The sequence below is a fragment of the Schistocerca cancellata genome, chromosome 4 (genome assembly GCF_023864275.1).
Source record: "Schistocerca cancellata isolate TAMUIC-IGC-003103 chromosome 4, iqSchCanc2.1, whole genome shotgun sequence".
NCBI lineage: Eukaryota > Metazoa > Arthropoda > Insecta > Orthoptera > Acrididae > Schistocerca > Schistocerca cancellata.
The window spans coordinates 848,532,825-848,677,003 of NC_064629.1; the positions used below are offsets into that span (position 1 = coordinate 848,532,825).

At 37.1% G+C, this 144,179-nt stretch overlaps 1 non-coding gene across 1 annotated transcript; it reads left to right on the forward strand.

Annotated features, from left to right (window-relative positions):
- The first annotated feature begins 1,037 nt into the window (after positions 1-1,037).
- Trnas-cga (transfer RNA serine (anticodon CGA)) lies at positions 1,038-1,112 on the forward strand. Its single transcript has one exon. It is a non-coding gene; the product is annotated as a tRNA-Ser (tRNA).
- Positions 1,113-144,179: the final 143,067 nt, after the last annotated feature.

The following is a 144,179-nucleotide window of genomic DNA, read 5'->3' on the forward strand; positions in this document are numbered from 1 at the left end:
CCTGAAAACTAGTCTTGTATAAACAATTGGTGTGACTAGTTGACTACTGCCAATGTGGCATTTGCCTACCTTCTCACCATTCTCTGATCTGGGTGCTTGTGTTGTTGCCAATGTATATTAGTGGTCATCTATGAAATAAGGGTAACTGCAGGGTTGAGTAATTTGATGTGCAAAGTTGCTGAAATGCCTGTCTACATCTACGTATACATACATACTCCACAAGTCACCATACAGTGCATGGCACAGGGTTCTATGTACCACCATTAGTCACTTCCTTTTCTGTTCCACTAGCAAATAGAGGAAGGGAAAATGACTGTCTATTAGCCTCTTTTTGTAGTCCTTAAGGGAAACTTAGTGTCTCATGTTAAGAACTTTGTCTTCCATCTGGGGATCCCCATTTGAATTCATGAAGCATTTCTGTAATACCTGCATGCTGATCGAAAATACTGGTAACAAATCTAGAAGCACAGCTCTGAACAGCTTCAATGCAACTTCCTGTCAGATTAAAACTGTGAGCCGGACCGAGACTCGAACTTGGGACCTTTGCCTTTCGCAGGCAAGTGCTCTACCGACTGAGCTACCAAAGCACGACTCACACCCCGTCCTCACAGCTTTAATTCCGCCAGTACCTCGTCTCCTACTTTCCAAACCTTACAGAAGCACTCCTGCAAACCTTGCAGAACTAGCACTCCTGAAAGGAAGGATATTGCAGAGACATGGCTTAGCCACAGGCTGAGGGATGTTTCCAGAATGAGATTTTCAATCTGCAGCGGAGTGTGCACTGATATGAAACTTCCTGGCAGATTAAAACTGTGTGCCGGACCGAGACTCGAACTCTGGACCTTTGCCTTTTGCGGGCAGAGTGAAAATCTCATTCTGGAAACATCTCAAAGGCTGTGGCTAAGCCATTTCTCCACAATGTTCTTTCTTTCAGGACAGCTAGTTCTGCAAGGTTTGCAGGAGAGCTTCTGTAAAGTTTTGAAAGTAGGAGACGAGGTACTGGTGGAATTAAAGCTGTAAGGACGGGGTGTGAGTCATGCTTGGGTAGCTCAGTCGGTAGAGCACTTGCCCGCGAAAGGCAAAGGTCCCGAGTTCGAGTCTCGGCCCAGCACAGAGTTTTAATCTGCCAGGAAGTTTCATATCAGCGCACACTTCGCTGCAGAGTGAAAATCTCATTCTAACTTCAATGCAGCTATCATACTAGCACCACCATTTGAGCAAGTCTTGTTGCATGGCAGTCTTCATATAGTTTCAAACTGTGACTTCATATCTGCTATTTTAGTGTGTCTATCTGCATGTTAAGTTTTGTCATTTGTCAGTGTTACTGCTGGTGAGAAGTATTTGTGCACATTACAGGACCAGTGGCATCAGCTTTCACCTCTCTGCCTGCTCCTACATCCTTGTCTTGATTGCTGCCGATTTTTGCATATTGATAAACCACCCTTAAATAGTTTACTTCCTAAATCTTGCAATGGCATGTCTGTTGGTGCTGCAATAACATTGTGGATGTGGAAGTTCACAAAGCCATAATATGTGTAAAGACAGTTCAGGTTGAAGTTCTGTGTCTGCTATGTATGTACAGTTTTGGACGCTTGTGAAGGAGTCTTATCACTCAAGTTTTCATCTGCAAGAATCTTTTGTAATCACAGTTCTAGTGACAGCACACATCATCTCATGACAGCTTTCCTTAGAGCAGCTCAACTTTGCTGTAACAAGATCTATCAGTGTTACTGAACATTCAGTGCTGTTGAAATATACATTCACCTTTTATGAGCCAAAGATGGAATCACGTCAACCAGAATATAGGAAATTTAACATTTCCATGTCACACGTACACACTCCCTTTTTGCATATTTATGTCTGCCATGTCATTTTGCAGTGAATTAAAAGCCATGGATGCCGATCTTGGATTGAGCAGTAAGCCTTGTTCTGTTCTGATTCCAGTTTCAGGGGCTTGCATCAATGGATCCATTGTCTCTGACAATATGTTCCACTGTTACCTTTGCTTTCCTTTTCCTTTTTGTGGTCATCACTATGGGAGCTAGCAATTATTCTCTCATTTGATGATAAATATTGTCCTATATTCAATAATAACTTTATTATGCAAGTATAGGATGAAAAACAGAACAGGAGATAAACAAATGTAAAGAATAACCGCAACTATGCCGATGGTGCAGAGGTACTTTTTATAGTCCATGGTGGTTTCACTCACTTGTCACAGCAAAGTGTATTGTGGTGTTGCCACAAATCTTGGTTAGGCATCTCCCATCCTCAGATCTAGTTTTATGTGGTCATTCCACTTTAACTGGCTCTGCACACACAGTCCTAGATATTTTAAAAATTGTGACTTACTCCCATAATTTCTCATCAGTGGTCTAATATATCAATAATGGCTCTTTCCTCCTATTTTGTGCTATATTTTACATTTTCTGTGTTGAGGACCAACTACCAATCCTTTTACCAAGTGTCAACCCTCTGCAGATCTTCCTGCATTTGCTACAGTGTTTTAATATTACAACTTTCCTATACACAATAACAGTATCAATAGACAGCCTTACAAAGCTTCTGATGTCATCCACTAGGTCATTTACATACAAATCAGGAGCAGTTCTGTACTACTCCCATTAAGAGTTATGTGGCAAGTTCTGTTGCTACAAAGTCTTCGATCCAATAAAAAAGCTGGGCTGTTATTCTGTAAACTAATAGTTTGTTCCGTACATGACATTGTGGACCTGTTCTTAACGACTCCTGGACATCAATGAAGATGGAATCAACCCAGTCACTGCTACCAACAGAGAAGTCAGAGTTTTAGAAGATAAATGTCTGCAGCATCCATGTACAAAGAAGAGTTTTTGTTTCCAAAAATGACAGATTAATGACATCTCCTTCAATTCACAAAAGGTATTAAGTAAGGGTCCACACTATACTGTAGTGAAGAAACTACATTAGTATAAAACATTTTCTGTATTTCTACAATGGACTGATGTCAGCAATACAGACCTATAGCAATGTACCTCTATCATTTCTCTGTTCTTGAAAATAAGAATATCATGCACCTTTCATCAATTTGTTGAAGTGCTTCATCATTTTAGTGATTTACAATCAACTGTTACTAGGATATTAGCAAGTTTTGTCAGATAATCTGTTTGGAAACATCAAGACATCCAATGAGGTCAGATCACTTTTCCTCCACTTAACAGTTTTAGCTGATCTTCTGTTTCATTATCACTTATATCATTAGCTGCCATTTTGGCATTATGAGACATTTGGATGGACTGTTTATGGAATAACATTCTTCAGTGAGACACTTAAAAAGAAAAGGGAAAAAAAATATTTTCAACTAATTTGTATCGTCCCCGATTTTGGGGCCAGTATAATCACTGAGTAAGTGGATATATCACTTTAATGTAGTGACATAGTGAATAACTTATTGATAGGTTTTTACTTTCAGATTCACTGAAAGGTTCCTACGCTTCTCCCCTTACGTATGTGGTGGTAATGTCCAGCCTCTGCTTGACAACAAGGTCTTTATTTTGGTTGAACCTTGCATGAAGCACTCTTTACTGTTGTAACAGCTTCATAACACATCTAATGATCTGTCTATGGTCTTCTCTATACCTCACAACCTGGATTGACCCATTTGTTTTTAAAATATACTGCATAATACTGATTTTTAATTTTATGCTTTGGCGCTCCACTGATGACTGAAATATATTCAACCACCAGAATTCAAACTGGCTTCATCCAGGCCAAAACATCAGCAAGTATTAGTGGCCTTGGCTATGAAGGCATGTATGTGTGTAAGTTGTCTCTTTTTAACTGATGGTAAGGTCTTTGTGAAGCATGAAAACCATCTGAGGATATGACACAAGAAATCATATTGGGGACAGGTGTGAAGATGAACAGCTGTATACAAATGCCTCAGGAAGATCTTTGCAATATTGAAAGAGAATTGGTCATTTCTGCAGAAGATGGTGACAAGGCTGTTGGAGGTTGAAATTTTGTGTGAGAAGTTTTGCAGTTCTTAAAGATGAAGGTTTTTTTTTTTTTTTTTTTTTTTTTTTTTTTTTTACAATGTCACCAGAGATGTGTAGACTGACTTGTAGGGAGGAGTTCTGTTAAGCAGAATAGGATCAAATGAAATGAATTGATCAAAAAGGTAATGTATAAGTCATGACAATTGAAATTTTGAGACAGAATGGGACTTAAATCTGGATTTCCTGGTTTTCATTAGTAGTATCCTTAACCATTATGTTATATATGAGCCTGATTCAAATTTTCATGTATCATTCATGTTTCAAACTCTGATTTCCAAACATACCATAGGTCCTCCCACACAGTCTTTTGGGTACAAACCACTGGGGAACAAATTTGGTGGAGGGGTACTCTGATATTTGTGCAGGACTTACAGTGGTCTAATTTTCAAGCATAATTTTAGAAATTTTGTGGTTATAGACTCTAACACCCAATTCAGATGGTATGGTGGATGTTGTGACTCACCGATCTTTCAAAGTGCCGCCATGCAGTTACGCACGTCCTCTATATGCGGCGCTGTCTGCCAGCCATGCAGCAGCAGCGCCACCTAAGCGGCCAGCCAGCCAACGGCCGCTAGACTTGGACTCAGTTATGATTTGACTGTTAAAATGTACACACGTCTTACTCTGTTTACTTGATCTGTGACTTTCATGTATTGCGTCTTCTTTGAAATATATTTGTTCAACTTGAAGTTATAACAATTGGTGACGAGGATGGGATTTTTCTTTTCCATCGTTGACCCACATGTTTCCATGGCTACTTTAGAGCAACTATTGCAAGGTCTCATAGAACAGCAACCGCTTCTCACATATGCGATTCGTGATTTTGTCGCGGCATCAAATGCGGGGCGTCTCTCGTCATTGTCTCTACCTACTTTTCCTCCTTACGACGAGACGGCAGAAAACTGGTCTGATTACAAAAAACGTTTTTGACAGCACTTCTTGGCATTTCATGTCGTGGACGAACAAACATGTAAGTCTCTGTTCCTTTCATGGATTTCACCTCAAATGTATCGGTTGTTGTCGCAATTGGCTCCTTTGAAAGATCCTGCATCTTAGTCCTTTGCTGAAATGTGCTCACTTCTGTCCGTCTATTTTCAATAGCAAACACATGTGGTAGCCTCTTGTGTTGCCTTATATCATTGTCAAAAACAACCGAATCAATCCTATCACACTTGGGCTGCTGAACTTCACGGCCTCAGTAGAAAGTGTCAATTTGTTACTGAAGTTCACAAAGAATCCTTCGCCGATCCCATGGTATGGAATGCTATTATCCGGTCGATGCCCGGCAAAGAAGTTAGGCAACGTGCTCTTCAGTTGGCAAATCTGACTCTAGATGAAGTCCTATCCACCGCGCAGTCTTTTGAAAGCACTGCTGGAGCCAAATAGAGGCATGGGGCGACGTCGGGGAAATACAACCTCTGTGCGATGTTGACAAAGCGTGTGGCATGTCCCCACCGGCCAACGTGGCTGCAGTACCTTCCAAGTGCAGCCTCGGCCTAACCATAAACGAACCTCTAAGAAACTGCAGCAAAACCCACAGCAACTTCCTTCCTGTCCGCGGTGTTTTACGAAACATTCACGAGAAGATTGTCCACAACATTGGGCCGTGTGTCATAAATGCTAAAAAAAGCATCATGTGTCATCTGTTTGCAAATCCGACTGCATACATCATGTTCATGAACATGACACTGATTCTGATTCTATGTTGTCTGTAAATTGTATTTCTTCCCTTTGAGGGAAGTTATTCCTCACTGTCCATATACTTAGTTGAGATGTTCGCATGCAGGTGGATACTAGTTCTGCTGCCACTATCATCAATTCTCAGATGCATCTTCAGTTGGGTTCTCCAATCCTGTCACTAGGCAATTACAGACGTACAATAAACAGAAGATTTCTCTCTTGGGACAATTTGATGCTGAGGTATCTTACAAATCTGTCATTCACACTGTTCCCGTATTTGTGGTCGACCATAGTAATGCAGAGAATCTTTTTGGTTTTGATGCCTTTCGCGTTTTTGGGTTCTCCATAGATGACTCTGTCAATATCATCTCTGATGCTATTCCTTATGCTCAATTGGATTCCTTGTCAACGAAATTTTCATCCCTTTTTTCCCCTGGGTTAGGCTGTGCAAACGACATTGAAGCTCATATCACGCTCAAACCCACTGTTCGGCCTAAGTTTTTTCGGGCTCGGTCCATTCCTGTGGCCCTTTGTGATCAGGTCAAATGGGAGCTGAATCGTCTCACTGCTTCAGGGGTCTTGCTTCCTGTCACTTACAGTGAGTGGTCCTCTTCTGTTGTTGTCGTTGCTAAGCCAAGTGGTGATATTCGACTCTGTGGCGATTTCAAAGCCACTGTAAATGCTCAATGCCTTATCAACACTTACCCTATGCCTCGACCTGAATAATTGTGCACTAAACTTGTTGGAGGCCAGTATTTTTCTAAACTTGACCTGTCAGTTTCTGGTCCTTAACATGCCTTTCGGCCTCTATCAATACCACCGATTGCATACTATCACAAGTTTTTACCGTCTGCTGCTTTGGTGGCTCAGCCGTTGCATCGTCTGTTGCATAAAAACATGCCTTTTCACTGGTCCGCGTCATGTGATGCAGCTTTCCAGAAATTGAAGACTGTGCTGAAACAGGCCTCGTGCCTGGCAACTTATAAACCTGGCCAACATCTTGTTCTTGCCATGGACACCTCTCAATAAGGGGTCGGTGCAGTCCTTGCGCACCGTTTTTCTGATGGTTCCGAACAACCCATTGCTTATGCCTCCAAAATGCTCACGGATGCCCAACAAAAGTATTCTCAAACTGAAAAAGAAGCTTTGGCCATTATTTATGCTCTTCAAAAGTTTGGTGTTTTTCCTCTATGGATCCAAATTTCATCTTGTTACAGATCACAAACCACTTGTTTCCTTGTTTCATCCATCAACGTCACTTCCCGACAAGGCTCCAGCGTTGGGCTCTTTACTTGTCTCGTTTCAATTATGAGATTCATTTCTGGCCGACAGCTCAACATGCAAATGCTGATGCACTGTCTCACCTTCCCATGGGTCCTGATCTGGCATTCGATAGAGACGAACTTTTGTGTTTCCACCTGGATGTTGCGAGCAGCGGGTTGTGGACGGGTTCCCCATCACCGGGGACCTGCTGGTGGCTGCTATGGGTTCTGACCCTACCCTCTCCCGGGTTTTACGCTGTATTCAGAAGGGTTGGCCACATCGTCCATCCGCTAAGACTTCTGATCCATTGCAGAACTACTATGCTTTGCATTACTGCGTCACGGCTAGGGATGGTGTTATCCTCCTTTCCACCGAAAATGCTTCATGTGTTGTGGTACCTGCGTCTTTGTGTGCTTCGGTCTTGCGCCTCCTTCCCCAAGGGCACTGGGGTGTCTCTCGCACAAAATCTCTGGCGCGCTGTCATGTGTACTGGCCCAGCATCAACTCTGAAATCACACACATGGTCGCTGCCTGCGGCCCTTGTGCATCACAGGCCGCCGCCCCGAAGTCATCTTTGTCACCGTGGCCTTCGCCTGAGAAGCCCTGGGAGTGTATTCATGCTGACTTCGCGGGACCTTTTTCAGGTACTTATTGGCTTCTCATTATTGACGCCTACTCTAACTTTCCTTTCATTGTCCGTTGCACGTCGCCTACCACTGCAGCAACCACCAACGCTCTAGCTCGCATTTTCTCTTTGGAAGGCCTCCCCTCTACTCTCATTACTGATAATGGTCCACAATTTGCCTCTTCTGATTTTGCGGATTTTTGTGCCCGTCACGGCGTCATACATGTCACAGCCCCTCCGTTCCATCCACAGTCAAGTGGTGAGGCTGAATGACTGGTCCGCACATTTAAGGCTCAGATTAGGAAACTCCTGACTTCTTCTGCTGATGATGCGCTTCTCCAATTTCTTCTTACCGTTTAACCCCCATGGGCGACCACAGCCCGGCTGAGCTCTTACATGGCCGACAGCCCCACACGCCACTCCATCTTTTGCGGCCTTCCACCTCACGGCCGCAGGTGGCTTCGCTTGGCCGGTTCACTGACAGTGACCTTGTATGGGTACGGGGATATGGCAGGTGGCCAAAATGGAGTCCTAGCTGCATCTTAGGACACTGTGACCAATGCCTGTATGAAATCCAGATGGACACGGGTGTTGCAGTGCGTCATTCAGACTAGCTTTGGCCTCGTGTGCTGGCAACGCCTGTTCCAGATGCCGCTACACCACCTTCGGCACTACCTGATGCTCGGGATACTGGAATCTCTCATTACTCACAGCGCAGTCCTCTCACCATCATATCGGTGCCAGCACAAGAACTGATGCCACCAAGAGATGTGCCCATGCAGGAACCAGATGACCATCATCTGTTGGAGCAACTCTACTCGCCTCCTTCTCCTACGGACACGGACACATCACCCATGTCTCCTGTTATAACAACCGGGCTTGCCGCAATGGGCAGATTGGTGCACGGGCCCCCAGCAGATTCGACCCCCATGTCTCCTGTCATCTCGACCCATTATCATCAGGGACACTTCCGTCCGTACAGGAAACCTCCTCCTCGAGACTTTACAGCCAGTCAAACAACACCTATGGACATTAGCAATCTACAGGCCACCTCCGTCAAGACCTGTGCAAAAACTTCAAAGGGGGGAAAAGTGTTGTGACTCGCCGATCTTTCAAAGTGCCGCCACGCAGTTACGCACGTCCTCTACATGTGGCGCTGTCTACCATTCATGCAGCAGCAGCGCCACCTATGTGGCCAGCCAGCCAGCGGCCGCTAGACTTGGACTCAGTTATGATTTGACTGTTAAAGTGTACACACGTCTTACTCTGTTTACTTGATGTGTGACTTTCATGTATTGCATCTTCCTTGAAATATATTTGTTCAACTTGAAGTTATTACAGTGGACCACACTGCCTTTGATTTATTTTTATGTCTTAAAACGAACCTTATGTTTGCCCATTATTTTTCTGCATTCATAAGATTATTAAATATAATTATATAATTCTGAACATATTCAACAACACTTCACACTTCCAGTGATCCATTTTAATTTAATTGACACATGGTGTGTGTTTTTAGGCTTTCTCAGCAATGATAGTAATGAAATATTCTTGGGTATTCAGCCATGGTAGTGTCATCCAAATGGTGCGACATTTCCTCAAGATGACTTGCTGCCATCTTCAAGTGGTCTTGACAACTGATTGTCTTCCACTGGATACCATCTTATATATCCCCTACCTCCTGATGTTGATCTCAAGCCCATGATGCCCAGGCATGGCTCCACTGCCAAAGTGGTCTTCAACTGGTGCACCATAACACCTGAGTTCATTTAGTAAGTGTGATGTGAGTGAATCTTTTCGCCGATTATCACGGTGCTTTCAGCACATTCAAGGCTGGCTCCCAAACGTTACTGAGTTAGAAGTCACTGTCTTCCTTTTTTCCCAAATGACCCTTTTGGAGGGTATGAAAAATCAATATTGTTTCTTCATCATTGTTTTCTGTAGTTTTCTCTGTGCCAACACTTCCTTCTTATAGCCAGATATCCATAGATTCTTTAGAAACATTGTTACAGAATGTGGTGGTGTGTTTTAAGAACTTGGTTCCTGTCATAATTCACTCTGTATCCTTTGGTCCTTTGGAGACACAGTGATCTGTGGCAGTTGACTTTGTTGGTTATTCTTTATCTGTGTAATGCTTGTACTCCATGCATATTTCCTGCACTGTCAATAGAGACTGACCTATGCATATATTCCTGCACTCGCATGGGGTGTGGTAGCCTATTGCTTACTGCAGTCCTAGGTCATCCTTAAAATATCCCAACAAGGCTTTCATCTCTGCTGATGCGTGATATCCACACTTGGTGTGCCGATTATTTTCCTAACTTCTGCTCGTGTGTTACCAAAATAAGACATCAAAATTGTTGCAACAGGTTTCTCTTCTTCATCTGGAAGCTATGGCCTAGGCTCTTTTTGGTTTTATGGCACACTGGATCTGATCTAGTTCTAATCTTGCCACACGGACATGTGTCAACAGGACTTTTTCCAACATCTGAACTGCCTGCACTAAAACACCAAGTACACAACCGAGATACACAGAATTTCTGGACATACTCATCAAGTGAAAGTCAGATGGTACACTGGCGCCCAGTGTTTACCATAAACCAGTGCACACAGATTTATACTTGTATACCACCAGCTGTCATGCCTCCATGCAGTATTGCAAGAAAACTATCAAAAAATAATGTCAAGTGTGTATTGTGCCTGCTTCCCAAGATGAAAGCCTTTCTGGGGTCTGCTGAGGACCGCCTAGTGCTCTGGAAACCTGTAGAGTACCACATCCGACACCACTGTGGGAGAATGCACATAGGTCAGGCTGTTTGGAAGGTATAGGAAATATGCGCAGAGCATCTGCACCACATAGATAAAGAAAAACCAACAAAGTCATCTGTCACAAAGAACAGCATAGCAGTCAACTTGTGGATGAAGATGACACAGTTCAATTTATTGGACTAAAGGTGGACAGGAACTCAGGCTGAAATGTTCATGTTTCTTTACTATCAAATAACTCACGCAGTTTTGTGTTGTCATACATCTAGTAGTAAATGCTTCTGATGTGAGTATAGGAAAAACGCATATAATTTTGAATCTGTCATTAGGTATTGTATAGTTTTCTGGTGAAATTTAAATAGCACATCTCAGATATTGACACTGCAAAAGAAAAATGCCAGATACATGTACACTGCACTGCAAAAAGAATCTCATTGCCCATTAATTAGGAAAGTATAAACACTTACTGTTTCCTTCCACTACATTTACAAAATTACAATCCTACACAGCAAACAAAAATTATTTGAGGTAATTGTGCTAGCCACACATCCAACACCAGAAAAAAAAAAAAAAAAAAAAAAAAAAAAAAAGAAAGAAAGATTATTTTATGCTTCCCACAGACCTTTTGAAACTATATGCACAGTCTCCAAAATACTTGGGGTTGAAAATATGTAATAAATTAACAGGCACAAACCTACTTAATATGAACCCAGATTCTCTAAAAATTATGTTGCAAGTGCTTCTGTGGGAGAAATGCTGCTATTCAGTAGAAGAATTTATAGGGATAAAGTGATAATTTAAGGAAGGTGAAGCTTAGTATTAGTTGAACACATCAATGACCAATTAAAAATATTTTTAGAATGACTTACAAAACTGAGACAGGGATTTTCAGAAGCAGAAAATAACTCTTGTTCCTCGTCTTTCATTAGAAGTTTGCTTATCCCTTCATTTTCATTATCCTTCTTATTTACAATCAGTTCCTGTAACTTTACTTTTTCTTCTTCTTGCTGTAAGAGAACATTTCCACAACATTATTGCAGCCTAAACATTTTAAAAAGTTTGTGAAACAGTACCAATCAGTCAGCTGAGCTCATGAAACAGTTACAGTAATTAAACACACAATGAAATCTATGTTGTTGATTGAAAATAGTTAACAGTTTCTGAAAGAAAGATAATGTATCTATAAGTTTTATATTTTACTTTTAAAAATATTTGTAGCAGATATTTTGAGTTTCAGACTGACTATAAAACAGAAAAATAGGATGTGCTTAACATATCTCGTACTGTGATGATGTGCATGTAAAATAATTGAAGAAAACCAAGCTCAAAAACATATAAATCTTTTCTGGTTTAAATTTACTTGTCTTAATCAAAGAAACTGCACACACAATTTTTTTTAGCTGAAAATCTATCTTCTGTGAATACATTTGTTTTGCCTTTGTTAGTTCATTTTTCAAACAATGGGAACTTCAGGTTGGAATATCAACAAGCAAGCACACCTCATGCACACATGACTGCCATCTACAGCAGATCAGGCCATCACTCCGGTCCAAGCTTTTGCATGAAGTGTGCGCGCTTGGGTGAATGAATGTGTGTGTTTTCTTTTCTAAAGAAAGCTTTGGCTAAAATCTAAACATGTAACAGCCTTTCCATTGTGCTTGTCTGCAACTCAATGCATCATCTTTATGGTGAGTAGCAATCTATCCTTTTCCTTACATTGTTAGTCCATTTTTCTGAAGTTCTCACTTCACTGATTCTGTTTCAGTAGGTGTAGGGTGCTGAGGTAGTCCTCAACAAGCAGCCATAATTGTGAGGCTTAAATTGAGTGAGCTGGTCTTGTAAGCTCAGACTAAGATTGATCTTTCACACTGTTCAAATTAAAACATGACACTCTATTTTGATGTCAATAGGATGTACGCACTGCGATGCATTTCAAAGGTGTGTACATGAATGTTTATACACTGACAAGTCAAAACATTAAGATCACCTGCTTAATAGGATGTTGGTCCACCTCTGAAACACAACATAGCAGCAATTCTGCATGGCATGGATCTGACAAATTCTTGGTTTGTTTCCAGAAGTACTTTGCATCACATGACTGTATACAGCTCACAAAGTTCTTGTAAATTATGAACTGGTGGTTTGTGGAAACGGAGCTGATGCATGATAGTGTCTCAGGTTCAGATTATGGGAATTTGGTGGCCAAGACATCAATGTGAGTTCACTATTATTTTACTGAATCACTGTAGCACCATTCTGCCTTCGGACATGGGCTGTTATCTTGCTAGAAGATGCCTGCATGATAGTGTCTCAGGTTCAGATTATGGGAATTTGGTGGCCAAGACATCAATGTGAGTTCACTATTATTTTACTGAATCACTGTAGCACCATTCTACCTTTGGACATGGGCTGTTATCTTGCTAGAAGATGCCATCACCATCAGGGAAGACATGAAAGGATGCAGGGTGCCCACAATGATGTTCACATTGTCCACAGTTTTCGTGGAAATGGTGCCTTGTATTACTACCACAGGACTCACAGTAGCCTACGTGAATGCCCCCTTTAGTACAATACTGCCCATAGCCGCCTGTGTCTGTCAGAGTTAAATGTTTTGAGCAGCCACTTGCCTAGATGATGAAGTATCCAGACATAACCACTGACCTGGTATAAAGAGATAGTGATTCATCACACCAGGAAATATGCTTCCATTGAACCACAGTATAATCTCAATTGATCCTGTGGCCACTGTAATTATAATTGATGATGCCATTGGGTCAAAATGGGAACACATAAGGATGGACTGCTGCAGAGCCCCATGTTCAACAACATACACTGAATGGTGTGTTATCAAACATTTGTGCCTGCATCATCATTGTACTCTGTTGTCATACCTGCTGAAGACTGCTACCTGTCCTGCTTTACAGAGTGGACAAGCCTCTGACCTCCAAATTCAATGATGAGGCCTGGACATCCAACACTTAATTGTCTACTTGTGGTTTCACAGTCCTTCAACTTCTTTCCATAGATGTTCATGACAATAGTACACATTATGAACAGTGTTACCATTTCACAAATGTTCATGCTCAGGTGCCAAGCCATAACAATCTGCTGTTAGTTAAAGTTTCTTACATCAGTGGTGTTCCCCAGTAGCAAATTGTATGATCCCCCATATTTCTTTGCTCTGTTTATATGCTTCCTGTACCACAACACGTGCCCACAATGCAAATCAAGTGTCACTTAATCTTGCAACAGGCAGTGGTCATAATATTTTGGATCATTGGCGTACGTTCTGTATTAGTCCTTATTTATCTTCAACACCATTTTCTTGTATATATACACACAGTTTGTCAAGTCAGAATATGAAATGGTTTGATGAAAATAGAACATTTATACACTCTTTGGTCTACATCTTTAATATTATTTCCTCTATAGATATATATGTTTATATCAATGTCAAACTCTTTATGTAATTGCATGCTTATAAAAATGACTTTCGTTTCTTACAAACATACCCACCCATGCGCACACACACACACACACACACACACACACACACACACACACAGAGGTGTTGATAAATGACAATATGTAACTGATTTAACTGATTAGTGAAGAGCACCACAATACAGTGTTTCAGGGACATCCAAGAGATAGCTGTTTATACATACACAATGCACATAACAATATTGTTAAATGGTAGATTTTCACCAGTTGGTCTCTTTTGTGACCTATCATAGATGTTTAATTGTGCTAAACATAGCATTTAATTAGAGGCCTTGGAAAATCCAGGATGGAATGTAACAATATAATAAAAAGGAAAGTTGCTACTCACCATATAGCGGAGATGCTGAGTCACAGATAAGCACAACAAAGAGATTGTCACAAATAAAGCTTTCAGCCAGTAAGGACTTCATCAACAATAGACAACACACGCACACACATGCAAATGCAACTCGACTCACACACACAACTGCAGTTTGAGGCAACTGAAACCACACTGCGAGCAGCAGCACCAGTGTGTAATGGGAGTTGTGACTGGGTGGGGGTAAGAAGGAGGCTGGGGTGGGGAGGTGGAGGGATAATATGGTAGGGGTGGCAGACAGTGAAGTGCTGCAGGTTAGATGGAGGCCAGGGGAGAGGTGGGAGGGGGAAATAACAGAAAAGGAGAGAAGTAAAAAGACTGGGTGTGATGATGGAGTGATGGTTGTGTAGTGCTGGAATGGGAGCAGCGAAGGAGCTGGATGGGTGAGGACAGTGAATAATGAAGGTTGAGGACAGGAGGGTTATGGGAACGTAGGATGTATTGCATGGAAAGTTCCCATCTGCACAATTCAGAAAAGCTCGTGTTAGTGGGAAGGATCTGTATGGCACTGGCTGTGAAGCAGTCATTGACATGAAGGATGTCATGTTTGGCAGTGTGCTCAACAACAGGGTGGTCCACTTGTTTCTTGGCCACAGTCTGTTGGTGGCCATTCATGTGGACAGACAGCTTGTTGGTTGTCATGCACACATAGAATGCAGCATAGTGGCTGCAGCTTAGCTTGTAGATCACACGGCTGGTTTCACAGGAAGCCCCGCCTTTGATGGGATAGGTGATGTTTCTGACCGGATTGGAGTAGGTGGTGGTGGGAGGATGTATGGGGCAGGTCTTGAATCTAGGTATATTACAGGGGTATGAGCCATGAGGTAAGGGGTTGGAAGCAGGGGTTGTGTATGGATGGACATGTATTTTGTGTAGGTTCGCTGGACAGCAGAAACTCATGAGTGAGGGTTTGGAAGAGTAGTGGGCGGGATATTTCTCATTTCAGGGCATGATGACAGGCAGTCAAAACCCTGACGAAGAATGTAAGTCAGTTGCTCCAGTCCTGAGTGGTACTGAGTTACAAAGGGAATGCTCCTCTGTGACCGGACAGTGGGGCATTAGGAAGTGATGGGAGACTGGAAAGATAAGGCATGAGAGATTTTTTTTCTACAAGGTTGGGAGGATAATTACAGTCTGTGAAGGCTTCAGTGAGACCCTCAGAATATTTCAAGGAGGTGTGATGACCATGGGTGGCTACACTGTACGGAAGGGCCTTCTTGGTGTGGAGCAGGTGGGAGCTGCCAAAGTGGAGGTATTGCTGGTGGTTAGTAGGTTTGATACAGACAGAGGTACTGATGTAGACATCTTTGAGGTGGAGGTCAACATCTAGGAAGATTGCTTGTTGGGTTGAGTAGGACAAGGTGAAGCAAAAGTTGTTGAGGTTCTGGGGGAATGTGGATTTGCGATCTAGATCACAAAGATGTCATTAATGAATCTGAACCAGGTGAGTGGTTTAGGATTCTTGGTTTCAAGGAAGGATTCCTCTACATGGCCCATGAATAGGTTGGCATAGGATGGTGCCATGCAGATGAACATAGCTGTACGAAGATTTGTTTGTAGGTAATGCCTTCAAAGTAAAAGTAATTGTGGGTAAGCATATAGTTGGTCATGGCAATTAGGAAGAAGGTTGTTGGTTTGAAATCCATTGGACATTGGGGAAGGTAGTGTTCAATAGTGGTAAGGTTCTGGTACCGCACGCCGCAGAATTTGAATACGCGCCAGACGTCATGGACGTCGAAGACCCATAGAGGTCTCTGCACCATCGCGCTGTAAGCTGTGGTGGCGTGCGCCTCCTGGCCCGCTTTTAGTGTGAGGGTGCCACAGTGGAACACATGTTCCGGCGGCCAATAGTGGGGCCCCCGATAGCATACTCAAGCACCTGCCTCTCGCTCAGCCAGCCAGTCCAATCTTGCGTACGTCGGTTTACACCTTGCTTCATGCTGGACAGCTTTCTTCCTTGTTCTGTGTACGAGTGGACTAGTTTGTTGCCTTGTGACTCTGTTGTTTGATCTTGTATACATTCTGTCCTTTGTTGGTGATGTCCGTCCTCTCCTGTTGTGTTGTTGTTTGCGGGCCTCTCCGCGGGTCCCGCCGCACTTTCCGTCATTGCTATCCCGCGACTGTCCTGGTCGCAGTTACAACAAAGGTCATGGCATTAGGAATGTTAGTGTAAAGGGAGGTACCATCAATAGTGATGAGCAGGGCACCATGTGGTTAAGGGACAGGAACAGTGGAGAGTTGGTGGAGGAAATGGTTTGTATCTTTTACATAGGAGGGTTGGTTCCGGGTAATAGCTTGAAGGTGTTGGTCTATGAGACCAGAGATTCTCTCAGTGGGGCACAGTAATGGAGCATCCTGGGAGGTTAGGTTATGGACTTTAGGAAGCATGTAGAGGATGGGAATGCGGGGAATGGAAGGGAAGAGTAGAGAGTTGGACTCCAGGGTGGGTCTAAGAATTTGAGTAGTGACTGGAGCTCTAGCTGCATTTCTGGAATGGGGTCACTGTGGCAAGGTTTGTAGGAGGATTACCTGGCAGAAGGACTCTGCCGACTGTCAGATACTTCCACCTAAATACCTTGCCACAGTGACCCCATTCCAGAAATCCAGCAGGACCTCTGTTCACTGCTCAAATCCTTAGTCCCATCCCAGAATCTCTACCTGGAATCCATCTCACTACTCACCCCAAACACTCCCTGCACTCTTAACTTCTACATGCTTGCTAAGGTCCGTAACCTAACCACCCAGGATGCCCCATTGTGGCCAGTTACTGTGCCCCCACTGTGAGAATCTCTACTCTCATAGACCAACACCTTCAAACTATTACCCAGAACCTACCCTCCTATATAAAACATACCAACCACTTCCTCCACCTACTCTCCACAGTTCCTGTCTCTTTATCATATGGTGCCCTGCTCATCACTGTTGATGCTACCTCCCTTTACACTAACATTCCTAATACCCATGACCTTACCACTATTGAACACTACCTTTCCCAATGCCCAACAGATTCCAAACCAACGACCTCCTTCTTAGGCAACATGACCAACTATATGCTTACCCACAATTACTTCTCCTTTGAAGGCATTACCTACAAACAAATCTGGGGCATGGCTATGGGCACCTGCATGGCACCATCCTGTGCCAACCTAATCGTGGGCCGTCTAGAGGAATCCTTCATAAAAACCCAGAATCCTAAACCACATGCCTGGTTCAGATTCACTGATCACATCTTTGCGATCTGGATTGAGGGTGAGGACACCCTACCCACATTCCTCCAGAACCTCAACAACTTTTGCCTGACCTGGTCCTGCTCAACCCAACAAGTCACCTTCCTAGATGTTGACCTCCACTTCAAAGATGTCTACATCAGTACCTCTGTCCTTATCAAACCTACTAACCACCAGCAATACCTCCTCTTTGACAGCTCCCACCTGTTGCATACCAAGAAGTCCCTTCTGGATAATGTAGCCACCTTTGGTTGTCACATCTATAGTGATGAGTGGCCCCTCTCAGAATATACCAAGGGTCTCACTGAGGCCTCTACAGTCCTTAATTATCCTCCCAACCTTGTACAAAAACAAATCTCCCATGCCTTAACTTTCCAGTCTCCCACTACCTCCTGAAGTCCCACTGTCTGGCCACAGAGGAGCGTTCCCCTTGTAAGCCACTACCACCCAGGACTGAAGAAACTGAATTACATTCTCCACCAGGGTTTTGACTACCTCTTGCTGTGCCCTGAAATGAGAAATATCCTGCCCACTTTTCTTCTCCCCCCCCCCCCCCCCCCCACACACACAGTGGTATTTCACCATCCACCAAACCTACACAATATACTCATCTATCCTTACACAACCTCTGCCTGCTTCTAACCCCTTACCTCATGGCTCACACCCCTGTAACAGACCTAGATGCAAGACCTGTCCCATACATCCTCCCACCACCATCTACTCCAGTCCGGTCACAAACATCACCTATCCCATCAAAGAAGGGGCTACCTGTGAAACTAGTTATGTGATCTACAAGCTAAGCTGCATTCTATCTGTGCTGTATTCTATGTGGGCATGACTACCAACAAGTTGTCTGTCCGCATGAATGGCCACCAACAAACTGTGGCCAAGAAACAAGTGGACCACCTTCATTAGTCACTGTCCTCATCCATGCAGCTCCTTCCCTGTTCCCATTCCAGCACTACACAGCCATCATTCCACCATCACACCCAGTCCTTTTACTTCTCTCCTTTTCCGCTATTTACCCCTCCCCACCGCTCCCCTGACCACCATCTAACCTGCAGAACTTCACTGTCTGCCACCCCTAGGATACTATCACACCCCCTTCCTGCCGCAGTCTACATCTACATCTACATCCATACTCTGCAAGCCACCTGAAGGTGTGGGGCGGAGGAGTATCCCCACCCAGTTGCCACTCCGAATATGCACTGGTGCTGCTGCTTGCAGTGTGGTTTCAGTTGCCTCAAACACTGCAGTTGTGTGTGTGAGTTCAGTTGCATTTGTGTGTGTGTGTGTGTGTGTGTGTGTGTGTGTGTGTCTGTTGTCTATTGTTGACAAAGGCCTTACTGGCCAAAAGCTTTATTTGTGACAGTCTTTTTGTTTTGTTGTGCCTATCTGTGACTCAGCATCTCAGCTATATGGTGAGTAGCAACTTTCCTTTTCATTATATAATTAGAGACCATGCATGTTTATGGTACACTTGGTTCAGCTTATGTACAATTTGGTTTCTGTTTAAGAACCAAGATACAGAAAGTTACATTAGGCAGTTCCATTTATGCACAGAGGTACACAACAACAACTTGGGAAGAAATTACAATGGGATGCAGCTGGATTTTATCATGAACACCCTTTTGTTCTAAAGATGTGCCACTGGAAAAATAGTAAATAGTTTTATTGTGCATTTTATTAAATTGTTTTGTACAAATGAGCTAGATCCAAACTATGGAAAAATAAAACTTGACCAGGTGTATACTGTAAAAATAGTGCACCTCCTCAGCTGGTGTACTGTACTAACAACAAACAACAGAAAAAATAGAAACTTCTATGTTCTTCAGTGTGTGTATTGATTAAAGTTCAATCTAGAAAAACCTTATAGAAATTCTGCCTCAATTTTGTAGTTCATCTACTTTTAGCATATGAATAATTTTTAAATTTACAGCCTCAGAAATCAGTAAGTTAGCATACTTTGCATATTTTCATCTATTGATGGCATATGAGTTAACACAGTAGCTGTAGTTCAAGTACATTCTATTGTCCATTGATCAGTTTTACAGTGATTTTAGACATGTTATGTTGCAACTTTATACAGAAATAAACAAATTTCTTGGAAATTTGTCATTTGATACAAGTAATATTCTGTAGTAATGTTTACTGATAATATTTTTACTCAGTGATATATGATAGCCTGCACTGATTTATGCAATAGTGTAGCACACATACGGAAAGTCTGCAATCTAATTTGTTGTCATACTGCAAATAATAATAAATAATGTATTTTGAAGACTTTAAGACTTTTTTTTAGATCTTCTATGTTAAACTCACTGCATAGAAATATTATGACATTTATACATTACTGCAACACTACATCTTAGTCTGTATGTTTTATTCTGTATTTTCAGCACTACACTTTTGTTTTGCTTTTCCTTCTTTCAGGAAAATTTGACATTCCAACATATATTTGTCCTATAGATTTTCCAACAAGTACTGTTTCACCTTATACCAGCATCCACAGATGAGGTGTTCCTTTAGTTTTCTTTTGAAGGTGCTCAGTTCCTTTATGCTCTTATCATCCTACTGTATGCTTTCTTTTTACACTTGTAAGCCTCATGACTTATCAGACCTTTTCCTTTCTGATATATTTCAAAGAGTTCAATCAGTTCATCTCTTGCTCTTTTAGCTTCTGTAGTGAATCATTTTTTGTTTGATTTACCCCTAATAGTTCTGCATATTTTAGGACAGGCTACATCTATGTGGTTTCTTAATACACCACAGAAAGATTCCCAGCTCTTTTCTACACAGCCCTCTATGTACATATTGTCTCACTTTTCTTCTTTTAGCAAAAATTCTAGTCTGTTCAGATTTCTAAGCTTAGTTTGTCTAAATTCAGCCGCTACATTTTCTTCAGTTTTTATGTGATCTCACGGTTCATTTGTGTGTCTGAAACAACAGTATTTATAACCTGAACTGTTTGCTGTCTGTAGGTATATTTGACATGCTCTATTAATGTTCTTGATGTTTCAGTATGTCTTGCTGGATTTGTTACATGAAAGCTTATAATGTCTTGAAAACTTCTTGTGTAGTCACTGACTTTAAGCATATCTATATTTAAGTCACCAGCTTTTATTACATAAGTGTATTGCTTTGTGACTTTATGCAGTAGACATCAGTTTCCAGTAAAAATTGTTCAATGCATGAGCTAGGTGATCAGCATATTCCTTTTACAAGGTATTTTTCTCGCAAGAACTTTGTTTGTACTGCTTCTGATTCAAAGCAGAATTCTGTACAGTTTATGATCTTCTCTGGAGTGCAATTCCCTATTTTGCTGTCTACATATATTGCTGCTCCTCCACTATTATGTACAGTTCTGCAGTAATATGGTACATTTTTATATTCCATTAGATTGAAGACCTTTAATTCATTCTCCTTTAAATCCCACTCAGTCATTACAAAATGTTGGCAACTTCAGCAGATAATAACACTTCTAATTCTTCTGATTTTTTATATGGATATTCAACATTTTGATGCAGTATTTTTAAATTGAATTTCTTTGAATCTGTTTCTCTACTTGTTATACTGTTTTTTTTTTGGCAAGCTCTGAGTATCAAAAAGTTTGGTCCTTTTGTGAGGGCTTCCTGTTCTTGGTGTTTCTTAACATGGGTCCAGGTGTTGCTGCTGCTGATGTTTGCACTGCTTTTGCTGTTGATGCTGGAAATACTACTTCCCTGGACATTAGTGTGATGGTCCTTTATTCTAAAAAAAAGTCTTGCTTATCATCTAGGGCAATAGGATCATCTTCTTTCCTAGGTTTGTCAAACAGTTCGCTTAACTGAGAAACTAGCTTGGCATTTCCTTTTCTGTTTAGGTATAGGCCTATGGTTTGTGTGGTCATCATGGTTCATTTCACTAAGGTCTACCAATTGTATGTAGTTAAATTTGTCACACAATTTTTTTTAGTTCAGAATTGTACAATTTCACTTATTGTGTACACACGACCAAATTGGCAGATCATGTCACACTGGAACAGTTGTGGTAATGATATTTATATTAAGCATTTTGATAATATGTTTTGGAAACACCATAGGGCAGTCTTGCTTTCATTTGTATATACGTCGCTTCCGCTGCCAATAATCATGACGCGACCATCTTTTTTTACTTGGCATGTATCTGTTGCAATATTTTCCACCATTACATTTAACTTGGCACCACGCTTTTCTTTGGCAAAAACCAATCGTTTTGAATGCATACCCTCATGTAAGCATGTGGAGAGGCCTGGTGTCAGTACTTTAACATTTTCTTGTGATAGGTGGTCTTCCCAAGAGAGTGCATTATATTTTATATCCAGCTCTTGACACTTCCTCTCGGGTTTGTTGTGTTTTGAACTGATTGTCTCCAGATCGTCTGTGTACACACTTATAATTTTTTCTTTTGACATTAGCATGCCCATTGCTTCATTTTTTGTGGCACTTACTAGGCACTGACAGCATGTCCACTCATGTTCATCTTTTATATATTTCAGGTCCACTTTTACACATTTGTTGTGATACCAGCCCTTGCAGTCAATGCACAGCATAACTCTTTCCACTTTCTTTACACAGATTTTACACACATCACTACTACATTTTAAATTTATTGAGACATCACTATGACTTTCACTTGCTGCCATCTTCCTTTGCATTTGGGGTAACTCCTCAGTTAGGCAAATGTATTTCATACATGAAATATAGTAATTAGAATTATGTGTGGAGCTTACTCATGTACATTTTATATTCTCATGTTTAAGCAGAGAAGAATATTAACCATAGTTTAACAGTACAATTATTCTTTGACAAAATTAAATGTCAGTACTGCTCTTGATTTGAGAATGACTAAAATATTAACAAACACTAGAGGGAAAAGTGATCTGCATTTTGCTCAAGTGAAACTAACTTTTGCACACAAAAAAGTGAAATACAGAGCTATAAACCTCTTTCAAAATATACCTAGCAAATTAAAATGTGAGGCTAACAACAATAACCATATTTTCAAATTCAGATTTAAATTACTTCTCTTTAAGACATCCTTATATACTGTATTATTGTGGATGGATACTGTGGCCCCATAGACAGGATATATGCCCTTGTGGACTAATGCCTTCAGCCTACTCTCTCGTACCAACCCGCCCATATAAATAGTACTAACCTTTTCCTCTAGCAACTGTCTACAGTGTCTGTCCTATTAATACACGGCACACAGCTTCCCACTGTTGTCATCTTCCTCTACACCAACATCCCTAATGCCCATGGCCTTGCCACCACTGATAACTACCTTTCCCGATGCCTGACTGACTCCAAACCTACAACCTCCTGCTTGGTCACCATCACCAACTATCTACTCACTTACCCTTAATTACTTTTTTGAAGGTAGCAAACAAATCCAAAGTACAGCCATGGGCATCCATAAACCACAATCCTATCTGAACCTACTAATGATTCGTCTAGAGAAATCATTGAGTCATCCAGAATTTCAAATCTCTTAGTGGTTCTGCTTCAATTATGACATCTTCACGATCTTAACTGAAGGTGAGGATACCTCATTCACAATCTTCTGGAGCCTCGACACCTTCTTCCCTATTCACTGGTCCTCCTCAGCCCAACAAGCCAACTTTGTTGTGTTAACCTCCAACTTTTGGATGGCTACATCATTACCACCATCCACATCAGATCTACCAATCACCAACAATAGCTTCATTTTGACTGCTGGCATGCATTTCACATCAAAAAGTTTCTACTTAGAGCCTTGCTATTCATGGTCTTAGCATCTGCAATGATGACCAGAGTTCTCCAAATGTGCTGATGGTCTTGATGAGGCCTTCCAGAAACAGATCTCCCAAGCCTTGTCTCCCCAGTCACCTACCCTTTCCCATCCTCCACATAGCCACTGTGACCATGAAGTAGACCCATGATTGAAACCTCAGTGATGTAATTTACATGACGTTGAAGACAATGATGTGGAGTTTCTCGGTTCACCAAATTTAGATCAGTCAGGATGGGGGACAGGGTATTAAGCAATGTGTATATATCATGTTCTGGGTAAGTGAGGCTACTGCATGATCTTAGGTTTAGACTTCTTGATAATGCAGCAGGCAAACAAAAAGAGATTGTGTGACATCGTTGGCTGGGAGGCTCCGTCTGGGGAAGTTTGGATGCCGGGTTGCAAGTCTTATTTCAGGTGACATCAGGTTGGACAACTTGCATCTTGGTGATGATGAGATGATGATGAGGACAACACAACACCCAGTCCATGAGCAGAGAAAATCTCCAACCCAGTCGGGAATTGAACCCAGGTCTGCTGCATGATTGGCAAACATGTTGCGCACACAGCAGGCCCCAAAACTGACCCTAGAGAAATGTAACTGAACTTGGATGGACAATGTTCAAGCTAGTAGAGGCTGTTGCCAGTGAGGTACTCATCAGTCTCAAAGGGTGAACCCCATGAGCTGCTGTCAACACCACTAAGGATTTATTTGCATGCTATTGTGCCACAGAGGTACCGGGAAGTTGGTTTGGATAAACATGGAAACAGAATAGCCTTACAGAAAATTATGTATTGAACATACCACGTTGCTTTGTATGGAGAAACATTGCCTGCATGTGGGAGAGGAAAGACAGGAAAGTAGTTCGAGTGAATTTTGATAATTTTGGCACTGATGGAGTAGAGCTGACCAGAGAAATGTTGGTAGCTAATTTGGAAGTCCTGGACGATGTGGATAGGGACTGCATAATATGCAAACTACTGAGACAATTGTATTATGCAAGTAAACAGAGCACCTTAATGGTACAGACACGTTAGAAATGGAGAAATTGTTGTCTGAGTTGGAGGATTTGTTTTTTTCTTTTAGAGACTTTACCACCTACACCAATAATAGAGTTTTGTACTCTTACAGGGAATGAGTCACTTCTATATCATAAACCTTACCACATACTGCAGTATTTGCAATGAGTGTTGCAAGAATTCATTACTCAACAAATAGCAGATAGCATGATAGAAGAAATCACTAGTCCATGGGAGGCAGCCATCACGCTTCTGCCAACGAAGCTACCAGATGGTACTAAGTGATATAGATTGTGCTGTGATGACAGGTATTTTAACATTAATATGATAACCCATGTATATCCAATACCAGACATCATGGAGGCTATTGGCCACTTAGGGCAGTGAAAGTACTTCTCTGCCATGGATATGAGGAGCGGGTAACATCAGATAGAAGTATTCCCTAAGGACCATTTTGGCTGAAGAATGCTCCAGCAACAATTTAGCATTTGCTAGCTGAAGTACTGAGGGGACTGAAATCTCACCAGTTTGTGGTATACCTAGTTGATATAATTGTTCTCACAAAATATATGGCAGAATGTACACAATGTTAGAGAGAGATTTTTACAAGGTTACAACCAATACATTTCACTTTGAGCATGGAAAAAGACACTTTGTTCTAGAAGAAGTAGTGTATTTGATGCATGTGATTAGCAGTGATGGAATTAAGATTGATCCGACATTGGTACAGGCAGAATGGGAATTTCCAGTTCCTAGTAATACTAAGGAGTTACAGTCTTTCTTGGGTTTAGCAAGTTATTACAGAATATTAAGAATAGGATTTGCAAATGTGGCAGGGTGACTTATGTGACCATTAAAAAATTCAAGCCCAGCACTAATTTTCTCAGACTACAAAAAATAGTTTGTCTTAGCGTGTGATGCTTCTAATCAGGCTGTGGAATATGTTCTCAGTCAAATAGTAGATTCAGTGGAGCATCTGGTAGCATACAGCTTTATGCAAATGATAGGGTGAAGAAAAACTACTCCACAACAGAGAAAGAGATGCCCTGATGCTTTTCAAACTCAACAGGTATGGAATAAGGGATGTTGCTTTGAATGGTTTGAATCATATCTCTTGGAGAGGAAACAAAGGGTAGTAATCACATCAAATGGAGCAGATTACTTCTCCGAGTGGAAAACTGTGCCACAAGGTATTCATCAAGTCTCAGTCCTTGGACCCATTTTATTACTGTTCTATGTAAATGACTTGACTCTCAATATAAATACTCATTTAACTTTGTTTGCAGATGATACTTCTGCCTAATTGAAAATGAAAATTCTGACAATATACCACAGAGTGTCATGAATACATTAAGTAACCTGGAAACATGGTTCAGTCAAAATGGCTTGAGGCTAAACATTTCAAAAACACACATGATTAGTTTTAAAACCAAACATTCAAAACCTGAAGAAATCTGTGTCACTCACAACTATCAAAAAATGGAAGAACTTGACTCAGTCAGGTTCCTGGGAATAAACTTAGACAGAACTTTGAGTTGGAATTCTCATATAGAACATGTAGGAAATAAATTAAACACCCTTGCATTTGCAATGGAAATTTTAGCCTGTGCCACTGATATGGCCATCAGGAAAATAGCATATTATAGCTACTTTGAATTGGTTATTCGATATGGAATAATTTTTTGGGGAAACTTGGGAAATGTTACACGAAATTTAAAGTTGAAAAAAAGAATCATTCGTAACATGTGCTCTGCATTGTCATGTCGACCATTATTTAAAGACCTAAAAATATTAACTGTCCCCTCTTTATACATCTTTGAGGTGGTTCTTTTCCTACAAAGCAGAGCTGATATATTAAAAATAAAAAGTTTTGAACACTCGTATGACACAAGACATAAAGAGAACTTTATACTCACATCTCATCCCTTCAAACTGTGTGTTCAGTCTCCTCAGTATATAGCCATGAATATTCACAACACAATAAAAGGGTGTGACATAACGAATATGAAGATAAATATTTTAAAAAGAAAGTTACATGATTTTCTAATTGAACGATGCTACTACTCTGTGGAAGCTTTCATGAAGGACGAAGTGATACTTTGAGCTGGATCCCTAAAGTGGAATAAAAATTTATTATAGTTATAGTAGATGTAAACACTGTTAGTTTGACAAATTGCAAGTAAGTAAACGCTCCACAAAGTATTATTGTAAGTGTGACAAAATTTTAAATACGCTAATTGTAACCTTGACATGTCTCCTGTACATCAGTCATATGTTCTGAAATTGTGTACATTATGAGATGAATAAAACATGTTTCACATTATATGAAATCATGTTTTTCCAGTGTTAGTTGCTTGGAAAAATGTTTAAAGTAGTAACTGACTATACAGCCCTTAAATGTTTATGGGACCTAAAAGCCCTTTAAAGCAGACTTGACCAGATGGACTTTAAGAATCAGTGAATTTGAGAAGGAAGTCATAAACAAACCTGCTAATAAATGTACAAAAGCCAATAGTTTAACAAGAAACACAGTGGGGACACAGACACTGGGTCAAGGCCTTACACAATGGTAAGCAGCACAATGTGCTTACACAGAATGTAAACTGTACACATCACAGCCACAATTCACTGTGTGCCATGTGTTGTTGTGTAAGACAACATTGTTGGGACTGCAGGTAGTTGTGCCAGCAGAGTTAAAAGAAGAAGTTTTGGAGGAAGCATGTGATCACTTATTGTTGGGAGACATTGAATGCAGAACAATGAGTAGGAAAGTGGTAGAATGAAACTGGTGGAAGTCAAGAAAAGAAGGTGTAGATTGATATGTGAGAGGTTGTATACAATGTGCACAAGAGGCTGGTATTGGCCATAAGTTAATAGCTTTGCAGAAGTTACTCAAGGCAAAGAACATTTACAAATGATTGGGATAGATAGGGTTGGACTATTTAACAAGGCTCTGGCAGGGAGTTTGTTTGTGTTGACTGTTATTTACCATTTTTATTGATATATGAAAATGGTTGGAATGTCTAACCAATGGGCAGCAATGTTAGTGCAAGCATTGGTCAACAGCTAGGTGTTCAAGACAAATTTGATGTTGGATTTGTTAAAGCAGTTGTGTAATTTGCTAATAGTTAAAAAAACTAAGAACTAGTCCATTGTACCCTCAGACTAATGATAGGACAGAGAGGGTATGCCACACTATTGGCATGATGCTGAGTCATTATGTGAACTCAAATCATAATGACTGGGACATATATCTATCATTTGTTGTGGCCATGCCCATTTCAAAGAACCATTCTGGAAAGGTATGTCATCTTATGAGGTAATTAATGGGAGGAGCGTGCTGTCACTACTTGACAAGATAAAACCAAATATAGGCAAGGATGTGGAGTACATCAAGAATTTTGCTAAAACAAAAAGGGAAAAATAGAAGCATCAGAGCCCTGTAATGGCAAGAGCAATTGGGAAATCATGTGGGCAAATTATCACAGTATATAAAGTCAGTCAGTGGTTAATGTGTTTTGAATGTCTGCATGGTGTAGGGTAAGACCAAGAAGTTTGTAACAAGATCACAAGGGTCATATTAGCTAATTGTAAAAGAGTCACCAGTTATTGCCAAGCTCCACTTACCAATTCATACAATGATTGTTCATACTGGGCACATGAAACCATTTCAAGATACTCCTCATGTGTTGATGCAATTGTTGCCATCAGTCAGTGGTAAAGCTGTGGGGTGTATGATTTAGGGGAAGTGCAAAAACCTAGCATGACCTGTGTGTGAGGTTCTGTATGGATTAAGACCAAGAAAGTAGCAGAGAATAATTTATGTTTTGTGTTAGGATGTGTCCAGCTGAAAATTTAAGTTAAGCTGGACATCTATCTACATCTACATGTATACTCTGCAAATCACATTTAAGTGCTTGGCAGAGGGTTCATTGAACCACCTTCACAATTCTCTATTATTCCAATCTTGTATAGCACGTGGAAAGAATGAACACTTATATCTTTCAGTACGAGCTCTGATTTCCCTTACTTTATCATGGTGATCGTTCTGCCCTATGTAGGTTGGTGTCAACAAAATATTTTCACATTCAGAGGAGAATGATGGTGATTGGAATTTCGTGAGAAGATTCCATCACAATGAAAAATGCCTTTCTTTTAATGATGTCCAGCCCAAATCCTGTTATCATTTCTGTGACACCCTCTCTCATATTTCACAATAATACAAAATGTGCTGCTTTTCTTTGAACTTTTTTGATCTACTCAGTCAGTTCTATCTTGTAAAGATCCCACACCGCACAGCAGTATTCTACAAGAGGACGGACAAACATAGTGTAGGTAGTCTTCTTAGTAGGTCTGTTACATTTTCTAAGTGTCCTCCAAATAAAACACAGTCTTTGGTTAGCCTTCCCGACAACATTTTCTATGTGTTCCTTCCAATTTAAGTTTCCATAATCATAATACCTAGGTATTGGAGTTTGCACTGATATGAAGCTTCTTGGCAGATTAAAGCTGTGTATCAGACTGAGACTCGAACTTGGGGCCTTTGCCTTTCACAGGCAAGTGCTCAACCAACTGAGCTACAAAAGCATAACTCATGACACCTCCTCACAACTTTACTTTTCTGTTAGGTTTTTAAATAACTTCAAAACAGTTCATGTTTACACTGCACATGAAAGTCAGTTTCCACACAGCAAACAACCAACTCCAAACACAAACTGTTGTTTGTGGAAATGATTAAACTCAAGTACTAACATCAGTTGACTAGAATGCAAATGAGGTGCTGTGATCCATAAGGGCCTAAAGCACACTGCTCTCAATCCCACATTTAAGTGAATATCAGAGGAACCAATGATACAGCTTTTCATGAATTTTCATATGTACAACATGGGCCTACAGCACAGATAAACCTAACTCACCATAAGCTCAACAGATATCAGAAGCATGAATAAATGCTACAATCTCACAATCAATAGTGATGTACTTTAGGCCCTTATGATTCTCACCACCTCTAATGGATTACTGTATGATAAAATTAATAACTTAATACTCTATAACTCATTCAGAAACCCACAAAATAGGTTTACTGTCAGTACAACTTTAACATATACTGACATCTGAGCTAATTTTACTGTAGAGTGAGTGGATTAACATAACTGAGGAGTGTACTATAATCTAGCAGGATTTATACCAAGCAAACAGGGATAAAAGTCTGCCACAGTGTGCTACCACCTGGTGGCACTGATGTAAACTTCTAGTTGAGTGGCAAGAGCTAGCTGTGCACATCATGAACTGTGCATACTGTCCATCAAATCCATATGGATTTGGCTTGTAAGGCAATTATGTGACATTAGTTGTGCATGTGTAAAAGCTCCTTAAAATGTGCACAACTGAAGGTGTGCTTGTCACCCTGACGCCAAGTTTCATGGAGTCTACAGGAGCAATAGTGGAGTAGATTTAAGTGCCATATCTTTCAGATTGTTGGATCTATGTTCCATTTAACAACATTTAAAGAAGATTAACCAATAAATCCACAAGGTGTCGAAAGTTAGGGTGGTCACGTGTTCTTGAGCTCTTAAACAGTGCAGCCACTGGGAAACTTAAACGAGAATGTAGTAGCACAGGGAATGATGGATGAGCTAATAGGCTAAGAATTGTAGAGTAAATCTGGGGTCTTTGAGCTTCGCATCTCAAGCTGTTTTATGTTAAGAGAGAAACTGAAAAAAAAAATCTATCATTATTACAAAGATTATTAAATTAAATAAAGAATCTTAATACAAAACATAAAATAATTATAAAATTAAATATAAGATAATGAACTAAAATGTAATCTTGAAGATAGCTACTGTTAAATTCCAAAACAAGCAAAGTATAGGTTAATAACTTTAAAGCTTATCCCTTAAAGAATAAATAAGTTAATATTTATATTTAAAAAAATAAAGTACAAACAACTAACTTCAAAAAATTAAATTTTTTCTTAAGAAACTAGATATCTTAGGAAACAATTAAGATATCATTTCTATGAACAACTTAACAATAATTATGACACATTAACTATAACTTATTCATAAAATAAACCTAAATCGAGACAAGTAAAATAAACAAAAAATCTTTGTAATAATGATAGAATTAGTATATTTATTTGTATGAAAATTTCAACTTTGTTAACTTATTATAAGGAATTAGGCAAAATTGATTTCCACCTGTTTATCAAAAGCATGTCCTCTTGAAAATATTTTGAGGTCTGGGCTGCTCACTGAGTGAATTTTTTAAAGAGCCATGATATTTTGACCGTGCAAAGGTACCATAATCATTAGTCTCTTAAATAGTGACTGGAATGAATGGCTTGATGAGAACTCAACTGTCTGCTAATAAATTTTTAAATTTAACTTTTAAGGCAAAAGGCTTAAATTTATCTTTAGGATGAGCAGACCCTATAGAGCTTAACATTTTACTTTTATATTGTTTTTTGTTGATCTTTCTATATGTAATGATAATTTTTTGTTGGGGTGACATGACGAATAAATAAACTCTTCATTATTACATCATTGATTTATGTTTGTTGCTTTGATCCATAATTTATGATCATAAGATTAAGTTACCTTAGGAACAACAGCATAATTGTATGTAAAGTCTTTTGTTGCAGACCAGTAACAGGTTAAGAGCCAGGGTTTAGGTCTTCCCAAAGAGGGAAAGAATGTAACATTGTTGCTAATCTTATGCATTACTGTGGGAAAAGCAGCTCCATTTCAGCAGTATGTATGGTGAGCAATTAGGTGCAGAGGTGTGTGACTTCATGAATGAACTTGTTTACCTACTGCAAAGCAGCCAGACTGAACCATGCAATCTTGGTGATGTTACAGAAAAGCAGTGCAACTATGAACTCTGGCCTGAGGGGAGTTTCCACACCATTAGACCACAAAGGCATTGATCTTTATGAATCTGGAAGCAAAGTATCAGGACAACAAACATGTTTTAACCTCTACAAATACCCTTTGTTTCTAGCACATTTATGTGCAGTGTGGCAGCACTCTCTGTGATACGAGGGCCACGTATATCTCCATCATGTTATGGGCCAGGGAGCAGCTGATGCTGGTCTGAACTGCCAACTCCACCAGACAAGCTCTTGGACTTGGAGCAGTGCTACAGATCAGCTGTCTCCAGGTTCTACAGCAGTAGCTGCACTGATGCCTTGGAGGCTAGCACTTTATGGCCAGGTCAGCATTACCACCATCCATCTATGCCTGGTAAATTTCTCTGTGAGTAGCAGTGGACCTCTACTAGGGTCCAGGTAGATGTTTGCACTTCTGTCACTTCTCACTCACAGGTGCACGGTGCTAATTGGGGCATGCATTACTGGGTGAAGCAAACAGTGCCAGCAAAGCAGGACATAGACATCACATGTCCAGCACACTGCAGCTGATGGTACTGCCAGTAAACCCCAAATTGCTGGGGGGTGTGTCCACAAGACTGCACAAGACTGAATAAAGATGTTTTACATTTCAGCTGAGTTTTCCATGCCACTACTGGTCAGCATGACCATATCAACATCCTACCACTCCACCACTTCTAAACTGTAACAGTCTAGTTCACCCAGGTGGGTACAGTATTCAGAGTCATTCATTCACAAAGTAGAGTTGTTGCTGAGCTCTTACTTCTGAATCTGTGTTCTTCATTACATAGGATATTTTTCTTATTTACAAATTTCTATAAATGTGTCAAAGATAACTTTTCTAACATTTTTTTCAATACAGTAGGTAACTGAGATACTTATGTAGTTGTTTACATTATCTCTCTCACCTTCTTTATATATTACTTATGTACTGTTCTATAATTACATGTTTTCAACACATCACAGAAACTGCCTGCTTGAAGTGAGCAGTCTCATAAGCATGTGCGTATTTCAAATAGGTTTAGAGCATTCTGTTTTAAGACTGTTGCAGAGTTGCGGTTGGAGTTTTTAGTCCTTTTATTGGTTTTGCTACTTCATCTGGTGCGACAGTTGAGATGTACATACACCTACTACATGTGCTTGTTTTATAGTCATTGTGTTGGGTACTCTTATTTATATCTGATTTTTGCATTTTATCAGCAACACCTGTGAAAAATAGCTTAACTATATTGACTACTTTTAGGGAGTTTGTTACTTTTTCATTTTCTTGTGATAGTGTTATATTTTCAAATGATGCTTTGTTTTCACCAGATTCTTTTTTCCTAACACTCAACATGGCCTTCATTTTATTTGCTGAACTGTAAATTTATTCATCACTGTGCATTATTTCCTACAGTAGACATGAAAATCAGACCAGGAATTATCCTGGTTACACATTTTGCAAAGCAGTCTCTTTTACAAACATGAAACCCTGGTTCCCATTGTGATCCAACCTGTTTGTACTAGGACTGCCACTTACGGTTATAGTTTTCAGTAGAAATACAGTTTGAAAGGAATGAGTTAGTGTACCAATGAAGGTATTGAATTTTTCATTATGTCATTAACTTTAAAAACCTATGACCATTTTTCTTTGCGTAATAAGCTGTTGAAATAGTTTATATGATCCTGACTATAGTTTCTACATGTGTATGTTAAATGCATGTTATTAACAATGCTGCCTTTTATTTTCAAGATTTGTGTTTGAGAAAGATGATCATTGAAGCCGTCATCGAAAATTTCTGGTGAAGTACTGTGTAAACTCTTCTAGACTAGAAATTGATCTAAAGCGTTTTTGGAAGTCTCTGTTGCTTGGGTAGCAGCATTTTCTGCCTTTAAAGTATAAGTTGTAGCAAGGTTCAAAAGAGCATTTCAGTTTCTACTTTTTTTGTGAAAAAGTCAGTGTTGAAGTCACCACAGATTATCAAATCAATGCATTTTATTTACTTTGCTTACCAATGACTCCACTTTATTTAAGAAAAATTTTAAATTTCTGGATGGTGATTATTAAACTGCCACAATATCCAACTATCCAACTGAAGTTAATAATTTTTGTATCTGCAATTTCATGAATCCTTTTTACATACGTTACAGTGAAGTTAGGTAGGATAGTAAAAGCTATATTTTCCTTTATGTAGCTTGCTACCCCACCCTGCTTGCTATTATTTCTACAACAGTAAGAAGACAAAACACATTTAGTTATTTTAGCATGTTTAATTAATTCAGGTTCTGTAGATTATGGTGCTAAATTTTCAGATTGGGTTTATTGATGACTTTGAAGTTTTGTGTCATATTTACAGTATCAGATACCTTTAGTTCAAGTTCAGATAAATAGTTATGTTACAGTTTTATGCTTCTTTCCTATTCATCTGACTTTCCTCACAATAGCCAGAAGAGTGTACTGGCAGAAGTAGAGCTGTGAGGACGGGGCGTGAGTCGTGCTTGCGTAGCTCAGTCGGTAGAGCACTTGCCCGCGATAGGAAAAGGTCCCGAGTTCGAGTCTCGGTCTGGCACACAGTTTTATTCTGCCAGGAAGTTTCATATCAGTGCACACTTTGCTGCAGAGTGAAAATCTCATTCTGGAAACATCCCCTAGGCTGTGGCTAAGCCATGTCTCCGCAATATCCTTTCTTTCAGGAGTGCTAGTCCTGCATGGTTCGCAGGAGAGCTTCTGTAAAGTTTGGAAGGTAGGAGACAAGGTACTGGTGGAAGTAGAGCTGTGAGGACAGGGCATGAGTCGTGCTTGGGTAGCTCAGTTGGTAGAGCACTTGCCCGCAAAAGGCAAAGGTCCCGAGTTCGAGTCTCATTCCGGCACACAGTTTTAATCTGCCAGAAAGTTTCAGATGGTGCTCAATTACAACTGGACTGGAAGGATTAGTATAATGTGACAAATGACAATTCCTAATTTAATATATTTAGAGATGGGATTCAACCTTTAACAACTGCTTTCCCAAGGGAACAACAAAAGAAAGCAAAATATCATTTCAAAGAAAAGGAAACCATTTGAAATGGTTAGGACAAACAAAGAAGTATGACTCATTTCATATTAGAAAGAAATACTGCAGCTAGATCAGCGGCTTCGGATGGCTTCTTTGTCAGGCATAGGTTTGGTTCCTGTTAATGGTATTGGTAGGTGGGACTTCACAAGACATGGCCTGCAACTCAATATGAAATGGAAGGGTAAACTGGGTGGGATGACAGCAAAATCTTTAAGGGGAGGTGAGGGGGGGGGGGGGGGCAGAGGGAGCACTGAAACTCATGGGGGTACTTTTTTATGCTAAGATCAGTGTCCAAACATCCAACTTTGATTGAAATTAAGCTTATTGAGAAGTTCAGTCAGGCGGGTACTAGAGATGTAAAAATATCACAATATGCTCATAACAGTACAGTGAAAAATAATGTTAGTATGTCAGACGATGCTCATAAAAGCACAGTGAAAAATAATGTTATTGTATTGCATCAGAATATCAGGGGATTAAAAAACAAATTAGATGAGCTTGTTGCCTGTTTAGAAGATTTAGAAACGGAGGGTAGAATAGGTGTACTATGCCTGTCTGAACATCATATAGTCACAGGTATGGAAATGGTAAATGTAGGTTGATATAAGCTTTCAGTCCATGTAAGTAGAGACACTATGGAGAGAGAAGGAGTTGCCATATATATTAAAATCTTTCATAGTCTGAAAAATTTGGAAACTAAAAAATTTTGCGTAGAGCAACATATAGAAGCATGTGCATGTGAGCTTGAATTAAATAATGGCACTTTTATAATTGTAGCCATGTATAGCTTGCCATTGGGAAATTTTCAACTATTTTCAAAAAACTTGGATTCTTTGTTGTGCTACGTGACAGACAGAGGAAAGCAAATGATTGTTTGCAGAGATTTCAATGTAGATTTTCTGAAAGAGTCCGACAGAAAACTTGACCTTGAAGTATTACTTGGTTCTTTCAGTTTGATGTCATTATTTATTTTCCTACTTGGGTGATGCAGGAAAGCAGCACACTGAAAGATAATATTTTCATAGACCAAGATAAATTAAAACAAATAAAAACTTTTCCTGTTAAGAATGGTCTGTCTGATCACATTTCACAACTAGTTGCAGTATATGATATACCTCCATACAGTAATGCAAAACAGTCCTCCAAAGTAGTGTGTTCAATTACTGATTTAACTATAGAAAATTTTATGGAAAGCTTGCAACTGTTAGACTGAGGTGAGGTGTACAGAGAACCTGATTCTAAATTAAAATTTAAGCTAATTCATGATACCTATGTGAGTGTACTTGAAAACAGTTTCCCTAATAAAATAGTGATATATAATTGTAAGAAATCATGTAAAACGCTGTGGCTTACTAAATGGGTAAAAATATCTTGTAAACAGAAAAGAGAAATGTATCTTATACCCAGGAGGAGTAATGATCCTGAAACAGTGAAACAATATAAAAACTACTGCATTGTTAAAAACTACTGTTAAAAAGTCCAGAAGTATGTGCATTATGTCAGAGATTAACACATCTGATAATGAAATTAAAACAATTTGGAATATTATTAAAATGGAAACAGCGCTACCGAGAGCACATGAAGACTGTATTTCTATCGAACCCAATGAAAAGTTTGTTAACAAGAAGTCAGAAGTAGGAAACATTTTTAATGATCATTTTTTAAGTGTTGTAGAGAAAATAGGAGCCAGCTATTCACCAGAAAATGCAAGACAGTATATGGAAGAGGCAATAACTATTCAATTTGAGAAAATTGAAGTTCCACCCACCTCTTGTACTGAAATTAGGAAAATAATAAATTCACTCAAAAGTAAAAGCTCACTTGGAATTGATAGCATTCCAAAAGAGTACTAAAAGCTTGTTCCCAGCAAATAAGTAGAATTATCAGCCACATATGTAGTGGCTCACTGAAACAGGGCATTTTTCAGACAGACTGAATATGCTACTGCTAAACCATTGCATAAGAAAGGGGATAGGATTGATGCTAACAACTACCATCCAGTCTCATTTCTGACAACTTTATCCAAAATTCTTGAAAAAGTAATGTATTCAAGAGTAGCATCACATATTTGTAAAAATGAAGTATTAACAAAATGTCAATTTGGTTTTCAGAAAGGCTTTTCAACAGAAAATGTTATATATGCTTTCACTGATCAAATATTAAATGCATTGAATAACCAAAAATTATCCATTGGGATGTTTTGTGATCTCTCAAAGGCTTTTGGTTGAGTGAAGCATGAAATTCCTCTAGATAAGCTTAAGTGTTGTGGTATGAGTGGGACAGTGCTTAAATGGTTTAATTCATATTTAACTGGAAGAATGCAGAAGGTTGAAATTAACAGCACAGATAGTCTGCAAAAATCAGCAGAGTTCTGTAACTGGGGAGGCATCAAGAATGGCGTCCCACAGAGTTCAGTATTGGGCCCCTTTTTGTTCTTAATACACTCCTGGAAATGGAAAAAAGAACACGTTGACACCGGTGTGTCAGACCCACCATACTTGCTCCGGACACTGCGAGAGGGCTGTACAAGCAATGATCACACGCACGGCACAGCGGACACACCAGGAACTGTGGTTTTGGCCGTCGAATGGCGCTAGCTGCGCAGCATTTGTGCACCGTCGCCGTCAGTGTCAGCCAGTTTGCCGTGGCATACGGAGCTCCATCGCAGTCTTTAACACTGGTAGCATGCCGCGACAGCGTGGACGTGAACCGTATGTGCAGTTGACGGACTTTGAGCGAGGGCATATAGTGGGCATGCGGGAGGCCGGGTGGACGTACCGCCGAATTGCTCAACACGTGGGGCGTGAGGTCTCCACAGTACATCGATGTTGTCACCAGTGGTCGGCGGAAGGTGCACGTGCCCGCCGACCTGGGACCAGACCGCAGCGACGCACGGATGCACGCCAAGACCGTAGGATCCTACGCAGTGCCGTAGGGGACCGCACCGCCACTTCCCAGCAAATTAGGGACACTGTTGGCTCCTGGGGTATCGGCGAGGACCATTCACAACCGTCTCCATGAAGCTGGGCTACGGTCCCGCACACCGTTAGGCCGTCTTCCGCTCACGCCCCAACATCGTGCAGCCCGCCTCCAGTGGTGTCGCGACACCAGGAGACGAATGGAGACGTGTCGTCTTCAGCGATGAGAGTCGCTTCTGCCTTGGTGCCAATGATGGTCGTATGCGTGTTTGGCGCTGTGCAGGTGAGCGCCACAATCAGGACTGCATACGACCGAGGCACACAGGGCCAACACCCGGCATCATGGTGTGGGGAGCGATCTCCTAAACTGGCCGTACACCACTGGTGATCATCGAGGGGACACTGATTAGTGCACGGTACATCCAAACCGTCATCGAACCCATCGTTCTACCATTCCTAGACTGGCAAGGGAACTTGCTGTTCCAACAGGACAATGCACGTCCTCATGTATCCCGTGCCACCCAACATGCTCTAGAAGGTGTAAGTCAACTACCCTGGCCAGCAAGATCTCCGGATCTGTCCCCCATTGAGCATGTTTGGGACTGGATGAAGCGTCGTCTCACGCGGTCTGCACGTCCAGCACGAACGCTGGTCCAACTGAGGCGCCAGGTGGAAATGGCATGGCAAGCCGTTCCACAGGACTACATCCAGCATCTCTACGCTCGTCTCCATGGGAAAATAGCAGCCTGCATTGCTGCGAAAGGTGGATATACACTGTACTAGTGCCGACATTGTGCATGCTCTGTTGCCTGTGTCTATGTGCCTGTGGTTCTGTCAGTGTGATCATGTGATGTATCTGACCCCAGGAATGTGTCAATAAAGTTTCCCCTTCCTGGGACAATGAATTCACGATGTTCTTATTTCAATTTCCAGGAGTGTATATACTAATGACTTGTCACTCTGTATTCATGAAGATGCAAAGCTAGTTCTTTTTGCTGATGATACAAGTATACTAATGATGCCCAAAAAGCAAGAATCAGCTGAGGAAATTTTAAATAATTTCTTTCAGAAAATTATTAAGTGGTTCTCTGCAAATGGACTCTTACTAAATTTTGAGAAAACACAGTTTATACAATTCTGTACAGTAAACAGCAAAAGACCATTGATAAATATAGACTATGAACAGAAGTCCATTGCTAAGGCAGAATATTCCAAATTTCTGGGTGTATGCATTGATGAGAAATTGAACTGGAAGGAACACATTGATAATCTGCTGATATAGTTATGTGCAGCTACTTATGCTGTTAGAGTTATTTGCATATTTTGGTGATAAACATATCAGTAAATTAGCCTACTATGTCTGTTTTCATTCACTGCTTTCATATGGCATCATATTTTGGGGCAATTCATCATTAAGAGAGAAAGTATTCATTGTACAAAAGCATGTAATCAGAATAACAGCTGGAGCCCACCCAATATCACCTTGCAGACATTTATTTAAGGAACTTGAGATATTCACAGTACCTTCACAATACAGATATTCACTTATGAAATTTGTGATTAATAATCCATCCCAAATTCAAAAATAATAGTGAAGTGCATAGCTAAACACTAGAAGAAAGGATGATCATCACTATTCTGGATTCAATTTCACTTTGGCACAGAAAGGGGTGAATTATGCAGCAACGAAACTCTTTGGTCATTTGCCAAATAGCAGTAAAAGTCTGACAGATAGCCAACCAACATTTAAATGCAAATTAAATGAATTTGTGAATGACAACTCCTTCTACTCAATAGATGAATTTTTAGATACGAAGTAGTAACTGAAAAAAAGTTAATTACTTATTTTGTGTAAAGAAAACTTATGTTGAAGTAACACATTCCACATCATTACGAAATGTCGTATTCATGATCTATGGAACAAAGGTTAATTTATGTATGTACTGTACTGTGTTAGGGTAAGTGATTAAAAACACCAAAAAAATCTCTACAATGTCTGCAGTTAATAATCTAGATAATAAAATTAAATCTACATGGGTAATAGTTGAAAGAGAAAGAAGGGCGTCAGTTATGGAGTGTAAGGACTTCACAGCTGAATAATAAATTATAGCATTGAGGTAGTCAGTGTATTTAATAATCATTTCCTTGCTTTAGCTCAAAAGGCTGGCATGCACATTTCAAGAGACAAAGCAACAGAATTCATGCAAGAACCAGTGCCTCATATATATGGGTAAATTACAGGTACTCCATGTTCTACCAAAGAAATTAAGAACGTAATTGACTCCCTCAAAACCAAATGTTCTCATGCAGTTTATAATATCTTGATTAAAGTACTAAAATCCTGTTTGTCATATTTATACCATGATTTTGGTCACATTTACAACATACGACTACCAAAGGAGACATTTCCACACAGACTGAGATACACTATTGTCAGACCCGTGTACAAAACAAGTAGTAAAACAGATATTAATAACTGCCAAGAAGTCTCATTACTTACCTCCTCCTTGAAAGCACTTGAAGGAATTATGTATGCAAAACAATCATACAGCTCCCTCAAAATAAGATACTAAGCCAGTCTCAATTAGGATTTATAAAGCATCTCTCCACAGAACATGCTATTTATGCTGGTGATGTAAAGAATCTAATGAAGTTTGGAAAGGAGAATACTAATATTGACATTAGCCAAACTCATATATGAGAGAGTTGGAAAGAAAGAAGGTTAAAAGAAAAATTTGTATATAAGTTTTTTGAAATTGTATATAATCTGTGTCTATATTAAGAGAAAACATTACAGTGAAGATTGTGAGAGACATTGTGGCTTCACTAAAGTATTTATACCAGATAAGTGACTGTACACAAGTTGTAATGAAGGAAATTACATAAGACGTGGTAACTATGTTATGTTGTAAATATTGTCAAATAATTATTTGTACTAGATGGAAATCAATTTGAAAGAACTTGAATCTATTTAATGTAAATATTTCAGTTGGCTAAGTAAAGAAATAAAATGCCATTAGCTACCATAATTTGCTGAAGTTTTGAAATTATTTCAATTTAATTACTTATGGCTTCAATTAAATTTAAATGGGTGCCACTTTAATGCACTAGTTAGAATAGAGAGTGCTAATTTAGTTAATTGTAAAATGGAATTTAAGAAATGTATGTAATAATGATTCATTTCAAGAAGTTGACTTCAACAAAACTCTGGTTTCAGGAACTATGGGGAAAAAGCTGTGAGGCTAATGAAGTGCCAACATTAAGGTTGGAGAGAATTTAATTGGTGTAAAATAAAAAGACACCGTCCAGAGTGAAAGAAGAAAATTTTATAAATATTGTGAAATGGACAGGAAATAGAAGTTTCATTGTTGTGTGAAAAAACTAATTTTGAGTGAAAAACTATTTTGATGTATTTGGAAGCAATATAATTTTGTGAGTCATATGCTATGTTAGGTTTAGAACTATCAAGTCTGAAGGAAGGCAAATGTAATTTACTTTATTTTTGTTTTGGAATTGGTTCAGTGTTTGAGTTAAATTATTCAAACATTTTTATTTGCAAGGAAAACTTATTCATAATTAAAGGGGGTGTAAGGTGTACCACCTTACATCATGCCAATTGAGATCAGAAATAAAAGTGGTGACAGGCGGTATGAGTCATGTGGAGGACAGATGGCATCAGATGCATGAGTATATATAGTTTCTATGTGATCTGGTAGAGGTCACTAGGTGACACTGTTTGAGGTTCAATCAAAATACTGTATTTCTTATTTGCAATTATGTTTGTTTAATTTTGTAATTATTTATTAATTATTATTATAATTGTGCTTAGTTATGAGACTGAATGAAGGTGTGAATGTGCAATAATGTTTTATGTAAAGTTTTTATACTACACTTTGAAATAATTGGTCTTGTGGGGAATGTTCGAGAACGAAGTGTGTGTTAAGACACTTTTCCTGGGGAATTTGTTTTAAACTATTTCAGTGGTTCATGGTACTGTGGAAATGAGATTATGAATTCAGTACAGTAGCTTTGTTGAGGGGTAGTTAATTTTATATTTGTGGGTTTTCAAAATTTATTTATGCTTAATTTACTATTCTGGTTCAGTGACAAATTTTGGTTGGCTCTGAATATATGCATGACATTGATTGGATCTGATCCTGGTTTCTGATTGGCTGTGATGTTTTTCTGCCAATTAGAAGTTAGCATATTCACATGTATTTTGGGAACTAGAAACCCTGTTTGTGTAGAGAGACGAGCAGAGTCAGGGATTGGATCTCATTGTGATCAGAGCTATTGATAGGTGTTCCAATCAAAGTTATTAATATTGTGATATTTTGGTACCAAAAAGTTTGAGAAGTGCTGTAAAGTGTGGAAGAGAGTTTGACTTAACATACAGTGTGAAATTCAGAACTTTTGGTGACACTTTAAATAACTAAATTCTGTGTGGCATGTTGGCTACTCATGAACGTGAATATTTTGTTATCTGAGATTAATTTTAGCATCATATGAGTTAGCAATTCTATAAGAAACAATCCATTTGTAAGCTTTCAGTGAAGGATAACTAATAATTACCATAAACTGACTACACTTATGAATAATGTGCATGTGTGAACTTTTCAGACTTTGTACAGCTTACAGTAAGGCTTGGTAGTAACTGACATATGCAAGCTTACCATAATAGAGCAAAATTTTACACACATAAATACTTTCATTTAACTGTTACTAACCTTCCACTAACAAAAGAATTTTAGTGCAACTTGTGGTTACAAGGTGTACATCTGCATTTTTCTGTAGCTTTTTCCAGCTGAGAACTGCATTTCAGCAATGTCAAGGAGGCGTGCATGTGAGAAGAGACTGACCATAGGTGAGTAGATCTTAGTCACAGCAGTGCCACGCCACACTGCTGCACATGTCCTCCATGCCCACTACTTTGAAATTGCCACAGGATGTCAAATGTATTTGTGCATACACACTGGAGGTGGTGGATTCATTGCTTATCAAGGGAAATCAATTACATAAACGTGTGGTGTCTATTCTTTTGAACATGTCCAAAATAACTCATTGTTGAACATGGCCTCCACGTGTTCCCATGTTGAGCCAATGACATAATGAATTACAATTAGAGTGAGTGTGGGATCCTCAAGATTTGATGATGGATCAATGGAAACATGTCGCATGGTTGGGTGAATAACATTACTAGTTACAACAGGTCAATGTTTGTGCCCAGATACACCATCATCCAGTTAAATAACTGTTCAAAATATGCACTGTGTCATGGACACAGGCTGGTGGGCTAAAGGTAATTAAGGACACAATGATAGCTATGTTTTAATGCAGACCCTTCAATTCTTTCATGCTTTATCTGTTCCAGAACAATGATGGCATCTTCCAGTAGGGTAGTGGTCAATGTCACAAGGCCAGAACAATGCTACAGTTGTTTGAGAAGCATGGTAGTGAGCTCACACTGATGTTCTGGTCACCAAATTTGCCTAATTTGAATTCCATGGAAAACATCTGGGATGCTATAGAGCACAGCTCTGTCTGTACATATCTAGGGCCAAATACCTTCAGACATCAAACAAGGACTTACAAAATCCTTGCCACACAGTATAATCACTGTATTGTGTTCTTGAGGTGGGCCAACACACTATTAAGCAGGTGGTCATAATGGTTTGGCTCATGAATGTGTATTGCTCAATAATATTATTTATAATATGTTGGTGAGTTACACAACTATTTAAAAGGCTCAGACTTGTAATTAGCATTTGACAAAGACTGTTTGGTAAGCTGTTTAAAACAAATCAATCTATTTCATGTTTATCAAAATATACCAAGTGCCCAATGAAATCAGCTAGAGTCCAAGGATATCCTTAAAGATCAGTAATGTTCCACATCTATTATGATTTAGTATCTCTAATATTATTAATTTTTATGGAAGAGTGACAGGATACCTTGTGGCATATGTCCTGTAAGTGCGTCAATTCTTGTTCAAGATTTGCAATCCTGAGGTGATGATGTTGTGCATCTTCAAGGCAAGAAGCATGCACAGATTCCAAATAACTTAGCTGTTTCTGTAGCAACACAACTACTTCATCTTGGCTTTTTGCAGCTTCTTGAGCATCAGCCAGTTCGTAGCGTAAACGTTCAGCCTTTTCTTCAAGTTCTGCTGCAGTTTGTTGCAACTGACCACGTACAAATGTAGCAGTTTGGAGGTGCTTTTTCAGTACAGTGTGATGATTCTGAAACAGAAATTTAGTTATTACAAAGTTTTAAAAATGTTTAATGCAAAAATGTATTTTTTTCATTTAATAATAAACCAGCAACTATCCATGTTTAAGATAGTTACACTAATATATGATGAAATACAACAACAACAAGAGCATAACTGGATGGAGTGTCCACCAATAAAGTAATAATGTATATTAGATATAGAGTTCAGCTGCAGATTGAATATATCAACAAAGTAATTTTTTCATGCCAAAATTCCTAATGATTTGCATTAACTTTGTGTCCTCACTATGCTAAAAACAGTATCAAAATACTAAGCCATTCTTTGTAATATGAATTTAGGTAACTGTAAGTGTAAAATTCACTGTATCATTAATTGCAGATAGTATAAAATACATTTTTATATGCAGTAATGTAATCAAAACAACTTCAGAAGCTGTTTATGTACAACTGCAGTACCCTCAACATGCTCTCAGAATACAAAAATTATATTCTGAACAAATTTTTCACACACATTATTTCCATCAGTATCTTCAGTACTGAGTTGGAAAAATCTACAATGTTGGGGCACAGCCTCAGAAATGGATACATGATAAAATTCAGACTCTAAAATATTTACCGAACTACTTGATACTGAGTCTTTATTGAAAAAATCAGCAATGGACAACAATTTTAGTAAAGAAGAAGTATAATTAATGTGTTATGTATAGTTCCAGTTCCTAAAGGATCTACAGTTATAACATGCAAACTTTGGACGCTCGAGAAACCACATGGAACAAGATAGAGTGTTTAAAGCAATGGGCATACAGGTGAAAGGAACTGGGGTAAAATCCTTGTCTGGTTCTCCATGGCTTGCCTAAATCATAAGGTGAATACCAAAGTGGTTTCTTTGAGGACACAGCTGATTTTCTTTCCCATCCTTGCTCTAGCTGAACATGTACCCTAGTTCTATAAAATTCATTTTGATATCACTTTCTTCCTTCTTTTATAGAGAACTTGCCCATAAGGAAAATCCATCTGCTACATTTTGTGATTAAAAAAGATTGCATTGCATAATAAGTACTACATGGAGTTTCAGGATTGCAGCCAGATGACATCAACATCTTGTCATGATATTTCAGGTAAGAACCACTCAGTCACCTTCAGGTGAGTGTTTTATACTGACAAATGGTGATTCATGTCACTACATTTATACAAAAAACTGGCATGGAGGTACATGTGCATAGGGTACCACAGCATGAGCATCCTTTGGCAAGTTTAGCTCTCCCTTCGAATATTGCTCCAACCAAGACACGAAGGGACTGATGACCCTGTAGTTTTTTCCCTTTATCCCTCAAACCAACCAACCAAGGCATGTAGGTGCATGTCTAATGGTGATACTGTATGTACACCATCCAATAAAATGTGGTACTACTGAATTAAAATTTAGATGTTAACATAATAAATTTAACTGATATCAGATGTGTCATTGAGTGCAGAATGTTTTCCTTCTTAAAATATTAAAGAAATCTCCAGTTCCCATGTTTCATTCAATTGAAAACTGCCATCACAATTAATAAGATATTCCACCAAATATATTTTCATAGACCCCCAAGATTTCCGTGGCAGAATAATCCACAGAATTTCCTGTTGAGATATGATGCTCAACTATGGCTGACTAACTGGGCTGCAAAATGTGAGTGTGGCAATGCTCAATGTACCTTTCACATACTGTGCATATGGTGCCACCAATGAAGGTTTTGCAACACTGGTGTGGTATTCTGTAGACTTCTGCATTCTACTATCTCAGATCATTCTGTAGTGAACCAAATAGGGCACAGATAGGTGGCTGGAAGTTTACTGTAACATAATGTTCCTTTACGATTATGCTTAGTTTCAATAAAATATTGTGGACATTTGGGAGGGATGCCCTGGACTTGAACAGCTTCTTCTCCTCTTGATCTTGTGAGCGATCATGTTTCCAGCTCAAAGCTGTGCTGATATGATGTGAAGAACATCCATGATCTTTGGTCACAGGTTGTAGGTGATGCAGCTCCTTTGAAAGGCTGTCTCTATCAGATATAACATGTACCCAGTGCACCAGCACTCAATGGATGCCCATTGGTTGTGAATGGTGGTGGCCGCTAGATGCTTGTAAATGTGAGCCATTCACTTTCTGACTACTAGAAATGGTAGACAGCTGTCTTTTTCCACTTCCATCATAAATGGGATATTTTTGTGGATTGAATTCAGTTGCTGTAAACATTGTTACAGCTTTTCCTCATTGTGGGGTTACTCTACAAAAAACCATCTGCATATTATCAGATGACTTTTGGTTGTAGTTTCACGAAATTGAGTGCTCTCCCTTCAAAGTCTTCCATAAAGAAGTTTACTATCAGAGTGGAGAAATGACTACCCACGGCAACACCACCAATTTGCTCAAAATATACAGTGTTGAATAAAAAGTAATTGGAGGAAAGAGCATGATCAAACAGTGCTGTTATATTGGTTTTGAACTTACTGCCAATGAGTGATGATGAATCCATGGGAGGGATCTTGTAAATAATGAAACAACATCAAAACTTACCAATATGTGCTGAGCTGTAGTGTCGTCTTCATTCCTTATCCCTCCCCTTTCTGAGGAAGGAAAATATACATTCTCAAAGGTAGGATTAGTATTTTCTGCATTACCTATTTCTAAATATAGTAGTAGTAGGACTTTTGCCATCTGAAGGTAAGTACTGGCCAGCATGTCTGATTATGATTATGTAAGCATTGGTAAAACATTCTACAGACTTGTTTGGGAGTGCTCAATAGGTATTAACACAATGTAAGCAGCCTTACACTCTCAATTTATTGTGAACTTGTATTGCTTGCAGTAATAAATAGAGAGGAAAGTTTTAAGCGCAATTATCTCAGACCCTCTTTTCTTGTGTTAAGTCTTCATTGTGCATGTTTTACTTCTATAGGAGGTTGCACTCTGTACAGATACCTTTAGGATAGACAGTCCATCGTTTAAATTTACGTTCGATATATATATATATATATATATTGTTGCCCAGGTAGTAAAATGCAACAACTGCTTTTGGTGTCTCATTTCCTAATATAATCCCCTCAGCATCATCTGATTTCATTCAACTGCATTCCACTATCCTCCATTTATTTTTGTTTATGTTTGTCTTATTACTTCTTTTCAAAACATTATCCATTCTGTCCAATTGCTCTACCAAATCCTTAGCTGTCTCTGACAGAATTACAGTGTCATCAACAAACCTCAAAAGTTTACATTTCTTCTCTTTCAACTGTAATTCCCTGTCCAAATTTCTCCTTCACAGATTGCTCAATGTACAGACTGAATAACATCGTAGACAGGCTATGACCCAGTCTCACCACCTTCTACTTCTTCTTACAATTGCACTTCTTACAACTGCAGTCTGTTTTATGTAGAAGTTTAGATAACATTTTGCTCCCTGTCTTTTATCCCTGGAATCCTCAGAATTTCAAAGAACATATTATGATAAACATTGCCAAAAGCTTTCTCTAAATCTACAAATGTTATGAAAGCAGGTTTGCCTTTCTTCAGTCTATCTTCTAAGTTAAGTCATAGGGTTAGCACTGCCTTACATTTTCCTATTTTTCTCCAGAACACAACTTGATTTTCCCTAAAGATAACCTCCTCAGGTTTTCCATGTCAGTATTTTGCAACAATGACATATTAAACTGATTGTCTGGTGATTCTCATCTGTTAGCACCTGCCTCTTTTGGAATTGAAATTATTAGATTGTTCTTGAAGTGTGAAGGCATTTTTATGAAATAACTTACCACAGCAAAAGACATCATTGTTTTCATGGTTGCCACCGCAACTCATTTATCATATCTGTGACACTCTGACCCATAGTTTGTGATAATTCAAAATGAGATACCTCTCTTTGAAGTTTGGTGAACCCTCCATCAGTCCTATCATGCAACAGTACTACAGAATGGGCACACAAGCGTAGTGTAGGGGGAGGACGTCAAACTTATTATTGTTTAAGGTCAAGTGTCACTTTTTTGTGCAGATATCTTATCTAAACCATGTCTTTATTAGTTTTGATCTGATGATGACTTTACCAACTGAAAATGACAGCATCATCTGCAAACAATCTATGAGAGCTGCTGAGTTTGTCTCCTAAATCATTTATAAATATGAAGAACAGCAGAGGGCTTATAATACCTTCTTGGGGAATGCTGCATATCACTTCTGAAGTTTTACTTGATGCCTTCACATCAGTTATTACAGACTGTGACATTTCTTACAGGAAATCATGAAGCCAGTCATACAGCTGAGACAATACTCCATAGGCACAAAATTCGATTAGGAGTTGCTGGTGAGAAATGGTTTCAAAAGCCTCCTGGAAATCCACAAATATGGAACCAGCTTGAGATACCCTGTTGATAGCATTCATTACTTCATGTGAATAAAGAGAGACTTGTGTTTCACAATAACAATATTTTCTGAATCCATGCTGGTTATGTGTCAATAGAGTGTTTTCTTTGAGGCAATTTATAATGGAGGAACACAGTATATATTCAAACGTCCTACTAAAAATCATTGTCAATTATGTCTATAATTCAGTGGATTACTTATATTTACTTCCTTGTGCAATAGGGTGACCTGTGCAACATTCCAGTCTTCAGGTACAGATCTTACATTGAGCGAGCAGTTGCATATGATTGCTAAAACTGGAACTATTTGATCAGTATATTGCAAAAAGAACCTAACTTGTATACAGTCTGGACTTTAAGACTTGCCTTTATTAATTGACATAAGTTGCTGCATTACCCTGACGATGTCTATTTCCAAATTACTCATGCTGGAAGTCATTTGTAATCCAGACACTGGAACATTTAACTGCACCTTCTTTGGTGGATGAATTGTGTAAAATCGTTTTCAGTAAGACCACTTTAATGCCACTGCCACTGGTAACATTAAATATGTTGGCAGACATTCTTGATCTGAATTCTGGAATATTTAATGCATCTTCTTTGGTGAAGGAATTTTGGAAAACAATGTTTAGCAACTCCACTTCAATGGCACTGTTGTTGGTAACATTGAATGGCTATCTCACAGTACAGGTACTGATTGTGTCTTGCCACTGGTGTACTTTACACATAACCTAAATCTCTTTGGATTTACTGCCTGATTTTTGAGACAGAGTTTTGTTGTGGAAACTATTAAAAGTATCTCATATTGAAGTCCATGCTAAGTTTTGAGCATCTGCAAACTGTTGTAGATCTTGTATTCTTTAAAGTCTGGTATGTTTTTTGGTGCTTCTGCAACAATGTTTTGTGAACTGTGAGGAATATCTTCTGTCCCTTATTAATTTACTAGGTATAAAACTATCAACTGCCTCTTTCTCTGAATTTAAGCAGTATTTCATCAATGCTGACATAGTTCAGTATGGAAGAAATGAAGACTGTCTCCTAGGAAGGCATCAAGCAAATTTTATGCGCACTTTTAAACTGATATATTTTGTATTTATTTTTTTATGGATTTGGATGTTACAGTATTCAGTCTTACTACAATGATCTTGTAGTCACTAATTCCTGTTTGATCAGGACCGTTTGTCCCTATGAGATCTAATATGTTATTGCAACCATTTACTCTAGGGTGAGCTTCTGCACTAACCGCTCAAAAAAATTCTCAGTAAAAGCACTTAGTAAAATTTTAAATGATTTTTTATGCCCACCACCAACCTTGAACATGTATCATTGCCAACATATTGAGGGTAGATTGAAGTCACCACCAATTATAATTGAATGAGTCAGCTGCCTATTTAAAATGAGACTCAAATTTTCCTAGAACCTTTCAGCAATTATATCATCTGAGTTGATGAGGTGCTAGATAAAAGGAACCAATTTTTAACTTATATCAGTTGTCTAGTATAGCTGCTACCCCTGCTAACTCACATCAATTATGTATTTACTTCAATTTCACAACAAGATAAACTACTTCTAACAGCAATTAACATGCCACCAACAATGGAATTTACTCTATTCTTCCTAAATGACAGTAGTTTAATATCTCCTACAGTAGAAGTTGGTCAGAAGCATTGAGTCTAGCATTAGTCAAGTGTTACCAAATGCACCAGCACCAGAAATGGATGAGGCAGATTGCAGCATGTTGCTAGGCTATGGACCAGCCTTAGATAGTATGAAACATGAGCTCTGACATATCTTGCCTAGATAATATTAGGATACTGACTTGGCCATAGATTACTTCTGGTGTCTGTGTATGTGCGGATGGATATGTGTGTGTGTGCGAGTGTATACCTGTCCTTTTCTCCCCCTAAGGTAAGTCTTTCCGCTCCCGGGATTGGAATGACTCCTTACCCTCTCCCTTAAAACCCACATCCTTTCGTCTTTCCCTCTCCTTCCCTCTTTCCTGATGAAGCAACCGTTGGTTGCGAAAGTTTGAATTTTGTAAGCGCTGGCACGTCGATAGACACACAAACAAACACGAACATACACACAAAATTCTAGCTTTCGCAAACAACAGTTGCCTCGTCAGGAAAGAGGGAAGGAGAGGGAATGACGAAAGGATTTGGGTTTTAAGGGAGAGGGTAAGGAGTCATTCCAATCCAGGGAGCGGAAAGACTTACCTTAGGGGGAAAAAAGGACGGGTATGCACTCGCACACACACTCATATCCATCCACACATATACAGACACAAGCAGACATATACAGAGGCAAAGAGTTTGCCCAAATATAGTACAACAATTGTACACATGTCATGATTTTTGTTTGTGGTCATCAAGCTACAATAGTATCCAACAAACAATGTTGTGTACGTAAACATCATGTACGTATCTGATATGTTTGTTTATCTATTTGCTGACGGACGCCATATTTAGTGTACCTGTGTTGTTCCCTGTAGTGATGTGATGTCCACAATGAATGGCAAGCATTGCTACGATACATAACATGTTGTTCCTGCATGTCAGTTCCTGCATGTCAGTTCCTTTGTGGCATTGTAGTGTGCACATCACTAGTATGGCTCCATGAGTGAAAAAAACATCCATAGATAAATGTACTGCAAATGGTTCAAATGGCTCTGAGCACTATGGGACTTAACATCTATGGTCATCAGTCCCCTAGGACTTAGAACTACTTAAACCTAACTAACCTAAGGACATCACACACATCCATGCCCGAGGCAGGATTCGAACCTGCGACCGTAGCAGTCGCGCGGTTCCGGAATGGGCGCCTAGAACCGCGAGACCACCGCGGCCGGCAAGTGTGCTGCAATTGTTGCACTTAGCCAAGCAGGTTTATCTATTCACCAAATTGCAAAACAGGGTAGTGTCTCTATCGGGGGAGTGCAATACACCGTTCACCACCAGAAGACAACAGGTAGCAATAAGGATATAACACGACCAGGACGAACTTGTAAAACAACTAAAAGTGATAATAAATATATCAGAATTACCAGTAAGAGAAATTTATTCAAAACAGCACCCCAAATTCATGCAGAATTGGTAGAAATGAACACAACAGCAATATCTGTTGCAACATTAGAAAGGAGGCTGACTGAAGCTGGCTTGAAAGCCCCACAAATAAATGAAGAGACTTGAAAGGACTGGAAAATATCATAATTGGACATCAGAAGAGTGGATGAAGGTGTTATTCACTGATGAATTGAAGCTTGAGATTTCTGGAACCAGAAGGAGAATATTTGTTCACCGATTTGTAGGGGAAAGGGTAGCCCAGTAGTGGATTCTACCCACAGTTAAGCACGGTGGAGGTTCTATTATGGTTTGAGAATGTTTTGCTGGAGAGAGAGAGTTGGCGAAATTGTGCAAATAGAAGCATGTATGGATCAGCTGCAATACCACCACATACTTCAGTATCATGCAATACAATATGGATTGCACTCAATGGGGAAAGGGTTCACCTTACAACAGGATAATGACCCAAAACTCAGTTGACATACTGTATGAGGTACATTGCATCAAAGGAAAAATAGTAAGCACTGACTGATATGGTATAGCCATCCCAGAGCCCTGATTTTAATCCCATTGAAATAGTCGGGGATGAAGTGGACAGACGTATCAGGGAAGTTAATATATCCAGCAAGGAACATCTTTGGAATATTGTTAAGGATGTGTGGAATAATATAGATTCACAATATCTAAAAAAACTGATTGACAGCATGGCTTGAGCTCATGAGGCAGTCATTAAATCCAAAGGACGATACTTTGATGAAAGTAAAATATAATGATTGTGATTTTATTATGTATGTGGAAGTTAATATAATTATATTTTGTGAGAAATAACGTTTGATTTGTGTTGTAAATCTGAAATACCAGGGTGTATTGAAATTAATGAGCGGTAATGTACATGTTTGTGTACAAGCCCTGATTTCTCTTAGTTTGTCTTTGCAGTCCTTATGCAAAACACATGTTGGTGACAGCAGAATCATTCTGCAATCTGTTGCAACTGCCAGTTCTCTAAACTTTCTCAACAGTGAATGTCTTCATTGCTTCAAGGATTCTCATTTGAATTCACATGGCACATTTCCAATATTTGTGTATTGACCAGTCCTCCTGATGACAACTCAAGCCCATCCACAATAAATTCTGTTTACGTGCCTTCTGTGAGTGCTTGGAGCTCTGGTTCTATCTCAAGACAGCTATTACAATTGAAAACTATAATACTGATGTTTTGTAAGTCTACCCTTTTCCTGTGTTTGAACTGTTCGCTATGAGATGCTACTACTGTTCTACATCTACATACAAAATCCGCAAGCCATGGCGGAGAGTACCCTGTATCACTAGTACTCATTTTCTTTCCTGTTCCACATGCAAATAGAGCAAAGGGGAAAAATAATCTATACGCCTCCATATGACTTCTACTTTCTTGTAACTGATCTTCCCAGTCCTTACGCGAAAATTGTGGTGGCGGCAGAAGAACAGTTTTGCAGTCAGCCTTCAAATGCCAGTTCTTTAAATTTTTGAATAGCATTCCTTAAAAAGAATGTCACTTACCCTCGATGGACTCCCATCTGAGTTCCCAAAACATGGCCATAATACTTGTTTGAGCAACCCACAGCTGAATTGCTCTGATGTCTTCCTTAAATCTGACCTAGTATGGATCCCAAATACCTGAGTAGTACTCAAAATAGGCCACACTGGCATCCTACACGCAGTCTTCTTTACAGATGAGCCACACTTTCCCAGATTTCTACCACTAAATCAAAGTTGACCATTCACCTTCCCTGCCACAGTCCTCACATGCTCATTCCACAACATCATACCCAGATACTTAAAAATGATGTGATTGTGTCAAGCAGCACACTACTAATGCTGTATCTGAACATTAAAGGTTTGTTTTTCCTACTCATCCACATTAAATTACATTTTTCTTCATTTAGAGCTAGCTGCCATTCATCACACCAACTAGAAATTTTGTCTAAATTATCTTTCATCCTCCTACAGCCACTCAACTTCAGCACCTTACCATACACTACAGCATCATCAGCAAAAAAACTGCAAATTGCTGCCCACCCTGTCTGCCAAATAATATATAATGTACAAACAGGACAGGCAATACGGCTGTAACAATACGTCCCCTCGTCGCCACCCCTGAGCGTACCGTTGCATTGTCCTTGCTGTTCTATCGATAGTTATGTTGAATTCAGTACACCAACCCGCATCGGTGATGTCTTTCCTAGAATTACGTCCGTGGGTGCGGTATTCATTATCACATAGTGCCGAACACCTGTACTTCATGACACTTGTTTGAGAGAATCTTCGCAGAGTGTAGCATCTTCCAGAAGGGCTGATTCAGACACTTTGTCAGATAATTTCCTGGGACCGAGGAGTATCGAGATATATAGCTGGTGTGAGTGAAGGCAGACCATAATTTTTTTCGCGTGCTGTACAGATGTAAGAGATAACTGCAGTGTTTGTGTAAAATGTGTATATATTGTGTGTAATGTTACTGTTGCTTATGTTGTGGCATGACTAGAGAAAATGAGTGTGTGTCCTATCGTGAGGGACATGAAGATTCAGTGCATCAATAACCGCGAGGGTATGAGAGATTTTTAAGTGGAAAATTGTGTGCACTATAGATACTGAGATTCGTTCCAGAACCACAGCCGTAAAAAGGAGACATTACCTGTTCATTGATCGGTGTCAGACTGCAGCAGTGCCGGCTGGAGAGGCCGAGCGATTCTAGGCGCGTCAGTCTGGAACCGCGCGACTGCTACTGTCGCAGGTTCGAATCCTGCCTCGGGCATGGATGTGTGTGATGCCCTCAGGTTAGTTAGGTTTAAGTAGTTCTAAGTTCTAGGGGACTGATGACCTCAGAAGTTAAGTCCCATAGTGCTCAGAGCCATTTGAACCATTTGAACTGCAGCAGCAATCGTAATATTTAATTGTAGTTACACTGGTGAATATGTTCCTGATTCCCAATATTCTTGTGAATCTTGTATGTACTTGATGATTCATAGACAACTTCGCGGGGTTTATCTACAGGAAGTTGAGAGTGTAAAATAAATCTAAATTTCACATGACTAGGGTCTCCCATTGGGTAGACCGTAAGCTGGGTGCAAGTCTTACGATTTGACGCCACTTGAGCGACTTTCGCATCGATGGGGATGAAATGATGATGATTAGGACAACACTACACCCAGTCCCTGAACAGAGAAAATCTCCCTCTCAGCCGGGAATCGAACCTGGGCCCTTAGGATTGACATTCCATCGTGCTGACCACTCAGCTACTGGGGGCGAACTGAGTGTAAGGTGACGTATTATTTGTTCATTTGTTCAAAGACAAGTTAAGGCAGACCATCCAACTCTGGCGTGATGCTGTCCATCGTTCAACATTGTGGTATTAGGACACCTCCAGACCTGTAGCTGTAGGACACCGAAAATTCCAGCCATGCTATGCACACATGCGTCTGCTTCGCTCGGCATGTAAACACATGCCCACGACCGACGTGTCTCGCATGTCCTGTTAGGATTGCTAGTAAAAATGCACCCTGAGCTATTCTAGGAAGCATTGGAACAGATTTCTATAGCGCTGGACCTTCAGCTCTGCGTCATCGCTCCAGCAATGGTGCCTAGGTGAACACGTATTTCGATAGGAATTTCTCAGGTGTCAAGTATGAAAGGGATGCCAACGCCTCATGCTTGCGGGACCCAAATGGACATCTATGCATGGCTCGGTACCTGATGGTTGCATCATCACTTTTTGGGGCCGCCGGTGCACCCCAGCTCCTGACGGCGTGCGTGGAGTCGTCGGCGTCAGGTGTTGGGTGATGGGATATGTTTTTTATTAGTGATCTTTTGTTTAAACTATATTCCATCGATTTCACTGACCAATAGGATGCTGAAAATAAAAAAAACTACTCACTACATGTGAAGAATATCGATTTAATTAATTTGCATAAATTTTTTATATCAACGTGGTGTTAGTGGTACATTAGTTAAGGGGAGGGTGTGCAGGAGTGGGTGACATGGAGCCAAACAGCATGTTAAGTACAGAACACAAGGTTAATTTGCATAATTTTTATGTAAAACGCAGTACAATAGTTATGGGGGTGGGTGACAAAGAAGAATGTGGCAGAAATGGCTTTCAAAGGCACGTGAAATTTGAATAGTGTACCAGAAAATGGTGGGAGGACATAACTAATTACTTAATTTGGTATCAAAGAGGGTGCAATAGTTTAAGGAAATAGGGGTGACATGGAAAACCACCTAACAGAATAGTAGGTTAAATGCCTACAAAGGGCCAAACATTAGGTTAAGACACCCAGAGTACAGTGCCGAACATTAGGTTATCCAACATGTTTGCACCATGTAATTACTTATTACAATACCAAACAGCAGAGAATGATGAGCAAGAGAAATCCACCCCCAACAAACTGAATTTTCTATAAACAAATAATATACCCTTGGGTTACCTGTTATGAGATCCTTCCTCTACACCAAGGAGCTACCAATTTCCATATAGTAGGGCAACAAGCTCACTAGCGCATTTTGTTATTGCGGGATGCCTACAACAGAGGTATAAATGCACTAAGGGTCAAACCCATTGTTCCCTCTTGATTGACAGGCAATGACACCCTTGGGATATACCCTTCATTTGATTGGCAGGTCGTTAACTTATTATTACCCACTGCTCTTCCTCCTCCTCCCTACCCCTCAGGAAACCTCCAACCCACGGCCTCCTCCTCACTGATACAGGTACACTTTCAGGTCAGAGTTATTCAAATAGTCCCCTCTGACTCTTATCAGTTTGATTCACTACTTAATTAAATTGATCAAATAATTAACCCCTCCCCTCTTATAAACCTCCATTCCTCCCCCCCCCCCTTCTCCTCCTCCCTTTCCCTACCTGGAAACTGGCGGCTCTGTGGTAGAGAGGAAGGATCTGATGACAGGAAATTCAAGGGTACATTGTTTATTTATAAAAAAATTCAGTCTGCAGGGTTTAGATTTCTATTGCTCATTATGCTCTGCTGTTAGGGAAGATGCAGGTCTTGTAAGAGGTAATTACATCGATCACTTTTTTTCATTCTGATCACGCAAGGAATACCATCATGAAACACCCATCACATGTAATTACGCTGTTAAAAGTCTTCCGATCTCAAATAACGCACCGCCTGTCGTCCTTTGTTCACTGGACTGCACAGATTGCCATTGCAGCGCTGCCAGAGTTCCGTTGCACTGGCGAGAGCCTAAGAAGTGGTGGACACACATGTGTGCACTTGCACCCTGCAACTGACAGACCAGATGTTTCACTAATCCTCGAACAAAAGCGTCGGCTACATTCCTGTCGAAACGTGTGCTCTTTCTCTGATTCTCCTAGTGTCCTGCCAATCTGCACGGCTCATTGGACTGCAACGCAAAGAAAGCAGTGTTTACCCAGTAAACGCCTGCTGTATACCGATGCAAATCCCTGTTTTACAATCGATTCCGCCATGGACTCTAAACTGACCCAGCCCTCCTGGTGCACTTTATTGTGATGCATTTCACGAACTGCTTCAGGAGTTATTACATCTGGTGTTGCAGAATATCGTTACATATGTAACTTGAAGATATCGTACGAATTAAATGTACCACTGCACAATTAGAGAAAGAGCTTTGCATATGTTGTGAGATTATTTAAACAAGTCTGAGGAATACCTTCACAGCCACACTTGAACACTCACCCTGAAAGAGAAGATTGCGACACACTTGTGAAACAGTCCTTTAGATACTTCGCGCTTTTGCGGGAAATACACTCGTCTTTGAGCACGAGCTGCTTCAGGAGTTAGAGTTAGCAAATCCAACTGAATACCTCTGTAAATACACCTTCAAAAAAAAAAAAAATCGCTGCACAGTAGCTTGCATCAATTTTCCAATGTACACGGCTTTTTGATACTACAAACAGGTCGTGACACAGTTGTGAAACCTCTCAGTCCTCATTCACTACTCTGCAGTATTTCCATGAATAAGGAAGTGTTTAACCCCTTCATATATTAGCAAATGTTGCTTTAAACAATTTGAATCAAATACACTCCCACACAAAACGCTGCACTGTCTAACCCAGGTGTACCTGGAACGAAAATACATGACTGCAGAATACACCCGAAAAAGAAAAAAAAAATACATCGGTAAAATAAATGAGCGCAAATACACCGTATCGAAACTCTGAAGACGAACCTGCAAAATATTGGTAAATACATTATCACAGTAGTTTGCTACATGGGGCATGGTCTGGTGGACTCGCAAAGCGGCAGCACGTCCGTCCACGGCCACAGCTCACCACAGAGTGTTATACAGGCCACAAGCAGAGTTTTTCCGGATGGATCCACGAGCGCGCGAAGAACATAGCCGACCAGACCGGCACCAACTTGTCATGCAGCCTCAGACCATCTCAAGACACGAAATTAAAATCAAAGTCGGTAACATATTGATACATATTCTTTACTGAATCACTCTGCGGGAGATGGGGTTCCCCCGTCTGGGTAGACATCATGACTGCACCCATCGCCATTGCTCCCCATGATATAATAACTGTAATCAGAAGGGAATGGAATGAAGTGCGACATAGTAGCCACCGTTTGGGGTCTCCCGCGTGTGTGTGCAGCATCAGGGAGCCCCCACGAAGGTGAAAACAGCCAAATGTCCTAATTACAGATCATGGTACTAAATAAGACTGACCACAGACCGTATATTGGCCTCCTTTGACCTCGGAGCCCCCAAACAAAGAGTCAAATGGTTATATTCTGTTGATCAGCAAATTTCAGACTCGCTTCCTGTCTCTGTCGCTTCCAAAAAGCTACTCCATGCTTGTCTGTGTGAACGACGTCTCCAAACACGAAGATGGAGGTTTTCATCGCCCCTCAGAATACTGTATTCCTATTGGCTAATGCTGGAGACAAAGGGAAAGTTGACACAATTTCGATAGCAAAAATAGAGTGGAATAATCCATTTCCACTTCCCTGTCAAATTAATTGCTTAACAATTTACAGGAGTTAAATTTATCGCTTAAAACACTCACTTCTACATTACGATGTTCTTTCTTCAAAATAAAACATATTTTGAACACTTGATTATCGCCCACAAACATTATGTAAATCATTTAATGAAATTTCTGTCACGAATAGATCATAACCCTAAATATATCCTAGGTCTTGTTTGAGAGCACAAACACCCGTCTCCACCCCAACGTTCGACTTAACATATCTGGTGAAAAAAAATCCTTGCAATCACACAAAGTACCGATAGTGAGGCTCATGTCGTTCGCCATCTACAGCGTAGGCCCTGTCTGCATCAACCAGGATCGAGACCCATACCCGAACAAATGTGTGTGCAATACAACTATCAGAAACAATACACTGATCAATCGGGAATTTAATGTCGCGATTGGATGTTTAAAAATTCTATAGACTTCCTAAATCGGCTCTCTTCGCTACATTTGGAAGGAGGGAGGAAGGTTCTATCTCGTGGTAGAATAGAAACAACAGCAGATACCACTCAAAGACAGAGTCCACTGCGGTGTATTGAGAACCACTGAACACAAGACACGTAAGTCACGATCCAATCCGTAGCAATAAGCTGTCATTGCTAGATGTTGGAGACAGCTGAAAACAGTCGCACATCCGACACACTCACGTCACAGATGTCCACACGCAACGTGCCCATCCCCCTCATACAGCGCCAGTGCCGACATAAAGAGGTCAGCGAAAATTTCCCACTGTGACCGCAGCCGCAGTCGTGGACGCGAGTGTATGCCCGAGTGTACCGCCCACAGCCATGGAGGGCATCTGGGGATGACTGGAGTGGTAGGAACTCAGATGCTATCAATACATCCAGTGCAAATGTCCATCATTTTGAATCTCCTGTCACACAACACACACACGTTCGTTTCTGTCACGCTCTCCCAGCACTCTGGTCACTTAACCAGCCCTTGCTCCCATAGGCAAGATCAGGCAGATAGTTCTTTGTACATGTCAAACGCTGAGCTAATCAGTTACTTCCGGCCGCCAACTTCTCATAACAACCCTCGCAGGAAACCGCCGTGCATTTCGAAACAAGCAGCTGCAGCTTGGACTTATACAGCAGCTGTAAACAATTCCGCCATGACAAAGGTCCCTCAGTTTAAAAAAATCTACTTTAGCCAATCTGAGGCAACGATGTTGTTGACCATTCACCTTTACAATAAGTTAAGGACCTGTCAATCAAAAGGAGGTATTATCTTCAGTGTGTCATTACCTTTTAATCAACAGAGAACAATAAGTTTTTCCCTGAGCGCATACTTGCCCCTGATGTAAGCAAGCCACACTAACAATAAGCGCTTATGTCCTTGTTGCCCCGCTAGTACTGAAATGCGTCCTTACATTAATGGCGCAGTGGGCTGGAGCACCATCATGCAGCAGCAACATAGTCCTTCGTATCCTCAGTGGCACTTTTTGCAGCAGGGGAGGCAAAGTCACCCGCAAGAACTGCCAATAGTTCCAGCATGTTAGGCGACGTGGAACAAAGACTGGTCCCAAAATACAGTCGCCAGTTATTACGGCCCACACATTCTGGGTTCACTGATGCTGATGATTCGGTGTCACCATACCATGGGGGTTCTGCATGCTATCCCACAATGGCTATTATGAAAGTTGAAGATACCACTCGATATAAATGTGGCCTCATCTATGAATAGGAAGAATGATACATATCCCAAAATCGTGGTTACTTGGTGAAGAAACCAGTGACAAAACTGCTCCTGATGTGGAATGTCTGTCGCTAGTAAGATCTGCACACGTTGTAAGTGATGAGGGTGGTAACAACTGTTATGGAGAATGATCCACACTGTCGTCTGGCTTACACTGTACTGGGGAGGTGATCGCCACCTATTGACACGGCAGTCGCCTTCCACGGTGTTAATCACATTTTCCTCCAAGTCTGGTGACCGTACATTCGGGTACATCCTTCATGATTTCCTGCTTCCTGAAACGACACTGTCTCAGACAAATGGCGAAACAATGTTGCAAATATTAAATGCTGTGGTTGTTGTCGATGGGGATAGGTCTCCTGATACAATCTTGCTGCCTGCTGCCCATTGCCATCTGCCTTTTCGTAAGTAAACACCACGTCAGCAAGCTCCCGATTCGAATGTAGAACCCTTGCAAACAACGCTGTATCACATCCACTACAAGGTGAGTCAGCAAGAGAAATAAATCAGACACAACGTTAGCAATTACTATGGCAGGAGAGGGCGCTATAGCATGATGCATGAGGAGCAGTATCACCCTCTACAAGGAAACCATGCATACTGTAACTGTGGTTACATGGTACAGCACATATTAGACCGCAGACTCTGTAACGAAGTATGATTGAATTAATGATCTCTAGCATGGCAATCATGCGTTTCCGGACATAAGAAGTGAACTAGTAGTGAACAGATCACCATACGCTCACTCTACAATGAGGTGTAGGACAATGAGACTATATGTAGGGATATAAAGTGTGTACAACTTGCAAGTGACACAAATGTAAGGGCTGTAATGTTTGTGAGTGTAAACTAACGTTAGTGTCTGAAGCAGACTTCCTTCATATTTATGTAAGATGATGAAACCCCAAAAGGTTAAAAAATGGGGATCCTAGCTGGACAATACGAAGATAAAAACATTGCTTCTAATAAAGTAAAAAGTGTGTGGTCACGTTAATTAGAAAATATGCTTTTGAACGTGACGTGTGTGAACAGCGATTGCAAATGTAAGCGCATGTAAACAGCAAGGAAAACCAAATAATATTTTCTGTTTCTGATCGCTGTTGTGAAGTTTTGTAATTGTTTTTTCGTTGTGATATGAGAGGACTGTCGAGTTGTTTTACAAATAAATTACAATATTCTTCCGGGTAAGATTCTCACCAGCTATCTATGGAAATCATCTTATAAAATTAGATGGTTAACAGCTGTAACAACTGAGTTACCGAGCAACTGAGGTACAGTTGGGTGAAACCACAATTTTCACTAGGAGTTTAATTTCGTTGAATGGCGCTATCCTTCGTTGTAACAGTGGGAGATCATGTCTCGGAGGTAAGTTGATGATAACTTCAACAGGGCAACGTTAGTGAAGTTGTGTGTGGCTACTTACGGTAGAGTGCAACAACGTTTTGCGCATCTTCTCTTCCTCAGGAACTTTTCAGGAGTTTGTGTAGATGTATTTGTACAGTACAGTACTACACACTATTTGTAACCCATTTTTCCGAAATGTTAATTCCTACAAAAAGACATCACTGTGAATTAGAATAATGACAGCAGGAGCAATGAGCTAGCCACTGACGTCATTGACATCACATACGTAGAGTAGAGGGTTCTACTGGGCTTTCAAATTATTTGAATTTCATTTACCTTTTTAAAAAGAGTACTGAAATTCAAGAGGAGTAAGGGCATGTTAGGTGCATAAAATAAGGTAATTAATCATTTAAGACAATTTCCAGAAAACAGTCAAATACCCTATTGTCATGGCACCGTTTTCAATATGGTGTCAGCTGAGCTTATTCTTATGGACACTGGTGTTGTCATTCAGCTTATGGAATTATAACTAAGCCAAGAATACAACAAGAAGAACAGAATACGCAAATGTAGGATTTGCAAACGTAACTGATCCACAAGTGACGCAATGGCACCAAACAAAATACTGGACATTGCACTCATAAACGAAGACTCATATGTGAAAATCAAAAACTAAAAAATAAAAAGTCAGTAGGATTAGATTAAGTACCAATGTATGTACTGAAACAATGCATATGGATTATACAAGGCCCCTTAACAAATATAATAAATGAATCCTTCATTTCAGGGACATTTCCAGAGCAGTTAAAACAGGCGAGAGTTGTACCTTTACTTAAGAAAGGTAATGCAGAAGACATAGAAAATTACAGGCCCATTTCCCTGCTGTCAGCATTCTCAAAAATAAAAGAAGAAGTTATGAAAGACACAATAATTAATTACCTGAATAAATACAATCATTTAAGCGAATCACAGTTTTGTTTTCGAAGTGGCAAAAATACAGAGTTAGCCATAGTAGAATTCACAAAAGTTGTACTTGATGCTCTTGATAAAGATAAGTGTGTCACAGGCATATTTTTGGATCTTTCTAAGGCGTTTGATACAGTCGACAAAAAGATTCTATTAAATAAATTAGAAGAATTAGGAATAAGAGGGGTAGCTAACGACTGGTTTCGATCATACCTAACAGATAGGATACAAAGAGTAGAGATAACACATACTTCAAATAGATCCAAACATTTAGTGAAACACTTATCAGAACCAAAATACATTAATATAGGGGTTCTGCAAAGGTAGCATATTAGGATCAATACTGTTCCTGATATACATCAATGACTTTCCCAGTAGTGTTGCTCATGGTGAAAAAATCCTCTTTGATGATGACAGCAATATTATAGTCACTGAGAAAACAAGAGAACTCCTTGCCAAAAATGCAAATGAAACTCTCAAGGAAGTTTATGATTGGTCAATAAGTAATAAAGTCACACTGAACATAAAGAAAACTAATGCCATGAATTTCAGTTTGAAGAGGAAAAATGACAGTGTTAAATTAAATGTAGATGGCACCTCTATAGACTGTGTAACAAATGCAGAATGTCTAGGAATGAATATTGATTCTCAGTTGAAGTGATGTGAACACACAAAGGTACTTGCGAACAGAATGTCATCAGCATGTTATGCGCTTAGAATTCTGTCATCAGCGTGTAACATGCAGTGTCTTTTAGTTACATATTATTCATATGTACACTCAATTCTTAGCTATGAAATTCTTTTTTGGGGATCAAATGCACAAAATATAAACACAATTTTCAACCTCCAGAAAAGAGCCATAAGAATAATAACCAAAAATACTAGTCGAGCTCATTGTAAAGATGAGTTCAGAACACTGGGGCTTTTAAATGCTCCATATGAATACATTTACCAGTCAGTTGTACACATCAAAAATAACATTGGTAATTACAGCACAAACAGCTCTGTCCATGACCATGGAACAAGAGATACACTCAACTTACATTTACCAAGAAAAAATAAACATAAATCTCAAAACAGTATTTTCTACCAAGGAATAAAACTGTACAATAAGTTACCAGAAGAGATGAAAGAAATTGCCAAAATACACCTATTTAAAAAGGCAGCTTAAAAGTACTTGTTATGCAATACACTTTATACATTGAAGGATTACTTCGCTAAAACAGAGTAGGAGTTTGATAAAAAGTGTTAAATAAATAAATAGTAATACTAATGATTATAAAAATCCAACATTTCACATAACACCTTCACTTTATGTTTTTTCCTTCTTTTTTTCCTTTCTAGAAATACTTACCCCCAAGCTATGCATAGCACAATACTAATACCTTTTCCTCTTTCTGAGCGCAGCATCTCACTCATCATGGAGGGAAGCTGACTTAGTTTTTCAGGACAGTAAATGGGAAGTTGCGGTACAGAAAATGGCCCAGAGATCACCAGTGTGTGTGTGTGTGTGTGTGTGTGTGTGTGTGTGTGTGTGTGTGTTATGAAACAATGTGTGTACAGTGTGTGCAGTCACTGATAGTGAGATATGAGTGAACAATGTGGCATTCCATTATTTAATAAGTTATTTGTAAAAAAAAGTATGGTATACCAGGAGTACTGTCTCAAACTAGAAGTCTGTAAATATATGCATATACAAATTAGCTTGTTTTAAATTGATCTAAATTTGTAAATACTTTGACATGTCCTATATCCTTGTAAAAAGAGATATATGGATGAATAGTTACTACCATTACTACTAAACACTTTCAGATACCAAAAGCTAATTTAGAGTACTTCCAGAGGTGTAATTCGAGCTTGATTAAAAAAAATCCTACACTTACATTGAACATGCAGTCCTGGCTCCAGTAAAACAAGAAGTAACACTTCGATATTTGACAACAGGCGATTACATCTTTCCAGTGCTTAGACCAACGCCACATTCTGAAAAATATATTTCAAAGATTTTATGTGATTGTTAGATGCTATTTACAGTGTCTGAAAGACGCTTTTAGAAGACAGTATTTTCATTCTTGCATCCCACTTCAGTTAAATAAACGAAATATTAAATGTATTCTATAGAGAATTTTGCATCTATGTTTTCTGCAAGTGCATTAAAAGGCACTGTAATATAGTTGATCTCCTTTATTAAAAACTATATTCAATATGCAATATACTGCTACTAGAAACCATCTCAGTTCCTTTCTCAAATCCACTGAGCAAGTGTAGAAATGGTTCAAACGGCTCTGAGCACTATGGGACTTAACATCTGAGGTCATCAGTCCCCTAGAACTTAGAACTACACTCCTGGAAATGGAAAAAAGAACACATTGACACCGATGTGTCAGACCCACCATACTTGCTCCGGACACTGCGAGAGGGCTGTACAAGCAATGATCACACGCACGGCACAGCGGACACACCAGGAACCGCAGTGTTGGCCGTCTAATGGCGCTAGCTGCGCAGCATTTGTGCACCGCCGCCGTCAGTGTCAGCCAGTTTGCCGTGGCATACGGAGCTCCATCGCAGTCTTTAACACTGGTAGCATGCCGCGACAGCGTGGACGTGAACCGTATGTGCAGTTGACGGACTTTGAGCGAGGGCGTATAGTGGGCATGCAGGAGGCCGCGTGGACGTACCGCCGAATTGCTCAACACGTGGGGCGTGAGGTCTCCACAGTACATCGATGTTGTCGCCAGTGGTCGGCGGAAGGTGCACGTGCCCGTCGACCTGGGACCGGACCGCAGCGACGCACGGATGCACGCCAAGACCGTAGGATCCTACGCAGTGCCGTAGGGGACCGCACCGCCACTTCCCAGCAAATTAGGGACACTGTTGCTCCTGGGGTATCGGCGAGGACCATTCCCGCACACCGTTAGGCCGTCTTCCGCTCACGCCCCAACATCGTGCACCCCGCCTCCAGTGGTGTCGCGACAGGCGTGAATGGAGGGACAAATGGAGACGTGTCGTCTTCAGTGATGAGAGTCGCTTCTGCCTTGGTGCCAATGATGGTCGTATGCGTGTTTGGCGCCGTGCAGGTGAGCGCCACAATCAGGACTGCATACGACCGAGGCACACAGGGCCAACACCCGGCTTCATGGTGTGGGGAGCGATCTCCTACACTGGCTGTACACCACTGGTGATCGTCGAGGGGACACTGAATAGTGCACGGTACATCCAAACCGTCATCGAACCCATCGTTCTACCATTCCTAGACCGGCAAGGGAACTTGCTGTTCCAACAGGACAATGCACGTCCGCATGTATCCCGTGCCACCCAACGTGCTCTAGAAGGTGTAAGTCAACTACCCTGGCCAGCAAGATCTCCGGATCTGTCCCCCGTTGAGCATCTACATCTACATCTACATCCATACTCCGCAAGCCACCTGACGGTGTGTGGCGGAGGGTACCTTCAGTACCTCTATCGGTTCTCCCTTCTATTCCAGTCTCGTATTGTTCGTGGAAAGAAGGATTGTCGGTATGCCTCTGTGTGGGCTCTAATTTCTCTGATTTTATCCTCATGGTCTCTTCGCGAGACATACGTAGGAGGGAGCAATATACTGCTTGACTCTTCGGTGAAGGTATGTTCTCGAAACTTTGACAAAAGCCCGTACCGAGCTACTGAGCGTCTCTCCTGCAGAGTCTTCCACTGGAGTTTATCTATCATCTCCGTAACGCTTTCGCGGTTACTAAACGATCCTGTAACGAAGCGCGCTGCTCTCCGTTGGATCTTCTCTATGTCTTGTATCAACCCTATCTGGTACGGATCCCACACTGCTGAGCAGTATTCAAGCAGTGGGCGAACAAGCGTACTGTAACCTACTTCCTTTGTTTTCGGATTGCATTTCCTTAGGATTCTTCCAATGAATCTCAGTCTGGCATCTGCTTTACCGACAATCAGCATTATATGATCATTCCATTTTAAATCACTCCTAATGCGTACTCCCAGATAATTTATGGTATTAACTGCTTCCAGTTGCTGACCTGCTATTTTGTAGCTAAATGATAAAGGATCTATCTTTCTGTGTATTCGCAGCACATTACACTTGTCTACATTGAGATTCAGTTGCCGTTCCCTGCACCATGCGTCAATTCGTTGCAGATCCTCCTGCATTTCAGTACAATTTTCCGTTGTTACAACCTCTCGATACACCACAGCATCATCTGCAAAAAGCCTCAGTGAACTTCCGATGTCATCCACAAGGTCATTTATGTATATTGTGAATAGCAACGGTCCTATGACACTCCCCTGCGGCACACCTGAAGTTACTCTTACTTCGGATGACTTCTCTCCATTGAGAATAACATGCTGCGTCCTGTTATCTAGGAACTCCTCAATCCAATCACACAATTGGTCTGATAGTCCATATGCTCTTACTTTGTTCATTAAACGACTGTGGGGAACCGTATCAAACGCCTTGCGGAAGTCAAGAAACACGGCATCTACCTGTGAACCCGTGTCTATGGCCCTCTGAGTCTCGTGGACGAATAGCGCGAGCTGGGTTTCACATGACCGTCTTTTTCGAAACCCATGCTGATTCCTACAGAGTAGATTTCTAGTCTCCAAAAAAGTCATTATACTCGAACACAATACGTGTTCCAAAATTCTACAACTGATCGACGTTAGAGATATAGGTGTATAGTTCTGCACATCTGTTCGACGTCCCTTCTTGAAAACGGGGATGACCTGTGCCTTTTCCAATCCTTGGGAACGCTACGCTCTTCTAGAGACCTACGGTACACCGCTGCAAGAAGGGGGGCAAGTTCCTTCGCGTACTCTGTGTAAAATTGAACTGGTATCCCATCAGGTCCAGAGGCCTTTCCTCTTTTGAGCGGTTTTAATTGTTTCTCTATCCCTCTGTCGTCTATTTCGATATCTACCATTTTGTCATCTGTGCGACAATCTAGAGAAGGAACTACAGTGCAATCTTCCTCTGTGAAACAACTTTGGAAAAAGACATTTAGTATTTCGGCCTTTAGTCTGTCATCCTCTGTTTCAGTACCATTTTGGTCACAGAGTGTCTGGACATTTTGTTTCGATCCACCTACCGCTTTGACATATGACCAAAATTTCTTAGGATTTTCTGCCAAGTCAGTACATAGAACTTTACTTACGAATTCATTGAACGCCTCTCGCATAGCTCTCTTCACACTACATTTCGCTTCGCGTAATTTTTGTTTGTCTGCAAGGCTTTGGCTATGTTTATGTTCGCTGTGAAGTTCCCTTTGTTTCCGCAGCAGTTTTCTAACTCGGTTGTTGTACCACGGTGGCTCTTTTCCATCTCTTACGATCTTGCTTGGCACATACTCATCTAACGCATATTGTACGATGGTTTTGAATTTTGTCCACTGATCCTCAACACTATCTGTACTTGAGACAAAACTTTTGTGTTGAGCCAACAGGTACTCTGAAATCTGATTTTTGTCACATTTTCTAAACAGAAAAATCTTCCTACCCTTTTTAATATTCCTATTTACGGCTGAAATCATCGATGCCGTAACCGCTTTATGATCGCTGATTCCCTGTTCTGCGTTAACTTTTTCAAATAGTTCGGGTCTGTTTGTCACCAGAAGGTCTAATTTGTTATCGCCACGAGTCGGTTCTCTGTTTAACTGCTCAAGGTAGTTTTCAGATAAAGCACTTAAAAAAATTTCACTGGATTCTTTGTCCCTGCCACCCGTTATGAACGTCTGAGTCTCCCAGTCTATATCCGGCAAATTAAAATCTCCACCCAGAACTATAACATGGTGGGGAAATCCACTCGAAATATTTTCCAAATTATCCTTCAGGTGCTCAGCCACAACAGCTGCTGAGCCAGGGGGCCTATAGAGAGATCCAATTACCATGTCTGAGCCTGCTTTAACCGCGACCTTCACCCAAATCATTTCACATTTCGGATCTCCGTCAATTTCCTTCGATACTATTGCACTTCTTATCGCTATAAACACGCCTCCCCCTTCACTGTTCAGCCTGTCTCTGCAGTATACATTCCAATCTGAGTTTAGGCACTGTTTGACACTGTTTGGGACTGGATGAAGCGTCGTCTCACGCGGTCTGCACGTCCAGCACGAACGCTGGTCCAACTGAGGCGCCAGGTGGAAATGGCATGGCAAGCCGTTCCACAGGACTACATCCAGCATCTCTACGATCGTCTCCATGGGAGAATAGCAGCCTGCATTGCTGCGAAAGGTGGATATACACTGTACTAGTGCCGACATTGTGCATGCTCTGTTGCCTGTGTCTATGTGCCTGTGGTTCTGTCAGTGTGATCATGTGATGTATCTGACCCCAGGAATGTGTCAATAAAGTTTCCCCTTCCTGGGACAATGAATTCACGGTGTTCTTATTTCAATTTCCAGGAGTGTACTTAAACCTAACTAACCTAAGTACATCACACACATCTATGCCAGAGGCAGGATTCGAGCCTGCGACCAGAGTGGTCGCGCGGCTCCATACTGAAGCACCTACAACCGCTCGGCCACTCCAGCCTGCCCAACAAGTGTAGAAAGAGCTTTGAACTTTCCAGAACTAGACTCTGATAATCTGCGTATACTGCAGTATTGCATTAATTTTCTCCATTTTTAGAGTAAAGTGAGCTGCTGTAAAACCACATATCACCATTCACTCATTAAGTAATACCAGCTCACTCACACAAAAATTTTATCCATGATTCATATAATAGTACGTAATCTACTTAAACCGTGTAAATTTACAATTATATGCTCATAACCACATTGGTAAAACCTTTAATCTGGGTTTTCACATCCAACGAAAGTGACACTGCTTGGCTGCTACTGGAGTGTCATCGCTCAAGTTGTATGTGGAAACACCCAAATGCCTGTAGTGTGATCCAAGTGACAGCACTTTTAGCCATGCAGTAGAAGTAATGCAGCAGTTGGCCGATAGGGCAAAAGCGCCATTTGCTGTTATTTCGACATGAATCTGTCAAAATTCAGTGCCACTGATTTTCAGTGTGACATCAGCAGGAATTATTTATATGAATATTGGTATTATCATTCAGATTATGGCAGTAGAACTGAATCAAGGAAACAAGAAGAAGAAAAAGCATAAATGGTGGATTTTGAAGTGAATTTCATGCAGAAATAACACAGTGGCATCAAGCAAATTTATAATTCATAAGTGGAGACTATGAGGCAATTACCGAGCGAGGTGGCGCAGTGGTTAGACACTGGACTCGCATTCGGGAGGACGACGGTTCAATCCCGCGTCCGGCCATCCTGATTTAGGTTTTCCGTGATTTCCCTAAATCACTCCAGGCAAATGCCAGGATGGTTCCTCTGAAAGGGCACGGCCGACTTCCTTCTCCATCCTTCCCTAATCAGATGAGACCGATGACCACGCTGTCTGGTCTCCTTCCCCAACCAACCAACCAACCAACTATGAGGCAATTCCCTTAATTTCCACTTAAATATGTATTCTACAGATCACACACACATTGTAACACACTAATTTTTTTTAGTTTCGCCGATGTATAAAACAGTTTACACGGGAATAAGTACCATCTCTTAAGAAAAGTTTTACTTATCTTGCAATGGCGGCCTCAGTGTCAAGGCTTCTTCCGTTGTGTCATGGTAACCCAAAAAAAGATTTACCCTCGGTTCTGAGGAATGACTAAAGCTGAACGTTACGTTTTCTGTTTAGCATTACTGTTTATTTATATTTATTTAAAACATCGCCTTTATTAAAATTTTCATAAACACTTTTTCAAACACACACAGCATAAAACATACACTATACAAAGATCATAATTTGGCTGCCATGCTGAACACTGATGCCACATTGTGCCAGGATAGCCACTGCTCATAGAGGTGGGCAGTACTTCCAGTACTTCCTCCTCCAGGACTCATAATATAGTTAGTTAGGCAGGTGGTTCATCAGAGTGTGGAAAGGGGGAAGGAAAGGTCAATTATGGAGCAGTGACCTCTAAATGCTGGTTCTTGATGCCCTAGCTTTGGATGAGCAGTCCGCAGCTGGTCGAATGGGTGATGCTGGAGCTGTAGGTTGCCTGGGTGTGTTGTGGCAGCCACTAATCGAGCAGGTCATCAGAAGGATGAGCCTAAATGTAGCCGATATGGAATTAGCCATGCTGTTCCTATACTCCATGTTAAAGATAGTGATATTTGTACCAATCTGTGAGGAATACTAATGGGCTATAGCGAGTTCACTTGGGGGCAATTTGGCTGTGTAAAATTCTGTCACCTTTGCTTGTGGGAGGCAATATTTGCCAACTAGTTTTGGAAGTCAAGCTAACTCATGTTATCCGACTGTTTTGCATTGCATGTGAAGTGGTACACTGCTTGTTATTAACGTAACTAGAAGAGGAACTCAACCGCTTTGTTAATAACGTCTGTCATTTCTACATATTTATAATTATCTGTTCCAGTTTACTGTTAATTATGCATTTGAGTTTGAAGTTTCCATGTACTAAAGATGCACCCAACGTGGGAAGCAGTGTAGTGTGACACAGGATGCAGTTAACCAGGGAAGATATATTTGGCATATGCTTCACTGCTTGAAGACTGGTATAGACCTATTATTTACAAAAGGTACTGTGCATCTGAAAGTTCGTATGAGAATAATATTTTCCAAAGTTGAAATGTCATCTGTTAATGTGAAAAGGCTTTAGACTCTGCTCTAATCTGTTTTTTAGCTTTTGCATTCTAAGTTATGGTTGTAATGATGTATAATTATAAGCAGTTAGTTTTCTTAATAAGCTGCCATTAAAGATTACTGGCCAGTTTTCTGCTCAGAGTATAAGGGTAATCGTGTTCTCTGTAAGTAAAGAGTGTGTTGGTGTAACTGCATGAATATGTTGGTGAAGCTATGTTAGTAGGAAGGTACTCATTTCCAGATTGATGACATTGTAACTAGTGATTATAATCTTGCGTTCAGATTCTCATGTAACCTAACCCGTTTCTGAAAATTGGTTACACCTGTGTGATGCCACAGTATGTACAGGATTGTAGAGATGTATAATTGTCACTGGTGGCTGTACTCCTACATCGAGCCTATAAAACTAACTGTCCCACTAAAGTATTCCTTGTTAAGATATCTGCTTCGAATGTAGTATTTAAGCTTATTTATTTATTATTGATTTAGCCAGACACATGTTCATTTTAATGATTTGTTGTGCATCATTGTAATCAAGTTCCATTTATTTTCTCCTCTACATCTATGTCTACATCGGCTCTCCGCAATCCGCCTTACAACGCATGGCGGAGCGTACCCCATACCACTACTAGTCATTTCCTTTCCTGTTCCACTTACAAATAGAATGAGGGAAAAAGGACTGTCTATACGTCTCCATATGAGCTCTAATATCTTGTCTCTTATTTTCATAGTCCTTACACGCAATGTATGTTGGCGGCAACAGGATCGTTCTGAAGCCATCATTAAATACCGGTTCTCTAAATTTTCTCGACAGTGTTTCTCGAAAAGAACGTCACGTTCCCTCTATGGATTCTGATTTTGTTCGTGCAGCATCTCTGTAATACTTGCATATTTTTCGAACCTACAGATAACAATCTAGCGGCCCGCCCGTTTTTTGGGTTGCACTAGCGTCCTATATGCGGTGTTCTTTGCAGATGAACCACACTCTCCTAGAATTCTCCCAACAAAGCAAAGTGGATCATTCACATTTCCTACCACAATACTCACATGCTCGTTCCATTTCAGATCGTTTTGAAACGTTACAACCAGATTTTTAAACGACATGTCTGTGCAAACAGTGCACTACTAATGTTGTACCCAAACATTACGGGTTTGTTTTTCCTACCCATTCACATTAACTTACATTTTTCTACATATAGCGCAATAATAAAATAAATGAGATCTAAAATTTTCTTTAAGTTGGAAGTCACATATTTCCTTAGCAGGACTGAGTCTGAGAAATTGATTATGATACAGAAATTTATGTCACTACTGAAATGGGCTTTATTGTAATAAATGCTTTGTTAATGGTTCAAATGGCTCTGAGCACTATCATACTTAACATTGGAGGTCATCAGTCCCATAGAACTTAGAACCTGAGGACAAATGGTTCAAATAGCTCTGACTTACATTTTTCTACATATAGCGCAATAATAAAATAAATGAGATCTAAAATTTTCTTTAAGTTGGAAGTCACATATTTCCTTAGCAGGACTGAGTCTGAGAAATTGATTATGATACAGAAATTTATGTCACTACTGAAATGGGCTTTATTGTAATAAATGCTTTGTTAATGGTTCAAATGGCTCTGAGCACTATCATACTTAACATTGGAGGTCATCAGTCCCATAGAACTTAGAACCTGAGGACAAATGGTTCAAATAGCTCTGACGACTATGGGACTTAACTTCTGAGGTTATCAGTCCCCTAGAACTTAGAACTACCTAAACCTAACTAACCTAAGGACATTACATACATCCATGCCCGAGGCAGGATTAGCACCTGTGACTGCAGCGGTCACGCAGTTCCAGAGTGAAGCGTCCAGAACCGCTCGGCGACCGTGGCCAGTGCTTTGTTAATGGTGTAACTCCAACCTCAATTACTTTATCCACCTGTTGGTCTAATAGGGTGGTTATACAGCTACATTTGTGTAGGACAGTGTTGTTGACAGCTTAAGGTGGGGGTGGGGATTGAGGTGGGGCACGGTACTCAAACGAGATTTCATTGCTGGGACTACTCGTATTTTTCAGAGTGCCTGGAGATGTGAAAGATCCAGCTTGTCCTTGACACAGTGACCTAGTTTACGAGGAGCAAAGACGTGCATTAGAACCCAAGGGCATGCATGCTATGGGAACTGATTGACCAAGTACACTAGCATAGTCATTTACCAGTGACGCATAAAGTGACCAAACCCAATGAGGTAAGCTTGGTACCAGGTACTATTGTTAACGCATTAATGGAGATCATTGAACTTATCCAGGATGCGAGTAGTCATATACATAGATTACAGGTACGATTTGATCATTATCTGGATAGAATGAATAAGATCTAATATGTCGGTAGATTCATTGGATCATGTAGTCAAATTCCTGTACTTGATGTTAAAATTTCAACATAGAGCTCGTGCCCTGGAAATAACTGGTTTAGATGCCTCAAACTTGGTGGTGATAATGGTAAAAGACAAGTTCCATGAAGAAATGTTGCACGCCATTCAACAGAAGGAAATTTGGGAATTATTTAGAAGTAGAATAACTAGGCTCATTACAGCTCGAGCACTACAGGATATAGTTTAATATTGGTGTGAGAGGGAGCAAGGTCTCACAAGACCATTAATAGATTATGTAGCCTGAGCTGAAAAGAGTGTAACAGTGTTAGGTTTAATGTGTACAGAAGGGCAAGTAGTAACCACCTGTAGGGTGTTTTGAACCTGGAGAGCAGCAAAGAGCTATTTTGTCAGGAGCCTAGAACATTTGAGCAGTTTGATGAATTAATAAGCTGGGTTCATCAATTGAATTTCTTGATCACCATAGTGGAAGTTGCACTTTGGGTACTTAAGTCATTGAAAGTAAGCATACAGAAGGGAGAAGGTTTCAGGGAGGGTCAAGTCCTGGAAATAATGGTAAATGAGGTAAAGGAATTTTAAATGAAAGGTGTTGGAATTGCAAGAAAGCAGGTCCAATTCACAGGAATTATTCAGAAGAAAACAAAGATTGGAGTTATGACAACTATTCACCAAAGACAGGGTAAACTAATTAGTGCCGTAGAACATGGATCTTTACCATTTGTTTGCGCTGTATTGCATAGTGAACCTTTTTGTGCGTTATTGAATTTAGGTAGTATTATTTCACACATTAAGTATGAGTTATCTGAAATACCACAGAATTTCTAAATGGGGAAGACTGGTGATGGGAAAGGAGGAATATGTGACTGCAGACCGATCTAGATTAATGGTACAGGGAAGTGATATAATTAAAGTGATGGCGAGAAACTTCTCATGCAAAATGAAGATGATACTTGTAAGAAATTTTGCCACTGTCCTTAGTCTTGGAGCTGATTTTATTGGCAAGGTCGGTCTTATTCTGGATTGGGCAGGGCAGATTTATTACTTTATATTTAAGCCACACACTTTTTACGTTTCTTAGCATGGGCAAGAGAGATTGATAGTGACAGAAAGGGTGACACCCGATGGGGAGATAGGTAAGTGAAGAGTTTTCCAGTATAGGAGCAGTTAAACCACCTGGATAACTTCGTTAAAAGTAAGGCCGAAGTCAACTGTAAGAAATTTCCTGATGTCATCACTAAAAATGAGGAATTACCTAGACGATGGAGTATGGTATTGAATTAATAGATAGAGAGCCGGTTAAGAAAGCATCATAAAGGCTCTTCCCGCCCAGATTGAAAATATCAGCAGCAAAAATTGAGGAAATGTTGGAACAAGAGGTTATTCATCTTTCTAAATCTCTATGTGCAGCTTCTACATTTGTGGTATCAAAAGTCAATGGTGAACCATCGTCCTGTAGTGGACTACGGTGAGTTGAATAAAAAGGTTGTTTTAAGATCAGTTTCACTGCAGTACTTATATGCTTGTTTTGATTGCTTTTATGGGGCATTCGTATTTACTACCTTAAATCTTAATCAGACATATAATCATATATCTTTAGATAAGGGTTCAAAGCCACTGACTGCATTTGCCACTGACTGGAATTTATTTGAATGTAACTGGGTCCCTTTTAGGTCAACAAAAGGTGCTGTAGTTTTGTTGCCACTATGCCTGCAGTTTTTGTGATGTAAAATTTAAATTTGTGTATCATTATTTTAATGATTTATTAACCTATATTAATTGCATCCAAGAGCATCTGTTGCACATTAGAGAAGTTTTTGTACAGTTACAAAAGATGGGGTCACTTTGAATTCGCAAAAGATTGTATTTGCCGGTCACTCAGTCAAATTTTTAGGGCACATATATCCTGTTTATGGAATATGTATTTATCTGGCTGGAACAGAGGTTCTTAATCAAGTTCCTAGACCATGCACTGTGAAGCAAATAGTCAGATTTGGCAAATTTTTCCAGGATATTTATTGAAGTATTTGCTACACAAGTGGCTCCACTCAATGCATTATATCAGAAGGGATGTAAATTAAATTGGGGTACTTCACAGTACATTCCAAGCACTCAACCAAGGACTTTAGTTAGCTTTGTTGTTAGCCTTGCCTGCTTTAATGATCAGTTTATTTTGCAGATTGGTACTTTGTACCAAAGGCTCAGAGACGTTCTGTTACAGGAGAAAGGGGACACAGGAAGGTGAGGAGTAATATCTCTATGAGAGTTATGGCACAAAGAACATATTTTTTTAAAAATTCTCAGTTTTAATATAAAGATTTTAGTTTTGTTATTCCCCCCCCCCCATTGAAAATTTATCTATTGCCACAAAATAAATTTTCGTTTGATGTAAAAAACATACTAATTTTTTCTTTATAAATAAGTAATTCATGATCATATTTATCTATACCAACAAATGAAATACTGATTTTTTTAAAAATAAAAATTTACTAAATATTTTCTTTATATATAAGTTTTGTCAAACCTTGTTTGTCTATATCAGGGATTGGATTTTTCATTTAAAATCTCAAAGGTACATTTAAACTGTAAATATTTTCATTTTTTCAAAAGCTTAAATTTATATACATATAAAAGTAATTTAAAATGTACTCCAAAGCTGAGCTATTTCAAATTTAGAAACTTATTGTAAAGAAAATCGTGGATTGAATTATACAGATTTAGAAAATTAATTTAAGAAAATGGTCATTCAAATGTAACTAGACAAGACCTCTTGGATTTTATTGATTATTTTAATATGAAGGAAATGAAGAAGAGAGAACTAATATATAAAGATACAAAGGAACTTCGGTCAATCAGTAAAAAAAAATTCAAAAGTTTTTCCAGACTTAATAAACAAAAATTAACTGATGATATTCGAAAACTTACCAACAATATTAATAACTGAATAAAAAATCTTTAAAATAACTTCATGAAATCTGTATAACAAAAATTTAAAAAATTATTCTATACTTAATAAATAAAGTTAATCACACTCATGGGATGTTCTGATAACAATATTATTAATAATGTTAACGAATCGAATAAAAAATCTTTGGATTATCTTCATAAAGTCTGTATAAGGAAATACCTAAATATTTGTTCTAAACTTAATAAATAACTATTACTCGATCTTATCAATACAATTGATGGTAATATTAACAATATTAACAATGGGAATTATTTCCAAAACTTGTAGCAGATAAATATGAAGAAATAAAACAAAGAACTATCTGAAAAATTTTTCAGGTTATAGTTTTCTATATGTTTGACAGTTTTTTAAAATTACCTAAACATATTAATAGAAAGGTACTGCATTTAAATCTAGAATAATAACTCATGAATTTAAAAACATTGATAATATATTTGAACCACGAGAATTTTTCAATCAAAGTAAAGAAATAATCCATAAATTTAAGAGTGTTTTCATACACAGAACAGCAATTAAAGGTAACATGAAATTTTATTGTAAATTTCAAAAATAAGCATTTGTTTTTAAAACATGTAATGAACTTTTGTTTAGAACAACCAACTTAGAAGATTATTATCAAAAATCAATGAATAAACAATTAACTGAATTGGAAGAAATGCAAAGGATAAAAATCTTGTTCGTCTTCATTTTAGATTTAAGTGCTTATCGATACATACCAACTTCTGGTTCATCATATATAGATTTATCAAATGAAATTAAAAATAATAAAGCAGAAATTAATGTTTAAAATAGAAATCAAATCTGTTTATTTATTCAGTAAAATCTTCTTTGTATCAAGTAGATCATGCTGTAGAAAGAATTAGTAAATGCAATAATTATGCAATTTAGAAAAAGAGGAAATTAATTTTTCTGTTCAGTTAACAGATATTCCAGAACTTTAAAAAAGTTAATTATTCAATAAATGTTCACATTTATTATGAAAAAGGTTCTGTATATCCTCTTTACCATGCAATAAATAAACAAGGAAAACATGTTAATCTTCTTTTGATCCAAGAAGAAAATAATTCTCACTATTGCTGGATAAAAAATCTATCTAGATCAACATACAAGTAAACACAATGAAAAAATTTATCCATGTGATAGATGTTTAAGATTTTCTTATTCACAAGAAAAATTAGGCAATCATGAAACGATTGCAAAGAACTGAAAGAAGTAAAAATAGATATGCTTATAGAAGGAGAAAAAGTTTAATTTAAAAATTAAAATAATTAATTATTAGTACCTTTTGTACTTTATGAAGATTTCGAATATCCTTATAAGATTTTAACAGTTGTCAACAAAATCTTGTAAAATCTTATATTAATAAATATATAAAACATATTCCATTTTCATTTACCTTTATGTTAAATATTCTAACAGCGATTGTAAAATTACTTGTAACATATACTGGTATAGAGGCAGCAAAAAACTGATTAATTGTAAAACAATAATCTAAAGAAATGCTGTAATTTATGATTGGAGTTTCCAATGAAAATAACAAATAAAGTTAAAATAAATTTTAAAAGTTCAAAAATTTGCTTTATTTTTCAAGAGGAATTCACTAAAGAAGAAGAAAAAGTACGAGATCATTGTCATTTAACTGGAATATTTCGAGGTATTGGTCATGAAGATTGTACTCTTAATTTTCAAAATCTAAAATTCATTCCTATTTATATTCATAATACAGAAAATTAGGATGTTTATTTGCTTACTAAATAATTACCAATAGATAATGAAGATGTAAATGATATTCCAAATAATAAACAAAAATATATTACTTTTAGTAAAACGATTGAAGTTGGTTTGAAATAAAGATTTTAGCATATATGTAAATTTATGGCTAAAGGTTTGACAAATTATATTCTAATCTTACAAAAGAACAATTTGGAGAAACAACAAAATATTTAAAGGTAAGCAATTAGATTTATTGATAAAGGAAGATTGCACTTTCGACTATTTGAATTCCAAGGAAAAATTAAAAGAAATGTAATTATCAACTACAGAACATTTTTATTCTATGATTAATCAATCAAACATTTCTGATGATTATCATATCCATGCGAAATTAACCTGAAAAAATCAATATGAAACATTTAGATAATTATAGGGAATTATACAACAAGTCAGATTATTTAGTACTAGCAGATAGTATTGTAAATTTGGGAGATACGTGGATTAAAACTTATAAACTCGATCCATCTTTGAATGCTACAGCAACGTGTTTACATTGTGATTCTTTTTAAAAATGACAAAAAGTACATTACATTTATTAGACGATTCTTATACAATTTTAATTTTAGAAGAAGGAATTCAAGTTGGAATTTCCCAAAGAATTTAAGATCTGCTAAATCATAATACATATATGGAAAATTTTGAGCGAAAAAAAGAGTTGCATATTTAGATGAAATTAATTTATCTGGTTGTGCAATGTCTGAATTATTGCAATTTCAAAATTATGAGTGTTTAAAAGCAAAATATTTATGTTCTGTAAATTACTTAACAATGGTTCAATTGGCTCTGAGCACTATGGGACTTAACAGCTATGGTCATCAGTCCCCTAGAACTTAGAACTACTTAAACCTAACTTACCTAAGGACAGCACAAAACACCCAGCCATCACGAGGCAGAGAAAATCCCTGACCCCACCGGGAATCGAACCCGGGAACCCGTGTTGTGGGAAGCGAGAACGCTACCGCATGACCACGAGATGCGAGCAATTGCTTAACATATCAGAAGATGATACATAAGTTTATATTTGAGAAGCTGGTTAAGAATATTAATAAAATTTCACAATTTACTCAAAGATTTCCCATTACCTCCATAAGGAGGAAATAAATTATTAACAACATTACATAATTAAGAAACATTTGTTTTACATCGCAGATATCCTCAAACAGTGTTTAAATCTTGGTTATAACTAACAAAAATCCAAATAGAATGATCATTTGAACAATCAGATTGGTTGAAAAGATATATTGATTTTAACATATACATGAAAAACTGCGGGTACCAATTTTGAAAACGATTCGGTAAGTTAATAAACAACTAATTATTTGTAAAAACAGTAGAAAATGAGCGAAATAGACGAAAAATTAATCTAATGAGAACTCCTGAAAAGTGTACAAAATATATTTCAAATTGAAATTATATAACATACAAGTGTATTTTCGGAAGCCCTAGAAGAAGTTGAAATGAAAAAAAAATATTAGTAAAATTTAATGAATCAATTTATATTTCAATGCGTACTATAGATTTAAAAAAATTATAGATATTTTAAATACAAATATTTCAAATTATTAGATACTTCAAAAATAAAAATTATTTTCAGTATAATGAAATGGACTGAAAATATTTTGAAAATAATGATTTATGTTATGTGAATGCACTTTGTTTCATTTATAATATAAGAACTGATTATTTTTATGAATATATGAAATTTATGATAAATGAATGTGACACAAATCATTATGGAAAAGATAATATTTGTAGAATTCAGCAAGTAAATAAGAAAGTCTTAGGACACAAGAAAGATGAAAATTGTACAACAACTATGTTAGTTACATTAGTTAAGATCAAAAGTGTATGCTTATTAAGTAATTAGATAATATAAAAAATCTAATGGAGTTAAAAACCTGTTGTAAAAATGATTTTACTTTTGTTCATAAAAAATTGTTTAGATGACAAAATAAAACAGTACTGGAAAATTATTTTAATTGGCAAATTGAAAAACAAATTCTATACATAATATAATAAAATTCTATATATAATAAAAATTCTATACATAATATATAATATTCTTTTAGGTTTTGAAAATGAATAACGTGTTATATGACAAAATTGGAATAAATACTTTACCATATGGACATTATAAAATAAAAGAGTGAAATCTACTCACTCAAAAAGTATAAAATGTAAAAATAAAATAAAAAATTAAAAAGTTAAAATTTGGAAAAACTGTGTAATGTGTGTATATGATGCTTACAGAATTAGAAACATTATGAAATATAAATTAATTTGATATCGGATAAGTTTTTAGTATTATTTAGCGATATGGTAATTTTTAATGTGCTTTCATATATATTATACAAACAAGTTTTCCAAAACTACATTCAACTTGTTGAAATAACCTATCTTCTTGATTCTAACAGTTGAAAACCATTTTCTGCCTTTTATGTTTATTATACTTGTATTTGTGAAAACATTAAAAGATATTTTTTATTTATTTTTACGATTTTGACCAGTAAACGTTTTTATTCCAGTAATTAAAGTGGTTGTTAAAAGTATTCGTTTATTTTTCCTACATTACTTTGGTTACTTTTTTATACAATCAATATATCCCATTTTTAAAAGCATATTGCTATTATCAACATTTTATGGGTTTTTTTCCTTGATTGCACAGTAGAGAAATGATTTTTCTCTCACTTTCTATTTATAAAGAAAATATTGATAATAATTAAAGCCTAATGTATTTCATGAGTCTTTTTTAGATATTAAAGATAATAAACATATACAAAAAGACTTATAAAAAACGATAAAAAATCTGTGGTTTAAAGCAAATGAAATTTACGAAATCTTGGAATCTTTGAGTTTGTGAGATGCCTTGAATAGCAATATGAAAAAAATAAACAACTGTAGTGTAGCCAGCAGTTGCACATATAATCATATGCAAAATTTTATAAATGAGCCAGCTTTATTTTGTTTAATTTTGAAATCTAACATTTAACACACTCAAAATTTGAAAAATGGGATTTATTAAGATGTTTTACAATAACTTTGGTGCCATGATGATTGTAAAATAAAGATTATGCACGAGAAGTCGATAAAGGTCAAAGAAATTGTTTAAAAGGTATGAATAAAGTTAAGGATAATTGTATAAAAAGGGCAGCTGAATGATTTCATACAGATATAGAACACACAAATGTAATGTTTGAACAACTTAATAGTTTATTATCACATTTTTCTTCTAAATTAAATGATGAAAAGTTTGAACCTACATTTTGTATTTTAAAATGTAATGATCATTGCAATTATAAATTCTAATATAGTCAAAAACCTTTCAAAAATAATCATAAGCAAACAAACATTATTAGAAACAGACATCAGAATTAGGAAGATAGTTTAAAAAATAATTATGTTCATAATTCAAAATTTTTATTCCAAGGAATAAAAGAAAAATTGAATATTGTTTTGTCATCAAAATCATTTCAATATTTTGGATAACTAGTTACAAGAACATTTTTATGATGATGTAATTAATTTTAGTAAATTGACACAAATAAATATTTAATAACATTCATAACGATTTATATATTCATGTAACACACTAAGATTATCAAAACCATCTGATTTTACTAATTCAGATTTAAAATTTTCAATTAGTTCATACATGTTTGTTAAAGTTAATTTGAATAGCAAAATATACTTTATCTTCTTTATTAAAGCAGTTAGTATTCTGAATATTATATTCAATACCGAGGCTCTGAGCACTATGGGACTTAATTATATTCAATACCTAACATAGTTAAATTTTCAGCAACAAACTCAATTTATAATCACACATTTCTGTTAACATTACAATAAATTTCAGTATTTTTATCACCTAATTATTGTGGGAATTATTAAAACTCAACTCATTAGCATAAGCTTTATTAACTTTCTTTTTCAAAACTTTTTCAAGTTGATAAACATGTGGAAAACTCGTTTTCATTAGTTCTTGTTCAAAATAATTTTTTTCGTTTCGTCACTACTTAAAAATTTTATTTTATTTGTGACTGAATTAGGTTAAATAATGTTTTCAATTTCAGAAATTTTGTTCAGCAATTTTCAGTATATCCTTTTTCGGAAATTCCTTTTAATTTACTTATCCTTACTTTATTTCCAATTTTATATTCAGTGTTAGAATCATACAAATTTTTTATATAACAGTTTTCAATCAGATTTCTTGATTTTCTTAGTTTACATGTTTTGTTTTCATTTTTGTTGATGAATTTTTTTGTGTTACTATATGCACCAACGAGATTCTCAACTAAATCAACAAATTTATGATTTCCTTATAAATCAAAATTATTCCATATATGTTGTTTTGCTTTTCTATTAAATGCTTTAAAAACTTATGCATTTATTTCAGAGAATGATGAAAAATGATAAATACTACATTTTTTATATATTCTTGAAATTCATTATTATGAAATCAGTACCATTATTGTTTGTAAATTTTTTGTTTTTATTTTAGTCAAATATTTTTATAAGAATGCATTATTTTTTGACAAGGTTTATCTTTAAGTGGAGTAGCACAAGCATAATTTGAAAAACAACTATAACACTTGTTAAATATTTATATCTTTTATTTTCTTCTTGAATGTCCAGAAGCTGTTTCATCTAAAACTGCTTGACACAATTCGTATATTCCAAAGTAAATTACATATATTCTCCTAAAATTATTTCTCACTGGTTTGTGAGATTGATTAATAATTTCTTCATTAATGTTAGTTAAATATATTTTACAAATTTATATTTTTGGTTATAGTAATTCAAAAAATTCCCTCAAATCTTTTACATTTTTAAATATTGATCTATGAGGTGTATGTGCTTCGGTAATATTTTAAATGTAAAGAGTAGATATGATTATGATTCACGACTTATATCGAATAAAAAATAATTAATTTTATATTATTTCACCAAATATAATTAACTTCCAAAAAACTGGAACAGTTTTAACAGAACCTTTTAATCTTATAGATAGAATATTTGATTTGTGCATTATATTACTTGATTGAATGTTAGGAGTTATTTCATAAATTTTATCAGAAAACTAATCGAAATATCCAAAAACTTAAATGATAAATCTTTTTTATGTTTTTGCCAATAACAACAACTATTTAAAGAAAAAATCCCTAGTCTATTGCACATCCTTTTATTTTCCACCAGTCATTAAAGTAAATACAATTATTTGTTTATCATTATTTTACAATAAGATCAGTTAACTCGCTTAATACAGAGTTAAAAATATTTTTGAAAAATAACCGAAAAAGCTTTTCCTACTTACTTCTTTAAATAGTAGTTTGATAGATTACTTTTATTATTGATTAATCATTTCATTAATATCTGTTTTATTTCCATAATTATTTAACTGCATTAAAATACTTGTACATTCGTATTCAGTAACATATTCTTTTTGTTAGTATTATTTAGTAACAATATCACGGCCTTTGTACTTGACGTATTAAGCTGCTACCCTTTTACATTTAAAATTGATACACCATTTAGTTGCTTTAAAAATTTTATGTAATACCTTGTGAAATCATTTAATTATGGCGTGTACTGTTGAATTAATTATTGATTCTACATTACCTGTACCAACTGCTGATGATTGGTTTTTTTAACCTCAATTAATTTGTTCATTTTTTATTTCCAAAATCTTCACCTTATTAAATTTAAAATATCATTAAACATATAATTCATACACAACAATTTTATAACAATTGAACACAAGTGACCATAAATAAATTGAAAAAAATGTTTATCTTCTCGATGTTGTAATATAAATCATTTTTTCTAAATATTTACAAGATCTTTCGGTGTAATTCCTTCAAATGTATCAGAAACGGTAGTTACTTCTTTATTCTTATAACAAGACCAATGACTACCAGCATTATCGGATGTATGTAAATTTACTACTCCATAATTTAAATAGAGTAATCTGGTAATTCATTACTCACAAAAATCCACAAAAATATTTATTTGTTAATTGTTTATCTGATTCTGCTATTTAAAGTTAGATAAAATATTATTAAATTTTTAAATTATTTCTTTTTTTAAACTTTTTCCTTCATTTTCCATTGCTAAGTTATGTCTTTCTTGTTCTTTTAATTCTTTATCAGCTTTTGTCTTGTTCATAAGTACATTAGCATTTACTGGAATGCTGAAGAAAACCCAAATGTAATTGGTATCACACATGGTAATAAGGGTAAGACTCGATATTCAACAACTTTTTTATAACAAATATATTCTATTTTATTAGTTAATATTCTTCAGGTTTTTAGCTCCTTTTCTTTTTTGTGCATCATTTAACAGTTTTCACTACTAATTAATTCTTCATTATTTAAGTAAACTTTAGTTGATTATGGTTTTGTTTCACCACCTGGTAGCAAAGAACAATCAGTACTAAAGTTATTCATTTATATAAATTTGAATTCAATAAAGAATTTTGTTATAAAGCAATCAATTACCATCAACGTTTAATCCAACTCCTAATTTTTGTTTTCAATACATTTTTCCTCTAACTGCAGTTGTAGCTAATTTTTCACCAATTGAAGCACTACTTATGTGTATTCTTTCTTTTGCAATTAGATGAAGCTTTTTCTCACTTTTGTGTCTTTATCTAATTGTTTATTGGCTCTATAAAAATATCATGTGTTTACTTGCATCATCTAATCTATTTATTCCTTTATCTTTGCGGGCTAATCATTTATCTATTTTAGTTCCAAGACAATACAAATCATAACTGGGGAAATGCATTTCAAATGGTAATTTATTAATTGTGGTATCAAATAATCTTTTTCATATTCACATCCTGAAAATGTATGTGGTAAAGTATTCAAAATTCTAATAACATATGGTATTCCTTTTGGATTGTTAACTATAAGATCAATAAATTTATTAGTAAACATTTTGGTAATTCCAACTTTTTCATTATAATAAATTTTATTTCCAGTTAATTCTTGTCCATTAATTTCTGTTAATCTATAAATTAATTGGTGGATATCATTCATTTAAATATTTTAGGGTCCGATGAGCGAAACAGTCTGGTCCCTTTAATCCCACAAACCAACCAACCATTTCAATATTTTCGATTAGTTTTCTGAATATTATGTTTTGGGAAAGATACAGATCAAAAATTTCTTTTACCAAATATTTATATTTTCTGTCTTCACTTGGTTTTATTTTATTTCTATCATTATCAGAATATAATGCTCCTGAATAAATGAATTTATCTGCACAGTTTGACAAATTAGAACACGTAAAAACTATATCATATATATATATATATATATATATATATATATATATATATATATATATATCCATTGTTATTTGTTTTTTAGTTAAAAGATTCGTTAATCCATCTATACCATAATATGCGAATAGATAATCTAGTTTCGACATGTTGCAGTTCGAAGTTTGATGCTGTCCATGAGCGGTTCATCAATTCTTTGGTGCCACAGAACTCGAGCCATACTCCTTTTCGTTTATCCTCCATGATCTTCAGTTGGTTTCTGAAAGCCTTGGTGTGTTGCATCATTGAAGTTTGATATCTGAAATTACAAATGTCTCCCTCGCTCGCAGGTACACTAGTCTAGACCTTGTTGTCTTTGAGAGACCTCGTACCCTTTTTGTATATAAGTCGATTTTACCTTTTCTAGTGTTACCAGATTTTTTTCTGTCAAGTTGTCTCATATAACCTCCATCCTCTAGGCCAGGATTGGCAACATTTTTGTGTTGAATAGTTTCACAGGCGTTTCTAGACTGAGTAGGTGGACGTTTTTGACGTCCTGTATTGCTATTATTGCTTAGGCTGCATATTCTGTTGTATATTTTGTGAAGCATTTGGCTGTTGGTTACAATGTAACACCTAGGTACTTAAAGTCTTTACAGACGAATGGAAAAACTTGTAGAAGCCGACCTCTGGGAAGATAAGTTTGGATTCCGTAGAAATGTTGGAACATGTGAGGCAGTACTGACCTTACGACTTATCTTAGAAGAAAGATTAAGGAAAGGCAAACCTACGTTTCTAGCATTTGTAGACTTAGAGAAAGCTTTTGACAATGTTGACTGGAATACTCTCTTTCAAATTCTAAAGGTGGCAGGGGTAAAATACAGGGAGCGAAAGGCTATTTACAATTTGTACAGAAACAAGATGGCAGTTGTAAGAGTCGAGGGGCATGAGAGGGAAGCAGTGGTTGGGAAGGGAGTGAGACAGGGTTGTAGCCTCTCCCCAATGTTATTCAATCTGTATATTGAGCAAGCAGTAAAGGAAACAAAAGAAACGGAGTAGGTATTAAAATCCATGGAGAAGAAATAAAAACTTTGAGGTTCGCCGATGTCATTGTAATTCTATCAGAGACAGCAAAGGACCTGGAAGAGCAGTTGAATGGAATGGACAGTGTCTTGAAAGGAGGATATAAGACGAACATCAACAAAAGCAAAATGAGGATAATGTAATGTGGTCGAATTAAGTCGGGTGATGCTGAGGGAATTAGATTAGGAGATGAGACACTTAACATAGTAAACAGTTTTGCTATTTGGGGAGGGAAATAACTGATGATGGTCGAAGTAGAGAGGATATAAAATGTAGACTGGCAAAGGCAAGGAAAGCGTTTCTGAAGAAGAGAAATTTGTTAACATCTAGTATAGATTTAAGTGTCAAGAAGTCATTTCTGAAAGTATTTGTATGGAACTGAAACATGCTCCCTGCTGCCGTTGGATAAGCAGCTGCAGCAGCAAGTCGTATACTCTTAGCTCACTTATTTGTTACACAGTTTTATTCTTAATTCCTTTGCGTGTTTTTGGTACTTGCATTGCTTAAGGGGCTCCGGATAGGCTCAAAATCATGAAAAGCTCAATTTTTACTTTTTTTCGTTTTCTGAATCTGCAGACTATTACCTTCTAATAGATATATAATTTATTCAATTCCGAAGACTACAACTATTTTTAAATTTTTTTTGAACTGTGTTCTACATGGGCGTGACCCACTGTGGCGCTGTTAAACTGCTGTCAAATGGTGTTATTATTAACGTCCATGTTCATCAGGTACATTTTAGTGGTGTGAGATAAAGTATGTGTTGTGGCTAACCTGTGATGGTTCAATATATATCGCTGATGTGATTGTCGATTGTTTCATGTTTATTTACTCTGTCGTTATCTCGAAAATATTCGGAATTAATTCCGTTTCTTGAGTCTCTGTTTTGTTGAAGTATAATAATGAGTAAAAGTATAGTAGCTGTTGCGACTTTCAATGATGGCAATATTGTAAGGTGCAAGGTATTTAGAAATATGGGAATGAAGATAGGTTCTGACATGGTACGAGCGATGCTTGCTTTAGACAAGGAATGCCTTCGGGCTGGAGACAGGGCTGTAAAGAGTCTAGAAATACAAGCAAGAGTAAACAGGAGGAGGAACAAGAGGAAGCTGGAGGAGGAGTTTGCAGAGGATGAAGATAATCCATCCTATGGACCTGGAATGCACTAAAAAGTTAATCCAATCTTTGTCGCTCGATTCCCAAAACTTTTATTTTCTCATACTAATTACATGAATTCTAAGGATCTTCCAAACATATTTGTGTCAAACTTTCAGTAAATGTTACACAGTACCTTCTGCATAATTTAACACAGCCTTTTTCCAAAAAACTGTATATTTTTGAATATATAAATAAAAAATTGCAAAAAAATGTTGTGAATTTTCATTACAATTGAAAAAAAAATCATCTTTAATAACTGAACTAAAATTTTGTAAAATCCCTGTGTTACGTGTAGCCCATATTCCAATAAATAATCTGTAAAAAGTTCAACTTCCTACCTCAAATACTTTGTGAGGAAAGATGTAATTTATAAGCGTTATTTTAACATTGCAAGTATAGGGCGTTCCGGAGCCCCCTAATTCATAAATTTCGGGCGTATGACAGTATTTGAGAGTGTAGCATCGCGTTTTAGTACCTGAATAGTGTAAAATCGCGTAGTCGTCTGTCTTTTGTTTTTGTTTTGAACGGACAGTGTCGGTTGGTCACAGCCAGTGTGCTCCATGCCGCCGTTGGATAAGCAGCTGCAGCAGCAAGTCGTATACTCTTAGCTCACTTATTTGTTACATAGTTTAATTCTTAATTCCTTTGCGTGTTTTTGGTACTTGCATTGTTTAATTCATAAATTTCGGGCGTATTATAGTATATGAGAGTGTAGCATCGCGTTGTAGTACCTGAATAGTGTAAAATCGCGTAGTCTCCTTCCGCCGCCGAACAGTGTGTCAGCAGTGCGCAAGTAGCAGCATTACTGCATCTATTAGGCAATCTTGTATTTTAATAACCGTTTAAATTTTGTGTCGAATTGTTTGTGCTGTCTGTAAATTAGTTCAGACGTTCTTTGCACAACATTTTTAGCATGGATAGGGACTGCAACTGCTGTGTTCGGATGCAGGCTGAGTTGGCATCCCTTGGCTCCCAGCTTCAGGCAGTGTTGGCTTCGGTCACACAGCTTGAGGCTGTTGCCAATGGGCATCACTGTGGGGGTCCAGATGGGGGTTTGTCGGGGACGGTCTGCTCGTCCCACGCATCCCCCGATCGGACTACGACTGTGGCTGCCCGGGATACTGCCCACATTGAGGCTGATCCCTCACATGTGGCAGAGTGGGAGGTCATCTCGAGGTGTGGCAGGGGGCGAAAGACATTCTGGGGGGCTGAACGGAAAGCCTCTCCAGTTAGTCTGATGAAACCGTTTCAGGCTCTGTCTCAGGCTGATACTGATCTTCGGCCGGACATGGCTGCATGTCCTGTTCCAGAGGTTGCCTCTCAGTCTGCAAGATCCGTGCAGTCGCAAATGGTGGGCTTACTGGTAGTTGGGAGCTCCAATGTCAGGCACGTAATTAGGCCCCTTAGGGATATGGCAGCAATAGAGGGGAAGAAAACCAATGTGCACTCCGTGTGCATACCGGGGGGAGTCATGTCGGCACCAATGATGTGTGTTCCTATGGATCAGAGGAAATCCTCTCTGGCTTCCGGCGGCTATCTGATTTGGTGAAGACTGCCAGTCTCGCTAGTGGGATGAAAGCAGAGCTCACCATCTGCAGCATCATCGACAGGACTGACTGCGGACCTTTGGTACAGAGCCGAGTGGAGGGTCTGAATCAGAAGCTGAGACGGTTCTGCGACCATGTGGGCTGCAGATTCCTCGACTTGCGCCATACGGTGGTGGGGTTTTGGGTTACGCTGGATAGGTCAGGAGTCCACTACACGCAGCAAGCGGCTACACGGGTAGCAGGGGTTGTGTGGCGTGGACTGGGCGGTTTTTTAGGTTAGATGGCCTCGGGCAAGTACAGAAAGGGCAACAGCCTCAAAGGGTGCGGGGCAAAGTCAGGACATGCGGGGACCAAGCAGCAATCGGTATTGTAATTGTAAACTGTCGAAGCTGCATTGGTAAAGTACCAGAACTTCAAGCGCTGATAGAAAGCACCGAAGCTGAAATCGTTATAGGTACAGAAAGCTGGCTGAAGCCAGAGATAAATTCTGCCGAAATTTTTACAAAGGCACAGATGGTGTTTAGAAAGGATAGATTGCATGCAACCGGTGGTGGCGTGTTTTTCGCTGTTAGTAGTCGTTTATCCTGTAGTGAGGTAGAAGTGGATAGTTCCTGTGAATTATTATGGGTGGAGGTTACACTCAACAACCGAGCTAGGTTAATAGTTGGCTCCTTTTACCGACCTCCCGACTCAGCAGCATTAGTGGCAGAACAACTGAGAGAAAATTTGGAATACATTTCACATAAATTTTCTCAGCATATTATAGTCTTAGGTGGAGATTTCAATTTACCAGATATAGACTGGGGCACTCAGATGTTTAGGACGGGTGGTAGGGACAGAGCATCGAGTGACATTATACTGAGTGAACTATCCGAAAATTACCTCAAGCAATTAAACAGAGAACCGACTCGTGGAGATAACATCTTGGACCTACTGATAACAAACAGACCCGAACTTTTCGACTCTGTAAGTGTAGAACAGGGAATCAGTGATCATAAGGCTGTTGCAGCATCCCTGAATATGGAAGTTAATAGGAATATAAAAAAAGTGAGGAAGGTTTATCTGTTTAGCAAGAGTAATAGAAGACAGATTTCAGACTACCTAACAGATCAAAACGAAAATATCTGTTCCGACACTGACAATGTTAAGTGTTTATGGAAAAAGTTCAAGGCAATCGTAAAATGCGTTTTAGATAGGTACGTGCCGAGTAAAACTGTGAGGGACGGCAAAAACCCACCGTGGTTCAACAACAAAGTTAGGAAACTACTGCGAAAGCAAAGAGAGTTTCACTCCAAGTTTAAACGCAGCCAAAACCTCTCAACAAACGGAAGCTAAACGATGTCAAAGTTAGCGTAAGGAGGACTATGCGTAAAGCGTTCAGTGAATTCGAAAGTAAAATTCTATGTACCGACTTGACAGAAAATCCTAGGAAGTTCTGGTCTTACGTTAAATCAGTAAGTGGCTCGAAACAGCATATCCAGACACTCTGGGATGATGATGGCACTGAAACACAGGATGACATGCGTAAAGCTGAAATACTAAACACCTTTTTCCAAAGCTATTTCACAGAGGAAGACCGCACTGCAGTTCCTTCTCTAAATCCTCGCACAAAGGAAAAAATGGGTAACATCGAAATAAGTGTCCAAGGAATAGAAAATCAACTGAAATAACTCAACAGAGGAAAGTCAACTGGACCTGACGGGATACCAATTCGATTCTACACAGAGTACGCATAAGAACTTGCCCCCCTTCTAACAGCCGTGTACCACAAGTCTCTAGAGGAATGGAAAGTTCCAAATGATTGGAAAAGAGCACAGGTAGTCCCAGTCTTCAAGAAGGGTCGTCGAGCAGATGCGCAAAACTATAGACCTATATCTCTGACGTCGATCTGTTGTAGAATTTTAGAACATGTTTTTTGCGCGCGTATCATGTCGTTTTTGGAAACCCAGAATCTACTCCATAGGAATCAACATGGATTCCGGAAACAGCGATCGTGTGAGACCCAACTCGCTTTATTTGTTCATTAGACCCAGAAAATATTAGATACAGGCTCCCAGGTAGATGCTATTTTCCTTGACTTTCGGAAGGCATTCGATACAGTTCTGCACTGTCGCCTGATAAACAAAGTAAGAGCCTACGGAATATCAGACCAGCTGTGTGGCTGGATTGAAGAGTTTTTAGCAAACAGAACACAGCATGTTGTTATCAATGGAGAGATGTCTACAGACGTTAAGGTAACCTCTGGCGTGCCACAGGGGAGTGTTATGGGACCATTGCTTTTCACAATATATGTAAATAACTTAGTGGATAGTGTCGAAAGTTCCATGCGGCTTTTCGCGGATGATGCTGTAGTATACAGAGAAGTTGCAGCATTAGAAAATTGTAGCGAAATGCAGGAAGGTCTGCAGGGGATAGGCACTTGGTGCAGGGAGTGGCAACTGACCCTTAGCACAGATAAATGTAATTTATTACGAATACATAGAAAGAAGGATCCTTTATTGTATGATTATATGATAGCGGAACAAACACTGGTAGCAGTTACTTCTGTAAAATATCTGGGAGTATGCGTGCGGAACGATTTGAAGTGGAATGATCACATAAAATTAATTGTTGGTAGGGCAGGTACCAGGTGGAGATTCATTGGGAGAGTCCTTAGAAAATGTAGTCCATCAACAAAGGAGGTCGCTTACAAAACGCTCGTTCGACCTATACTTGAGTATTGCTCATCAGTGTGGGATCCGTACCAGATCGGGTTGACGGAGGAGATAGAGAAGATCCAAAGAAGAGCGGCGCGTTTCGTCACAGGGTTATTTGGTAACCGTGATAGCGTTACAGAGATGTTTAGCAAACTCAAGTGGCAGACCCTGCAAGAGAGGCGCTCTGCATCGCGCTGTAGCTTGCTCGCCAGGTTTCGAGGGGGTGCGTTTCTGGATGAGGTATCGAATGTATTGCTTCCCCCTACTTATACTTCCCGAGGAGATCACGAATGTAAAATTAGAGAGATTCGAGCGCTCATGGAGGCTTTCAGACAGTCGTTCTTCCCGCGAACCATACGCGACTAGAACAGAAAAGGGAGGTAATGACAGTGGCACGTAAAGTGCCCTCCACCACACAGTGTTGGGTGGCTTGCGGAGTATAAATGTATACGTAGATGTAGACGATAAATAGTTTGGACAAGAAGAGAATAGAAGCTTTCGAATTGTGGTGCTACAGAAGAATGCTGAAGATTAGATGGGTAGATCACATAACTAATGAGGAGGTATTGAATAGAATTGGGGAGAATAGGAGTATGTGGCACAACTTGACAAAAAGAAGGGACCAGTTAGTAGGACATGTTCTGAGGCATCAAGGAATCACAAATTTAACATTGGAAGGCAGCGTGGAGGGTAAAAACTGTAGAGGGAGACCAAGAGATGAATAGACTAAGCAAATTCAGAAGGATGTGGGTTGCAGTAAGTACTGGGAGATGAAGAAGCTTGCACAGGATAATGTAGCATGGAGAGCTGCATCAAACCAGTCTCAGGACTGAAGACCACAACAACAACAACAAGATTTTTGTCTTTTGTCCTCTGACACTGATTGTGGATTCTTGGATGTTTTTCCTCCTTTTTTGAAATTCACCATTTTGATTATGTTTATGTGTAATTTGTGTTCAATGCACTATTTGTCTATTTTCTCAATGATGTTCTGCAGCTTCCGTATATTTGTTGTTCCTGCAGATATGTCGTCAGCATATGGATATGTGTATAGATCTTCTTCATTTTCGCGAATTTGCAGTACTTCTTCAGTGGCAAGAATGTACAGCAAGAAACTCATTGGGACACCCTGTACGACTCTGATCAATTGGAAAATGAGCTTCGAAAAAAGAGAGGTTGTTTAATAGTGTGATTATGTTGTATTCGAGGATTGACTTGATTATTCTTGCCCATATGCTATCTTCTCCTGTTGTGTTTTCCAATTTTCCGCCTATGAGATCTCTTTCCAGTAGGCCAAAGGCTTTATCGAAGTCTATGAACACTGTGTATAACATTTGCGTCTTTTGTAGTGCTTCATTGATGTTGTTTATAAGAAGCCTGACTGCCGTAAGTGTTATCCTTCCAGATCTGAGACCCATATGTGGTTCTGGGAGATGGCTGTCCACACAGGCTTTGATTTTTTAACTCATCTTTGAAAACATATTGAACTGAGTATTTTCTAGGTCAATGCCTCTGTACTTGTTTGTGTCTGTTGGGTCTCCTCTAACTTTTTTTATCGAGTGTCTCCATTGGGTCGGAATTCTTCCAAGTTCCAGGCATTTATTGAATAGTTTGATCCACACATGGTGGAGAGCCTCTTTTGCATCTTGTATATGTTCATTATATATATTATCAGGTCCTGCTGCTTTCTTGTTTTTCAGTGTTTTTTTTCTTCTTTTACATCTAATTCATTTAGAGACTCCCGTACATTGTCTTTAACTTTGTTTGGTATTGTTTCTCTTACTTTGGGGGTGTTTGGACTCCTCGTTTGTTCAGTATCTTTCTGAAGTGGTCTTCCCATTCCTTCATGTCTATATTTGGTGCATGAGCCAGTCTTCTTGGTCTTGCTGCTATGTATGGGTCTTTCGCTGCTTCACCCACTTCTCTTTTTGCCTCTCTTTCTATGTATTATTTTTTCTTCTGTTGTATTAGTTTTTTGTAGATTTTCCTCTCTTCTGTATATAGTCTGTATGTTTCCTCGTCATGCTGGTTTCTTAATCTGTGGAGCGTTCTTAGAACAGCGTTCCTTTTGCTATAGTATTCTTCATTGAACCATCTTTTTGCCGTCCTTGCTTTTTGGGTTTGTTTTTATCACTGAATTTTTTAGGTCTTCTATTTTGTCTGTTGCTTTTTCAAGGTCTCCTTCCTCTATTGAAGTTTCTATTTGTGTTTTTTGCTCTTGTTGGTTTGTTATTTTTTCTTTATGTATTTTTCGTTCTGTGATTTGGGCGGATTTTCTTGCTGGTGGTGAGGTGATGTTATTCATTTTTATCTGTATTGCAATGTGCTTTCATATAGGACTGATGGAGTCATGTCATATTGGTTGAATACTTCTCCTCTTGTTAATGAGACGATATCAATGGTACTTTTCCCATTGTGGCATATATATGTAGGTATTTGTCTATCGTTCAGTAAGGTGAAACCATCTTCTTCTAGGATTTCAACGACTAGTCTTATTTTAAAGTTCTCCATGTCTGTTCTGTAGTTGAGATCGCCTGCAATTAGGGTGGATTTGCTGTCTCATTGTTTAATGAGTGCGACCATTTCGTAAATTATTTCTTCTGCATTTGTGTGTGGTTGGAAATAGGTTGTAACTATATTTATGTTTGATGCTTCTACTAGCATATTATTTTCTTGTTTTATGATTTTTTTGGTGGGGGTCTTCCAGGGTTTTTAGTAGGATAGATATTCCTCCCATGGGTCATCCTCTTTCACTCTTATTTGCTATTTGGTGAAAATTGTAGAAATCTTTATGTTGCCAGTTGTCTATCAGGAAGGTTTGTGTTAGAATTGCAAGATCCTAGTTTGGCAGAATGTTTGTTGGTGTAAGATTAAGAGCACTTTATAATCCCTCTTTGGTCTACAAGGCTGCTTTTATTTCTTGTTCTTCTTACTTTAGTTGAGGTCTGCTCCCTCTTCCATTGATCTTCTAGGAAAACGAAATCTACATACTTTTATGTTTTCAAGCCAGAATTCTGGTTCTTGTGTGAGTTGTAGATCTTCAAACGGAATTCCTACTTTAAAAGCTTTTTTGTCGCCCAGTGTGTGCAGTTTTGCACATTCTAGTTATCCTGGTATTCCGTTCTTGTTGAATTATTTCATTACTGTATCAGTTGTGGTGGTTCTCTTCAAGTTACTGATATATAACCATGCTGTTGTTTCTGCTGCATGCATTTCTTCGTCTTTTTTGTACCCATTATGGCTTTATTATTACTCTGGTTTCTTCGCCTATACCTGCTCCTCCCTGCCACACTACTCCAGGACGGTTCCTCTAGTTTATTAACCGGATTTCGGGTTTTATTATGTTGCTCATACGCATTGATTTCGACTTGTGGCTGATTTTGTTGCTGGAACAGAGGATTTCTGTATATTGTCGTTCCCCCTGGTCTTACTTTGTTGTTATACTTAGGTTGAATGTTGTTCCCGTTAGTTTTGGTTTTCTCTGGTTCTAAGTGTCTTTCCTTTTCTAGACTTTTCTTTACTTGCTCCTCTATTAATATCCCTAGTTTTTTTTTTTTTTGGAAAATCGATTATTTCCTTCATCTTATGTCTCAATTCTACCATTTTTGTGTTTTTTTTCGTGCAGTTTTCCAGATAGCTACCCACTCTGAAGATGTCTCCAGTGAAGTTCTTCTCCGATCCAGTAGGTGTCTCTTCCGTGTGCCTCTGTCTGCTATGTGCTGTTTCCTGCATTTCTCCAATCTGTGTCATTAGGTGTCCAGCAGACAACTGTCCACTGTGTGCTGTTTCCTGCCTTTCTCCGACAGATGTCACTAGTTGTCTGGCAGTGCAGCTGTCTTCTTCCTTGTTTGTCTCGTCTTGTTGAATATTCCTGACCTCACTCGTAGGATTTCTATTATCCCCATTCCTTGCTTTTGTTTCGTTTTTCAAAGATCCTGAGCATTTCCTTATTTCACTTACTGCATCTAGTAATTCGTTCCTCATTTCCTTCTTCATATGTCATCCTTCTTCTGCCACTTTTCCGATCTTAATAAGAGCTTTCTCAATACACTGCACTGCCATCATTAATTTTTCTTGTCATATCTATAGTAACAGAACCTGATTTATCTTTATTCCATCATTTTCTACATATTTCTTTAAAATCATTGAATTTCAATTCACCATTAACAAATTCATGACAAATATGAAAAAAATTTATGTAATCTTGTCCGCAAAAATTAAAAAATATAGATTATCTCTAAATAATTATTTTGGGATTTTTGAGTAAATTTGAGCTAAGTAAAAACCGTCTTAGTAAAATATGTATAGTATATATTTCGGAACTCAATCTTGATTTTCAAGAATGAAATTGTCAAAAACCAGAACTGAATTATTTTTACAACCATCTATTAGAATAATTTATTATTATTTTGAATAAATTCAGTACTTTTTTCATTAATTATGTCTTTTATTTTTTCACACCTTTCCATAAATTCTTGAAATTTTGGTTGATCTAAACTTTTAGAATAAACATATAAACGATTAATTTTGTTCCAATTTAAACATCTGCCTGCTAGAATATGATTATCAAAACCAGTTGGTCCTATTATTGTACATGAAATAGGATTTGGTAAAAGTTTTCTGTGTTTATACTCTAGTTTATTTTCTGTAATTCTTATTTTTTACTCCCAATCTGTCATTTACTTACATGATTTTTGTTAATATAAATTAGTGGAATATTTCAACTGGCTGATAATTAATATCTTCTAAAAAAGATAAACTATTCCAATAAGAGGAAGTTATACAAATGTATCACTAATTGGTTTCCATACAACTTTTCTAATTCCAAATATTACATCAAAATATGATCACTAACGAAGAAGAGATAGACATTCCTGTTCACCAATATAGTTTCAAAAAGTTAGAAAGTTTATTCAATCGATTAAACCTATAATATACATTAAAGAAGATAAAATTTTATTATCATAAGTGATATTAAATTATTTGTGAATAAAGATTTTTGTATTGGTGAAATCTTACGTTTAAATGATCAAATTATTGAAGCTAATGAAAAAAAATTTCTAACGATGTTCCTAAAATTATCCCTTTGAATTCATAAATATTAATTTTAATTTAGCTGATGGAATGTTTGTTAAACAAAATGATAATTTGGTGGAGGAACTAATATTATTTCTTCATTTAATCCAAATGCTGTATTTGAAGTAAAATGATTTATGAGGCAATTATCCTATAAATATTCCAATATTGGGTTCTATTCAGAATTTAACAATTACTATCATGAATTAAAATGATAATTTGATTGACTTCAATGTACTTGTGTAACAGTAATTTTAAAAATGAATTAATAGATTTTTTCTTGACTTTATTCATTTCCTGTTAATGAGAATACAAAAAATAATTAAGTCTTGCAAATAAGGAACAGAAATTTCTGTTAAGATTGGTGATGGTTAGATTCATGCCAATCATTCACAACTTTGATATTATTCATACAGGTGGAAAAGTTTTTTCAGCATATGACTGTAAATCGAATTTTAAACTATTTGATAATTATGATTTAAAATTGTTTAACGAGATTACATTTAAAAAGGAAACAATATTTTATCTTGAACAGAATATAAACTTATTTCATCAAAAACTCTTATTCGATTAATTTCTTCTATACAATATGAATTAAATATGGAAAACCGTATTGTTACCAATGATAAAATTGAAAACAAACAAACTCAAGTACTTTATCCATTAGAATTATTTGGTGGGTTTTTTAATTTTAAAGAAGTAATTTGGGAAGGAAATTTAACAGTAATTTTCACTATGAGTTCAAAAAAAGATCAAGAAGATTCTATTCTTCCATGGAATACTAATAATGATAATAGTACACTTTTACAAGAAGGTAAAATTGTTGTGAAAAGAAAGGAAATTCGTGTTCCTGTTCTTGAATGTGAATTATAATATTAACTGGAACTATATCGTATTAAATTAGAAAATATACATGTAAAGATTGGCAGTAATGATATGTTCCCTCAAGAATTATGGAATCTTGATCTACCGAATATTTTCTAAAAGCTTATGATGCTTTTAAAGATTTTAAAAGAATTGCACAGTTGAATAACTAAGTAAATGTGAATTAATTCAATTTTATTCAAAATTATCCAGTCTTTGGAACAAATATATATAGAAGAAAGAAGTTTTTAACATCAAAGAAATTATGTGCATTTTTTAATGAAAACACCCAGAGCATACATCTGTGTGTATAATTCTGAGTGGTAGAAAAGAATTTAACATTGATTTAAACACGTAATTTTAATAGAAAATTTTTAAATACAAAAAAGAACAAAACATTAGAAAAAGTTATAGAAGTGTTAACTTTATGTTTACATTTTCTTTTGAAGTATTTATAGAAAGATAGATGAAATAAACACAAAAAACCTAGATTTTCAAAAATTAAAACTCTAATAAAAGTAGAAATTTTTTAAAACTTTTGAAAATTATTAGAATTTTCAAACTTTTAATGTTTTCAATTTCAAAAAATTTGAAAATAAAAGTCTTTTTCTATATAAAGTAATGGAAAACAAAATGGATGTCAATGATAGCGCTGAAAATATATTAAGTGGACTTAACACTTATAGTAAGAGTTGCACAGAAGTGTTCACTAAATTAACAGAACTGAAAACAAAAAACAGCTCTTACAATATACAAAAAGTTGAAACTTTTATAACTAATCAGCGAAAAGTTTTATCAGTTTTAGATGATAAATGTAATATTACTCTTCCAGAACGTTATACTGTAATGTTTTCAGAAGAAGTAGATGAAATACAGAAAATTATTGGATTAAATTTCATTTATCAGGGTATATGAAATAGATACAGATATGTCAGGTCATGTTATTGAATTTCATTAAATTTTAGAAATCTTGTGTTTTTTAAATTTAGTGTTTTTAATATTAAGTTTTGATTTAAAAATGGTATTTGTGGGAACACATAAATTTTCAAATAGGGAAAAACAAATCCAAAATATGGTTTTTAAATCTGCAATTTTTTAAAAAAATATGCCCTTTGCGCCAGAAGTCTCATACATATACTACTCAGTGGCGTATGCCTCTAGGGGATTGGATGAATTTAAAAAAAATGTGCTCTACTTATGAAGTAAAAGCCCTTGCTGGTTTTATTTGGCAAAGAGAAATACAAATATTGTTTGGAAGACAGTGCGTTTTTATTGGAAATGGATAACCAAGCCATAAGCTGGGTGTTTGCTAGACCACGTGAGACTGGATGCATTGCTAGATGGGCTACTATCATCCTGGCTTTCAAGTTTGATTGATGTAATATAAAGTGTTCTCAACATGTTTTTGGTAGATTGGTGAAGCTGCATATTTAAAAAGAATGAGGACAGTCAAATGAAGGATTCAGTAAAAGGGGAACAGGATCATATTGCCTGTGTTGCTTTGATCCTTACATAGATTTGTAGTTTATTTAGGATATTAGCAAGTTCCAAGTTCTTGACTCACACATTTGTGATCTTAAGCAAATTTGACACATGAATGAAATGATACAACCATACATGTTACAAGACTGTGTGGTGTGCTGCGAATTGTGGGATTGAGGCTACCCAAAAATAGTTGCTCCAGACAAAGTGATCCGATTGTTATTCAAGTATTTCCATAAGTCTCCGGTGGGAGGCAACTTGAGAGTTGTATAAGTCACTGGAGAAAATTAGACAGCTGTTTGTGGAGCCTAGAATGGATAATGGCATTCGAAAGAGAGTGGCTAGCAGTGAAGTTTGTGCCATTAGCAAACCTGCACAAGCTAGTAGTATGGGCTATTATCATCTAAGCCTATAAACAGACCATTCCAATATTGACTCAACATATCTATACATATTCTGGTTTATGTGGCTGATTGATTTTGTGCTACACTCCTCCTTGTGATTGAGATATTCTTCTGGCCGGTACCATTCATTGTGAGTTTTTCAAGTCAGCTCATTCATTGTACACTTTGGCTCTGAATTTCTTCTTCTCTTTTGATGATTTTCAAAGTGTGACATTATACATGTAAATTTGCAATTTGTAATTCTGGTACTTTACATTGTCTCTGCACTTATTTCTATAGTTTAGTGCTGTAAAGTTGTAGTTTTGACTTCATATCATTTGTCTTTGTAAAGAATGTACCACAGATCTGAAAATTTGAATGCCATGTCCTCATATATGTATAGATTGTCACTTGTATGGTAGACATTTTTCTTACATTTTCTATAATTTGGTGTTACTTTTGGCAACATTGTAATTATGTTCTGTAAGACGTGAATCTAAAACTATACTGCACTAAAGTTGTACTTGCTTCTTAAGTTGTTAATTTGAAGAAGAATAACTTCATTCTTAATTAATAGCCTGTTACTCACACTCATAGAGATCATTCAATCTTAAGCATATTGTTTAATTAGGCCTATAAACTGGTGTACTGAATACTTTTGTAGTTAATATGTTATGTATTGGATACTTCTATACATCTGAATTCTACTTTATGATGGTTAATATGCTTATACTTGTTGTATTTACTGTGTTTCATTTTTGCATTATGTTCATTTACATTAGTTTATTGTGGTAAGATTTTTCTATGAAATTTGCTATTCATTTTTACGTAACATTCACAAACACTTAAGCCTCATTCGTAGCAATCTTGAAAGAGACTAAAAGATTATGCTAGATTAGGCCATTCTGTATGAAGCTAGATATGTTAGAGCAACTTATAGACCAACTATAAACGAGAAGAACTTTGTTGTAACCAGAAATTTGTCAGATGGTATGTATTTCATTCTATACCCTCTGCATTCTTTCGTAAGCTAACATATACTCATGTTCATAGGGAAGTGATGATAATACAACCTAAAATTTTCTTGTAATTTCGGAAGTTAACTTTGACAATCTATATTCTATCTTTTGACAACATTTTGTACACCCTTATAGTAGGTTACAAAATATTGTAAGCACATTGTTTCCATATTCAAGCTAAAATTTATAAAATGCAATTACTTTGTAAAATATTTTAGTTTCGATATTATAATCGATAAGTACCAGTTCTGAATGGACAGTTAAAATTATTTTTTTCACATACATCTAAAATTACGAATTATTTGCACACCTAAAATTTCTGTTATTAATTATACAATCCTGTACTGTTTCCTATGTTCATTTCTGGATTCATTTATGAAATAATAATCGAAATTAATATTGTAACGAAAACTAGTAGGAATTCTTATAGATCTTATAATTAATGTTTCCCTGAGATACCTAAGTCTCTTTTTATTATCTACAATAATCACCAAAGCAGATGAAATGAGTTAATATTTGCACTGCAGCTGGGACTCGAATCCAGGTCTAGGCAGAAGTACTAACCCTTAAACTGCCACAACACAGTGGTCAGCATTCCTCCATGAACTACCTAAGATAAATACCCTCCCCAACACAAACGTCAACTCATTTTCCCTTATATATTGTCACTACTGCTTCGATCATTATAGTAGATAATAAAAAGAGACTTAAATGTCTCAGGGAAACATTTAATTAAAAGATCTATAAGATCACCAATGGTACAAGGACAACCCATTATGTCCAATGCTGGGGTGCGTGCAAATATGGGAGAACCCTGGCAGTAGTGACAATATATAAGGGAAAAGGAATTGAAGTTTGTGTTGGGTTAGTCAGTTCATGCAGTAACATTGATCACTGTGCTGTGGTAGTGTAATGGTTAGCATTTCTGCCTAGCAAGTAAAAAGATCTGGGTTCGAGTACCAGCTACAGCAAAACTTTTTATTCATTTCATGTGCTTCTATCATTATAGTAAGAATTCATTTGTTAAGAAAAATTTTAAGAATGTGAGAGTGCTAAGCTGGCCTCTGATGTGATCATATGTATTTATGTATAATAGGTGTGAGCGATGTAATTTTTGCTTTGTTAATGTGAACAATCAAAATTCCATATGATGTACTAAAATGTGAGAAAATCAGTGGAAAATATATGGACATAAAAAATTCTGCAACAACAGTCTTCCAATTTATTTAGTTCAAACTTAGCTTCAAGAATCAGACCTCTAGAAAAGAAGAACCGGAGACATCTCAACATGACAAACTAAGCAAACTTGAAAGTTCATTGTAATCTTCACTCCTCTCAAATCATAAAATACTTCACTTATTAATTACTTGGATTGGGCAATGTTTAATGTGGACAGTAGAAGGGAAAAGAAAGGAGAGGGGAGATTACACTGATCGATTTGATATGTCCATCTTAAGGTACTATTTCGCTGCAACTGCCGGCTGTAGCGGCCGGCAGTGATTGCGGGCAGTTCACTACTGCTCTTAGGCAAAGCAACGGAACATATGTCGTTGTAACTGCTCGGTTGTCAGCGGTCGTGACGTCATCGCGACTGCCACGTCTCGGCCGCTGCAGAAGCAGTCAAGCAGTTGGGCCACGACGTCCAGGTGTGTGACGACTGCAGATATCAATGACGCGCTATATCAAAGAAAGGTTTTCATGATGACGACGACGAACAGTTAGTGGAGTATATGAGCAGATACTCTATACTGTATGATCATAAGCATACAGATTTCAGAAATGTGATAGCAACGAATAAGGTGTGGAAGAAGATAGGAGAAGTAATGAAAGAAGATGGTAAGTGTTTTGCATATACACATTCATTTATTTATGTTTTTTTTTCCTACTGTGGCAAATTGTACAATATGAAGGCTACAACAATGCTTCCATTCTTTCTGTCACTAAAGGATTACAACAATAGTCATTACGAGTAGTAACAATAATTTATTTCCTTTATTTGAGCCCTAGTTCTTTTCCGGGCTGTAATCATTGATTTGTAGATTCACAGAAGTAATTTTTAAATGTATCTTGTACTTGAAACCCTTCAGCTTGGTAGAATCCCCCTGTTCGGGACAGGGGAATAATGTTCTGTGGTAAACTCACGTCATGGTCAAGTTCATAAAAAGGTCGTCCTCTTTTTTTCTAAATAGGTGTCCCTGAGGAGATTGTGTAGACAGCAACAAACTTGTAGGAGTTTGCCACTCGTTGATTTTATTAGTTCTATCGAACAGGCTGTTTATAAACTACCTTCCGAGGCTGCGGAAGAGGTTAGGAGGGAAGCTTGTCATGTGTTGACTGGGGCCTGTCTACCCAAGTGTAACATTACAGCAGCTGAGGCTGCTGCTTTACGTTCACTTAGAATGGATCCTGATATTGTTATTTTACCTACGGACAAGGGTAACGCCACCGTTTTGTTGAGCAAGCACGATTACATTCAAAAGATGCTGGTCTACTTTCTGATTCGGCGTATCGCAAAATCGGTGCTGACCCTACTAAGAGTGTTGAGAGAAAGACAAATGACCTCCTGAAGAAAAGTTCTTTGCCACAGGAGACCATCAAGAGTCTTAATTCTTACTGTACTGTACCACCTAGATTATATGGCCTCCCTAAGGTCCATAAAGAGACTGTCCCATTGAGGCCTATGGTTTCTAATATTGGTGCTCCGACATATCGTGTAGTTAAACATCTTGCTAGTTTGTTGAGCCCACTAGTAGGTAGGTGTGAACACCACATTAAGAACTCTGCAGATTTCTTACGTCGATTGCAGGGATTGCGTTTGAATGACTCTGATATTTTAGTCAGTTTTTATGCTACTTTTTATTCAATGGTCAGTACTACGAACAGACTGATGGAGTTGCAATGGGAAGCCCGTTGTCACCTATTGTGGCCAATTTGTTTATGGAGGACTTTGAGGAACGTGCATTGGAGTCAGCGACCTTGAAACCTGCGTGTTTTTTCAGATATGTAGACGATACTTTTATTGTGTGGCCCCATGGTAGTGAGAATTTAAACCGGTTTTTGGAACATCTGAATTCAATCCACCCGAATATTCAGTTCACTATGGAGGTGGAAAAGAATGGATGCCTTACCTTCCTTGATGTGTTGGTCAAAAGGAAGACTGATGGTACGTTGGGACATTCTGTTTATAGGAAGCCCACTCACACTGACTTGTGTCTGCGAGCTGATAGTTGTCACCATCCAGCTCAGCGTGAAGGAGTACTTTGCACCTTGGTTCACAGGGCCCACGTTATCTCAGACCCTGAAAGTTTGGCAGCTGAGCTAGCACATCTCGAAGTCACCTTTCGTCAGAATGGTTATAGTGAGAGGCAGATCAATCGTGCGTTGCGCCATCAGCCTTCTGCGAAACGGGAGAGTGACGATAACAACGAAGTGGCACCTACGTCTACGGCCTTTTTGCCTTACGCAGGAAGCATTTCCAACAGGATTGGCCGTATTTTGCGGAAATATGATGTGAAATGTATTTTCCGACCACCTTCTAAGATTAAGGCCCTGTTGGCGTCCATAAAAGATGATCTTGGTTTGTGTAAGGCTGGGGTCTATCGTATTCCTTGCAGTTGTAGCATGTCATATATTGGTCAGACAATCAGGTCCGTGGAAGACCGGTGTATTGAACATAAGCGTCACACACGCTTACAACAGCCGAGCAAATCCGCTATTACAGAACATTGCCTTGACACCGGTCATCCTATGGAATACAACAACACGGAGATTCTGGATTGCACATCAAGCTATTGGGATAGTGTTATTAAGGAAGCTGTTGAAATCAGACTATCAAGCAACCTTATTAACAGAGATGGTGGATTTTGTTTAAATGCTGCTTGGAATCCGGCTCTGTCTCTCATCAAAAAAGAGAGGGACGGAATTACTGTTACCTCACCTGTTGATTAATAGTAACCATCGATATTTATGATGTTGGTTATCTCTGGTTGTGTTGACACTTGTTCTGTGTGTGGTATCTTCCTTGTTTCTCCTCTATGAACCAAGGTATTAAATATGCTTGTACATTTTTCCTTCCTTGCATTTGTGCCTTGAGAATGGCAGGTTGTGTTCCTGTCGAAATATCGGCGGTGTTCGATGACGTCACCCGGCAGCAAACCAGTAAGTTACTTGAAATATTGTTCCGTTTTAGGTAACCAGTGTAAGAAGAGCTTGAAAGGCATCAGAGATAACTACTGGAAAACAGTTCGAAAAGAACAACTGCGAACAGGTCCTGCAGCACCAAGTTCAACAGGAAAATGGGCGTTGTTCAACAGACTAGGCTTTTTGAGAGAGATGTAGAAAAGGAGCGGTCGTCTTTTTGTAGTGTTTCGCTAAAGGAGCCAACAAGTGTTGAAGGACTGCTATCTGATGAAGAGGGACAAAATGCCAATGAAACAGGGCCTGACACTCCACACGCCATTGCTTCCTTGTCCTCTAGTGACGCACCTGCTGCCGACTTTTCCATCTCAGCTTTCAGATAAAGGAAAACACACTGGGATTCAATCAACCAAAGGGGCCAACAACGACTGGAATTGCTGCAGCGCTTGGCTAATAATAGGGAGCCAGAAGATGACGTGGGGCTGTTCATGAGAAGCATCGCAGCGTCCATTAAGAAACTACCATGTCACCTCATTAATAAAGCGAAAATTGACATTTTAAGCTATGTTACGGGACTTGACAGTTCTTCAGAATAATCTCTTGTGTCACTACCTGTCAGTCTCAGTCCTTCCAGCTCGTCTTCCCTTTCATCCCCATTCGAACGAACTTCATCGGTTGGAGACGATACGTACACTTTCACCCCATTAATAAACGTCGAACCACAAGCAGGTGATACTACTTCTGAAAATAATTACTAATCATAATGCAAACACAGTGTAAAGATAATGTAAAAATAAACAACAAACTGTACAGGCTCCTTCTATTGGAGTTTGCACTGCACTGGTAACTGTTCCTGCTATATCTTCTTTCACCAGACTTAAAACAAAATCGAACTGAGATGGATTAAGTCTAAAGCAATTTTTGAACCTCTCTTCATCGTTTTGCAAGTGACTGTTTACTAAGTTGGCATAAATTCCTTCACTTTTCCGTGTTTGGAAAATGCTGTGGGGACAAGATCTTGTAAGCATTGCAATAATTTCCTCTTCTTCTTCCTCGTCCACCAAAAAATGTAGAATGGTATTATCATCCATGTTGCGAACTCGCACACGTGTTCCTTTCACAGAGGTAACTCACTGAGTGGCGTGGACGCTGCCGTCAGCAGTCTCAACGAAATACACAGGCAGTGACGGTCGGCAAATATGGCTGGCAGTTGCTGCCCGCCGCTACGGCGGGCAGTCGCAGAGAAATAGTACTTTTAGCTGGCTCTCTATCTGGATGTCTAGGAATTTTGTATGTGTGGTTTCTTTGTTGTTGTTGATCTCCATTCCAGGAACTTTCAATTTTTTATTTACTGTCTGAAACTGTGTGATGTTAGTTTTTGAAAAATTTAGGGTTAGGCTATTTGTTGTGAACCATTTGTGTACTTGTTTAGTGACTGTTAGGGCTCTGTTTTGCACTGCAGGGTTGGAATCCTTGATCAGAATACTCATATTATCTGCAAACATGACTATTTTAGCTCTGTCAGTAATTATAATTGGTAGATCATTAATGTAGATCAGGAAAATCAGTGGACCAAGGATCTAGCCCTTTCGGACAGTATTTTACATTCCTTCAGACTGAATTTACTGTTACACCTGCATCCATCAAGAAAACTCTTTCCTCTCTGTTGTGTAGATTAGATTCTAGCCATGTCAATGCTTTCCCTTTGATGCCATAGTGTGGAAGCTTTTTTAGCAATATGTTATGTTCTACACAGTCAAAAGCTTTAGCAAGGCTACAAAAATCCCCATTTCATATATTCTGAGATTTAATTCACCTAGAGTTTCATCTGTTAGGCTAAATAGAGCTGCTTCTGTGGAGAATCCCTTACAAAAGCCAAACTGAGTAGATGTTAGTAAGCCATTTTGTGTCAAATGGCCACAAATCCTATCGTAAACTACTCTCTCAAATGCCTTTGAGAGCAATGGCAGCAAAGCGATGGGCCGATATTGGATGGTACATTCTGTGCTACGCTCTTGTGGATGAGCATCAATATTACATATTTAAGTCTTCTGGAAATGTCCCAGTTTTCATAGTCTGGTTACATAAATAGCATAATATGGGACTGATAAAATCTGCTCATGATTTTAGAATCGTATTTGATATTACATCGTATCCAGAAAATCCAGAGCTTTTCAGTAATCTCACAAATATTTCAATTTCTGTAGGAGCTGTGCATTTGCAATGAAGTGCTGTATTTGGCGTTATTTGAAAAATCCATGGAGTCTCTGGTTGTTCAGATTTTGTGTTCCTATTTGTCTCACTTTTTATGATGTTCCATATGGTTTTTATTTTATTGTTAACTTGCTTATTTTTTCTGCATAATGGATTTGTCTGGCCTTCCTGGTTACACATGTTAGAATTTTACAGTACTTTTTTGTAAAATCGTTTCACTGTTAGATTTGTACTAGCCCTTTGTTCTATATACAGGTCTCTCTTTTTAGCACAAAATATTTTGATGTCAGCTGTTATCCACTCTTTCCTTCCATAACAGACTGATTTCATTTCAATCTGTCTGTGGAGGAAGCAGGCTTCCAAATGTTTGAGAAATAAGTACAGGAATGAACTGAATTTCTCACTCATTGTAACTACCTTGTGCACTTCCTCCCATTGTTCACGGTGCAAACTGTTCATAAACTAGGTAATAGATTCAGTATTTGTTATTCTAATGCGTTTAACTTGGGTGTCATCATTTATTGTTTTTCTACTGGCAAGTTTTAATGTCATCAGTTCAGTATCATGATCAGATGGACCATTTATTATGGCGTATGTTTTTATGCCATTGTAATTTGTGGGATCTAGGAACAGATTATCAATCACGGTCTTGCTGTGCCCATATACTGTTGTTGGGAATGAAACCATGGAGCCACACTAAGTGGCCGTGCGGTTTGAGGCACCATGTCAAGGACTGCATGACCTCCCCCACTGGAGGTTCTAGTCCTCACTCAGGTATGGGTGTGTGTATTGTTCTTAGCATAAGTTAGCTTAAGTTGTGTGTAAGTCTATGGACTGATGACCTGAGCAGTTTGGTGCCTTGGAAATTCACACACACACTGACACCATTGGGAGTAGGTTGAAAGTTGAGAACAATGATTCCAGTTATTTACGATGGTTACTATTTGAAAGAAAATTAAGGTTAAAATCGTCACATACTATAATCTGACTGTTATTCCTAAAAAGTTTTGTAAGAAGTAATTCTAACTGCGAGAGGAACTTTTTGATGTTCCTCGCAGTTGTCTTGTAAAATGCAATTATTATGAGGAACTGAGTTTCCAGTTCTAATTTGATAGAACAGCATTCAAAATATTGTTCAATACAGTGCTGAGCTACCTCTATGGTTTGTGATCTAAGAGTATTGTGCATATAAACTGCCACCCCATCTTCCATTAAGTTGGTCCTGCAGTAGTGAGAAACAATCCTATAACTATTTGAATATATTTCACTGATTTCTGTAGCTTCCAGGTGATGTTTAGTTAGGTAGAGCACATCAGCAATAGTTTCATCATTGTCAACTGTTTCCTCTTCCTTATTGAAGAGGCTTCTTATATTTGGATGAAATATTTTTAAGCTATTCAGGTAATCTGTTGTACTTCTGACAAGTTTCTTAATGTTAAATTTAACATGAGTTAAATTATTATTAAAGGGTATAACATTTAGTCTGTAACTTTGCCAATCCTCTAGTTTAAACAGACTTTCCTGGAGTATTAACTACTACAGGAATATGCTACAATGGCGAATAGTCACTATTTCTCTTTGTTGTGGTGGGAGATACAACACTTTTTATAACTTCTCTTGCATCTGACGTGGAAGAACTATATGTGATTGTTTCGACTACTTTTTTTTAGTTATGAACTATTTCCCAAGACCATTCAAATGAAGGCCATGTGTGGTATGGAATCTTTGGCCTAAACTATTGATATGCAGAACATTCACATTTGCAAACTGACTGCATATGAGGAGGGGCCCAAAAGTAACCGGAATCGTAATGCTGCACATCGTGTATTTGTAGTAGCAGGTTGCGCCACCAGAGGGTTGTAGTAGGAGCTCTGCTGAGTCATTCTGTCACGCAGCGTCACCCAACAGTGAGAAGTGTGGTTTCTTTGGCAGTCCTTTGAGTGTGCGTACAGTGCAGACATGACACGAGGAAATGGCTAGTTCTTACGAACAGCGTGTGGCAGTGAAGTTTTGTTTCTTGCTCGACAAGAACGCAGCAGAAACTGTTGCGATGATTCAGACAGACTACAAAGGGCATGATCTTAGTAAAACGCAAGTGTATGAATGGTTTCCTCGATTTAAAAAGGGAGAAATGGTGGTTGAATATCCGCCTTGTTCCAGTCGACCTTCAACTGCTCGAAGCGAAGACAAAATCCGTGATTTAATCAGTGAAGATCGACGCAGGACAATCGACCAAATCGAGAACTTGTCTGGCTTGTCCTGGATCTCAATTCAGCGCATCTTGACCATCAATTTGGGGATGCAAAGAGTGGCAGCAAAATTCGTGCCAAAGCTTCTTACCAGAGATCAAAGGGATCGTTGTGTTCAAGACTGTCTCGAATTGAAGGACACATTCAAAGATTATCTACATTTTTCAACAAAATCATTACAGGTGATGAGTCATGGTGCTATGGGTACTATCCAGAAAGTAAACAACAGTCATCACAATGGAAGTCACCTGGCTCACATCGACCAAAAAAAATCTCGACAAGTGAATTCGAATGTGAAAGCGATGTTGATTTTTTTTTTACGTCAAAGGGTTCGTACACTCTGAATTTGTCCCTGAAAACAGTAAACCAACAATTCTATTTGGAAGTTACGAAACTGCTTCGCAGAAGTTTGTCGCGAAAACGACGGCTTTATGGGATTCTGGCGTGTGGTTCCTGCATCACGACAACGCTCCCACACACACGGCTCTCAGCGTTCGCCAGTTTTTGGCCTCAACGAAGACGACTACCTTGACCCACGCGCCCTATTCGCCGGATTTAGCACCCTCGGACTTCCTCCTATTCCCGAGGATGAAAAGAGACTTGAGAGGGAAGCGTTTTACGGATGTGGAAGACGTAAAACGCAATGTCATGAAAGTGCTAGCAGGTATCAAAGAGGACCAATTTAAAAGGTGCTTCGAACATTGGAATAAATGTTTGGACAAATGTATTAATGATAATGAAGAGTACTTTGAAGGAGATTAAATTTGTATTTGAAAACAATAAAGTATATGCTTTCTACAAAGAAATTCCGGTTATTTTTGGGTCTCCCCTCGTATTTTTGAGAACTGTTCATTTGTAGCAATGATCTCTTTGTTCGCACATGACCAGGGCGATATATAATATCAGTGTGGAATATAACGTTTGTGTGTCCCAGATATGTCAAGCACTTCTTTAGTTCTTGTCAGGCTACTAAAGTTTCATGGTGCTGCTCTGTGGAAAGTACATTTGTTGAATTAATGAACAATACTTTTGCATCCATTTTTGCAATTCTCAGGCGATTTTTCTATGATGTGATGATTATTAACAATTGTGTTGGGGCCACACATGAAGAATAAGATGCCAACATTTACAATGATCAACCATAATCTTTTTCATATTGCTTGGGTAGAAATGTACCTATCGCATTTATCTAAACTGGAGGCAGCTGTTATTGTTACTCACCCTAAATCTTTGAGGAACTGTAATTATTCCATACATAATTTTGGCTTGTGCAGTCTAGCAGCTTCGTGTAATCTGCCAGGGAAAGGGAAGTAACGGGAGATGTGACAGTTTTACTGTGTTCTTCCTTCTTTTCTACAGTCATCTCAGCTGAAAGCTGTCAATTTTGATTTTAGAATAAAATTACCTATTTTCAAATATGAAACAGTTAGCTGAATTCCCAATCAGTGAAATCTACAATGGGCAGAACAAAATCACCAGAGGCAAGGTATGTGAGTATCAGTACTAATTGTTTCATTGGTGGAACAGAGTTTTTTCTTAAAGAAAGAAAAGAATGATGTTAGACAATCTGCTTGTCAGTTCAAGAAAAATTTGCCAGCCACTTCTTCCTCTGTAACGATTATGTTGATTCCAAAATTAAAGGTTCCTTTTAGCTGGAAAACAAGCATCTATGCTCTTATAGCACACAGATACCTATTATTTTATGATACGTAGGTATGTGCCTATGTGGATAATATTAGTAACACAACAGTTATATTTTATAGTTTTTTTTAAAAAAAGAAGAAAAAGGTATTGACTTTATTGTTAATGTTACTGTGTTAAACTTAGGTTGAGTAAGCACAAATAATTTACAAGTTGATCAGAACAACTGTAGGGGGGGGGCAATTTTGGTACTCTGGAGCATTAGTGGGCCTGTGGTCCTAATATTTTCACTAAAAGTTGGAAAGTTGTTGTCTGAGTGGGAGATAAGAGTGAACAATATTTTCTACTACAGACGTAGTCTGGCTGAGTGAACTCGGGAAATCAGCATACAGTAGAGCATTTTGTTATATTAAGAATCATAATGTTGTATTATAATACTGAAAAAGAAGTTGACACATATAGCACCTATGGCTGGTCCGATTTTTCAGCGTGATATGGTCTATTTTGGCACTGTCTGCTGTATAAAAACAAGTAGTTCTTTTTAATACTGCAGCAATTGTAACACATGCCAGACACACGAGACTATATTGGCACGAACCTTCAGTTTAATGCATCTAGTTCATAAAAATATCACGACAGTATATCATTCACAAAGTACTAATATCAAATTCTTATTACTACAAATAAACAGCATTTGTTACGAAACAGAGAAACAGCCTCAGCTGTCGTGTATATGCTCCAGTTTATCATGTATGACATCGAAAAGACGAATTACACTTCCTTTAATTGACGAACTCTAGATATAAATTCGGAATCGTCCTATTATTTAAAGTAATAGGAATGATATCTCACTTTCTCCTCTTTCTTTGTTCTAATGAACTATACTGGCAAAATCACCTCATCATTTTCTGATTCTATAACTATTCCTACCATCGTCAAAACGTTTTTCCAGTTATGCTCGCTAACCTGGTCCGAAATCGCCGGTCAAGTTATCCCAAGTTCATACACTTTTTAGGCGGTATTGCGAGAATAGAGCTTAATCAGCTTCTCCCAGAAGATTGTACAACCAGGCCCAGCTATAAGACACTTGTGTAGCTTTTACGAGTGCTGCCAAACCTAAAAGTTTTTATCAGTACTGCCATTATCCTTGATGTGACGAGTATTTTGGTCAGTAAGACAGACAAATTAGATGCAATGTAAAGTGTGAGAATTCTCAGATATAATAAAATAATTGATAAATAATAATTATATTTATTTCAACAACTCTCACTGTTATCACCTTTGGTCATCTCATGAATGTGTGTGTAAACAATGCGAATAGATCTGCAGTTAAATGTTAACTTGTAATAAAATACCATATTCCTTTCTAAAATCAGACACCTTCTTCCTTCCTTCTCTTAAAATTGTGTTGCTTGTGTGATGTTACTTTTGTTACATATTGGTGTAGTTGACCTCAGATTTTTAGTAAGCCATTTTATATGCTCGTTCAAATATTCTACAGGTAATTATATGAATATAGCTTCAAATGAAATCTATTCATGTGCGTTGACTCCACTGCCACCTGGAAGACTTCTGCTCCATCCCCCTCCTCTTCTCACGTGGCTATCAACAACTTCTTTCTACCCTATCCTGACCCTCAATTCTTAAGCACCAAATCCCTCAATTTCGAAATCAGAAAGTATTCAACCCACATTCCTATAAACCAAATCATACCCCACAAAGACTCTGTCCTCATCAAATAAACCAATCCACTCTTCCACACATACCTTCTCCCCAAACTCCCCCTCCCCCAATTACCTTTGCTCCTCAGGCCTCTCTCACTCCCTTGAACACTCCACCCCCATCCAAAAAACCCCAAACTCCCCACCATTCCCCTATCCTCACTACAATAAGCATAAAGTTTGGTCATGAGATCACAGCAGAGGAGGTGGTCTATAAACTAAATTCCAATCCTTCCATAGAAATCCACACTGCCCAGCGTATTTTCAATGACTGGTCTCACCTTCCTCATGCATGCATCCACAAATCATTCTCCCACAGTCGATCACCATTTCATGAAATGAGCCCTCCTCTACACATGCTGTTACAGAGTCGAATGCTCCAATTCCCCTACCCCTCCCCCAGCCCCCAATCCTACAGATGCGAAAAGTGCCTCCTATATAGCGACTACATTACTGTTGATTGTAAGAATCCTTCCACCTGCACCACTAAGCAATCCCACTTCCTTAAGCACTGTCCCAACCTAGGTTCCCCCTCCCCCATCTGCAACACCTGCAATGACGCTCACACTACCTATTATGCCAAGTGCAAGGCCAAAACCCCACCTATCAAACATGAATCAACTGTGCCTGTCCATCCTATTGACCATTGCAGCAACTTCATCCACCCACATCCCACCACTAAGGACATCAACCAATTCTTTACCATCATCTTCAAAATATCCACCACTTTCAATGACCACACTCCCTTCAGCAACTCTCCCTTGTTGCCTACTACATATTCCACCTTAACACCCAAACCACCTACTCCCAAAACCAGGTCCACTTTGTCTTCTCCTGTCTTGACACGCTCATATAAACCTCTCCACCCCTAACCCACACAGCCCACTTTGTAGCCAATCATCATGTCATGATAGCACTACAGTGTCCTATATAAGAACATCTGTTCCCTATTGGCCAACAAGCCCCTTTTTATGCATACCCTGTCACAAAAACCCTTTGACACCTCCATCCTTAATTCCTGCAACCACACCACACCATCTGTACCTCTCCCTATGTCCGCCACCACACTGATAACCCCTCCCCTCTGTACAGAGGTGGAGTAGCAACTGGCCATCACAGGAACATCTCCATTCAGACACAATCCTTACTCAACAGTCCCTGTGGACACCTTATCCTTCACCTTCTCTTAAAAACCCTAACTCTTACCTGTGCTACCATCTACATCTGACCTAATAATTTCATCCCCTATGATTTTCTCACCACCATCGACCACACCTATTCCACATATATTATTGTTGTTGATCTCATCATCCATAGTAGATCGCCTGTAGAACTATGGTGATGGCATTAGTTTACAGTCTACCTCCAAAGTGACATTGCTGCCATCCCACAGCAACTGCATCTTGAAAGCAACACCACCCAATATGTCATCCTAGCATCTCCCAACCTCAATGGATGCCTAATTTCAGAAGTCCTTGATCCAATTGGAAGTGACCACCTACCCGTCCTCCTCACAATATCCTACATGCTGCCCCATCCCCAAGCATCCCATCACAGTCTCCACCCAAATTTGTCCATGACCACTCCTGTGCCAACTGGAATGCCAATGTGAATCCATAAATACCTAGATAGGAAGCCACCCCCAACCTTCCAGCAACCTGACGATATCTTCCATTCCACAGTCTTCTTGCAGCAGACCTTGTCAGATGCTATCTCTGCCAATATCCCTACTTAAGCCATGTATCCTCATCATCCCACTCTCCCACTACAAGCTACACTCTTTTTCCACTAATCCTGTCATTTATATCACTCCATCCTACAGACTCGTGACCCGAATTCACTCACACGCCACTGGAAAATACAGTGACACATTAGAAATTTACTCAATATCAAAAACTTCCAGAATGGCGCCAGACATGCACCAACTTTATGCTACATTCCCAAGTAACTCTTCCAGCTACTGGAAAGCATTCCATCAACTTACTGGCACCCATACCATCAGTCATTGCTTGATTCTTCACTACAACCATTCCTTACCTGACTACCTGAGCAGAGCCAATCACTTTGTATCCTATCTCTCTGCCATCTTCTCCAGCCGTGATGATCCTCACTTTGGCTACTCTCAATTCCCTACTGTCCACCAACATACAGATACTACAGTGCCAGTCTTCCAGCTTCCAGTACTTTAACAACATACTGGAAACACAACTGAACAACCCAATCACAGTGCAGGACATAAAACAACTACTTCAAAGAAAATGCAGTACATGCCCTGTTCATGATCATATAACCTATCACCACCTCAAAGAACGCCCTGTCTCCTTTCTCATCACCCCTGCAATCCTGTATACCAGTATCCCCTCCACAGGTCTCTATCCTGACCTGTGGAAAACCTCCAAAAACCTACTTTTCTGTATATCTAACAAGTTCCCCACTGGAACCTCACCACTACCACACCATCTGCCTCACTTCAGTGTTTAGCAAGGACTTTGAATCCATCCTCTCTTATGCATCCACCAGCATCTGCACCAACAGCATCCACTTCCTATTAACTGTGCACTTCCAATCAATTATGTCCACCTTATTGTGTCTTTCCTGTCCAGTTGCCCCTCCTATGTCATTGTCAACAACACCAATTCCCATACCTTCCTCTCCACTATAGGAGTGCTCTAAGGTTTCATCCCTTCTCCTCTCCTTTACCTCTTACACACAGCTAATATGCGCAACTCACCTCCTCTCATTCACCTCCTTCAGTATGCCGATGACACCACTTTCCTTGCCCTCTTTCCTCCACTCCAAAAATCCCAACAATTTCTCCAAATCCACCTCAATCAGTATATAGATCCTACCAACTCTGAATCCACTCCACCCTATCCATACCCTCAAAGGGCTCCCTAAACGTCCTCTCCCAATTCTCTCTCCATACCACACCTTATTTTTCCCTTCCCTGTCACTGCCGACCACCTATTTCTTTTAAATTTGTTACCTGTCTCTCCTGGTCCCACACAACCTTCTGCATCTCATCATTACCTCTTCCCAGCCCTCAGTCCTCAACACCACCACTCTCCCATCTCCCTCCATGCCCATCTTTCTTTTCAGCAACAATCTACCACCCTAGGGTAGGTCCTTTTCCACTTTTAGTGAAAGTGCACAGTGCTCTGTTTTTAATGTTCAGAGTCTCTTCCACTATGTTCGGTGTGTTTCAGTTGTTTTTTCAAGTGTTCAGTGTCCTACAAGTGTTTTAGAGTGTTTTTAACTGTGTTGTCTGTCCACATATTTATTACTACATTTAAATTATTTATGAAGACAGCATTATTTCTTGTTCTCCCATTACCATCACCTTAAAAAAAATTAAGTTCATGCTAACCAAGTCTCTTTGTTTTATGTTTATCACCTAAGTTAGTGTATAATAGTAGTATATAAGAGTTATGGACCGAAGCTCATATTAGTTAAAAAATTCAAGGATATAAACCAGGATTGTAATTGCACAGGTGTCCTGAATCAAATCTCATTGCCTACACCAAAAGCACCAAATTCTCATTTTAAAAATTTACAAATCTAATGAATTTTATTCTTTATAAGTAAGAACCATTAAACCTCATTTCTCTGTAATGGAAAAACCAAATTTTCAGTTAAAAATTTACAAATCTAATAAACTTTATTCTCTGTAAATAAGAACTAGCAAATTTCTTTTCTATATTCATAAAAAAACTTAATTATGATTTTCTCATTTAAAAAATTTTCAAATTTAACAAATTTAATTCTTTATAAATAAGAAACATCAAATCAAGTTAACCTATAGTAAAAAAATCAAATTCTCATTTTCTCATTTAAAAATTTTCAAATCTAATAAATTTTATTTTTTATAAATAAGAACTATCGTACCACATTTGCCTGCACCAAAAAAGTCAATTTCTCATTTTCTCATTTAAAATTAAGAATTTAATAATATTTATTCTTCGTAATTAAGATCTATCAGACCTTAGCTATCCATATCATCGATTGAAATTTAAATTAAAAGTCTCAAAAGCACATTTAAACCATAAACAATTTAATAAAAATTTTATACCACACAAATAGCATCAAAAGAAAATGGACAACAATGCTGATCTATTTAAAAACTTAAGTCATTACAAAAAGGAAAATATTTCTTGAGTTACAGTGATTTAGAAAATTATTATTAAGGTCGTTATTCAAATGTAACTAGACAAGATCTGTAGGAATTTATTGATTATTTTAATAAGGAAGAATGAAAAAAACATATGAAGAAGAGAGAAGTAAGAAATAAAAATATAAAACCTCTTCAATCAATTTGAGAACAAAAATTAAAAGCATTATCCAAACTTAATAAGGAAAAAAAAACAATCTTATTGTTAATACAATTGACAATATTAAAAACAGTGACAATGATAACAAAATAAATAAAGAATATTTAAAAAATTCATCACCTCTGTAAAAAGAAAGGAATAGAGAAATATTCTAAACCTATAAAAAGACAATTATTTATTTATTTATTTATGCATTTATTTTACCTGGCAAGATTAGGGCCTTCAGGCCCTCTCTTACACCTAACCAGGCATACTCAGATTCAACAAATTTCAGTTTCTACAGAACATTAAGGACATATAACATGTTATACAGTATTAATGTTACAGAAAAAATTAGAGATTATAAAAGTACTACAATGATAATTATAACAATCAAAAAGTAATTATAATAATCAAGAATAATAATAATAGTAATGACTATGTATAGGAAAGTGAACATATTTTTTCTTTTATGAATGTCAGTCCTATTGCTAGTTGGGAATTTTCTCGTTATATTCTTGCAGCTTGTGAGTTATTCTCATCAAGCAGAGACATAAGACGATAGAATGGGGTGAAAGAGATATAGAAAAGGTGGATAAGTTAGAGGAGGAGAAATAGAATGGTAAAATTCGAAGCTATGATGGAGAGGAGAAAGAAAAAGATGAGAGGGGCACGACAATGGTGGCTATACCGTCCCTAATATGTAAGTCTTGAGTTCCCTCTTGAATGTTAAGTGGTTCTGGATAAGACGCAGATCACAGGGGAGCGCGTTCCATAGTCGTATGGCTGAGATGGAGAATGACACAGAGAAAGATTTTGTGTTATGTAAAGGTACAGCCAAGATGCTAGATGTATCCGATCTAGTATTGCGGTTGTGGAATGATGATAGGTGTTTAATGTGAGAAGATAAGTATTGGGGGCACCAGTGGCTAAGAAATCGTTGAAGTAAGCACATCGTGTGAAGATCGCGTGCCTTTTGTGGGCGTATCCAACCTAGCTGGGAGTATGAAGAACTGATATGATCATACAACCGTATATTGCATACGTATCTAACGCAAGCATTCATCACTAGCTCGAGGCATCTCGAATTTTCACTATTTGTGCCGTGTTGAACTACATCACAGTAGTAAAGATTAGGCAAGACTAGTGTTTGGACTAATTTTTGTTTAACATGGGTTGGAAATATTTTTCTAAATTTTTGAATTGCATGTAGGGAGGAGAGCGATTTCCGGCAAGCTGTGACTGTTTGTTCTTCCCAGTTTAGGTGTTCATCCAAGATTATTCCAAGGTCTTTTACTGTTTTTTGGTATGGTAGTTGGGTACCATTGAGGAGTATTTGAGGGACTGTTTCGCGAAAGTACCGACTGATTAGCTTTGGATGAGATATAAGTATGACCTGGGATTTCTTGGGGTTTAGTTTCAGACCTAGGTTCTGTGCCCATCGAGAAACAGAGCAAAGATCTGCGTTCATACTCGCTACTGCGTCAGCAATGTTCTTGGAGCTTGCACTTATGTACAGTTGGATGTCGTCGGCATATAGATTGTAGTTGCAGGAGTGAATCACTGAAGAAATATCATTAATGTACAGTGAGAAGAGTAATGGACCAAGGACGGAGCCTTGGGGAACTCCAGAGCGCACGTTTTTCCATGATGACTTTTCCGACCCACAAATGACTTGTTGACTTCTGTTTTTGAGGTAGCTGTCGAACCAGTGTATAGCGCTGTTTGAGAAATTCAGCTGTTTCATTTTAATTAGTAATATATCAAAGTCAACTGTATCAAAAGCCTTGCTAAAGTCAAGCAGTGTTAGGATGTTAGCTTCACGTCTGTCCATAGCATGTTTAATGTCATCAGTTACTTTGATTAATGCAGTTGCTGTACTATGGTGCTTTCGAAAGCCTGACTGATATTTGTTGTGGATGTTATGAGTTTTGAGGTAATCCGTCAGTTGTTCATGGACGATGTATTCTAGGGCTTTAGATATTGCAGGTAGTATGCTAATCGGCCTGTAATCACCTGGCGACTTAGGGTTGTCAGTCTTGGGTATAGGTTGAATTAAACTTTGCTTCCACTCAGTAGGATATGTACTACTGACAAGAGACAGGTTGAAGATGTCTGTGATAACTGGAGTAATAGTGTCTACGACGTTCTTAATCATGCCAATGCTGACTCCATCATTTCCTACTGCCTCGGAAGAGATTCTCATAATTGCCTTGTGTACTGTGCCAGTAGTTACATGTTTTAGGTAAAACTTGTCTCTCGAGAGATTGATATCTTGGGGCTGGTAATTTGTCGCTGCGTGGCAGTTTATAGCTGTTGAGAAGAAATCATTGAATTCTTCTGCAGACGCTTGATAAACAGCGTCAGATCTTCGCTTCCCTATACCGAAACTGCGCAGCTTTTTCCACAGTGCAGCAGGTTTTGTTATACCGCATACAACAGAGCGGGCATGTCTGATTTTGGCATTCCTCACGCTTTGCTTGGTTCTATTTCGGAGTTTCCTATAACCTTCGTACGCCTCGGGAGTTGGGTTACGCTTGAAGGCCCTATGTGCAGCATCACGTTTATTCATTAACTGGCGCAATGCAGTGGTGAGCCACGGAGCGGGAGCTCTCTTTACCTTGACAGTGCGTTGAGGAGCATGTTTATCATACAGTGTAATAATTTTGCGACATAATTCCCGAATTTTTCCGTCTAAAGTCGGTTCATTGCTTATATCATGCCAAGGGATGTCTGAGCAATCCTTTTGAAGAGCGTCATGGTTAACATTTTTTAGGTTTCTGTAGGTTACCAGGTGAGATTTTTCTTTGGTAGTATGCACCGAGTAATTTAAGAATATCACGTCGTGAGCAGAGAGTCCTGGAGCGGATGTCTGATTGGCGCGAATTATTTTATCTGGTCGCTTTGTTGCTATTATATCTATTATATCTCATCAAAAAATCTCAAGATATAATAATAAGAATTATGGTTTGAGTAAAAATCCATAAGTGGTCTTTGTAATATATGTAAAACAAAAAAATTTAATCATTATTCTAGAGGTGATAAACAACAATTAATCGATATTATCAATAGATCTGAGGGTAAAATTGCAATATCGATATTTGGAGTTATTTTTAAAACTTTAGTTGGAGAAATATCGAGAAATCAGCAGAAAGATTATAAGAAAAATTTACCAGCTTTCAGTTCTCAGGACAATGAACATTTTTCCAAATCATGGAAACAAATTTATAGAATAGTTTATGCTTTTATATCAAGGACACTATCTTATACAATTAACAATAATGATAATACTGTTTAATGATAAGAATTTTTTAAGCAAATTAAACTAGAAATAATCATAAATAATGGAATATCTTATTTCAAAGAAGATTATTTGAAGTTAACATACAATTTTTGGAATTTTAAAAGACAAGTTGTGATACAAGAATTTAGTTTTAAAACAACTAATCAAGTTTTATTGAGAACAAAAGATTTAGATCATTATTAAAAATCAATACATAACATTTTAACTGAAATGGAAGAATTGCAAAGAAAAAACTGGAAGGCATTTTTATTATATAGAAAATTTATATTGTATATTAATCGATTTACCAAAAGTAATTGAAGATGAAAAATTAACAGTTAACGTAAACAAATGCGGATCAAAAATGTTTTTCATTCAATAAAGTCAGTTCTATAGCCATCAAATGATCATGTAGAAAGAGTTAATAATTATAAAAATATTGGATTATAATAAGATGAAATTTATGAAAAAGGGAAAATAACTTTTTCAGTTCAGTTAACAAATGATCCAAACTTTGAAAAGAAATCAAATATTTGAATTAACATTTAGGTACGTTAAGCAAAGACAGAAGAAAAAATTATTGTACACCTTCTTTATCACACACAAGATAAAAAATAAAACTAAAGATGAAAATAATTCACAGTATTGTGGGATAGAAATCTATCTTGATTAAATAGTTAACATAAAAGCAAACACAACGGAAAAATTTAACTTTGTGATAGATGTTGAATATATTATAATTCACAAGTTAAATTAAGCATCATAAAAAGATTGTAAAGAATATAAAGAAATAAAAATATATATGAATATAATTTGTCAAAAAACTGAATTTCTAAATTATAATCATTCATTAAGGGTACCTTTTGTAATTAATGCAGATTTTAATTGTTTATTAAAATATATTGACACTTGTCCATCAAATTGTGAAATATATTTTATTTTAAAATATCAAAAACATTTACTGATTTCATTGAGTTATTCTGTTAAATATTCTAATGGGGATTATAAAAATCACGTTACAAATCCTGGTATAGATGACACAAAAAATTTGTTGAAATATTAAAAGAATAATCTGGAGCAATTGCTAAAATATTTAGTAGAATTATTCCAATCATAATGGCTAAAGAAGGTGTAATCAATTTTAAAAACTCAGAAACTTTTTTATTTTTAGAAAATAATATAATTTTGGAGAAAAGAAAGTAAGACACCATTGTCATTTAACAAGAAAATGTCGAGCAGTTTTACATGAGGAGTGTAATCTTAATTATCAAAATCTTATATTTATTCCAGTTCATATTCAAAATTTAACAAATTATTATGTTCATTTGTTTATCGAAGATTTAGCGACAGATAATAAAGACATTGGTGCTATTCCAAATACTGAACCAAAATATAATTCCGTTAGTAAATATGTTATAATGGATTAACAATAAGATTTTTAGATACTTTTAAATTCATAGCTTCAATTATTGATAAAATATGTTCTAGCAATTTAAAGAAACAGCAAAATGTTTTGAAAGTGAACAATTAAATTTAATAATTTAAAAGGGAGTTTATCCTTACGATTACATGGATTCTGTAGTAAACTTGCAAGAAAATAAATTACCGATAAATGAATATTTTTATTTGAGAAATAGTAAAGATAATATTTCTGATGAAGATTATAACTGAGCAGCAACAGTTTGGAAGAAATTCAATATTAAAAATTTAGATGAATATACAAAATTATGTTTTAAATCCCACATTTCAATTGTAGCTGATATTTTCGAAAATTTTAGAGATACATCTATTACATCTCATAAACGTGAATCAGCTTGATATTTTACTGCACCAGACTTATCTTGTGATTCTATGTTAACCCTAGAATGGTCATGCAAAAAATAATGTCAAGAATGGTCAGGCTGGGTCTGTGGGAACCAATAAATTAATCACTTGTAGCAAATGACAAACAGTATGTTTAGATCAAATGTCGAATTTTTATTTTTATTAGGTAGTACTAAATGCTATAGTGACATTAGTTTAACTTTCTGCATCATACAACAATTACTGTAAAAAAACTGAAACATATACATCTTTGTAGTACTAAAAGTCATTAAACTGAAAATACAAGTAAATTTGACTGAAATAAGAATGTAAATGAGAGTAGTCTGTAGAAATAAGAAACAAAAATGATGAACTTTGGTTGTATAAATGGAAATCATGAATTTGAAGAAATGTCCATGAAATATCGTCCTCTGAAGTTATCACTTTTCAAAACAGTTGCCACAAACCATTTCTGCATGCGCCAAGCATAACCAAAATTTGCAAACTTTGCAAAAGTACTTAGCTTTGCTGTCCTTGCATTTTTAGCATCTTCCCCTTTTCCCTCGTTGTGGATCTTTGACTATTCTTTGTTCTTCGGTACTGGAGAGGTTAGAGGCAAGCCTGTGAATATGGCGCGGGAGGTTTGCTTGGGTTGCGTGCATTGTCAAATATTGTGTTATGAGATACTTTTCTAGTGTTCTGAGGTATTCTCATCTAAATGATACATTTTTGTTGGCTTTGAACACAATGCAGCCATTGAGAGATGCAATGTTCAACAACAGAGGCCACCGTCTTGTCCCTCTAGCGACAGTATATTCACCACACATAACATCAACGACGTCTACGCCGCCCTTGGTTTTGTTGTAGTACTTTATTATACTTGATTTTTTCTTTCCACCGCAGTCACTGTCAATTTCATCATCATGGTGCATTGACGACAAAATAAGTACTGTTTTGTTCCGTTTTGGCACTTATGAAAGTAATGTGACATCTTACTGAAGTCCAAACACACTTGAGTACTCTCTATAGACTTTTTGGGTAAAAAGTCAAATTGAATTTCAGGCTTAATTTTTTTAACGTACCAACAACTGTTGTATTCGTTTCTTGCAATAGTTTTTTGACGATTGGGCAAGAAGTAAACCAATTGTCTATCGCCAGATATCTTCCAGACCCTTTTACTGGGTCTACAAGATGGAAAACATCATCTGCCTTATTACTGACTTTGAAGAATGCAAGAAAGAAGAGAAGAACAGAAGATGCAAGATGAAGAAGGGCAGAAGACAGCAAGATACTTTTCTCTCCTATCCTACAAAGCAAATTGCTACAGACGTCTTTCCATGAACTTTGATGCATGGCAACTACCACAACCACCTCTCCAAAAATAAACCTTGAATCGTCAAACAAATACATGTGACGGTCCTTGAGGTTGTGCACCTGCATAAACTTCCAAATGATTTAAGTAGTATGTCTTAGAACAACCCAGGATGAAGACCTTTCTTCCATACTTGGGCAGGTTTATTTGGGATATACATCCTGAACCTGCACCTGCCTCTGTATGGAACGAGCATTTCGTCCATAGTAACGTTTTCTGACGGAGCAAAATATGCTCTGCAGTTATAGACAAACATATAAAGAATGGTTCTTATGGCTACAAGACTATCTTGTGCTTTTCTTTCTTCCCTTGTGCGGATATTGTCAAACCTGATACAAGGAGTCAAAAATCTGAACCTCTTCAGTGACATACTTGCACCAAAGGTTTCTGTTCCTGTCCCATTGTAAGACGTCATGGTCTCCTGACCTTCATTGCTTACATATTGTGCTCTCACAATCATATTCTGCACATCGAAAGGAGAGGACTAGGAACGAATATTCCAACAGTAATAGTCGTAATCCTAACATCAATAATTTCAGGCAATTTAACAGACAAGGACAGTGGCAGAAACATTAACCAGAATAATTGGTACCGAAATAGGAACGGTAATGGACACTGATACAGTGGCGGATGTGGGTTTAGAAATCAAAATGCCAATGGTCAAGGGTACTTTGAAAGAGGTCACAGTGTTAGAAACAGCAACTGGCGAGACCAGGCCGTGAATAATTACCAAGGAAATTATGGTCCACAGAGACAAGAACAACACAGCAAAGAGAAACTAGATGTAGAAGGCCACCGAATACTGCAAAACGTAAAGATTGATTTGAAAAATCTGGAAGTGGTTAGGCAAACTAACGTCCACCCTATCTTATACTAAACACTAAATAAAAGTTAAATTAATAGATCAACAAAATAACACATTAATTAAAAGAAAAAGAGACACAATACACACTAACAATCTCTTGTAGTATCAAGTACACTACAACATTCACACAAACAATGTATGGTACACAACAGTTAAAAGAATGAATAAGTGGTAGGACATAATTAGAATACAGAAAAGAAATCATGTATATACAATAATTTTTACCACTATCGGAAAATTCTTGCATTATATAAAATCAGAGTTTTTTTGTAAATAACAAATATATGTAAAACAAAAATGGTAAATATTTATACGCATCAGAGGGACCTCACCACCAACACCAATCACCAGCTCCCTTAACACCAGATGCTTCGAGATAGCGACAGAGAGGGCACAGACAAGTTGAGAAAGCACTTAGGGCAATAACAACAACATGAAGACCAACGCCACACTGCAAATGCAGGTTGCAACCAGGTTGAACTTCAGGAGGAGAACGCCCAGCACGGACATTTCATATGTCATGACACTGCTACACAAAAGAAGAGCGTGGGAGAATCATAATACGACGAGACGACAATGAAGGTAGAAAAAGTTACTAAGATCTACAAACTCATCAAGTAACATTTAGAAAGGTAGTCACATCCTACGAATCATATATCACTCCTACACTAAAATTCACAAATTCCTAGCCCAAGAAGAACAGAAGAATGCAAGAAAGTAGAGAAGAACAGAAGATGCAAGATGAAGAAGGGCAGAAGACAGCAAGATACTTTTCTCTCCTATCCTACAAAGCAAATTGCTACAAACTTCTTTCCATGATCTTTGAGACATGGCAACTACCACAACCACCTCTCCAAAAATAAACCTTGAATCGTCAAACAAATACAAGTGAACAGCAAACAGAATATTAAGTAGTACCCAACCAACATTATCTAGAAATAGATTCAGCAAAATGAACAGTATTCTCCCTACTACATCATCATATCGCCATACCGAACCAAGTGTGAAGTACCAAGACTTCACAGCACAATATTGGGTGACGATCGTCGGTAGTCTACTACAATCATTGAACTGCCATACCGCACCAGGAGTGACAGTAAAGGAGTACAAGGATATCACTGTATATTCAGTAAACCACAGTCATGAACAACCATTGGTTAGAATAGCACCTCATGATGACAATGTCAACAAATAAGACCCGGCATAGCATGCTATAGTGCTTCTCACATGATTTGAGACACTCATATAAATTAGTCGACACCTTGCAGTACTTCAATGGAGATCGTCAAGCACAGAAACTGACAGAGCAGCACAAAACGAAAAGACTATTTCGAAAACTAAATAAATTAAATCTCTCTGTACTAAAACAAGTGTAGTTTTATGAAAATTATATACATTTGTGATATGATATTTTTCTTCTCTTTCTTTGTAAAAGTAATTATTTTTATTATGTTTGTAAAGTCCATAATTTATGGATACCTTAAAACGTTTTGTAAAGAAACTTATTTAGTATAGTTACATAATCTCACAAACTCATGGAAAGTCTATTTATTTCTTTTATATGTAGAATTAGAAAAGGATTTAGGCAGAATTTTTCTTCTTTAAGTAACATTCAAAAACATCTTTTTGGGGTAATAATATTAATACCGAAGATAGAATTAAGAGGAAACGCTTCTTCATTTTTACACAAAAGAAACGGTAGTGACACATACAGAAAAAGATAACGCCTAAATAAATAAAACAAAGTAACACAACAGAGCGTTTGCGAACATTTATGCAAAGCCTAACTGAACAAAAGAGATAACCACACCAAGACACTGTATACTTACGAGTTTAGAAAAATTAATATTGTAAAAACAATTTTTGGAAATGAAAAAGAGAAACAGAGACACGTAATAGCAATGGCAAAGAAAACTAATTTTTGTAAAGTCCGTTTCTGCAGAGCAACAAATCACAAATTGTATAATTAAAAAATAGGAACAATAGCCATAAAGAAATCATTACAAAAAATGTTAAGAATGGCTGAGAAAAGTTTATTGGAAAATCTAAAAGAACAATTTCTGCCTGACTTTGTCAATGTTTTCTTCGGCATTGACAAACCCCAGACAAAAATTTTGTCAGAAGGAGGGAGGTATGTAAGACGCCGTGGTGTCCTGACCTTCATTGCTTACATATTCTGCCCTCACAATCATATTCTGCATATCAAGACGCTTCATTCGAACCCAAAGTCGATAAGATAAAGTCAATGTTGTATGAAGACAAGTAAACAATACGCAAATAACAAGTCCACACCACAGTTGAGATACTCGAGCCTGGCGTACACATACACATTCAAGACACGATGGTCACATGAGCTTTTAGTTCGGGAGAGGCGGACCGCACGACGAGAGGTCGGTCCCTTCAGAGGACGATTCAGCCTAACTACGTCAGACGGCGACCGCCCGTGGAGCGGACAGCATTTGGCCGAGTGAAAGGCGAGAACGACCCCGTGTTCGGCTTAAAAGCAAATTCCGCTACATTGTGTGGGAGTGCCCAGCCTACGCATTCTTTACAAACACAGCATGCAGTTTCAGACGTTTTCACAGGGAGACAGCAAACGCCAAACGCCAATGCTACAGATTTCCTGATTGGTCGCCTTAAACGAAACGTCATTCTCCCGTTTTAGAAGAGTAATGCTGATTGGCAGACGATATTTCTGACACCTTGAGCTGAAGGAGTAATGGAAGAGACCGAAAGATATACCCCTTCATATCTGGCGTGGAAAGGGGCCGTTCCATTGTCGCTCTTGGAGCGAGAACACGTAACGAGAACGTATGTGCTCATACATGTACTCAAAGAGCGAGGAACAAGTCTCTCCTCAATACTTCACTGGGAGAGCACGTCTGTTGAGAGCGAATCGGAGTGCGACTTTATACTGAGTCCTTGCGATTAAGCGTTGTTCACTGTGGTGCCTGCCACACTTATTGTGCGGTGTGAACGGACAGAGTTATAGTTAAACGCCTGTGAGCGAATGTTTGAGTGGCATCGTGGTGGACTGGTTATCTGACCAGTGTACCACGCCAATAGGAGTCCTTGAGTTCATCAAGGCATAGGGAGAGTTTGATTGCCAAAGGTCAATCCAGATAGAGCTAGAGTTATCTTATTTGTCAGCAGCGAGCTGCGCAGACAGCAGTCATCGCAGCTTATGGTATTGTACACTACAGCTCTTGCGAGCCCCATATTTCCTCCACAACAATACACTTCACTGCATCTCACACGCGACAGCCTTGACTGTACCTACCAACATTCTAACGGATAATTATTCAAGTTGAGTAGGCACGGCTTGTAACCTCCCCCTCACTTATCGACCTTAATGACAGTGAAAAATTAAACCGCGTGTACCTAATGGAAATTTGGGAAAAGCAATCGTCACCGAAGTTAAACTGTCGGTAAAGAGGGAGGAAAGGGTTACATCTAAATGAAAGGAAAAATGCTAATGAAACAGGTGGAAATTAATTTTGAAAAGGGGTAAAGTTAATAAACAAAGTAAATGTGCGGCTGTTACGTTAACAATCAACTAGCGGTAATTAGATATTTGAGATTTGGGGGAAATTACGGTCGCCAGTCCTAAGGACAATTACTATAGTAACTGAAAAAGAAAGATTATTACACATGTAATTAGCACTAGAACCGTGGCAACTCAAGGTTGACAAGTGTAGTGTGAAAACTGAAAGTTTGTCAGAAGTAATAAATATCGCTACACTCTGACTTAATTTAGCAAAAGAATTAATAAAACTGGAAAATCGAAAGTTAATTTAGTGACTGAAGTTAATAGTGAGCTTTCTTTCTGAAGCACATCGAAATTCAGTAAAATACAGTTAGTCTTGGACTACCTCAACAATCATTTCAAAAGCTACTTTAATCTACACAATTTAGAAATAAGAGATTTAACTTTGAACTTGAATTAAATGATTCTGAACAATTAACAATAGTAAAATTTAGTACGTACCAAGCTGAGCTGCAGTCACAGGTAAGCTAAAATACGGTAACAAAACTCACACTCTTAATTCGTGCTTGAGTAATCTAAATATTGTAGCCAGCTATGAATACTTTAACTGAACTTTGAAATTAAAGCAGTGAAATGCTATCGTATTACTTTAATGCTGGCGTTTGAATTTCAACGACACTCGGGTTCATTCCGGAAAAGGAAGGGACCCTGCTTGGTAATGCAATTGGGACAATGAGCAGCAAATGTTCACGCTAAGTTGCTGTAATTATAGTTACGAAAATGGTACAGTTTGAAAAGCTGAGGTCTGCCATACAGTTCTAAAACTTTACGTGCTTCCAGTCTTCCTTGTTGGTTGATTGAAGGTTTGAAGCCGTCGACCTAGGAGGTGGCGACAGTCACTCATTGTCGGCCGTCGCTGTCGCAGAAGCTGGATGTTGGCGCGCCTTCTTCTCGACACGGTCACCAGGCAAAACGGGCTCTTGATGTGCGCCAGCTAATGCTTCCCGTCCGCTACACCGTGTGAGAAACTATCACAGCAAGTCGAGCGCAATTACATGCTGCCCAACCCCAAAAGCGCGGCAACTCGCGGGAGCGTCACACAACACACCTCTCCACCGCCCTACTCCAGCCAGACTCCCCCTCTGCCCGCGCTCCACGCAACAGAGTAAACACTACCAAAGATCCTCAACACTTTGGTTCTCCACACGACCTATCGATGTATTCATTCGATAGCATATTTTCCCTAGGCCAGACCCAGCGTATAAATACAAATAATATTCACAAAACAAACCAATTATAAATCGACATAAATGCATATATATACAAATAGTAACACAATTACAATATACAAAGACACAGAAATGTTATATCTTCAGGTAACAAAATAAGGAAAACAAATTTATAGTACAATAGATGGAAATAGGAGGATATGCATTTCCGGCGTTACTGGCTCTCAGCCATTCTGCCAAGTCAATAACAGTCTTAAGCTTTGTATAGAAATTTCATTAGCGAATCCTATCTTTAAGAGGTAACTTCACATTCCGAAATGAACCCAGAAATAACTTGTTCAGTTCATAACTAAAAGTGCCATTGTGATTTCTCAGAATTTTTGCAAAATAAATAATAATTTTCGTTAGTTTCATGTTTTTCTTACACTAACTAGCACTACTCCAGTACCCAAGTATTCCACTAGCTATGTAAGAAAGTTTGTGAATTTTTGTGTCATTTCCTTACAATGGACGACTCCAGAAGATATTTATTGCTGAACGTTTTTCAGGCATTTCTCTGTAGAACGTTAGGAGCGTCTGTCTGACTTCTGTAGTAGTGTGGGGGTGGAAATTGCATCTTGCAGGAGCCACAGGGTAAAGTGTACATCTCAGATTAATCCACTGTGCAGAATGTAGGACGTGTCAGAATTATTACAAATAATACAAAAGGAATACATAAAAGTACCTCTTGCAAGAGGATATATGGCATAAGACAAAATACACATTAATAGGTATAGAAAACATTACATTAAAAAATATGGTAGATCTTAATAGCTAAATGAAAGACACAGTAATGTTAACGGTGATTGTGAGTATCATAATGCATAATAGCACATCTTGTTCGAACACTTCGTGGGAAACATATTTTTCGCCATTTAGTTGCTTCATGCCTTCCTTTGTAATAACGTATAGGTGATGTACCTGAGTCAGCTAGAGGAGCTGTACCTGAATCAGCTATAGCAGGGGCATCGGTGTTGGCAGATAACTGAACACCATCCTCTTCATCACCACTTATTTCACTATTGCTGTCATGATAACTGTTTATTTCGAAGTCTGAGTCCGCATCAGAATCGTCTGCTTCGGTCTGACCATCATAAAAAATTCTGCAAATTTCACTGTAAGAAAGACTTTCTCTTGCCATGTTACTACTGACAATGATAATTTGGTGTTAGGACATCACATATAGTTCACAAAATAACTAGTTACTCAATGATACACCAAAATAAAAATGAGCTTCGGCAGAAATTAGTTAGGTAAACACTTGGGCTGCATCTGACAGACCCTTGCACCTTTTGAAAAACTACCAAACAATGACTAAACAAAGAAAAACCTTATTCATGACAATAATGCTTTCTCTCGAATGTTTCAGGAAGGTAGCAGGGTGCTCGAGTCAAATCAGCAACCATAAGAATATAAATTCAGTGAAACAAAAACCAGTGGGTCTTACAGACCCATCCCAACCACTCTAGGGTTAAAAATGAGAAAAGTTGGATTAGATTTATTATATGATTAAGGTATGATTTTGTTTCTTCAGAAACGTATTTGAGGTGAAATTTCTGAAAGTATGAATAGATACACTAAATCATATAATAAATATATGATAAATTTTACATCAACAAAAGAATGAAATTATATTGCATATTTAGATGCAAATAATTTATATAGTTCGCAATGTCTCAGCTATTACCATCTAAAGGTTTTCAGTCATTAGAAGAAAACTGCGTTAATGCAGAGAAAATACTTCAGATGACATATGATTATAAATATGGTTGTATTTGGGAACTCTATTTAAAATACCAAAAAAATTTACATGATTTACATAAAGATATACCGTTAGCACCAGAAGGACATAAATTACTGACAACTTTACTTAATAAAGAGAAATTGTTTTATACTATAGAAATCTTAAACAATGATTAAATTTTCGATTAAAATTAAAGAAAATTTTTAGAATGTTATCATTTAAAGAATCAGATTGGTTGAAGAAATAAATTGATTTTAATACAGAGATGCGATGAAAGGCAGCTAACGAGTTTGAAAAAGATTTCGACAAATTAATGAATTATTCAGTATTTAGGAAAACAATGGAAAATATTAGAAATAAGCAAAATATTAAAATAATAACAGATCCAAAAAGATATACAAATTATATCTCAAGAACAGATTATGAACATATTATCGTATTTCCAGAAAACCTTGTAGCAGTTCATATAAAAGAATTAAAATAATCTTGAATATACCAATTTTTTGGCATGAGTATTCTAGAAATTTCGAAAATAAAAATGTATGATTTTCATTATACAGTTATGAAACAAAAATAAGGTGAAAATATTGATTTATCTTATATGGATACTGTTTCTTTCGTTTATGATGGAAGAACTAAAGATTCTTATGAAGATATGAAGTCGATGATTGATTACTCTGATATAAATGATTATCTGAGAAAAATTATTTATGGACTTCTACAAGTAAATAACAAATACATAGGGAAAATGAAAAATGAAAATTGTACAAAATTGTTAGAAAATAGGTACTTAACGATTTTGGAGAGCTTAAGAAAGAAAAGGTGTGCTTTTAAAAATTGCAATAAAGAAGAGGAAAAATTTAAAGGTGTTACGAAATCTGTTGGGAAAAATGAAATCATTTTTCTATTTCTAAAAACCGTTCTAATAGCAAAATAAGACAGTATACAAAAATGAATTTGATAAGATCATTTAAACATGAATTGCTTGCCATTGAATGTAATAAAATTATTTTAAGTTCTGATAATGATAAATGTGTAGCATTACTACAGGGAATTAAAACACAACCATGTCATCATGATAAAAATGACTTCTTATGAGATATAGGCGTTTATAGGGAAGTAAAGAAATAAGAAAATTTATCAGTTTTTAATATTGTTTCATGATATTATGATCTCTTATGTTTTTCTAAATAAACATTACAAATTTTCCACAAAAACATTCAACTTTTTCCTAATCTTTTTCTTTACCTTTTTAACATGTTTAAGCTATTTTCCCATCTTTTGGATGATCGTAGTTACGAAAATGTTTAGAAAAATTTCTTCATTTAACAAATAAATGCTTTATTATGCCAATTACGAAGTCATTTCTTTTGTATCTGTTTTTTACGTTCATTACAGACCGATTGTTAAGGAAATATTATGTTTTGTTACTTTAATTTCTATGTGAATTTCTTTTTCTTATTTGCACAATGTACAATTCACGTTATTTTTGCTTCCCATTTACAAAGAAAAAAATTATTAGGGTAAAAAAAAATCTATATTAAATTTTATTATATGTAAATGATGTCCCCATTGGATTTAAAAAGTTAGAAACTTGTGTATAATAGTAAATCTTTTAATAATTATTTTTGAAAATAATAATTTATGGTTTGACCCTTGAAATATATGTGGTATTTTGTAATATTCGAATTACAGAAAAGCCTTAAGTGATAATGTTAAAAGTAAATATATTTAAAAACTGTAGATTTGAAGTGTAACGAGAAAGTTACACTTGCATTGATATCAAATTTTATAAACGAACGTGTATTATTATCATCAAAAATTTCTTTGGTAAAAATTTTTCATAATTGGCTTTATGAGAGAGGTTTTACCTTCCATTCGAAATTATGGTGATATAAAATAAATATTAATTTAAAATATGTCAAAAAAAGCTCAAATAAATTAATTAAAAGATATCAATAAAATGAAAGATAATTAATAAAAAGACCGATGTACACTCTAATAAAACTATAGGTATTTTATGTGAAAGAAATAAACTAAAAATTAATTTATTATCATATGTTGTCGCTTCATTAAGCAAACTATATTTAAGACCAACTTTTTTATTTTAAGATTACATGATTGTAAATATGAATTTTATGTTATGCAAACACAATTTTAAAATGTACAAAATCAAATAGATATTATCGAAAGTATCTAAATTGTGAAAAATTTTTACAATTGATTATATGACAAATTCAGAAAATTTGTCTACCGACTGAAAGGAAGATTAAGACTTATTTGCCAGCAATATTATTTCAATATTTTGGATAATTATTCATAAGAACATCTGCATGATGATATAAATACTCTACCAAACATTTCTTAGAATATTATTTCCAAGTACATTTGCATCATTTAATTTTAAGTAACGGTGATAAAGATTTTTATATGCATCTCATAAACAAAATTCACCAATCCATCTGATTCCATCAACACAATTTGAAATCCACTGATGATATTTGACATTAAAACATTTACATTAAAATTTGTTTGAATAAAAAGTATCCTCTATCTCTTTAAGGAAACAATAACCATTATGAATAATATAACCAATGTAAAAAATGTTTAAATTCTCAATAATACTTTCCATTAAAAATATTTTTAATAAATCACGTTAGTTTTATTTACCCACCTAGAGAGCGAATTATACGATGCTAACCATTTACCATATATTTTATTACCTTTTTTATTCAAAACTTTTTAAAAAATAAAGATCTGGAAAATTCGTTTTCATATCTTCTTGTTGAAAAAAATTTCCCTTTATGCATTCGCCATTTAAATCTTTAAATTTAAATGTGATTGGATCAGAGTGAATAACAGCTACAATTTCGAAAATTTTAGTTGAACAGTTCGCGATAAATCGTTTTTCAAATTTCCCTTACGTTTTCGTATTCTTATTTTATCACCCATGTTATACTTAGGTCCAGTATCTGACAACTTTGTTTCACAAATAGTTTTGAAAAAGATTTTTCAATTTCTTTGTTTACATTATTATAGTTTACAGTCCAACGTTTGTATTATTGTGTTCGTCAATTAATTTAGAAACTATGTCAGCCCATTTATAATTTTGTTGAAGATCACATTTTTCCATTTTCCCTTTCGGTGTTCTGTTAAATTCACCACCAACAGATTATTTTAATTTAAAACAGCTGAATAAGGATTAATATTAATTTTTGTATTAATTAATGGAATTCTTTATTATAAAATTCATTACCACTTTCTTGTAATTTTTTTCGTTTTCTTGACTCAAATATTTTTTCGAAAGAATGAGTTACATTTTTATCTGTTTTTTTATTAAATGGAATAGCCCAAGCAAATTTAGTAAAAAACATCAATAACAGTTATTAATATTTATATCCTTTATTTAATTTTGAAATTCGCCTTAATTTCCCAGAATCCATTTCGATTATTCAGCTTCCCATAAATCATCTATTCCAAAAGAAATGACATTTTTTTCCTTTAAAATGTTGTGTTATCTGTTTATGTAATACACTAATGATTTGTTCACGAATACTTAGATCTTTATGTATACATTTTTTAACGAACTTTCTGTTTTCACTTTTACATACTGCATAAACATCTTTAAATCTTTGTCTTTAAGTGTTAGTAATAATCTATGAGGATTACATGATTTAGTAAACATTTTGCACTCCAAACACTAAATGTGATTATCATTATTCATTTGAATAAATAAAAAACACTTAAATTATTTCACCAAATACAATTATATTTACATCAACTAGAACAGTTTTTACACAACCTTTTAGTGATACAGTTAGAAAATTTTATTTGTGCGATATTTTGATTGTTTTAATTTAGGAGTTATTTTGTTATCGAAATATCAGAGTTATTAAATGTCAAATGCTGTTTATGCTTTCATGAAACAACAACTTTTTAAGTATGAAACCGTATCCATTGAAATTTTGTATTTTTTGTTCACCTCCAGTCATAAAATTAAATTCAATAACTTGTTTATCTGATACTTTGTAATTAAATTTTTAACTTATTTAAGAACAGATTTATATCTCCTTTTGAAACATCCTCTTCAGTTTCCTTTTTTGCATGGTATTTACTTAGTTGTTGTTTACTAATATAATTATTGAGATGTGTTAAAATACTTGTTTATTCATGTTTTGTAACAAGATTTCATAACTTATTGTGTAAATAATTTTTGTTAAATACATCTTTTCCTTCTATTGGCTAATTTACATTTATAGTGCATCTACCTTTAAAGCCAATGTAGCTGCTCTTAACCTAAATAATGCCATTTAATTCTTTATGAAATTGTTTAATGATGTTAAGTATTATTAATCTACTCTTGATCAAATATTTTTGATTTTTGAGATTAATAACTTTTGCTTTTAAAGAATGGTAATAATTTGTTTTTCCTAAATTGTTATTGCGCTTATTTCCTAAAATGTCTATTTATTAAATTTAAAATATCAGTAAATTTATAATTCATCCATAAGATATCCTTTCGACAGTGTAGTAAAGATAATTTTTTTCAAAAAGTTAACTAATAGTTTAGGTATATTTTCTTCATATGATTCAAAAACAAATTTCATATCTTCATTTCTATAGTAACAAATCCAATGAGTATGAATATGATCAGAAGTATCTAAGTCTACCATTACATTTTCTAAATTTTTGGTTAATTAGGTAATTCATCCAACATTATTTGCGAATAAAATATTTATTTTTTAACTGCTTAATTCATTCTTTCATGTCAAAATTATGAAATGGAAAGTGATTTTTTATTACTTTTTGTATTTTTTTCCTCTTCCTTTCTTTTCCATTGCTGAATTATGTCTTTTTTTCTAAGTCTTTACCATCTTTTTTCTTATTTGTAACTGTGGTTGCGATTGTTGCAGAAGCACCAGCAAGTGAACCAAGAGAAGTTAAACATGGAAGCACAACTAATAATATTGGTAAAAATCCACTACCTTTTTGCATTTATCCTTTACCTTCTTTCTTTTTTTGTTAGATGTTCAACAATCTTTTTCACATCAGGAACAGTAATAAAAGAAGAACATTCTTAGCATTTTCATTCTACCTTTCTTTTTTGTGTATTGGTTAAAGTGATGCAATACTATTTATCTGACTTTGCTTTACTTTTGCCCCTAGATAACTCACAATAATCAATCATAAAATTATTTATTTACATAGATTAAAAACTAATAAGAATATTGATAATCCCCATCAATTTTTATCAACATCGAAATCTACTCCTAATTATAGTTTTCCAAACATTATTCCTCTAACTGAAATTGCAGCTATGTTTTCTCCTAATGAATAATCACTTGCATGGATTCTTTCTTTTGCAAATAATTTGAGTTTTTTATTCGGTTGATGTCTTTTCTTAAATCTTTATTATCTCTATAACAAATTTCATCTTCTTTTCATACTATGTCCAATCAATTAAATCCTCTATCACTTCTAGCTAATCTTCTTTCTAATTTTTTTCATGGACCACAAAATTTATAACCTGGAAGACCCATTGCAAATGGCAATTTATTAATTAATTATTAACTACTCCTTATGCATATTTAGCACTTTTTCAAAACGCGTGTAGTAAATTATTCAAAAATCTAGTTAAATAAGGATTTCCATTTGGATCATTAATAACAGAATCAGTAAATTCGTTTGTTAACATTTCAATTATTCCTACTTTTTCATCATGTTAATTCTTATTTACAGATAATTCTTCTCTGAAGATTACTGCTAATGTATTGAGTAATTGACAAAGATCATCCATTCTTTTTATTGGTTTTTCTGAATATTTTTTTTACCAAATTTTCATCAACTTTTTAAAATGAATCACTAAGATTTCTGTTTGAAAGACAAAGAAAGTATTGTTCAACATGTGTATTAATCAAATTATTGTGTTTATTTACTTTACTTGATTGTAGTTCATTTGGAATACTTTTGTTATATACAGCATTTGAGTCGAATAAATTTCTAGTCTAGCTATGTAAATCCTGTAGCTAAACCATCCATATTTATTTGATTTCTAGTGAAAGGTTTCATGAATCCATCTGTTCTTTTTCACCAATTTTAACCCAGAAACATTATCTTCGCTATGTTTGATAAATTCTAAGATTCTTTCACTTTATTTATTTTTTAAACATTTTTGGGTTTTAATTGTTTCTTTGTCATAATTCTGCAAAAAATTATTTGTTTCCAATTTACTTAACATATAATCTCTTTCATCATTATCATATTGGCTAACTGATAGATTATCATTAAATTCTTCTAAATAATGTCAATTATAAGGTACCATTTGTTTTTCAACTTCTGTATTTTCATCAAGTGCTTTTAAAACTTTTTATCTGAATCCTGCAATTCCTTGGTTAAAATATTCAATCGTATCAATAACTGGATAACTGGTTCATCCTCTTTTTCAAGTTTTTCATATTCTGTTCTTGGCTGTTTTCCCATTTCTTAAACTCTTCTTTTAATTGTTCTTTTACTTTTCAATTTTGTTTGGCTTTATAAAAACTTCTAGATGGTATTTTACAAACGTTTACGAAGGATAAAAATAATATAATCGTTATTTTATGTTCAGTGTATGTATTCTACATATAATTGTTTTTATGTTCATGTTTATGTTCATTTAGCTTTTTATGTTCATTGTTTTTATGTTCAATGTTCATAAAATTCTTAATGTTTGCTCTGTATTACCTTTATTAATGCTTCTTGTCACATCTATTGTTACAAAACCAATTTTATTTTCATTCCAACATTTTCTAACCATTTCTTTAAGTTCATCACACTTGAAATCACTACCAACAAATTGATGAAAAATATGATTTAAATTTGTATTATTTTCTCTAATAATATTCAAAAAATTAAAGTTACCTCTAATTGGTTTGATATTCTTAAAAATGTTTGAATTAAATAAGAACAATATATTTCTTCATGTCTACCTCTAGTAAAATATTCTCGACTTATATCTTGATTTTCATGAATGAAACCAAAAAAATCGACAACTGAATTGATTTCATGTTCGTCTACTGGTATAATTTCATCATTATTTTCAATAAAACTAGCAACTTTTTTACTAATTTTTATCTTAAATTTTTTCACACCTTTTCTGCACACCTTATTTTAATTGATCTAAACTTTCTGAATAAACATAGAAATGATTGGTTTTTCCATTTTAACCATCCTGGAGCTAGAATATAATCATCAATCATTAACATTGTTCTTCCATAAGCTCTTGGTCTGATAATTGCACATTGAATTGAATATGGTAAACGTATATTTTTTTATTTCTTTTCTAGTATTCTTATTTTTGTTCCCAATCCTTTCATTTATTTACATATTTTTATTAATATAAAGAGGTAGATTATTTCAATTGAGTGATAATTCTGATAAAAATGATTAACTGTTCCAATAAGAGAGGCTCATAAAAGTATTTATCTAGTTGGGTTTATACAACTTTTTAACCCCTAATATTACATTGAAAAATAATAAAATTTACTGTGCTGCGGAAACAATAGAAGTTCGTGTTGGTTAATAGAATTTGAAAATTTTAGTAACATTTTTCAATCAAAACATTTAAATATTCTTATTAAAGCACATAAAATTTTAAATAGAATTGTTAATCAAAGTAATAAAAATTATACGTGGATGTAAAAAAAGATAATATTACAAGTGTGGTAGTGCTTAACAGTCATATTATTAATCCAAATGGAAAAATTACTGCCAAAGATGTTCCTAAAATTATTGCACTTGAATTAATTTATGTAAATATTAATATAGGTGACAGAAGTTTTGTTAAACATAATGATAGAAACATTGAGGAACTAGTGTTATTGCTTCATTTAAACCTAATGCTGAATTTGGTGGACCAGCAATTTATGAACCAAATCACCCTATAAACATTCCACTTTTGACACTATTCAAATTTCAGAAAGGACTATATATGATGAAAAGTATATTTTAACTGGTTTTAATGGTGCCTATGTAGCAATTGTTTTAGAAATTGATCAATAAATTTTTCCCATAATAAATCATGAAACAAATCTAAAGTTATCAATTTTACTCATTTCCTGTTAATTAGAAAGTTAAGAATAATCTAACAAGGAAACAGAAATTAGTATTAATATTGGTGATGGTTATATTCATCCTAACTGTTCACAATTCCGTATGACTTGATGTTATTCACACAGATGGACAGATTTTTCTGCATACTATAGTAAATTGAATAATAAACTAATTGATAATTGTGTTATAAAATTATTTGATCTCATTACAATTAGAAAAGGAAAAATTATTTTGTCAAGAATAGAACATCCTTTCATTTCTGCTTCAGCTCTTATTCGATTAACACCATCCCTATTGAATGAATTAAATATGGAAGGAGATATTCTTAACAATAATAAAATTACAGCCAAACTGAATGAAGTACTTTATTCTGTAGAATTGTTTGGTCAATTTTTAAATATTATAAAAAAATTATGTGGGTAGGTGAGTTAACTGTAATATTTACTTGGAGTTCTTGAAAAGATCAAGAAAATTCTATTTTTCGTTGTGCTATAGATAATGATAATTCTACACTTCCTAAAGAAGTTAAAATTATAGTAAAAAGTATGGATATTCGTGTTCCTGTCCTTAAACATGATCCAGAATATTAACTTGAACTAGAACAAGAAACACTTAAAAATCCCAGCTTCTTTGTTCGAACTACAAACAATTGAATGTGCTGGATTACAAGGAAAAAGAAATTTTGAACTAGATATTAGTAATTATTATAGTTTTACCGAATTTGATATGGCTTACACTATTTTTGTATTCGAAAAAATAATCAGTTAAACGATTCTTCTTTATTCGATTGTGTTAAATTTCAAAATATCTGAGTTAAAAATGAAAGAAATGTAGTTTTTTCTCAAGAATTATGGAATTTGGATCCACTGAATAACTTCTTAAAAGCTTAGCTTACTTTTAGTGATTTTAAAAGAATAACTCAGTTTACTAATGATGTTAATGTAAGTCTTTTAAATATTATTCAAAATTATCCTGTCTGTGTAATTAGTATATCTATGTGAATGAATGTTCTAATTACTGAAGAAACAACAATGAAATTATGTGTATTCATTAATGAAAACTTTCCAAATGATACAATTGCATACATTATTATGTATCATATAGAATTTGTCTTATGATTCACTATACAGATTGCCTACGAAAAATTTTTAACTAAACAATGAATGAAAAATTAGAAATAATTAAAGAACTTTAAACATCATGTTTTCATTTTCTTTTGAAATATTTCCAGAAAACTCTAGAAGATAAAAAATGAAAGCTTTAGATTTTTCAAGAATTAAAACTTTTCCAAATGTTTGAAGAAGGTTTTTTTTCTTAAATTTTTTACTATATGGATAAAACCAAAACCAAATGTACATTAATGGCCGCATTGAAAATCGATTATCTGAACTTAACAATTATAATAATGGTTGTGCAGAAGTGTTCACTAAATTATAAGAACTTAAAAATCATAAATCTTATGTCATTTCAAGAGCTGAAATTTTACCAACTAAATTTGGGGATAAAGTTTAATACTTTTAGATTATGAATATAAAATTGCTCTTCCAGAGCGTTATACTAAAATCTGTACAAATGACACTGCTAAATTAGATAAAATTGTAGGATTACATTTTATTTATCGAGGGAAAAAACAAAATAAAGATCAACCTATTCATATTAAAGAATTTGAATGAATTTTAAATGTTGTGTATTTTTTAATTAAATATAAATTTTCTTTTACTATAATTTTCTAAGTTTTTAGATAGTTCAACTTTGTTGATCATTTTGAAACTAAGATCTTCGTTTTGTGGGTATAGATACATTTTTGGTTGGCGAATGCTGAGAAATTAGGATCGTGGTTTACATCACTGAATTTTTTATCGAAATCCTCTTTGGTCCAGAACTCTCATCATTATACTGCCTATAGTGTTTACTGACAACAGAGCTGGTTGATTGTACTGCTGCCAGCCCCCAAATCACTGCTGCCTACATGGGGTGAGCAAAGATGAAATAACAATAAAGGAAAAAAAAATACTTACGTGACTGGTGAGCTAGTCTACGTACTATTTTTCTGGATGTCAGTTATGAAAACATTTTGCCATTTTTACATGATTCAGGTACTTTGACATATTTTTTGATAAATGTTTCAGATAGTTTTTCAGCACAGCTCAAGTGTGATGCAATTTTTAATAAAAAATTCAGGTTGTTTGGTTGTTTATGACCACAGCCAAAATGAGGCTACATTGTAATTGGGTCTTTCATTTTAATACAAGGCTCTGTTTGGAATAGGAGAGAGAGAGATGTATGATATATTTCTTGATAAATAATTTAGGTCATATGGATATTTTTGAGCACAGCCCAGATGGAGCTATATTGTAACTGGATCTTTCATTTTAATACTAGGCTCTGATTAGAGGAGAGTCCTCTATATATAATGCATATCTTTGACTTTCAATTTGTGATTGCATAATTTTTCACTGCATGTCTGGCACCATTGTCTAATAGTACACTCCAATTAGTTGGAAATAGGACTGCGGGTGGTGTATAAAGTGTTACTCTGTTTCCATTATTTTGCATTTTTAATACTGAACTATGGTTGGCTGGAGATATGGAGGGGAAGACTGTTTTCTTAATTTTCCACTAGGAGAATTGTGCTATTTTGTCTTACTATGCTCTGATTGGTTAGAAAGAGGAGAGGGAATAAAGTATACCTGTTGTATTTCCATCAACTTGGGGATATTTATGACTGTGCTATGATTAGCTGGAAATAAGGAGGAACAGAGGACCCATCATGTCAGCCAAAAGCGCTAATGCACTGTTTCCTGGAATTGGGTAGGTGCGCCGTCCCTGGATAGAATCTGCCCGGCCGATGTGCTAGCCAGCCTTGATATGGTTTTTAGGTGGTTTCCCACATCCTGCTAGGTGGATACCAGACTGGTCCCCACGTTCTGCCTCAATTACATGACTCACAGACATCTGGACACATTCGCATTATTCCATGGATTACACTAGACACAGTCAACTGGGGTACACTAATACCATCCCAGGGGTAGGGGATGGCAGCAGGAAGAGAATCTGGCCGCCCCTTAAAATTAACCTTGCCAAATTGGTCCTAACCATGCTGACCCTGCGAAACTATAGAACAAGGCAACAGCAAAAGAAAGAAAGAAGGAGGAGATATTTTTTTAAATTTCTGATTGACACCATTGGGCTATTTCTGTCACCTAGGAATTTTAATTCTGTATTATGATTATCTGGAGGTAAGGAGTACTGCACTATGACTGGTAGAAGCTAGAAGAGGAGAAGACAAGGATTTTAATTTTCCACTAACATAATTTGGTCATTTCTGCTGTCTTGGGTTTTTAATACTGAACTGTTACTGGCTGGAGATAAGGTGGGGTTATGGCTTCCCACATATAAGGATCATGAAATTATTGTTAGGAGTGATGATGTCACTCATAAGAGTGATAATGTCAGTGGACTCTTGTGATTGAGATGTAGGCTGTGGGAGAAATGGGGCACAACATACATAGTAATCTCACTTGGTTGTATGTGATTGCTAAATATGGAGCTCTTACATCAACATACCCTGAATGAAAGCTAAATGGTATACAATCTGGACATAAAGACTTGCCTTTATTAGATGATTTCAATTGCTTCACTACACTGAGGATATCCACTTGTAAGTTACTCATGTTTGCTGTAGTTATCAATTCAAATTTTGGAATATTTACTTTATTTTCTTTGGTGAATGTATTATGAAAACCATATTTAGTAATTCTGCTTAGGTGGAGCTGTCATTGGTAGCATCACCATCACTTTTGAGCAATGAAGATACTGATTGTGTCTAACTGCTATTATACTTTATATATGACCAGAATTCCGTTTGATTTTGTTTCAGATATTGAGAGAGAGTTATGTTAGGAAACTATTGCAAACATCTTGGATTGAAGCGCACACCAAAATTTGAACTTCAATAAAACACCACAACTCTCAGAGATATTGCGTTCTTTTAAAAATGATATGCTTTTTTCGTCACTTCTGCAACATTGCGCTGAATTTAAACCACATCTGTTCTACCCTTACATAGTTGGTTTGGAAGGAATGGAAACTTTCTCTTAGGATGGCGTCAAGTGAATTTTTCCCTGCATTTTTAAATATAACATTTTATGCTTATGGTTTGTACGTCTTGATGTTGTGGTATTCAGTCTCACTACAACAACCTTGTAGTCACTAATCCTTGTAGTGGTCAAGATGGTCTCTATTTGCTCTGGCTCATTTGTTACTAAGAGGACAAATTTATTTTCACAATTGTGTACAATCAAGTGGACTCCTGAACTAACTGCTGTAGATAATTTTTGGAGATAGCATTTGGTACAATTTCTGATGATGTTTTACATGTACTACTCGCTTTGAACATGTATTTTTGTCAACATATCAAGGGTAGACTGAAGTCACCATCAACTACAATCGTATGAGCGGTATGTCCATTTGAGATGATGCTTACGTTTTGTTTGAACTTTTCAGCATCTGTATCATCTGAATTGAGGGGTTGGTAAAATGAACCAATTATTAGTTTATTCTGGCTATCAAGTATAACCTATACCAATACTATCTCATAGAAAGGCACTATTTACATCAATTTCACTACAAGACAAACTATTGCAACCAGCAATAAACATTTCATCACTAATTGTACACACATTAAAAAATGTTCTGCATCACCCCAGTTCCCAGAACTCCTGAAGACAGATGTTGACTGTGGATATTGTATCACAGCCACAGTCCCTTTGAATGCTCAGAGATGTAACTAAACATACCCAAAGATGTAAACAACCATGCATGAGCATCACTTTTAGTCGGAGGGGGCCCGACAGCCAATCACTTCCAGGAATGAGGTACATGGCTCATGTTGTCTGTAGTTCTGCCATGGCTAGATGATCAATACCATGGTTTGATCGTGTCTGTATTGTTACTTTGTACCAGGAAGGGCTCTCAACAAGGGAAGTGTCCAGGTGTCTCAGAGTGAACCAAAGTGATGTTGTTCAGACATGGAGGAGATACAGGGAGACAGGAACTGTTGATGACATGCCTCACTTAGGCCACCAAAGGGCTATTACTGCGCTGGATGACCGCTATCTACAGATTATGGCTCAGAGGAATGCTGACAGGAATCTCACCATGTTGAATAATCAGTTTCGTGCAGCCACAGGACGTCATGTTATGACTCAAACTGTGCACAATAGGTTGTATGATGCACAACTTCACTCCCAACTTCCATGGATACGTGATGGCATCCTCCAACCTCTAGTGCAACCATATCGGCAGTATATTGGTGAGGCTTTAGTCTTTGTGGATGACAGTTCACACCCCCATCGTGCACATCTTGTAAATGACTTCCTTCAGGATAACGACATTGCTCAACTAGAGTGGCCAGCATGCTTTCCAAACATGAACATGATTGAACATACCTGGGATAGATTGAAAAAGACTTTTTACGGGTGATGTGACCCACCAACCACTGTGAGGGATCTATGCCAAATCGCTATTGAGGAATGGGACAATCTGGACCAACAGTGCCTTGATGAATTTGTCGATAGTATGCCACAACAAATACAGGCATGCATCAATGCAAGAGGACGTGTTGCTTGGTATTAGAGATATCGGCGTGTACAGCAGTCTGGACCACCGCCTTGGAAGGTCTCGTTGTATGGTGGTACAACGTGCAATGTGTGGTTTTCATGAGCAATAAGAAGGGTGGATATGATGTTTATGTTGATCTCTATTCCAATTTTCTGCGTAGGTTCAAGAGCTCTAGGAACTGGGTGATGC